The 144,179-nt window shown below is 43.2% G+C and overlaps 10 protein-coding genes, 1 long non-coding RNA gene and 1 pseudogene across 11 annotated transcripts in view; 6 read left to right on the top strand and 6 right to left on the bottom strand.

The window, feature by feature from the left end:
* Positions 1–2,119, top strand: part of LOC127776429 (UDP-glucuronic acid decarboxylase 4-like) — a 4,049-nt gene extending 1,930 nt beyond the window's left edge. Inside the window, exons 3-6 of the mRNA XM_052302792.1 lie at positions 597–676; positions 771–854; positions 956–1,030; positions 1,439–2,119. Of these exons, the coding sequence (XP_052158752.1) occupies positions 597–676; positions 771–854; positions 956–1,030; positions 1,439–1,729 (530 nt within the window). The 3' untranslated portion in view covers positions 1,730–2,119. The remainder of the gene's footprint in view (positions 1–596; positions 677–770; positions 855–955; positions 1,031–1,438) is intronic.
* A 6-nt stretch (positions 2,120–2,125) lies between these two features.
* On the bottom strand, positions 2,126–11,573 carry LOC127776438 (caffeoylshikimate esterase-like). The gene is made up of 8 exons (XM_052302803.1): positions 11,327–11,573; positions 11,128–11,221; positions 10,913–10,945; positions 7,728–7,874; positions 3,445–3,575; positions 3,202–3,339; positions 2,853–2,951; positions 2,126–2,693 (listed from the first exon to the last, which is right to left on the bottom strand). The coding sequence occupies exons 1-8, from the start codon at positions 11,345–11,347 to the stop codon at positions 2,307–2,309; spliced, it is 1,050 nt and encodes a 349-aa protein (XP_052158763.1). The 5' UTR covers positions 11,348–11,573; the 3' UTR covers positions 2,126–2,306.
* Positions 11,574–30,223: 18,650 nt separating this feature from the next.
* Positions 30,224–32,074, bottom strand: LOC127760600 (uncharacterized). The gene is made up of 3 exons (XR_008015112.1): positions 31,966–32,074; positions 31,734–31,838; positions 30,224–31,549 (listed from the first exon to the last, which is right to left on the bottom strand). It is a non-coding gene; the product is annotated as an uncharacterized LOC127760600 (long non-coding RNA).
* Positions 32,075–39,643: 7,569 nt separating this feature from the next.
* On the top strand, positions 39,644–40,442 carry LOC127769743 (protein SENESCENCE-ASSOCIATED GENE 21, mitochondrial-like). The gene is made up of 2 exons (XM_052295375.1): positions 39,644–39,830; positions 39,962–40,442. The coding sequence occupies exons 1-2, from the start codon at positions 39,787–39,789 to the stop codon at positions 40,197–40,199; spliced, it is 282 nt and encodes a 93-aa protein (XP_052151335.1). The 5' UTR covers positions 39,644–39,786; the 3' UTR covers positions 40,200–40,442.
* Positions 40,443–44,666: 4,224 nt separating this feature from the next.
* LOC127760060 (disease resistance protein RGA5-like) lies at positions 44,667–51,127 on the bottom strand (annotated as a pseudogene).
* A 973-nt stretch (positions 51,128–52,100) lies between these two features.
* LOC127769523 (bidirectional sugar transporter SWEET17-like) lies at positions 52,101–72,665 on the bottom strand. Its single transcript, XM_052295146.1, has 8 exons — positions 72,462–72,665; positions 58,785–58,830; positions 58,616–58,652; positions 58,085–58,249; positions 57,121–57,151; positions 55,763–55,927; positions 54,159–54,278; positions 52,101–52,271 (listed from the first exon to the last, which is right to left on the bottom strand). The coding sequence occupies exons 1-8, from the start codon at positions 72,663–72,665 to the stop codon at positions 52,101–52,103; spliced, it is 939 nt and encodes a 312-aa protein (XP_052151106.1).
* Positions 72,666–88,470: 15,805 nt separating this feature from the next.
* Positions 88,471–92,001, top strand: LOC127762607 (uncharacterized). The gene is made up of 8 exons (XM_052287095.1): positions 88,471–88,587; positions 89,992–90,073; positions 90,162–90,229; positions 90,335–90,432; positions 90,663–90,799; positions 91,072–91,139; positions 91,449–91,512; positions 91,734–92,001. Exons 1-8 carry the CDS (start codon positions 88,577–88,579, stop codon positions 91,749–91,751), a joined length of 546 nt encoding a protein of 181 aa, XP_052143055.1. The 5' UTR covers positions 88,471–88,576; the 3' UTR covers positions 91,752–92,001.
* Positions 92,002–93,556: 1,555 nt separating this feature from the next.
* Positions 93,557–100,100, top strand: LOC127762587 (lipoamide acyltransferase component of branched-chain alpha-keto acid dehydrogenase complex, mitochondrial). The gene is made up of 9 exons (XM_052287079.1): positions 93,557–93,654; positions 93,736–95,667; positions 95,771–95,914; positions 96,687–96,812; positions 96,904–97,283; positions 97,378–97,625; positions 98,225–98,313; positions 99,422–99,649; positions 99,743–100,100. Exons 2-9 carry the CDS (start codon positions 95,425–95,427, stop codon positions 99,854–99,856), a joined length of 1,572 nt encoding a protein of 523 aa, XP_052143039.1. The 5' UTR covers positions 93,557–93,654; positions 93,736–95,424; the 3' UTR covers positions 99,857–100,100.
* A 139-nt stretch (positions 100,101–100,239) lies between these two features.
* LOC127762596 (uncharacterized) lies at positions 100,240–102,836 on the top strand. Its single transcript, XM_052287087.1, has 2 exons — positions 100,240–101,814; positions 102,351–102,836. The coding sequence occupies exons 1-2, from the start codon at positions 100,554–100,556 to the stop codon at positions 102,659–102,661; spliced, it is 1,572 nt and encodes a 523-aa protein (XP_052143047.1). The 5' UTR covers positions 100,240–100,553; the 3' UTR covers positions 102,662–102,836.
* Positions 102,837–108,922: 6,086 nt separating this feature from the next.
* Positions 108,923–110,236, top strand: LOC127760382 (uncharacterized). The gene is made up of 2 exons (XM_052284631.1): positions 108,923–109,238; positions 109,335–110,236. The coding sequence occupies exons 1-2, from the start codon at positions 108,929–108,931 to the stop codon at positions 109,955–109,957; spliced, it is 933 nt and encodes a 310-aa protein (XP_052140591.1). The 5' UTR covers positions 108,923–108,928; the 3' UTR covers positions 109,958–110,236.
* A 10,148-nt stretch (positions 110,237–120,384) lies between these two features.
* On the bottom strand, positions 120,385–121,467 carry LOC127754898 (ethylene-responsive transcription factor ERF071-like). The gene is made up of 2 exons (XM_052280505.1): positions 121,195–121,467; positions 120,385–121,108 (listed from the first exon to the last, which is right to left on the bottom strand). The coding sequence occupies exons 1-2, from the start codon at positions 121,307–121,309 to the stop codon at positions 120,600–120,602; spliced, it is 624 nt and encodes a 207-aa protein (XP_052136465.1). The 5' UTR covers positions 121,310–121,467; the 3' UTR covers positions 120,385–120,599.
* Positions 121,468–143,160: 21,693 nt separating this feature from the next.
* Positions 143,161–144,179, bottom strand: part of LOC127772877 (endoglucanase 3) — a 2,619-nt gene continuing 1,600 nt past the window's right edge. Inside the window, exon 5 of the mRNA XM_052298867.1 lies at positions 143,161–144,179. This exon is cut by the window's right edge and continues 73 nt beyond it. Within this exon, the coding sequence (XP_052154827.1) occupies positions 143,482–144,179 (698 nt within the window). The 3' untranslated portion in view covers positions 143,161–143,481.

Below are 144,179 nucleotides of genomic sequence, written 5' to 3'. Positions count from 1 at the left end.
AAACCAACAAAATTATGTTTATTTGTTCTAGAAATTTTTTCTAAGAATCAAAATACTGACAGAAAAATAAGCTATTATTGGATTACCCTGTGATTTGAAAAGGCTATAGTACTATGGAGCCACTGCTAATATGAACCGTTGAGAATATAGATGTTTGTTTTTTTTTTTTTAAAGGAGGGCTACTGGCTGGAATTCCAAATGCTGGGGATTGTGGCTGGGCTGTCCTAATTTTTAGGGCACCCATGCTTTGAATCTTTTGTTTAGAAGATTACACTTTTGCTTGGTAGAAGTAGCTCCGAGAGGGTCAGCCACTTGTTGGATACCTCGCTAACAAGGGAAGAGTAGGATAAAAACTACACCAAGTCAGCATAGTTTTTTCCAAAATAGTGACAGCAATAGAGCATTAGAGAAGAATCAAACAACAGTAGAGAAAGGAGCATTTTCTTCAACTTGACATTTGACAGCAACACTGCAACAGCTAACCCTTTCCAAAAAGCAGTCCTTATATTTTGGCATATACTGTGTGGTTTCATTTAAGCAATGTTTTGCTTGTTCCACAAGAGATTTTCTAATGAAAATTATTTATTCGATAATAGGTGTTAGAAGCTGCTATGATGAGGGCAAGCGCACAGCTGAAACGTTGACCATGGATTACCACCGTGGTGCCAACCTTGAGGTTTATGCTGTTTAGGTTATTTGTGATGGATAGCATTCAGGCTACTTTCTTCTTTTGGAAATTATGTTAATTTATGATATTGTGTTGTATTTAGGTGAGGATTGCTCGGATTTTTAACACATATGGTCCTCGCATGTGCATTGATGATGGCCGTGTTGTCAGCAACTTTGTTGCTCAGGTAGCCGTCACTTTCATCTTCCTCTTTTGGCTCCCGAATTTACAGATGGTTTGATTGTTCCTTTGATACTGACATATTGTTTCTGCAATTATGGTTTTCAGGCACTGAGGAAGGAACCTTTGACTGTCTATGGTGATGGCAAGCAGACTAGGAGCTTTCAATATGTCTCTGATTTGGTGGGTATCTCTATAACATGATGAGACACCTGAACAATATCAATGACCTGATATCTGCCTGTTACCTTATTTGCATACATTCCCTGAGCATATAATTGTGTTTTGTTGTCTCATACATGAAAGTAGCATCACCGAAATGACTAATATACTTGATGTCCTTTGCATAATACTCTGAGTACACATTTATGATCTGCTGAAGAGCAGAATGTTGACTTCTTGCAGTATATATTTAGGTATCCAGTAACTTTGATTGACGGTGAGGGTTTATGGTGATTAGATCATCTCACATCTTTTTTTGTTTATATACAAGGAGCAATCCCCTCTTTAATTATAAACCAATATTTAGATCTGCCGTCTAATTTTGTTGATAATGCGTGTATCAAGCTGCTAATGTGATGATTCTTTCAGGTGGAAGGGTTGATGAGCTTGATGGAAGGGGAGCACATAGGACCATTTAACCTGGGTAATCCGGGTGAGTTCACCATGCTGGAGCTGGCTAAGGTTGTCCAGGACACCATTGATCCGAATGCTCGCATTGAGTTCCGTCCGAACACTGCGGATGATCCACACAAGCGCAAGCCTGACATCACCCGTGCGAAAGAGCTCCTGGGCTGGGAGCCCAAGGTTCCCCTGCGTGAGGGCCTTCCCCTCATGGTTACCGACTTCCGCAAACGCATCTTTGGCGACCAGGAAGCCTAATCTGCAGCAGCTGGTGGCATGTATTAAATTTCAACATGACAACGGCACACAACTCAGCAAAATCCTATAACTTGTACTTTATAGTAACTACATGTGGAGAAGTTAAATCGGGTAGAAATACTTGGAAAGGAAATTGGTGCCTTGGTTCTTTGGTTGCTTCATACCTCACGGACAAAATGGCCATGGCTGAATACATAGCTAGTTCTTTGGACACATGGGGATGCTACTAATACTATCAATCTATCATAGGCACTACTGTAAGCTACTGTCTTTTTTGGTCTTGCTCATAGAAGCCATATGGTGTTATACATGTAATCTTTATTGGAAACTCGATATATGTTTCAGTATGAACAGAACATTCCACTTGCTTACATGAAGCATCTTTTTAAACTTTTTTTTGACCAAATTTGCACTGCATTGGAGGAAAAGGAATGGTTTGTGATACATTACATTACTTGGCAAGTTGGCATATGTCTTGACTCTTAACACCTCTATAATACACGAAGTCATGCACACTGTGCCACTTATTGACCATTCTAGGCAGGCTGGAGCCTCTAATCTTTACATTGTTACAAAGCTACATTTCCGAGTGGTGATGCGTGCGGCCGGCGAGCCCGGAGAAGCAGCCGCCGCGCCGCCGTGGAGGGCCGCGCTTGGCGTCACCGTCGACGTCAGCGGCGCCGCCCCTCTCGCCGCGGATGAACCTGTCCGGCGACGCCATCATCTTCATCAGGCGGTCCTCCACCGTCCAGGTGCGGCTGCGCCCGTTGAGCCAGGCGACGATGTCGGAGAAGATGGCGTCGACGTTGTGGTCGGGCTCGCCGGCGGTGAGGCCGTGCCACATCCCGGCGTAGAGCTTGATGGCCTTGTCGGCGCTGGCGGCGCGCTCGTACAGCGCCCGGCTCACCTCCGGGTCCGTCACCGTGTCGGCGTCGCCGTGCAGCACGAAGAACGGCAGCTTCACCTGCCAAAAAAAACATTACATTGTCAGGATCAAATTCAAATAATCTTACTGTCATCTTACATGGCCAAGATCATACTCAAATGATCTTAGTGCCATCCTCAAGATGTGAGAACTAATTGGTGCATATATTGAGTTGATTTGAAGACGAGGGGTACATACCTTGGACAAGCTGTCCTCTACGTACATGCTGGTCCTGAGCATCTCAAGTGCGGTCTTGAGCCTCGGCTTGTCCTGGTATATCAGCTTGTTCTTCCTGATCTGTTAAATTTGGCATGGCATGGCAAAGAACACACCAAACTGAGTTTATATGCTCAACGACAACAAATCTGTTGGACCACTGTATCAAATGTTCAGAAATCATGTTGAACTAACTCATCATGTGGGTTTCTCTAGCAAACTTAACAGTTAACATAGGGCTACTACCAATGTTAACTGAAGCAAATGTTACTGAAACTGACTTGATAACACAAAACAGAAATCAAAAAACTGCAAATGTTTTTGCACGGACCTTTTCGCGCTTGGCAGGGTCCTTGAAGGCGGCGTCGATGACGTCCTTGGTGGGAACAATCTTCCACCTGGGGATGACGTCCTCCACCTGCGTCAGGAGCGAGATCACCACCGGGTGCGGCTTCACCTTCTCCGATATCTGAACACCAGCAAATCGGAAGGAAACGCACCAAGTTTCAGTCTTAATTTTTCTCAGATCAAATTATTCAGAAGAATATTTCTGCACGCGCATGCAGCGAGCTACCTTGCACATTGGCGCGACGAGGATGGCGCCGTCCCAGAACGTTGGGTCCTTCATGTGCAGCAGCAGCGCCACCGCGCCGCCCATGGACTCGCCGTACAGGAACCGGCTCTTGCTCCTGTACTCCTCCATGTCTGCAAATTTTGCAATGCGAGCAGCATCAGTCACAGTGAGGCAGGCATCCATGCAAGACCTGGGAAAATGGCCTGAAGTGAGAAAAGCGCAGCGCTCTTCCGGCTAGCTCCACGAGGTGGTGGGCTAGACGACCTGGATTCGACGTCTCACCCTTTCTAATTATTTCATATTAGGTCATTCCCTAATATCCACGTCTTTTTAAAATGGCCTGCTGTGGTTTTCTGGTAGAAGTCAGAGAAGTAATTTCTCCGTTTCATATTATAAGACTTTCTAGCATTGTCCACATTCATGTATATATGTTAATGAATTTAGACATATATGTGTGCCTAGATTTATTAGCATCTATATGAACTAGGAAGGTGGCCCGCGCGTATGCGCGGGCACTATATTATTGAAAGGTAAGATTATTGTTTGGCCTGCTGTGGTTTTCTAGTAGAAGTTAGAGAAGTAATTTCTCCGTTTCATATTATAAGACTTTATAGCATTGTCCACATTTATATATATGTTAATGAATTTAGACAAATATGTGTGTCTAGATTTATTAGCATCTATATGAATTAGGAAGGTGGCCCGCGCGTATGCGCGGGCACTATATTATTGAAAGGTAAAATTATTGTTTGTTCAGAAATTTTGTCTCATAGATTTAGGGCAAACTAAAGTTTGGATAATGTTATTTTATAATAATTTAAGGGTTCTATTTTTCTTAAGGTATCTTAGAAAACCATTCACAAACTTTTGAGTAGGAGATGGATTAAGTAATTACGATTTTTGAATCATGTTTTTTTCTCGAGTAAATTAGAAACTATTGATAATTAATTATCATACAGTCCATGTATATACATACCGTGTATTATGGCCGCAAATTAAAAATGTGAGTGCAAGGTACTCAAAATTCTTTTGATTAAATCGTCTCATGAAGGCGCATGATATAGTAATAAAGGGAGGGAAACATATACATAGGAAAAAAAGAAGAAAGAGAAAAATGAAAAAAAGGGAGGGGAGGCGTACATACCCGCGCATGTAGGTGCGTACCTATGACGAGGTGGGACCTCGTAGTATTTAGGTTGTTTTAAGATCAATTTAATCTAATGGTTTATAATATTGGACATACCGATTTAAGTGAAAATCAAATAATAGATACTTTGATTTTTTTCTGAGCATTTATAATATTTGCCCTAATTTATTATAGCACCACGTGACAGCTTGAGAGTATTTTAAGGAATTTTAAATGACTAATTAGAATATTAACTGCGCAATATATATGTATGGGACATATGGTAATATTTGTTCCAGCTTCGTCCATGTTTATATACATGTAGAGAGAAATTAATTTTGTGGCTAGCAAGCCATTAGATGTCTAATTAATAGCAACTAATTTTGACACCTATTTACAATTGTTAAGAGTAACTCTTATATATTCATCTTACGATGATCACCAATTTCCTGATCACCATGGCTCGCATGAAAAAAAATATGTAGTACTTAAGGTTTAGGATAGTTGAAATTGATGAATTATATAATTTATGTGATAGCTATTTGAGGGTATAAATAAATGAACTGACTTCTAAAAAGTTAGAATGTTATTTAAAGAAGACACCATTTAGAAACTTGGAAAGCGTGCAAACAAAAATCCAAAATATGGAATCGGGAAAAAAAGAGAAGGCCTTAAACTCCCTTTTATCACCCTTGTCGTAGTAAGAGTTCTATTGATATTCGTTAATATTGCGCTCACATTTATAACGTAATGAATCCTTTCACATGTACGAACAAATAGTACAAAATCCAAATACGACATAACACAAATATATTATAATTGTTATGTAATCAACTCTCGGTTTCAACTTAAACAGAGCTAATTAGTGTTGAGAAAAACACAACCCATGGTTCTTAATTATTCTCTCGCTGCATCACACCTTTAATTTTCTTTTCATGTTATTAACAAAATTAATCATATCCATATATGATTTGATATGTGGCAAAGCGGTAGCGCTATAGCGGTTGTGATCACTTTAGATGTCTCAAACACTATGCTTTGTCACACGTGCAAAAGGCAAAAGTGCAGACGTTGCATTATGCAGCGAGCAAAAAGAGAATTTTGGACGCTTTATTTATTAACAAATAATAGATCCGATGATTATAATAATAGGTTCACCAGTTCTAGTGTAAGTGTAAATTAGTTAATATAGATTTTACATTGTTAATTTAATGGGTAAACAATATAATGGTGTAGGCATTATTTTGAAACAGTGCATTACTTGATAATAATAGACCAATGTAATAAAAAGTAGATCCAATGATTTATATAATGGAGCCATCAGTTTAAGTACCCGTATAAATTAGTTAATATAGATATTGTTTATTTGATAGGTACACGATATAATTATGTAAAACTTATTTTAAAATAGTGCGTTATTTGAAAATAATAGTACAGAGTACACCGGCTTAAGTTATATGATGGTAGATTCTTTGTTTGTAAAATTATGATTATTTAAAAAATATATCCATTATATATATAAATGAAATAAAGAAGAAAAAAGGGAAAAAAAAAGGGGGGGAGGTAGCGTACGTACCATGTACGTACGTATATACTCCACCTGCCAATGCGCGGGAGGAGAGGATAGGTGGGACCCATGGTATTTAGTTTGTTTTAAGATCAATTTTATCTAACGGTGTATATTGGACCCACTAATTTAAGTGAAAATCAAGAGATAGATGTTTTGCTTTTTTCTTAGAATTTCTAGGATTTTCTCTATTTTATTAGAGCGCCACGTGGCGGCTTGAGAGCGTTTGTAGCATGTTTCATGGACTTTTAGTATATAATAGATAGATAAATGTTGACAATGTTAGAAAGTCTTATAAGCTGAAACGGAAGGAGTATATTTTTTTTCTGCACTTAACGAATTAATGAACAAAAACCATGGATTTGCTTTCCGAACTAGTAAATGCCTAAATGGTGCGATTTTTTTTTCTTTTTCTTGTTTTGCAAAAACTTTGTACATATGAATTTTTCAGAACGCTGTTTTAAGCGTATTTTGAAACTTTATAACAGCTAATTCATTCGTTTATACCATCCAATAAATATCATAAATCATTCAGCTATTCAGCACGAAAGAATGCATTGGCATGTAACTGTAGCACTAATATGTTATACTGTGAAATCACTACCTTAGTTTTATAATTTATATTATAAGTCGTTTTGATATTTTTCTAAATCAAATTTCTTTATTTTTAACTAAATTTATGAAAAAGATATAGCAATATTTTTAACATAAAACAAAGAAACTATCAAAATATATTCAATATTAGATTTAATATAAAACTAATTTGGTGCTATAAACGTTGTTATTAACTTGATCAAATTTTTAAGAAGTTCGATTTTAAAATAATCAAAACAGCCTATAATATAAAACGGAGAATGTAGCTTACTGCGATATATCAGGCTTCAGTATACAACAGCAACCAGAAATGGACGCCTGTCGAGTAACCAGCCACATGGGCCAAATTTTAATACTACCAAATTTAGTAGTATAAAATCTGAACTAGCGTGAAAAAGATTGATACCAAACCAAACATGCAAATGACACTATTGAAATTACCAAGATTTTAGTAGAGTAAAATTGGCTTCAATCCAAACAAACCGATAATAATTAATGTTGCCACAGGACCGACCAAGCACTGGTGATTGCCGGGTAGTGGTGATCGCTGAACAGTGGGTACCCTACTATAGTACCATCACCGATGACGATCATATATATATGATCAATGCTCAATGGCCTACCGATCGAGCCCTCCATTGCCGATGATGAACCAAGATCGATTCAATGCGTGCCAAACTCCGTACGTACGTCCCCCTTCATCATTAGGTGGGGGACAAATGACAAGTAGCTGGCTAGCTACCATATGTTGGATTCAGGTATTTAGCCTAAGCGGGCAACGACAAGGATTAAAAGCTAGTTGGTGCCTGAATTATCATGTCATCACTAATGCTAAAACGGACGTACAGTAAACGGCAGCTAAGTTGAAACATTGCATAGCTACACACAGACAGAGCCTGGCTTGATAGTGTACTGAAATTGTGTAGCTGAATGTAAAGTAAGCAGAGAGGTTGAAGAGGGAAGTAATGAAGAAAGGGTAGAGATTTTGTTGTTTACCGCAGATGGACTTGAAGAAGCGGTGGCAGTCGTCGACGAGACGGCGGAAGCTGCGGATGTAGCAGCGGGCGCCCATCGACTTGCCGTGCCCCTCGTAGTCCATGCCGAACACCCCGTACCCCGCCGCCGCCAGCCGCATCCCACACTCTGCATCCCATATCCATCCAATCCCAAATGTTACTCTTCCACATATCCAGGAACCCATTTCTCATATAAAAAAAAGATTCAGATATTGTCACATACTCACTTCATCTAGCTAATAAATTAAGCCTTTAAAACAAGAAATCGAAAAACACACAGAACTATAAAAAATGTAAGGTTTTTTTTAATGGAATTACGAGTGTAAAGCACATGGTTGAAAAACATATGAAAAATAAGGGGTTGATCTGCTGCCTTGGCTACAGCAACGCAGAGGCATGAAGGAAAAGTTTCCATGTGATTCGACCTTATGCTAAATTTCCAGCAAACTCTCCTTTTCTTGAACCACTTTATATGAATTTTATAGAACTATTATTGGAGTCTCAATCGTTTGATTTAAAGAACCAAATAGACAATTTTCATATAGAATTTAACTCCTACAAGTTTTCTATATCTCTTTTAACAGATCAACGGGGCCAATTCTGCAGGGGTGTAATACAGCACAGTGTAAGTTCAGGGTACAGTATTGTGCACGCATGCAGTTGGGAGTATAATACTGTAAAACTGGCACTACACAAACACAAATACACAATACTTAATTTGCTACCACACAGTACTACTCATACTGTACACAGCCAAGATTGTCAGGAAATGAATTCGTCAAGTCGCAGTATTGAATGAACCCAAGCATTACGGCTACAGTAGTAGTACTTGGTGGCCTAGCTAGATCGATCTGCAACCTCTACTCCATTAAGGAATTTTAATGGCAGCTCAACCACATCCAGCCATTGCATTGCAGGCACGTACGTAGGCCATCCTTCTCGTCGTGTGCCCAATGCTCATCAACACTCCTTCGATCGGTTGCCAAATAGCCCGGATCAGCCAAGCTGACGCAGCGTTGCAACCACCCACACCCACACCCACACCCACCCAACCCAATTTTTTATTTCTTTTCAAACATTTAAAAAACTCAAAATTTTAGTTAATTTATAATTACTAACGTGGCATACAAACAACGAAGGAGATGGTTTAATAGAGATTGAGGCGATTCGACAAGTGGCAATTATGCCTCGCCATCTCTCAGCTAAATTAAACGCAACAATAACAATGATGCTAAAGCAACTCATTAAGTGTCGTCTGCTTAAATCGTGTGTGATTAGTGTTAAATATGGTGGTTAGATTAAGGAAAAGAGTTGGCGGTGTGGTTGGTGCTTAACTTAATGGTCAGGGCCGGCAGGTCAGGCCGCTCACCTACACTGCAACCTCCCTTCTTATTTTTTTCTCTAATTTCCTTCTCGTGATCTCATATAAATGGATGGAAATCAGAAATTAATGGATGCATCATGCATGGATGGAAGGGACTCGTTGCATTGTTGACAACTATGGCCTGCAGAAGATGCTTGAAAGGGACCGTCAGAACAGATTATGCAGGCTTATGCTTAAAACCTGGCTAGCCTCCGGCTCAAGGACGTATCAAGTACTTCAATAATAGCAGCATTAGTTGGTGGCTACCAATGTGTCTAGCTCATCGATCAGCAACTACCAAATGACTTGGAAAAGCCTAACTAAATCTTAGGGTTGCTTTGAAATGTAAGAATTTTACAGAATTTTCGGAGGAAAACTAGTGTAAACCCGATAATTTCTTCTCACGAAATTTTTCTATTTCAAAGTAGTCCTAAAACAGAAAAACATGCTACAAAGATGACAGACACATAGTGACTATATAGAATGTAAGGTGAGAGATGCTTTTCGTAGGAACAATGATGCATCACCCTTGCTCAAGTTCTACATTGTACAACACGTGCAAATCGACTAATGGTCGTGCTAATCGCTAGACCACTCTACAGTCGATTAACTATGGAGGTCAATGAGCTCGCAGATGTGGCAACAGGGTTACCACTGGTGACAGCCAAAAGAGGAGGAGACAGGAGGTAGTTTTCAAGGTCAGAAGCATATGAATGATTGATGGGGAGCAGTTATTTTAATTTTGGGAGGTGCATGCATCACTGCCTGCCTGCCTGCCTGCTGCCTTGAATTGAACCGATCGAAATCGATCGATCGATCGATCGTTCGATCGAGATCGACCTACCCAGGACGGCTTTTAAATGCGTCGATCGGCCAGTAAATCGCAGCAGCTACTCCTACCGCTGCTACTGCAGTGTGTGTCCACATTGATCAATATCCATGTCGATGTGATCGATGCTTGCATGCTGCATCCTCTTGAGACAGAAGAACACTATTACTGCGAATATAACCCTCCCTTTTCTCTGAGTTCATGATCTAGGTTAATGACAGATCGAGCACTATACACTAGTAGTCTAGTACTACATCGCAGTGCAGACAGAATTGGAAAGGTTCTCTGAACTGAAATTTTGTTAAGGTTCTCTGAACTGAATATATTTTAAAGTTATCTTAACTGAATTTGTAGCATGCAGAAGAGTTAGTGTTGTTGAGCAAACTATATGGGCACCCACCAGAATTATGCAAGTGGAGTATTAACTATCTACCATCTTGTATAAATGGTATAGCACTAACCGCTAATACGTTTTTGGGTTCTTCATGTTAATTTGGTAGTATATCAAACATATGGCAATAGTATTAAGACAGTATATATATTTACTGAGATCCTCCACCATTTACTGCCTACAGCAGATTGGTGGCCAGGACTGTATGAGAATTTTTCAGTGCCAAAAGCATCTAGAAGCACTGTATAATGACCAACAATTACACAGCCTGAATAAAGCTGCATGTGAATCCATCAATGCATCTAGAAGCAGAGTTGTGATATCCACGCCTACCAACATCTAACTCGTGAAACCCCACCTAAAAAATTTCTTTTCTTTGTTCTTATTTGCTGGGTTCCTAATCGCTACGTGCCCAGGTGGCAGCAGAACAAATGGAGAGGTCCAACCAAAAAAAAAAGTCACAGAAAAAAAAAAGATTTCTCTGTGCATGCATGCTCTACTCTGTCTGAGGCAAGCAAAAGCTAAACAAGCAAAAGAAAAGGGGAAAAAAACAGACAAGCCAAATGTGTGCCAGGTTCATACCTCTCATGTAGCCGCTGCACTCCATGGCATAGCCTGATGAACAACACACAGAAACAAAACAACAAGAATCAATTAGCCTCGAAACATGAGAACAATCTCGTTTCCGTCTAAAAATTTCAGAGAGAAACAAAGACAAAGTTCATTCTCGGTTGGTTCTTTTGCTCAATGCATATGCAGCTAGCTATCGAGCTTTGAATCTAGTACTACATACGTACCGTGGCAGAGGAAGACGAGGGCCTTGGGCGACGTTTTGGCGGGCAGCCAGCCGCAGGTGAAGAGCTGCACCCCTCTCGAGTTCCGCACGTACTCCTGCTCCCCCCATCCATCCATGGCGCCCGGAAGAATGCATGTCAGGTTCAGTACGCGAGAAAATGGGAAAACGATAGAACAGATGCAATGCGAAGCGCGGTTCACCTCGTGGTATTCGACTTCCATTGATATCTCGGCCGGCCTCGAGAGGAGGAGGAGAATGAGGAAGAAGAAGAGGAGGAACGGAGGAGGCTTGTGTAGTTAGTATTAGTTTGCTGGCTGACGCCGTGGCACGGTCGTGGAAAAGATAGAAAGAAAGAAGGGAAAGAAAGGCGGGACGATGGATATGGGGTGTAAAAGGAAGAGAGCAGAGGTCGGAGTCGCGTACTACGTTTGGATCCGGATCGGATGGATGCTTTTAGTTCGGTTCCAGCTTGTGCGGCAGAGTTGGTATCGGATTTATGCTCTGCTTCACAGCTGCAGTGCTGCTACGTACGCACGGACGGGGTAAGTTGTGAGCTCTACTGTTTGTCTGTTTATAATTACCACTCCCTCCGTTCCAATATGCAATTTCTTAAGAGTTCAAAATTTATTGTAAAATATGATAAACTTATATATCTGTTTTATTTTCTCATCAATCCCAATAATCTCTAGCTAGTTTAACTTCATCTCTATTTAATCTCTGTTAAAAACGGCTTATATTTTAGGACGAAAAGACTATGTACTTGGCATCTTGGTAGGATAGAATAATGCCAGCAGCATTTACTCGTTTACATGGAAATATTCTTTACATCGACAAATATAAGTATTTTTTAGGGGTTTTAGCAAAAATTAGGTAGAGATAAAAGTACTTTTAATACCCACATGAGAGATTACTTGATTGAGAAAGATAAATGTAGTTGTATGATGGATAGGGAAAGAGTAGTACTCTGTCCGTTTTAGTTTATCTATCGTTCTAGCTAATCTCACGTAAAACTAGAATGTGTATCAAATTATATTACTACTCTCATTAATTAAATCCTAATCATCTTTCCTAAATCAAGCCTTAAAATTCTTTGTGAGGAGTACTAGTATAGCTGTATTGATGAAAGGTACGAAGGAAATGCATCTCTAAAATTGCTTGGATGTGAGGAGAGGACAACAAGTATTTTGAAAAAAAATTGAGTACAAGAATGACAAGTAAATTGATACGAAGTGAGTGGTTTAAAATATTTATATTTGTAGATAAATTTTCAAATACCACAAATGCTCGTATTACATGGCGGAAACCTTGTAAGGCGGAAGCAAAACTAGTTTGGGAGCGTTTGAAATGAAATGATTGGCCAGATTATTGACAAATTGCTTGTCCCTATAATGCTAATAAATAGTTTAGAACAAGTTAGGTTTCAGTACTGCTGATATATAAAGTTTTCAATAATCATATTTCTATAAACATGGTACAATAATCAGTACACAAAATTCATCAACCGTTAGCTGAAACGAACATAACGTAACCTTGGCCGGACTTTGACCTACTAGGTGAAAAATGGCACAAAAATGAGAATATTTTTTTACTATGTTTTCTTTCATATTTTTCTTGGATTTAGAAACGAAAACAAGTATCCCATATAATAGTTGAATAATATCAAATACGGATATATGTTTAATTATATGTATATAATATTCTAATCGCTCTAAGTTTAAGAGTTAATTTGTGTTTATATCTCTACTGCTTCAAAAACATAGTTGCCGTCCTTACGTCTCCTTCTCACTGAATGCAAGAGGTCGTGTGCTCTTTCGTATGTGCGAATTAACCACACTGTCGTTAACTACTTTCTCCTCAATCCACAAACATAGCCAATTCTTAATTATATGGGTCTAGCTCATGATTTATACTCAATCCACCCACCTAGTTAATCACTAATTATATAGGTATGATCAGTTACAAAAGCACGCTAGTGTTAAGAAAAAAAGGTTTTAAGTGACGGGAATATTAAGCTGTGCATTAAAACCCAATTCAAACAAGTGGTAACTTATTTTTAAGGCTGTTACCGGAAAGTCCTCCTACGGTGCAAACCAGATTGGTAATATCACAGCCGAAAGAATTAAGAAATGGTGATTCTTTTTTTTTCGTTAAAAAGAAATGGTGATCTAAACTAAGATTAACGACGGTCATAGCAACCAAAGCAACGGAAACCATAGGGTGTGGCTAATGGGCGTCCGATCGATTGATCCCCATGCTCCCCTGTACACACGCTCTCCTCTCCTCCCCTTCTTCTCTTCCTACTACACTATAAATTTTAAAAAAATAAAAAAACAAAGTTGAAAAAATTTATGTATAGAAATACTATATATAAAAAATATTTGAATTCAAATTTAAATTTGAAAGGGGGTATGTTAACTTTTGACTTATAAACTTTGGGTCTATAAACTTTAGGTTTATAAACTTTAGATGTATAGAAATACTATATATAAAAAATATTTGAATTCAAATTCAAATTTAAACCGGATATAATTTAAATTCAAATTTGAATCGGGTATGTAAACTTTTGACTTATAAACTTTGGGTCTATAAACTTTAGGTGTATAAAATTTAAACTTTAGATGTATAGAAATACTATATATAAAAAATATTTGAATTCAAATTCAAATTTGAATCGGATATAATTCAAATTCAAATTTGAATCGGGTATATAAACTTTTGACTTATAAACTTTGGCTCTATAAACTTTAGGTGCATAAACTTTAAATATATAGAAATACTATATATAAAAAATATTTGAATTCAAATTCAAATTTGAATCGAATATATAAACTTTTGATTTATAAACTTTGGGTCACTTTAGATGTGTAAAATTGAGATGTATAAACTTTAGGTGCATAAATTTACTAAAATAGGAAAGTAATGTGGTGACAAAAAAAGAAAACCACGTGGAGAAAGGGGGGAAACCGATCGCTCTGGCGATCAATCGCCAACTAGGAGTTTCGGAAACGATATGCTTTGCGTTTGCGTCATCCTTCTCTCATGGCCGTGGGCCGTAGGACAAATAACTTAATGTTACATGGGAGAAAGAGGGAATAAGTTCACTTAAGGTACCTCTATTAGTCGGCTAGTCCGATTTTCGTTCCTTAACCGCAAAACCGAGTACGACCTATCCCCAACTTACGAAAACCAGGCAAACGAGGTCCCTCAGCAGTATGAAGGGCGGTTTTAGCCGACGTGGCGCCTACGTGACTCCTTTGACTAGATCTTTGTTCCACGTGGCACTTACGTGGCAATTTTATCCCCAAAAAATAATAAAAATCGTGGGACCCATATGTCAGCTACACACAAAATAATTCCTCTCTCTCCCGGCCGGAGTAGGCGAGGGGTGGGGCGGGCTGTGGCCGGAGCAGGCCGGCGGAGCGGTGGCGGCCGGAGCAAGCGAGGGGCAAGGCTGAGCTCCACACGCATCTCTAGCAAGCGGCGGCCACAGCACAAACGAGGGGTAAGGCTGCAGAGGACGACGACAACAACGCCGGTGCCGCAGGTGAGAGGCTGGCCTCAGTGGTGCCCGTCCTCGCCACCGACGTGGCCCTCCAAGCCACCGATGTCCTTGTCGTTGTCGTCTTTCACGACGGACCCACCGCGGATTTCCTCTGCTCGATCTCCAACACACTTGCCTTCTTCCTGTCGGCCGTCACTATCGACTTCTCCACGCTCCCCTCCGCCTCCTCCCCACCTCACAAAGGTTGCCGTCCGCCATCAGTTCGCTCCGCCCACTGTCCGTCTTACCAAGGTCGCCGCCCGCCGTCGGTTCGCTCTGCCCACTGCCCGCCTCGCTCGCTTGCTCCGTCGTTCTCCTCGCCGCCCGCCCTTCCTTTCCACGCAGATCCAAGCCGACGCCCAATGACGGCGGCAACGGCTGTGAGGCGGCACCGTGGCGCGATGAGAAAGAGGAGGGAGAGCCGACAGGGGAGAGGGAATGACATATGGGGACTAGGTGGGCGCCACCATATTTATTTTGTTTTGTAGTTGACATGTGGGCCCACGTGGGCCCCACCATTTTTAAATTATTTTTTTTGTAGTTGACATGTGGGCCCATGGTTTTTATTATTTTTCCGAGATATGATTGCCATGTAAGCGCCACGTCACTACCAGGTGGGACGGAGACCTAGTCAAACCAGTCACGTAGGCGCCACGTCAGCCAAAACCGCTATCCAAACCGCCTTAGGACCTTATGTGCATTGGTTTTGTAAGTTGGGGGGTTGCGTTGTATCCGGTTTTATGGTTCAAGGACAACAATCAGACTGGGCAACAAATTGAGGAACCTAAATTGAACTTATTCCGAGAAAGAGCGCCATCGCCATCATATCGTTGTTAATGCGTTTACTTTGTACTAATCGGCCCATTATTAATTTAGATTTGCCTAGTATTGGCCCATTTCTCAGCTAAAATATTGCTCAACATAGGCTGGACCAAATTTGGGGGGTGAGAAAATAAAATGGCATGGTTCCATCAGTTATTCATATTGAACGCCCATTTCCTGCTGAAGTTTGCCGTCTGGGATATTGGGATTTTCGTAAGGAAAGATTAACATTATTTGTGGCTCACCTTAGAATGCATGGAATTTATATGAGTCGGTTTTTAAATTCGTTTGCTTTTAGAGAAATACATATCAGTATTTGAGTCGGGTTTTAAGTTTCTTCGCTTTTGGAAATACATAAAGAGCGTATAAGAAATCTCTTTTTAAAAAAGCTCGCATGCTAACTTGACATGATTTTCTAGAAAAATATATATCCAAGCGAATTCTCACAGTGAACAATAACAAGATTAAAATAGCCTTTACCCGTTGTAACGCACGGGCAATTTTTCTAGTATATGAAAAAATATGATTCATTAGTTCTGAACCGGTGTATGTTTAATTGATATAAATTAGAATTTTCATGTTCAATTCATTCTCCTATGGTCTTATTATTATGTGAGTGGTCTAGTAGCATGGTTAGGCTAGACCAAGAAGGAATAATGCCCAACAGACATTGTTCATAGTCTTCCCTAACTCAAGGCGAGAAACAAAAGAGAGGAGAGAAGATGGATGCAAGTGCTCCAGCGACCAAACGACGGTGAGGAACGTGGTAGGACATGTAGGTGGTCCCGCTAGAGAGAGAAACGACAAAAAAGAATTCTAGTGGTGAACACGACTGGATACAGGTGTGTCAAAACACATTCCCGGGAGAGAGGATTCTGTTTTCCTTAAACACACAAGAAAAACCGACTAATACTATTCGTCGCCTTCCCTAGCCAACACAAGAAACAGAAGATGAGAGAAGATGGGCGACAGTGCTCCAGCGACCAAACGGTGGTAAGTAAGGTGGCCGGACGTGTTCTGCAATGTGACTCATCCATTGATGGTGGTGGTTGGCAACGAAGAAAACAAGAACAATGGAAACGCGGCTACAACAACATGGTCCCGATAGAGAGAAACTGCAACGGTGAGCTCTTGTGCTAAACACGGCCGAGTGAGTACGTCAAAACGTGTTCCCGAATAAGAAGGTTCCGTTTTTCTTGAATGCACAAGAGGGAGGGAACGCAGGAGAGAGGAGGGACGCCAGGGAGAAGATGAGGGGGAGTGTGCAGCGAGGGAGAGATGGGGCCGGGGGAGGGGCGTGCCGGGAAGGAAGGAGTCAACGAGGGAGGCGGGAGAGAAGATGCGCTAGAGAGAAGAGGGGCTGGGGGGAGAGATGGGGGCGCCGGGGGGAGGGAGAGAGGCGGAAGCGGAGGTGCGGGGGAGGGGAGGCGGCGTGGGAGGGAGGGGGTAGGGGCGGATGGACGGACAAAAGGGAGGGCGGAAGCCTTATGTATTTTTTAATTGGAAAAAGTATGAATTACCCCCTGAACTATCGCGGTTGACCGAATTACCCCCTAAACCCGAAAACCAGACATTTCTCACCCTGAACTTCCAATACCGGATGATTTACCCCCCTCGACCCAAACCAGAGCGGTTTTGTCCTACGTGGCTCATGTGTGGCAATCCCGTCAGTATTTTCTCTTTTTTTTTAAATGGTGGGGTCCACCTGTCATATATACCCTCTCATCTCCTTCTCCACAACCCCTCTTTTACTCTCTCTCTCTCTTTCTGCAAGCAGGGGCAGCTCGCGACGGCGGGTGGTCAGCGCGCGCGGAGGCAGGCAGTCGGCGGCGCGCGGCAGCGGAGCCCGACCTGGATAGCTACAGCCCACCACCTGGGATGCGGAGGCGGCGGCATCGTGGGACACAGAGCCAACGGCAAGGTGGCGGAGCTGGTGATCTGCCCCATCTACGCCAACCTCCCCGCCGAGCTGTAGGCCAAGATCTTCGAGCCAGCGCCGGCGGGCGCGCGCAAGGTGGTGCTCGCCACCAACATCGCCGACGCCGAGACGCCGTACAACCCGCGCACAGCGATGGAGTCGTTTCTCGTCGCGCCGGTGTCCAGGGCGTTGGCGGAGCAGCGCGCCTGCCGGTCGGGTATCCAGGTCCGAGCAGCAGCTGCCGTGGCTAGGTGGCTGGGAGGGTGAACTGGTCCACGCCGCCGCCGCCGCCTCCGCATCCAGTGCCGCCGCCGCCGCCTTCGCATCCCGCACCGCCGCCGCCTCCACAACTGCTGTGATTGACGAAACGTTGGGTGTGCTTTATCGATCAAATCGTGTGTTAATCACCATTTGCTTCGGCTGGAATTGCAACTTGACCACCAAGGAAAATGAGCATGAACGTTTACTTGTTCTGGTCCATATGAACACATTCTCCAAGCCATGCGGTGTTCGTCTCGATCTGTAACTTCAACCAGAATTCCCATTGCCTTCCAAGGACAAGTGTGTGCGTGCGCGCATGTTCAACACCATCATATCACTATCTAAAATGTGATTCCTCCGCATCACATCGCCGTCGCCGATGCAGACGGCGCAGGCGGTGCCGGCCTTGAGGCCTCCTGCTCTACTTCCAGGTCGACCGGGACAGCGACACCATCGGGGCATACGTGTGCAACCCAGCGACAAGGCGGTGGGCCTCCCTGATGCAGCCGGCGACCCCGTGGCCCCGCAGACACGACGGCGCGTTCATCGCCTTCGACCCGGCCGTCTCGCAGACACGACGGCTGGCTTGTGGCGTGGTTGGACGTACGCCGACGCTGGATTTGCTCATACTGGAGTCGTCGTCCGGAGAAGACGAGCTAGCGCCTTCTCGCCGTCGCCGAAGAAGAGGACGTTGCTTCTGCACGTGTTCTCCGTGGGACCCACGCTGCCGCCGCCTCCGCATCCCAGATCGTGGGCTGTAGCTGCCAGGTCCGGCTCCGCCGCCGCGCACCGACCACCCGCCGCCGCCTTGAGCTGCCCTGCTCGCCGAGAGAGGGAGAGAGAGAGAGTGAAAGAGGGGAAGAGGAGAAGGAGATGAGAGGGTATATATGATATGTGGGCCCCACCATTAAAAAACGAGAAAATGCTGACTGGATTGCCACGCATACGCCATGTAGGATAAAACCGCTCTTGTTTTGATTGAGGGGGGTAATTCATCCGGTATTGAAAGTTCAGGGTGAGAAATGTCTGGTTTTCGGGTTTAGGGGGGTAATTCGGTCGACCGCGATAGTTCGAAGGGGTAATTCGTACTTTTTCCTTTTTAATTAGGTATATATATATTAAACATGCGCTGTACAGGGAAAATACTAGTATTTTAGTTTTGGACTAGGCTTGAAATGGATATAGTATATTTAATCCCCTTAACTATTGCGCTTAAAAGATACTCCTACCTCTCAACTCAAAATAATTTGGTAAAGCCACCTCAACTATTAAAAGTGCTTATTTAACCCTTATGTTTTAAGTTAAAGTATTTTTTTGCAACATGAGTACGAAATGCATGTATGATAGTTGAGTCAGAAAATAAAAATAAAATAAAATAAAATAAACTATGGGCCAAGAGTCATGCTCTCCTCCTCACTCCTCTATCTAGTTCTCCATCTCATATCTTCTCGAGTTGGCTGTCATCCCGCCAAGCTCGAACTGGGTTCATATGCTCTAACATCAAACAGTAATGGCATGAAGTGAACAGTGCTGTGACATTAGATGAATATCAGCCGTCCGTTTAGAAATGGTCGGCTTTAGATCTATGTAATACTGTGATTTTAAAAATGATTTTAATAACCACTTTCGCTACAGTTATTTGCTACTCCCTCCGTTTTAAAATGTTTGACACCGTTGATTTTTTAGTACATGTTTGACCATTCGTCTTATTAAAAAAATTAAGTAATTATTTATTCTTTTTATATCATTTGATTCATTGTTAAATATACTTTCATGTACACATGTAGTTTTAAATATTTCACAATTTCTTTTGAATAAAACGAACGGTTAAACATGTGCTAAAAAGTCAACGGTGTCAAACATTTTGAAACGGAGGGAGTAGCAAATAACACTTCACAATCACTACTGCGTGATAGATTTTCCTGGACACCGCCCCCTTTTGTTTCCATGCGATCCGTAAGTGGAACCACACGGGAAAATAGGGGGACCGGCGCTGGGCCGTCGCCCGCATAGTAAAATCAATTTTCGTGCGCGGATCACTTAACAGGCCCGCACGTGAAAATAGGCCTGCGAAAATAAGTCTATTTTCGCGTGTGGGCCTATTAAATGATCCTCACACGAAAAAAAGCCCACTACTTTTAATCCCATCATGCGCTGCCCGTACTGTCCTCCTCGATCCCACGCTTGCTTCCTTGCCATCCTCCATTCTCCCTCCTCCCCCATCCTCCCACACTTATCTCCCTGTCCCTCTCCTCCTCCCCTCCTCCCATCTCCGTCTCAATTATTGCGTACCTTGGATTAGAATCAATACAAATCTTCTCTCTTTGGATGACAATATATATAGAGTCCTCATGGACTATATGGGCTAGGCCTTGATATAGATATACATAACACCCCTCTTCAAACTCAAGGTGGAAGTGGAGGATCTGAAGCACTGAGTTTGAGCAAGTGAAACGATGCTGCTCACGAGTTTGTGCTTTAGTGAAAAAGTCTGCGACTTTCAGTTCTGAGGGCACATACTGGAGAGCAATTGTTTTCTGATGACAATGAGATCGGGTGAAGGATGCATCAACACCAATATGCTTTGTAAGTTCATGCTTCACAGGATCATTAGCAATCTGTATGGATCCAGTGTTATCACAAAGAAGAGGTGTGGGGGCATCAGAGACAATACCAAAGTCAGCTAACAACCATCGAAGCCATACAATTTCAGACGTGGTAGTGGCAAGGGCTCGAAGTTCCGCCGCTGTACTAGAGCGAGATACAGCCTACTAGAGTGAGATACAGCCGCCTGCTTCTTGGATTTCCATGCAAGAGGGGAAGAGCCTGCACCGCGACCACGAGAAGCACGATGGGCACGATACTCAGCCAACTTCTCTGGATGTTGAGCAAAACAATTCTCTGCACTATGTCCTGTCTTTCCACAATGCTTACAAGGCACTGAAGAGGTACCTCTGGATGTGCCAAACCTCTGAGAAGCTGCTAACACACCATGAGATACTCACACAGCTGGTGCAGGTAGAGATTTGAGGCGTGTCTCCTCAGCAAGTAAATCAGACAATGCTAGTGCCATGGTTAGAGTAGAGGAACTGTGAAGCAGCCGAGTACGGATAGAGTCAAAATCTTCTCTTACTCCCATAACAAAGCGATATGTAAGAAACTTTTCAAGAAATTGGTGTGCTGGACATGCAGCAGTTGTACAGGCAGGCACCATTGAAGTCAATGATCCCATAAGACGATCAAATGAAGAGTAGTACTCATCAATGGACATATCATTTTGCTCAATGGCATGAGTCTGCTGCATGAGAGTACGCAAAAGAGCACCACTATCTTGAACATAACGTTGCTTCAGAGAACCCCATATAGCCTTGGCTGTTTGAAACTTGGACAGACTCACAATCAAGGAGTGCTTAACACTATTAACAATGGCAGCCATCACTTTACCATCATTAATTTTCGAACTTTTAATTTCAGCTGCATTAGTATCATTAGTTTTATCACCAGTTTTAGGCATAGGTGGATCGTCGGTGAAATGAAAAGCTAAACCATGACCCCTCAAAGCAGTCTCTACACAAAAAGCCCACTCCCTATAGTTCTGACCATCAAGGATGATATTGATGGAAATTGCATTTTTTCTGTGACATGCTGTAAACTAGTACTAATATTTTCCACAGCAGCCAAACAAGAAAGAGACCAGTTACCAATCAAATCCAAACTAGAGCAGTCCTCAGTCCAGAGCAGATTGCAGAGCGTGTTCCTAGATGAAGACCAGAGGTTGGGCTCCCAAACGTGAGGATGATGCAGAGGATGCTAGCCTTGATGATGACCGGAAGGAGGCTTGACCGTGGTGAGATGGCGCCGTGATTTGCGGCGGGATGGTCGCCGCGATCGGCGGCGTGAATAGACATCGCGACTTGGCAGCGTGAGGCGCAGCGACGGCTGCGGGATAGGCACCGCAACTGGCGGCATGGAAGGGCACCGCGACGGGCGACGTGAAGAGCAGCGACGACTACGAGACTGTCGTCACGTGGATGAGCAGGATGGATCTGTTGAGATTACAGGCATATAATAATTTAATCTATTCCATAAATAAATCATGACATTACAGATGAAAACTAGCATGAACGCATCATTAGATCTACACATGTAAACTACACAGTATAACATGAACAGATCAAATATGCGCAACATATTGAACACGTACCGAGGTGACGGAAAGACCGGCTGCTTGGTCGAAACTTTTCGCAGGCATCTACGAAGGCACGAAACACGCGAGCGAAGAGGAAGGCGAGCCGTCGCGAACGAATAGGGAGCAGTCGCGCGAAGCGCTTCCAAAAACCTTATTGCCGCCTTCTCCCGATGCAGGACGTCAAAGGCAGAGGTTCCGGAGACCTGCTCTCCCGATCGCCGGTGCACGCCGGCGAGCGAGATGGAGTAGTGGAGTTGACGGCGCAGTACAGAGTAAGAGGCAAACCCTAGATTGTTTTCGCGTGTGTTGCGTGAAGACGGCGGGTCGATTTATATAGAGAAGGGTCGCTTGATCAGGGCGCCCGCACGATCTCTACTGCGCGTAACCGAACCGGATAAGTCGCGCGTAACTTATCCGGACTCCATGCCGTTTGCACGCACCGGATTTTTCGGAACGTTTCCAAAACAAAAACGAATCCGAATTTGCAGCAAAACAAAACTGCAAAAGGAGGCTGCATCTGCGCAAGGATGAGGAGCCAATTTTTCGGACCATTCGACGCGTACGTCGTGCACGCGCGCCGCCTGCCCGGCCCGGCCCGGCCCGGCGAGCGAGCGCGCGTGTTTCCCCTCTTCTCTCCACCACACATGCTTCAAGTGGCTAGGAGGGCATCCTCCCTTTTAAGGAGGTCCCCCTCTCCTAGAATAAGCAAGGTGGTACTAAACTCCACATGCATGCCATCCCATGAGGTGGGCTTTTGTGATTTTCCAAAGAATTAATCTTCGAGTGGGCTAAGGCCCATTCATTAATTCCAACAATCCCCCACCAAATCTCAAAATCCCACTGAGATTTGCCTTTTCCAATGTACTGTTTATATACTAGCGATTCGATGGAGACCGATTAAGGTTGAACATCCACCTAGAACTCCAAGCTACACTTACTCACAACTTGAACAATGGACTACGCCTTGAATTGCAAGTCTTGTGCAAGCAAGTTTCACTCAAAGTCTTATCTGGTACTAGACCGTCTGTAGACTACCCCTCGAGTGGAGCGTATAAGTCATACTCCTAGGTCTTAGTAAGCTTCCTAGAAGATTCACCCAAAATCTTCATAGACTGTGACCAACAGTCAAGCTCACAAAGGTGAGTTCTTTCAAGAATGTTCTACCGGACAACATCTTCGCTAATTAAAGCCAACAGAACTCATTAAGGCATAGCCAACCTGCCTTGCAGCTCACGAGAGTACATGCATCTTCACTTGGAGAGGGTATATATTGGTACTCTCCTCTAGTTTACTAATGATTTGTTCTTCCCAGGATCTAATTCACGGGATCTCCGATCACATAGACTGGGTTACCACCATAGTATAACTCACGTAGGTCTCAAACCCATCTCCTTCGATGCATTGTCTATCACATTTCGTGATAGTCCCTTCGTGAAGGGATTTGCCAGGTTTCTCACTGTTTGGATGTAATCCAACGTTATAACTCCGGAGTTTCTTAATTTCCTGACAGATTTCAATCGTCTTTTCACATGTCTAGACGATTTCATATTATCCTTAGAACTATTCACTTTGACAATTACCGTTTGATTGTCACAGTTTATAAGGATAGCCGGCACCGGTTTTTCAACAATAGGCAGATCCATTAATAGATCACGCAGCCATTCTGCCTCAACAGTAGCAGTATCCAGTGCCGTCAGCTCTGCTTCCATGGTTGACCTCGTCAAAATGGTCTGTTTGCAAGACCTCCATGAAACAACACCACCACCCAGTGTGAAGATATATCCACTAGTGGCTTTGATCTCATCCACATCAGAGATCCAGTTAGAATCACTATAACCCTCCAGTACCGCAGGATACCCAGTATAGTGAAGCCCCAATTCCACAGTACCTTTCAGATAGCGCATTACTCGCTCAAGCGCACGCCAGTGATCATCTCCCGGATTAGAGGTAAATCGGCTCAATTTGCTCACAGCAAAGGAGATATCAGGCCTAGTTGCACTAGCCAGGTACATCAACGAGCCAATAATTTGGGAGTATTCCAGTTGATTCCTAGCAATTCTCTTGTTCTTGCGAAGCAACAAGCTAGGATCATAAGGTGTTGGAGAAGGCTTACTATCAATGTAGCCAAAGCGATTCAAAATCTTCTCCACATAATGGGACTGCAAGAGTGTAATCCCATTCTCACCTCTAATTAGCTTAATGTTTAAGATAACATCAGCTACTCCCAAATCCTTCATATCAAAATTTTGAGACAAGAATGATTTAACCTCATTTATCACATCAAGGTTTGTCCCAAATATCAGTATGTCGTCAACATACAAGCACAAAATAACTCCCTCACCCCCACCATGGCGATAGTACACACATTTATCTGCCTCATTGACTGCAAAGCCTGCAGATGTCAATGTTTTGTCAAATTTCTTGTGCCATTGTTTAGGAGCTTGTTTTAGACCATACAAAGACTTCAACAATTTGCACACTTTGCCTTCTTGACCTTCAACTACAAACCCATCAGGTTGATCCATATAGATCTCCTCATCCAGCTCTCCATTAAGAAAAGCTGTCTTAACGTCCATTTGATGAACGAGAAGACCATGAGAGGCTGCTAGGGAAAGTAGCACACGAATTGTGGTCAATCTAGCAACAGGTGAGTAAGTGTCAAAGAAATCTTCGCCTTCTTTCTGAGTATAGCCCTTAGCAACAAGCCGAGCCTTGTACTTTTCAATAGTACCGTCAGGCCTAAGCTTCTTCTTGAACACCCACTTGCACCCCACAGGTTTACACCCATAGGGTCGCTCTGTCACCTCCCAAGTCCCGTTAGCGATAATGGAATCCATTTCACTACGGACAGCCTCCTTCCAGTAGTCTGCATCAGGAGATGCATATGCTTCTGAAATTGACTTAGGAGTGTCATTCACGAGGTACACAGTGAAATCATCACCAAAAGACTTAGCCGTCCTTTGTCTCTTACTCCTTCGAGGAGCTTCACTGACATCCTCCTCAGAGACATGTTCATGTGTATGTTCAGTTTGTTCTGGTGGTGTGATTGAACTGGGAATTATTTCAGAGGGTTGGTTCGAACCACTATGTGTATCCTTCATTGGGAAAAAGCTCTCAAAGAAGGTAGCATCACGAGATTCCATAATTGTACCAACATGCATGTCCGGTACCTCGGATTTAACTATTAAAAATCTATAGGCAATGCTATGATGAGCATATCCCAGAAAGACACAGTCCACAGTCTTGGGTCCAAGTTTGCGCTTTTTCGTTATTGGTACATTGACTTTCGCCAAGCACCCCCATGTGTGCAAATAAGAAAGTGATGGTTTTCTCCCAATCCATATCTCATATGGTGTTTTGTCCTTATTTCTGTTAGGAACTCTGTTTAACACATGATTTGAGGTCAACAATGCCTCCCCCCACCATGCCTTAGGCAGTCCCGCGGTGTCCAACATGGCATTCACCAAGTCAGTCAGTGTGCGGTTCTTCCTTTCAGCAATCCCATTAGACTCGGGAGAATAGGGAGGTGTCCTCTCATGTATGATGCCATGTTCCTCACAGAATAAGTCAAACTCGTTCGAGAAAAACTCTCCACCACGATCAGACCTAAGCCTTTTTATCTTTCTGTCAAGTTGATTTTCAACTTCTGCCTTATAAATTTTAAAATAGTCTAGAGCCTCGTCTTTCGTTTTCAACAAGTACACATAGCAAAATCTAGTAGCATCATCAATCAACGTCATGAAATATCGTTTTACACCCTTCGTCAACACCCCATTCATGTCACAAAGATCTGAATGTATGAGTTCTAGTGATGCCAAGTTTCTCTCCTCGGCAGCCTTGTGAGGCTTGCGAGGTTGCTTTGATTGCACACAACTATGGCACTTAGAACCTTTGACAACGGAAAACTTAGGAATTAAACACATGCTGGAAAGCCGAGACATCAAGCCATAATTAATATGACATAAATGTGAGTGCGAAACATTAGCCTCATCATCCACACTGCCACAAATATGGTTCACAGACTTATTGCAGAAATCAGAAAGGGAAAAGCGGAACAGGCCTCCGCACTCATAACCTTTACCAATAAAATATCCATGTTTAGACACGACTACTTTATTAGACTCAAAAACCAACTTAAATCCGTCTCTAGTCAGACGGGAGCCACTAACAAGATTCCTGTCGATAGAAGGGACATGCTGCACGTTCTTCAGCTGCACGATCTTTCCCGAAGTAAACTTCAGATCTACCGTGCCAACACCATGAACAAAAGCATGTAACCCATTCCCCATTAGGACGGTGGAACCCCGTGCGACCTGATAAGAAGAAAACAATGAGATGTCAGCACAAACATGTACATTGGCCCCAGTGTCAACCCACCAATTAGTAGACTGATTAACTGAAAAAACAGTAGGTAAATTACCATACCCGCTTCCATCTCCAGTGTTGCCAATAGTCACATTAGCAGACTTAGAAGTCTGCCCTGCAGGTGCCTTCATCCCCTTGCGTTGTGGACACTTCCTGGCCAGATGACCAACTTGACCACACACAAAGTAAGTCCGCTCATCCTGATTAGGATTGTTGTTGTTCTTCTTCTGCTTCTTGAAGTTGGTGGTCTGCTGAGCTTTGTATTTCCCCTTGCTCTTGTTCTGGGCCTTGTGCACAACATTGGCACTAGACTACCCACCATCGCCCTTAGACGCGGCATCCTTTTCCCGAGCTTTCTCCTCAACATCAAGAGATGCTATTAACCCCTCAACGGAGTATTCCTGTCTCTTGTGTTTGAGTGCAGTACCGAAACTTCTCCAAGATGGAGGTAATTTCGCAATAATGCACCCGGCCACAAATTTGTCGGGTAAGACACACTTAAGGAGTTCGAGTTCCTTAGCCATGGTTTGTATCTCATGAGCCTGTTCGACTACAGAACGGTTGTCAGCCATCTTGTAGTCATGAAACTGCTCCATGATATACAGATCATTGCTAGCATCAGTAGCACCGAATTTAGTATTCAGTGCATCCCACAACTCCTTAGCGTCGGTCATATGCATATACACCTCGACCAGACAATCGCCAAGAACGCTAAGAATGCATCCCACAAAGAGAGTAGTGGCTTCCTCGAATTGCTTCTGCTGTTCAGCAGTAAGAATTCCTTCAGGTTTGCCAGTACTCACCCAGAAGCATTTCATAGCTGTCAGCCACAGAGTGACCCTGATCTGCCATCTCTTAAAATGCACACCGGTAAATTTATCCGGCCTCAGTGCATCGGCAAAACCAGCCATAGTAAAATCACAGTGCCTATAATAAGGTTTTTGGATTGTTGAGATTATAGGCATATAATGATTTAATCTATTCCATAAATAAATCATGACATTACAGATGAAAACTAGCATGAACGCATCATTAGATCTACACATGTAAACTACACAGTATAACATGAATAGATCAAATATGCGCAACATATTGAATACGTACCGAGGTGACGGAAAGACCGGCTGCTTGGTCGAAACTTTTCGCAGGCGTCTACGAAGGCACGAAACACGCGAGCGAAGAGGAAGGCGAGCCGTCGCGAACGAATAGGGAGCAGTCGCGCGAAGCGCTTCCCAAAAACCTTATTGCCGCCTTCTCCCGATGCAGGACGTCGAAGGCAGAGGTTCCGGAGACCTGCTCTCCCGATCGCCGGTGCACGCCGGCGAGCGAGATGGAGTAGTGGAGTTGACGGCGCAGTACAGAGTAAGTGGCAAACCCTAGATTGTTTTCGCGTGTGTTGCGTGAAGACGGCGGGTCGATTTATATAGAGAAGGGTCGCTTGATCAGGGCGCCCGCACGATCTCTACTGCGCGTAACCGAACCGGATAAGTCGCGCGTAACTTATCCGGACTCCATGCCGTTTGCACGCACCGGATTTTTCGGAACGTTTCCAAAACAAAAACGAATCCGAATTTGCAGCAAAACAAAACTGCAAAAGGAGGCTGCATCTGCGCAAGGATGAGGAGCCAATTTTTCGGACCATTCGACGCGTACGTCGTGCACGCGCGCCGCCTGCCCGGCTCGGCCCGGCCCGGCCCGGCGAGCGAGCGCACGCGTTTCCCCTCTTCTCTCCACCACACATGCTTCAAGTGGCTAGGAGGGCATCCTCCCTTTTAAGGAGGTCCCCCTCTCCTAGAATAAGCAAGGTGGTACTAAACTCCACATGCATGCCATCCCATGAGGTGGGCTTTTGTGATTTTCCAAAGAATTAATCTTCGAGTGGGCTAAGGCCCATTCATTAATTCCAACAGGATCGTGGGTGGAGATGATTAGGATCAATACAGATCTTCTCTCTCTAGATGACAATATATATAGAGTCCTCATGGACTATATGGGCCTAATATATGGGCTGGGCCTTGATATAAATATACATAACATCCCTCTCCTCCTCGGTGACGGCGGCGCCCTCGGCTAGGGCAGCAGCATCGGTGGGTGCGGCGGCGACATCGGCGAGTGTGGCGGCGGGCTGGATCCGTCGTCAGCCGCCGCGGGGAGGCCGGATCCATCACCTGTGACGACGACGGCGACGACCTAATGGCGTTCGAGCGGCTCCACGCCGGCGATGACGACGGTGGTGGCGGCGACGACCTGATGGCGTTCAAGTGGCTCCACGCTGGCGACAACGACTGTGGTGGCAGCGACAACCTGATGGCGTTCGAGCGGCTCCACGCCGGCGACGAGACAGTGTTGACGGCAGCTAGATTAGGGTTTGCGGGTGGATTTTGATTTTTTTTTCGGTTTTTTATTTTCCCGTGCGGGCGGCTTAAGCGCCCGCACATGAAAATCTCGATTTTTGCGTGCGGGTTCGTCACCCGTACGAAAAAAATCGGATTTTCACAGACAGCTTGTTCCAGACAGGTGGAAGCTCCACACGTGAAAACCGATTCCACCCGCACAAGAAAATCATTATTGTAGTAGTGAATGTTAGAGGATGTGAATCTACTCGAACCACAACCATCATGAGCTTCGCACACGTGTCTAAGCCCACTGTAGCTGAGCATCTCCTCCTGACTTATGGCACAACCCAGTTGGCAATATCTTAGATCCAACCACCTTAACCTACTGCCGCACGGTTGAACCATTCCAAGATCAGCCTCCACTATAGCCTATATTGTACCCTATGCTTGAGGAGGTGGTGGTTGGGGTTTTGGAAAGGAAGAACACAACGAGGAGGAAGGGGGAAAATGAAGAGGTGGCAGGGTCAATAGTCCGTAGCGGTGGCCACATTGCTCCACAAAACCTACAAGGAGGTAGTTGTGTATCGGTAAAGGTAAATATTGGGTCACCAACGGGCATGCTATTGCTAAAAAAGTAATATGTCGCTAAGTATTTTTTTTTCTCGACAACTGAACCTTTAGCAAACATTCATTAGAAACTGTGTGCCAGCAAAAGTTTGCAAGGCGTAGCTAGGGGATAGTCCATGTGGGCTTGAGACTACCCTGATTTTGGCCCACCGAAACCACCCCTCAAGGCCCAAACAGCCTGTTAGGAGTATTAGGGGAAGTAGTGCTAGGGAAGTGGTAGTGGCGCATGGCACGAGACTCACGACCACCGCCTCTCCTTTGCGGATGCTCTCTCCTCTTTGTCCCACTTTATGTGCCTCCATTGCTGGGCACCTAGCCCATCTCTTGCACCCTGTCGGACGCCTCATCGATGGCTCTAATCGACAGGCATATTGCACAAAGACGCTGAGCCAGCCATTCGCTGGCCGCCGTCGCCTGGCCTCCTACCCCTCTTGGCCTCTACATTTTCGTGCTTTGGCCTCTAGCTCCCCACTCTGGTGCTGGCGCTCTACCTCCGAGGACTGGGGCTTCAACTCCGGTTGGTCATTGAACATTGAAGGTCACTGGGTCAGTGACTCAATAGCTTCATTAGGTTGCCTTGTTGCTCGTAGTGTTACGATATGGTGTCAACTACATTTTTCTAACTTCTACTCTCTTATTTTCTACGCGGACGCTTCCCAAATTGGTAAATGGTGTGTTTTTAAAATAATCTAAAGAAAAGGTTAATTACTTAAAAAAAATCATATTAATCTATTTTTCTAAATTTTTATAACTACTACTTAAATAATCATATGCTAATAAGCCATTCTGTTTTATGTGCGTGGGAGAGAAGCTAATTAATTTGCTCATAGCTCAGGCTACCAATTTATGATTTCTATGACTGAATGTGAATAAATTGCTGTTGTTATTGTAGGATATTATTAGGCTATTGAGTAAATGAAGACGAATGAGGATATTGTATCTATATTCCAAAACTATTTTGAACATATTATAATATTGGTACATTTGAACATATTATAATATTTGTACATTTTAAACTTGCTTGTTAAAATAGTCTATTATTGATGTTACGAGACATTCTATATTTATCTTACCTTTTAACTATGTGGTTTTTAAAAAAATGATATATGATATGAACTTGTGAAGTAGAACTATCCATTGGAAAATTTCTGGCTATGCTAATAGCAACTAATAGCTGTTTATCTAGATAGATCAAGTGCTTATATCTATACTGTGGTGTAGTGCCAGCTGCATAGAGGCATGATTGGCATAGACGCCGAAGATGGCTATAAGTTGCAAATGGTTGGTGTGATTATAATAACTAGGTGATACCCTGCGCTTTGCTGCGGTAACTACTAACAATTTTTTTAGTGTGAAACTCTATGTGAACAATCAAGCAAGAAAAAATATTGATTACTGAAAACAATATAAGATCATATAACATATTTGCCAAATCAGGTTTTTAGTGGACATAAATAAATTTGATAGACAATGTAAGATATTACAGATAAAAAGATTAGGTTAAGTAGCAAAGATTTGAGGTGCACCAAGTAGAAGGCAGCAAAAAAACTGATAAAAAGCCATGTGTATTATTACTAATGAATAAAGGAACAAAAATATTTGGGTTGCATTCCCTTTGATAGGTATCCAAGGAATAAAAAAGAAATTACACAAAATTAGTTTATTTGTCTTAACAATAAGAACACTGTAGATATGATGCCCTTTTATTCATGTGTTAAAAAGGGAAGATGAGATAATCTACATAGCTCTTATCCAGTTAACTGCGAGAACATGGTTTAAAGCATCTATCTCTGTACCTCATGAGAAGGTGGGAAACTGGGAATCAACAAACATTCTTAGACAGTGGTGAAAATGTTGATGAGAAAATGGAGCAAATGAAAACGTACTGACTCGGTCATTTTGAGAATATATATCAAATTATATTAGGTTCTAGTAAAATAAATTTTAACTAAAATGGTTCAATTTGGAGTTTTGGACAGGAAATCTGTAGACAAACTTATATGTTTCTTCTTCATGCTGATAAACTTTACTTGTCAAGCTTAGGGATTAGGCGAACACATAGATGCTTAGTACATTATTCAATAATCGACCAACAGCATGCCACTCAAGAACATATATATGTAAATACTTCGGCTTACGCCAATCCAGTAAAAAAATAGTAAATAACGATACACCAATAAACAGACATGAGAGAACAACATAATGTTGGAAGCATATGCATGATACATACCGTAAATATTGGAAACATCCTTAGGATGCTCCAGTGGAAAACATTGGATAAGTTCATACGCCTGTGGAGAAATGAGCACAAAATCCAACATATTTGATGATCCAATATGCGAGCAACCACAACTGGCACAGTACCTAAAAAGATGGAACCATGCATTTAAGCATTTTACTGAACAAGCTCGAAAGTAACAACAATGACTATCTAAACATATATAGGTGCATTTATCCATGTAGGCATTTTATCGAACAAATGGTATGCGTGATTGGCCAGTGTGCATAGATGTGCAGCACGGAAGGGCAGGGTGAGGGCTTGACTAACAACAAATGCCGATGGGGATTGCCACTCAGTTTGGCAGCGTTGGAGCCAAAGACGCAGGAACTCGGGAAGAGGAAGGAGCTCCTGGTCGATGGTTTCCAAGTGAGACTGAAAAAAACAAAACCCATGAGTAATCCATCAAGCATCAGAGTTGATATATATAGGGGAGCCATTTGGTTCTAAGCTCTCGAACTGGCACTGCCACTTCACATTGGAGAATTTGAAAGAAGCTTACAAAGGGAATTAATGGGGTTGATTACGACGCCTGATCTTCTAATTGCCGGCGTAACAGTTTCTTTTTGTTGATTTGCGTTGAAGAGGAAAACGAACAGGCAAGGAAGGCGGAAGGACCAATCGAAGGGGAGGGATGCGGCAATTCGACTTGCGCTTGTTGGGAGCGTGAGGGGTTGATAGGGCCGTGATGCGGAGGAATGATTAACTGGGCTATAATATGGCCCATTTGCATGAGCCACGGTTATATCAATCTAACGGGCTAGCTGAAGTGATGACGTGATGAACTGTGGTTTAAGCTTTATAACAATTATGGCTTTAGTGGGTATCAACTATACAGGAAGAAAAGGATTATATAGCTTACAAACCATTAAATAATCATTAAGGCATATTGTGAAGATTACGAGTACCATATATCACATAGACAGCTTATCCGATTGGAGATAGGAGGTAGGCCAGATCCGTATGTTATGTAAATAGATTAGGTTTTGGACATTGTATTGCCTTGTGTTCTAAGGCATAGTCCGTAGTTTTAATCTTATACGATTATATATCAGTGTAAGGAAATCCATGTCGTATCTGACTAGGTTTTTCTCCTCTGTAACCTTGTCGCCCAACCTATATAAGGTGGGCAGGGAGCACTCCAAGGACATAATCACACCCAAGATTGTTAGATCAATACAATATCCGACGGATACAATTGCCGAACTAGGAGTAGGGTATTACCTCTCATCGAAAGGGCTTGAACCTGTTTAGACCTTTGTCTCTTTACACATCCACTTTTGATCTCGTACACAACCCCTTTTCTTATTGCTGATTTCTAGGATCAACACATATCATCATAGTATTTGAATTTTCTATCGAATCCTTTTGGATTGGTTTGTATAATATTGCTAATTTTGGTCTATGGATAGAGAGAGAACTTTTGTTGTCTATTGTTGCGGGTAAGGATCAAATCGATTTTCAACAAAAATGGTTAATTAATTAATTAATTAGGTTTATCTTAAGTACTCTTTTCATTTCAAAATAAATAAATCTAGTATAAATTGTGACATATTTTAATACTATGAATCTAGAACCGAAATTTATAAAACTAGGATATTTCAAAAGCTCTAGTAGATTATGGAAACTACTACTGAATATAATGTTGAGAACTCCCCGTTTGATTCATCGTACGAGTTCCTTTGCTGCTTTTTGTAAAGCTTCAAAATTATCTAAACCCCTATCCGACCCATTAGCACCTCAGATTCTGTATGGCATAGCATTTTCTCCAAATCAATAATATTGTTACCACAACTATCCATCATCTATGTCATCAAAATCATTTTGATGTTCTTAAGTGCTCATGATTCTCGTTGTATCTGCCCATACTTTGTTATGCCTATAATCAGTGCATGGACAATGAATTTCTGTTGTATTCTTATTAGAAACATGCGTCTTGGCAATATCAATAATTTAGATACTTCATCCTTATGACAGTATATATCTTGACGACGTATGATACATCCATTGTGTGTTCATGTCTCTGAAAAATATTTCATATACAATTAAATAAAGAAAATAATCTGTACATACTGAAATTGCACAAAATACCTATTTATAGAAAAATAACTTTGCTCGCTATGGGAAAGATGAATAAAAATAACTAGGGGATGAGGATTAAAAATAAATCGGCACTGTATTATCTTTTTCTCTTTGTAACTAGCTAGATCTATAAATTTCACATAAACAAAATACATATTTTTTTCTTTGTCATATCTAGATCTAGAAATTAGAAGTGGGCAAAACATATATTTTTAACAATGAAAACATCACGTTTAACCACTAGGGGATGAGAGGACAACATGAGCATAAAGAGTAAAAAAAAAATAAAGAAGAAGTATACACGTAGTGCTTTAACAATCTTTGCATACATAGATCCATCACAATTAAGACCTAAAATTAAAAAAAAAGGACTTCCTAATTACAAGAGAGGGAATGTAGGGATCTAACAACTATAGAAAAATCCATCGAATATTTTGTGTTCAAAACATCCCCCTATATTTTGCTTGTTTTAGGAGATTGAAACTCTAGGTGAACTAGACAGGGCTAGGGAAGGAAAAAAAAAGACTATATACAATAATTATCCTAATTATCCTAGATAGATTTCTTAAGACGTCCACCTACAAAGATATATTATATTCCCAGGCGGCCATTTATGATCAAAAATTGATCCTATCTGTATAGTGGAATATGTCCATCCGCGAAAATCGTTTTCACAATAGTGAGATAAGTAGCCTTTAGTTCTAACTGCATTCGTGCAATTAACTAGCTAGCAGAACTATAGAAAGCAGTCGACGAAGGCCCTGTTTAAATCCAACCTTAAAATTTTTCACCCTATCACATCAAACGTTTGAAGACATGCATGAAGTATTAAATATAGACTAAAAATAAAACTAATTACATAGATTGCGACTAATTTGTGAGATGAATCTTGTAAGCCTAATTACTCTATGATTTGACAATGTGGTGTTACAGTAAATATTTGCTAATGACGGATTAATTAGACTTAATAAATTCATCTTGCAGTTTATAGGCGGATTCTGTAGTTTATTTTGTTATTAAACTATGTTTAATACAAATGCGTGTCTCTATATTCGATGTGACACGCCAAAACTTCATACCCGAGGGTAGAGTAGGTGACGTAGAACTAAGTCGTATAGTAAACGGCTGAAAGTTTGAAGTCGTTAAAATCGTTTCAGCGCATTTAATTTCGTCCCTGTTTCTTTTGTCACCTTTCGTGCATGTTTGAATTCTTCTAGTGTGTAAACCCGTTTATTTTTCTCTAGACTTCAGAGCATGCTTTAATTCAGAGTGACTTGGATGGTTCAAAAAGAGAAGAAATGAGCGATAGTGTCATCAACAATATTTAATTTTTGTTTTCTCTTTTCCCTCTTCAATTTTCTCTGGAGTTAAATTGCACACTTTAATTCAAGTTGACTACTTCCTCCGTTTCCAACAAAATTTAGTTTTAACTTAAATTTGTACCACAAAGAATATATTTTTTAAAGTGGGGTTCAATAGACTTATTAAAACTACTCCATCTTTATTTTTTTTCTTGTTTTAAAACTAGTAGTACTCGGCTCTTCTCGTTTTCTCTCCGTCTTAATAATTAAATGACACAATTATCTTTTAATATCTTGCTTTATCTCGCTTTGACTAGTTAAAACTGGAGTACGTTTTTAGGGATGGAGAAATAGCTTGGATAGATAAAAAAAAAAAGACGTGCCAAATGTGAAATAATTTTGACCCCAGTGTGCATGCAGCGACATTGCACTTATGTTAGTCTGTCACTTTCATTGAATATTTGCCTGAAAAAACTTCACAGAGCAGCGCGCTAGCGTGGTACATAATTTGTTTGTGGATGCGACAGCATCTCCGTTAATATCCAGACATATTTGTCAACTTTATATGAAAAATCTAAGGATATATAGGGATCTCGATCTTGTACGTGGCATAATGTCGCAGAATATATAATTGATATATATCGATAATGCGTAAATCAATCAAATCCATACATATCTCCATCCACGTATCTTTTTTTTAGGCCGTAAATTCACATATATATACAATCCATGCAAACTTACAAATATATTTTTTTAATTATACGGCAGACACATGCGCATAGGGATGGCAACGGGGCGGGTCGGAGACGGGTTGGGCTGGAACGGCCCCATCCCCTACCCCCAACTTCTCCACCCGGCCCTGGCCCCGAGTGGAGTTGCGGGGCCAAATCAACCCCCAGCCCCGGCCCCTCCGGGGCCCCACAATCGGACGCAGTGGAGGCAGAGTCTCGCGTGCGCCACTAGCTCGCCGCACCCGTGCACCGCTGCCCTGCTCGCTGTCGCATGGAGAAAGGAGGGAGGAGCGCGTGGCAGGAGGGCGTGCGCCGCTAGCTCGCTGCGCCCGCACACCGCTGCCCTGCTCGTCGTCGCGTGGAGAAAGGAGGGAGAGGGGCGCGTAGCAGGAGGGCGTGCGCCGCCCGGTCGTCGGCTCACCACGCCCGCGCATCGCTGCCCTGCTCGCCGCCGCGTGGAGAAAGGAGGAAGAGGGGCGCGTGGCAGGAGGCTTGCGTGTGCCGCCCAGTCGCTGGCTCGCCGTGCCCGTGTGCCGCCCTCGTGCCACCCGTCGCGCTGACAGTCCGCCGCTCACGCGCTGCTCGCCATGCCGCCCGGCCACCGCCCGGTTGCCACCGCGTGAAGACAGGAGGGGTTGGGACTTGGGAGACAGGCGAGAGGGAGATGGGAGGACCGGAGGGACAGAGGAGAACGCGAGATGGAGGGGCGCGCCGCCGGCGCTGAGGAGGGGCGCACTGGCGTGCCAACAGCGGCGTCTGAAGAGTGAGGAGGGTTAGTTTGTGCATGGGGGAGTGGGGGTGGGGTGTAGTAGGGTTAGTGTTTTTATCAAGTTGGGTTGGACCTAATGGGCTATATTTAGAATTGGCACTATATTTATAAGTCTAATATACGTCCTCCGGGGCCCCTCGGGTAACCCGCGGGTGGAATACCTCCCCCGTACCCCCACCCACCTAATTGCGGGGCCCCGGCCCCGACTCCCCATGGGGTAGAAAGTACACCCGACCCCGGCCCCGTAGGGACGGGTTCCCGCAGGGGACCTGGCCCTGCGGGGGAAATTGCCATCCCTACATGCGCACACATCACTATATACGCAACATCACACTTACCCCGTGAATATACCCCTAACATATGCTTTAAGGGGCGAAAATCAGCGACACATCCATGATCTCACTAAATTTACGTTGAAAGCTCATGTCTATATGTAGTATTTGTGGATAGTAGGATTTAAATCATAGTAGGTGGAGTAATGCACTCATAACTCCACCAGCATATACCACTTGTGCTTCCCGCAAACTCACAGTGTGTCATCGTTGCTCCTATTGTTGATATATATGGGAGTCAGATGTATGTGGAGTAGACATTTTTTTTTTTTTACACCAAGAGGCTGGCATATATCTCTTCCAAAACTCAAATGATCGATCGAACATCCGAACCCCTATGATTCGATCAGGGTAGCTAAGTAGTACTCTACTCCCTTGATCAGAATATAAAAATAAGTGATGCTTGTAATACATGCAATTAATACGTTTAAATTATGACTGTCAATATATCTTTATTTTGAATATATTTTTGGATTCAAGTTTTTATTATGTCGTTGTCGAAAATAACATTTATTTGTGACTAGGGTAGTAATTATAAGCAGTAGCACTCACCTTTCTGCAGGGGAAGGAGCTAGCCACGCAAGCCTTCCATTTGCAGTAACAAATTCGATATATCATGGTCATCATGATGTTTACGAAACAAAACTGAGGAAAATACGACGTAGAAACATGAAAACTACCATTGTATCGAAAAATGGACATACGTAATTCGTCAACGTCACTATGAGTAAAAAATTTTACTCATATATTTACTCATGGGTAAAAATTGACATGTACGAATATCAAATGTTTATTTATCGATTCAATGGTAATTATCAAATTTTAATGACATACTCCCTCCGTACTCGTAAAGAAAGTCGTTTAGGACAATGTTTAAGTCAAACCTTGGGTATATAAATCATGAATAACTCTCAAGTTGTTGAATTTAAAAATGTAAAAATTATATGAATAGATTTGTCTTGAAAAATACTTTCATAAAAGTATACATATATATAGAGAACTTTTACGGTACAATATACTACCAGTATATACTGACAGTATATAGAAGGATATATTAGGAATTCGATAAAAAATAAAATAACACTTTAGTAATTTTTAGTTCAGATTGAATCTAATTGGGAGTACGTACCCGGTCCTGGATCTTATCGTGCACTAGGGGAGGAGCATCCTGAGCGCCATCCGATGACAAAGCACATGACGATAGCACGATTTGATAATAGAATAACGAAGAAAAGACAAAATTACCCTTTCAAATTTTATACTGCAAGCTAATTAACTAAAAAATAAAATCAATCTATACCGTTAGATCATATATACTTGCAGTATATTGTACCGTAAAATTTCCCTATATATATATATATCACTTTTCAATAAATATTTTTATAGAAATAAGAAGTCAAAGTTGTGTTTTGGAGACCGTGTCGCTGTCCTAAACAACTTTCTTTATGAATACGGAGGGAGTATGTGATTTGCACTACATATTTCCCAAATAAAACAGTCCGTTCATCCTACTCGACCTCATCATTATGTCCATGAACAAAATATACAAACATCTTTGCCTTATCTTTTTTTCGCCAAACCTTTCGAGCCGTATATGCGATCGAATGGACCCTGCAGGCTCATGCTCCCCCCTTTCGCGAGCGGCGTTGTGTTCATGCGATCCGTGCTGGCGTACGCAGAGAGAAACGTTGGCCACATGTGAAAAAAAAAATTAGGTCGTTCGATTGAGAGTACAAAGCGAGGAAGAAGTTAAATTAGTGGAGAAAAAGAAGAGTTAATTCATGGAGAAGCTTTACTCATCCACGTGTTGTGTGCCAAGAAGGGAACTAGTCAACACAACGCATATGCAAAAATGCATGGACTCCAGCTTGCAGGGGCGAGCTTAGCTAGCCGACTTGACGGCCACGGATTCTCCTCTTTCTTTTGTGGAAAAAAGGGGCCACGGATTCCATGTCATCTCCATTTGCTTTAATTACAAGGGATCATATTGTGTGGTTTGCTAATTTGGTTTTGTATGCGCTAGCTAGTTTGTGTTGTGTGTATAACTGAAGCTAGCCTGAAGTTCACACGTAAAAGGAAAACAAAAAGTTACATGTAACGTTTCTTTAATTTGTTGCCTTCTTCCAAGTATGTATGACTTGGCATGGTTGGTAATTTTGTCGTCCGATCCATATATTTTGCTCATCTTTTCCTGTAATAATGGAATAAACAAATGCTCACCAAATTAAGTCTCAAGCTATATATCGTCGCCGCGCGTCGATCTCGAATAAATTAATATAGGTGATCATTATAAAATGTTTGGCTGCGAAACACACATCATGATCATGTATCAACGACATGTCCTAATCATTTGGGCTTAGCTCCACACAACACCTCTCATTTGGCATTTATTTTGTTGTCTTTTTATCTTTGGTTTCCCCAAGCAAGAAAAAACCAGGCCACACAGCGTGGTCCAGCTGGGAGGATCCATATCATATCTTACGGCCGCGGGGAAAAGAAGCCTCCTTTGTATTGCAGTCCACTCAAACCGCATGCGGCCGAAGCGAATCGAGAAGACGGCTAAACGCATCCACGAATTCAGGGGAGGGGAATCAATATCAAATCGAACTAACATCGTGTTTAGATCCTAATTTTTTATTCAAACTTTTAACTTTTTCCATCACATCAAACTTTTCTACTCACGTAAACTTTTAATTTTTTCTTATATCATTCTAATTTCAACCAAACTTTTAATTTTAACGTAGACTGAGCACAGCCTAAAATTCAGCGTCTTTCAGCGAGAGCTGGTCGGCCCCGCGTGCCAGCCACGTCGAGCCGTGCGGCTCCGGCTCACTGGCTCCACACGTGGCGAAACAGCCTTTCGGCTTTTGTGCCATGCATATGCCCCTTGCCTCTTGGACGTCTTCCAAGAGCCTTCCTTTTGGTCGTCGTCGTCTTCGTACGTTGGCCTCCTCCTCTTCTCTTCTTCTTCCTCCAGCTCCTCTCGATGTCTATATAACAAGCCACCGGCTGCTCTCTCCTTCCTCACAACTCAAACAAGATTCCTGATTTACCAGCTCATTTTTACATATAGTTCAAACTTAGAGAGAGAGAGAAAGTTGATCATCCATGGAGAGGGTTGCATCGAGCTGTCTCAGCCTTCTGGCACAAAGGTTAGCTCTCCATGCATTCAAGTTGTCCATGAAATCGTTTGTTTTCTTTACAAGTGCTGTGTTAGTGTGTTGTTTTGTGTATTGATGGCCAATTAATTAATCCGTGGGTGATGTGTGATGATGATTTGCAGGAGGGGTTACTCGGTGGCGGCGGCCGTGGCGAAGGGAGCCGGCCGGAGGGCGGACGAGAAGAAGGTGGCGGCGGCGGTGGCCAAGCGCACGATGGCGAAGGCCGCCGAGGAGAAGACGGCGTGGGTGCCGGACCCGGTGACCGGGTACTACCGGCCGGCCGGCGGCGCAAAGGAGGTGGACGCGGCGGAGCTGCGCGCCAAGCTGCTCTCCAACTCCAAGAGGATGGCTGCCAACTGAGACAGATCGTCGACGTATCGGTCGGTCGAGGCTAGCTATGTACTCTGCTTTGAGATGCGCGCTACCTAGTTGATCGCTGTCGCTGGCCTCCTTTTGAGAGCTTGTGAGGCCTAATTTGAGTTGCTTCGTTGAGGACGACTGCTTCTTTGGGTTCGTCTTCTCGGTGTTCTCTAATATGAAATGAGCTACCTTTGTTCAGATGGTATGAAGATTGATAATAATACTAATAGAGGATTATAAGAACATGAGCCTATATATAATGCGTGCGTATTTCATTCATACTGCAGAACTCATAAAGTTTCAGAGGACATATATATATATTGGCATGAAATGGTGTTCAACTTCAATAAGAAGGCAAATTCCTCATCTATGTTATTATATATGGGGGAACGTATTCTATGCATGCAAGATTCAGGTGCATAGTCCAACTAATATATATATATATATATATGGCACTTAAAAATTCTACCGCTTCTTTTAGAATCTACCAAGTTAAGACGGGAACGCCTCCCGCTCGGGCGCCCGATGCAAACAGGTTAAAATCGGGCCCTGACGTCAGCACGACGTCAGCGCCCGATTTACGTACAAAACTATTTTAAACTGATTTTTCTCTTAAATTACTTATCCAAATCATGATCCGATTGCACTATTAAATTCGTTACAATTAAATCTTCAAAACAAGACCACACATGGATATATTCCGACAAAAAAATTAGCTTATTATTGAATTATTTTTAAATGTTGCACGATGTTCCACCAGGTATATCGGAATTGTTTCACTAAGCAGATCGAAAATGTTTCACTCGTTTAAATCGGGTGTTGTTTCACCTTATATAAAAACAATGTTTCAGCAAATAGTGAAAGAATGTTTCAGTTCACTGCAACATTAGATCTATACATAGTGAAACATTGTGAGTACACTAGGTGAAACATTTTTCGGTGGAACAAAAAATAAACCAAATTCCCTTAATAGGGGGTTTGCAAAATATATGGATTTTTTTGTTGCAATGGAATGTTTCGTTCATTGCAACATTAGATTTATATATAGTGAAACATTGTGAGTACACTAGGTGAAACATTTTTTGTAGAACAAAAAATAAACTAAATTCCCTTAATAGAGAGTTTCTAAAATATGTGGGTTTTTTTTGTTGCAAAAGAGTATTTTAATTCACTGCAATATTGGATCTATAAATAGTGAAACATTGTAAATGCACTAGGTCAAACATCTTTTGTTGAAAAAATGAGAGAGAGAAGTGGGTGGGCCGTACGCACGTAGGGGAGGGCGCACGGGGGAGCGTCCGATCCGGCTCCCCCCGCGCCGGACGCCCGACAATGAGCATTCCCGAGTTAAGACTTGTTTAAAAAATCCACTTTGGCAAGCGGACCTCATAAGTGGTCCGTCTTTACTTTTTAGACGGGCAAGAGGTCCGCACGTAAAAATAACTTTTGCAGGCCACCACCTTTTCCTATAGATGGCCAAAAGGCCCGAAGCCTGACAGCCCGGCCCATGGCACGACATTTTAGCCCGGCCCAAGCACGGCACAGCCCGACCACCGGGCCATGCCTGGGCCCCTCCACCGGCACGATGGGCCGGCCCGGCACGACCGGGCCGGCACGGCACGATGGGCCAGCAGCCAGGCCCGATACAAAAAAAATTGGGGAGTAAAAATAGACATATTAGATACCATGGACCGAAAGAATAGGGATATAAAATAGACTTATTTTATCTATACATATGTCAGCCCAAAGAGGAGGGATGGAAAATAGACTTATTTTAGCTATACATATGTCAGCCCAAAGAAGAGAGATGGAAAATAGACTTATTTTAGCTATACATATGTAACCGCGCAAAGAGGAGGGACAAAAAAATAGACTTATTCTAAAAAAGGCCCGATGGGCCGCCCGTGCCTTCGGGCCGGCACGGCACGACCCGATAGCTGGTGGGCCGTGCCTGGGCGAAAGGTGCAACCCATGGGCCGGCACGGCCCAGCACGAAGTGCTGATCGGGCCGTGCCGGCCCGATAGCTGGTGGGCCGTGCCTCACCGTGCCTAGGCCGGGCCATGCCGGGCGGGCCTTTTGGCCATCTATACCTTTTCCTTTTTCTTCTTAACTCCTCCTGTTCCCTTCTATCCCTTAGCTTCTCTACTTTTCCCCCTCCGTCTCCTCTACTCCTCCTCTGGAGAGATCCTCCAGCAAAGGGACTAGTCAGGCAAGCAGTGTCGTGACAGGAGCCACCACCGGGTGGCGCCGTGACGAACGGATCTGCCGCCGCTGCCCCTACAAAGGGTGGATCTGCCATCACTGGCATTGGGATGGGGGAGGATCAGCAGCGAAGGCCCTGATGGCAAGGGTGTGCAGGCGGTGGAGGAGTTGGGAGGGGGTGACGGTGACTAGGGCTACAACAATGATGGTAGCCTAAGGACGGCGGATCCAACAATGGTTACAATGATAAACAACGATGCATGGCGGACTATGATGGCGCCGACCTTAGGAGGAGTGGATGCGTCGCTGGCGGCGGCATCAGGAGCTGTTGGGCCTCAGCGACGACAACAACGACGCCCACCAATAGGAGCTAGGGTTAGGGCTTCAATTTTTGGGATTTTTAGGTTTTTCATGATTTTTCTTTTCATGGGCGACATAACCGATTGCCTACGAAAAATGATTTTTTGTGCGTGGGTGTGCCACCTGTATGTCAATTTTTACAGATATCTCGGTGGAGCCGGGCCACTCAGCCATTTGTGAAAATTGGTGTTGATTGTTTGAGGAAAGTCATTTTTTTAGTAGTGACTTTCAGTAGTGTTATACACACATATGGGTAAAGTCCCAACTTTAAATCCATTATATTTTTAGCCGTAACAAAAAAAAAAGGAAAAACTACAGTTTTAAGAGTAAATATATTAGAATTTCATTATTTTTTCTCTGTATAATACATTTTAAAATGAGACTTTACATATATAAAGGTGGAATACAATTATAATTACATATATACATATACATTTTTCTAGTTTTTTTCATAGCATATGGTGTGTATACCGAACAGTGCATAGAAAGAATTCCATATATGGAGCTAGTTAAAATCCAATTCCCGAACAAATAAACGAAGACTTGACATAAACAAGAGTTTCTAATCTGCAAGGCTACCGAGGAATCCCCTAATTTGGAATAATTGTAAATATTATTTATTTTATTGTAACTTATTATTTTGTGATTAAAGGTGTTTTACCTATACTTTTTATATTTACTTCAAATTTTTAGAAAAGTGGTCATATTTCAGCAGCGTCATATATTTAAAAACTAATTATTCCAAGAACACAATTTTGAGTCGTGAGCTACTGAGCTTTTCAGTGAACTTTTTCATGCCTTTATACGCTAGAGACCTAGAGTCGTTATTAGGTTGCCAAATAACCTCGTATAACCTGTAAGAGCAAAATCAAGATTGCTTACAACTGTGCTGGCCTGTTTCTATTTAGTACTTTTGGAAAATTGGCTCCACACATCACGTGGAGAAACTCATGTCCGTCTTCCTAGTCAACCCGTAGTCGACGACGACGAGTCTTCGTCCACTACCACTAGCAGTGCACAGCCGAGAGAACACGCGCCCGACGCCGGAATGGGTCTGCAGAGAAAATTAAACACGCGTGTGCTCGTTTCGTTTTCTTTCTCTTAATTTCCTTTCCTTTCTTTCTTTCTTTTTTTTTCTTGCGAGGAACATTTGCTCATTTCTCTTTCCCCTTTGTTTGGAGTGATCTGAAATTTGTAGTCCAGCTCAGGGTTCTAAATTTCAGAACGAAATTTCGGTTCTATCGGACCCCCTCGATATGATATTATTTCGATCGAAATTTTTAATTTTTTTTGTAAATTTAGTAATGTTTTGTTCAAATTTGATCAAATTTTGTTCAAAAATTCATATAATTTCGTTTCGGAAATTTCGTTATATCGGTACCTCGATACAAATACCGAAGACGAAATATTGAACCCTGCTCTAGCTCAATACTTGTTTGTTACATAGTTTGATTTTCAACCATATTGAATTTTAATACAGTAATGTTTTTATAAGAGTAAAACTTCTCTTATATCTTTTAGTAGGATACCAGGTAAGAGTGTATTTACTTTGTTGCCTAACAAAATTTTGATAATACTCAATTTTAGTTGGTTTAGAGATGCAAGCAACTTCCATCTCTTTGTTTGATCTCTTACCTTACTGTGCTTGTCACTTTGATTCCACATAGTAGTAGTACATCAAGGCTATCTTTGTTTTCACATAAATTTCTTGAAGCTTTTGGAAAATAAATTCACTAATTTTAGGCATTTGGGTTATGAGGTGGTTTTTAAGCGCTTAGGCATTTTATTCCTGAACGATGTGTCTCCGGATTTTTTTTTTCCTGGAAAAAGAAAACAGACGAGCAGCTGCTAATTAAGTACTTTGACAATTAGCATTTTAATCGGGCCAGTGCATACGGCTATTGATCGCCGAAAGGATGAAGCAACGGTAAAGTTTGCGTTTGAGACCGAAGGCAGAAGATACGAACCCTTCGGGTCTAATCAACCCAATTTCTCCAAGCCTCCATTTTCATCCATGTCATACAAAAGCAAACACTTCTATTGCTAATTAGGATGTGTCTGCACATGCGCAGTCATCTTATTGGGTGTACTATTGAATTTCACTACACTAGAGATGTTTTTATAGATGCTCTACACTAAAGATGTTAGTAATACTTATACATGAAATGGGTGACTTTTCTTGAATGTTCTTTGATCCTATTCTGAACTCAGTGTTATACCTTGTGCAAGTACCCCCTAAGTAAAGCTTGGACTCTGAAGTTATTTCATCATGGAAAACTAAAAACAATAATACTTGTCAGCTACAGGTTATCAACTAGTTGGTGCAATATGGTAGTGGGAAGTACAATTCTGAAATATGTGCAATCACTAGCATCATATACACATTAGCAGCAAATCTTCTGTAAAAAGGATGATCATTTACATCTGTATAAACTGAATATTAACATAGTGAATCCCAGGATGCTTGCTGGTTGCTCTTGTCAACATGGCCTCCGCTGCCTTTTTGTACACTGGAGCTTCTTCTTCAACCTGGCCATGGCCATCCTCATCATGTCTTTCACTAAAATGCTTAACCTTTCTTCGCGGCAAGGCCGGAGTTTGCCACATCCAATGGTGAGCTAGATGAATATGTGCAGAGATTTGCATAAGGTTAGTCAGGTGCTCGATGCCAGCCGGTTCACATGGTACACCATCATCCCTTCCATACAGGCATTCTTCGTCGAATTGTATATTCAGGATCTGCAGTCTGGGCATCGCCAATGGCTCAAACACCAGGCATGGCACCTTATATCTGAACCAAAATTCCTTCAGATGTTGGAATGTCCTACTGCAGACAACAATGGTGGCGTCTTCTTCCTTGACGCGATGAACACTCAATCTAAGGAAAAGGAGGCAAGGCAACCTTGCAAGAACACCAAACCCATCCTTCGAGATCTCGCGAATACGAATAACCAGGCTTGTGAGCTTATCAAGTTTTGCGATCCAATCTGGAACATATGAGAAGACGACCTCGAAAACATGAAGCCTGCGAAGATGGAGCGGAGGAGGGGACCAAAAATTCAGGCGGTCACCGGCCTCAAGTGATAAGTCACCGTTGCGAAGAATCAGGGACCGAAGACTGCAGCTTCCAAGTTTCATGAGAGATGCAGCCAGTGAAACAACCTTGTCTCTTGACATGTAATTAGTCGCACCAAGCTCAAGCTCTCTTAGCTTTCTCAGAGAGCCAAGGCCCTCATAGAATTCTATTGATGTATCATAGCTAGTTGAGACCTTCAGAGTTCTGAGGGCTACCAATTTATCAATGCCGCTGGGAATCTTTGCATGCTTTGGTAAAGTCAGATGTGCCATTGATGACAACTTACAAACATCTGATGGAATATTTTTCACGTTATCATCTATATCGAATGTCTCCAGATATTTGAGTCCTCCAATCTTTTCTGGAAGTTTGCAGAGGATACCTCTGATTCTGAAGTATCTTAATTGGAAAAATTCACACATATGAGTTAAATCATAGCTGTCAATGTTTGAGTAATAAACTTCAATCTGTAGGAGTCGCAAGTACTTGAACTCTGATATAACAAGCATGCATTGAATAGGACCCAAAAAGCTAATTGATCGAGTTTGGTGGTGAACTGATCTTGTCAGCACCAAGTTCTGCTCTGTATTTTCCAGGTCTCGGTTGAAGTGAAGGGTAAATCGACGTGCTTCATGAGATCCTCTCATAGTATGCTGATCATCTAATATAGCAATAAAGTTTTCTTCAATGGCCTTTGATATGATAAGATCAATCATCAGATCATGCACTCGACAAGACATCACCATTCCACAATCATCGATATCAACAGGGTTGATTATACTTCTTTTAATCAGATTATTGAAGTAAATTTCTGCAATTTCATACTGATCGCATCCAAATTTCTCCGTAACTAGACCCTCAGCTATCCATTGTCTGATCAGATCATCCTTGCGAATCGAACTATATTCTGGAAATGTAGAAAGATATAATAGACAAGTCCTAAGTTCAGGACAAAGATTGCTGTAGCTAAAGCTCAGAACATGTCTCATCCATCCTATAGTTGGATCTGTTTCCAACTTATAACCATGAGAGCTTAGTATCCTCCCCCATTTCTCGATCATCATGTCACCTTGACCAGCCAATATGCTAGCAACACTAGTTATTGCTAATGGTACACCTCCACACATCCTTAAAATTTCCTCTGATACTTTTCTTAAATGATCAGGACAAGCATCCTCATTACTAAAAACTCTTCTGAAGAATAACATTCTCGAGTCAAAATCATTAAGTGGTTCAACCTTGTAGATGTGCCCATAAAAGTTTGGGCGGCATACACTCCCTAGATCCTCAATACATGTAGTTATTATAACCCTACTACCACATTTACGAAGTGCAAAAGCCAAGCAGATCGTATCCCATACCGATTCACTCCAAATATTATTGATCACAATGAGGTACCTATCAAGAGAATTTATAAAGATGGTTATTTCTTAAGAAATTCTATGTTTTGTCGCTGACAAGTGATTGATTCTACAAATTACCATCGACAAATATGAGTTCTAAATGGTATAGAATGTATACTTTGGTTGGAAAAAAACAGAGCATAAGTTGAACATATTTTGAAAAAAAAAATATAATCCTGAAGGAGAACTATTTAATTCTGAACATTCCTCTTTAGAAATAAAATAGTGATTTTTTTCATTTTTTTGTTATTTATAAAATTCTATATATCTGAATAATCTAAAACAAAAAAAAAACCCTTAGCTGAAATTTACAGTGCTACGCAGCATAGTAGCATACAGTATTACAAAAGCTCTAGCTACTGCAATTTTTTGTTTCATGTATTTGTTTCTGTCGGTCTTGACCTATAGTTATTGTAAACAAGGCGCAAAAGAGGCATTTTCTATGGGATCACAAGACCACCATCCATTCATCCTGACCTCAGTAATTTGATGCTGATGTAGTCATTAAAAAGGTGACTTTGCCATTTTATCATATATCTTTTTTTATAATTTACCAGAAATGTTACTCTGTAATCTGTATCACTTAGTTTGATCCCTTCATTTAGCCCAACAACTATAGTCCAGGAAGAAATCCTTTCATAGAAAAAGAAAAATAAAACATTTGCACGCACAAATGAGCGTACCTCATTCCCCTGAGATATTGTTTAAGTTCATCGATGAGATCATACTCACGGTGCAAAGGTCTTCGGGTTTTGAACCCCACCTGTGAAAGTATGTGTGAAGATCTTATTCATGCTTGGATTTTGAGACAAGGACACAAAAGCCAAACAATCAAATCTGCCTTTGATTTCCAGGTACACTTGCTTGGCAAGGGTAGTCTTGCCAATACCAGCAGAGCCCACGATGGAAATCACCTTGAGTTTCCACGATCCCTCCTCTTCATCCATTAACATTCTTATGATTTTCTGCTTCGGACCTTCAATGCCTACAAGTCCATCTTCCTCTTCATTCAGTGCTAGATGCTGAGGATCAATGGCAACAACATGAGTCGGTGTAGCCGTGGGGACAGACTCACTGAGCTTATACCTGTCACGATGCTCAATTGCATCCTGGACACGAGCCATAAAGTCAGATATTGATGTCACCAGCCAATCCATTGTGCTCACTGATTTTGTGCATGAAACGGTCCACACAATCCTCAATGTCGCAAGAGAGCTTGCGAACCTTGTTCCTCCACTCCTTTTGTTGATCGCTGAGCCCATCCATGTTTGTCAGCGTCACAAGCAAAGCATTCATGCTGCTCATCTTGTCTCAGAGATATTTGATTTCATCCTTCTCACCTTTGAGCAGTTTGTACTCCTCTCCCAGCAGGGAGGTGAGCTTCACAAGCAGTGAGTTCATCACTCCCACCGAAGTACTCACCACGATGGCCTTAGTTGGTAATTGACACCTAATCACCTAGAGCGAGGATGGGATTAGTGAAATCAATATGCAATTTGTCTATGAGGACAGAGAACAATTGAGCAAGAAATTACTGAGTATAAATAGATGAAGATCATTACAAGAGCCATGCTCATTTACCTTTTATACACAACTCTTGCCTGTCTCTGTTTTATCGATGCATGGCACCTTAAAAATCGTGTACATTGTAGACGAATAATATTGGATGTACATCATGTACTCGGTTCCTGGTCAAAAATATCATGTACTATGTACTATTTCTTGAGTTCTACTTATGTTCCAGTGGGTACAATGACTTTTAACTTATCTTCCCGTGGACAGAATGAGAAGTTATGCCAACCAGCTGTCCAGCTGATTAATCCATGGCCCCATTGGATCCCCATAAATGGAATTGGTACAAAGGATAATATACTAATTCCAAGTTAACATGAATTTGAATTAGTCAAAGTTTTATGTTTAGAAGTCACTGAATTATAGTGTGAAAATTAAAAATTGAAGTCAAAGTACAAGCCTGAATCCTTAAAATACAAGCTTTTAAGCACAATATACGACAAGTATTTCTCCCGTTGATTTTTATAAGGAAAACATGTATTTGAAAATTGAAACCTTGTGATTTTTGACACACAATACAAAAATTGTTAATCCCTGTTTTCTTTGCAAATATAGTTGCAAAGAACCTAGAAATTTGTGAATAATGCTTTCTATAGTCGAAAACTTCCTGGAGCTGGTTATTAACCAAAATCCGCTCATTCCTAAATTCATCTAAAATAGTATATATATTCACAGTATTTTGACAAGTTCCAGGAGAATTACACATCCTTCACCAAGTTGATCTCATTTTATGAAAATTATTTTGTTCAGTTGAACTATAGCAAGTTGTGCTTTGTTAATTCCCAATTGTTATAGCAGACCATGTTATTCACAAACTAGCATCATGTTTCCATAGTTTAAAGACATTAGCTGATCCATATGGTTTGTTTTGGCTACTTGAAATAGCATTTAGTGTCTCTTAACCAAAATGTAGCACTTTGGGGGAACTTCACAAAGCCAAAAAAATGCTTCCTAAATTAAGGTGGGTAATCATGGGAGAACTCTAATTAGTGTAAAAATTAATTAAATAAAGAAAATATGGTAGATTCCAAAATTGATTATTGCTGCACGCTAGTGTGCACTTTGGTTGGTGTGCTACTTGAATAGGTCAGTTGAATTTGGTAAAGCAAGCGTGTTGTTGGTTTTGGCTAAAACAATGGTGCAACAATTGGTTCCAAATCTATCCTTTTCATGTAAAAAATAATTTATTGGGTGTCTTTGCACCTGCACCCATGGGCCACGGCTGCTCCAGGGGGTTTTAACTTCAAAATCTAGCTAGTGCGCGTATAACTGATGCAGAGGAGCTCCGGCTTAATTCCTGAAATTGATAGTGTTGCTATACTCAACGCGATGTTTAGGTACTATTTGATGGTGCAAATATAGACAATGCATATGGATCACTGAGTAATAAGAGCTTTTCGAAGTTCCTCCATCTTACCACCCTAGAGATAACAGCAAGTTTGAAACTGAACCGTGGTCCGTGGATGAACTGAGGTAAGTTGGCCTAAATTCAAGTATAGCCAATAAGGAAACCTACCAAGAAGCTAACAGATTTTCTCACTTGTAAAGGAAATACAGCCATACCTATTTTATCTTTTTTTTGATATAATGATACAGCCATACATACCTATTGGCCAACCTAAAACACCAGTGAATCATAAACAGCCTAAAAGAACTGTTTGGGATTTGATAAAAAGTTCACTGAATTTTAGCATGGGTATCGCATTTCTTGCTTCTGAATTTCAGATCGGACCATCAATCAGAAACTGAAGCTAGAGAAATTAACAAATGAAATTCAGATAGAGCACTATCGTCTTATCGATAAGAAATTCATATTAGAAAATATAACGGAATAATCAGGCTGAGCAAATAAGAGAACAAGACTAAAGAAATGGAGCAATAGTGAGCACACGGATTGTTCTGGCGATTGGACTGGAGTGATATTGAAGGCCAAGCTTGCCATTGATGAACTCCCATGCTTCATGTGTAACCAGACCTTCCTGTGGCAGAGGCTCGGCCTACGACCAAGGACCTCCGCCGAGCTTTCCACTTCCCCCAACGGCCAAGGAGTCCACCGCCTCCGTAGCTGATCTGCTGATGGTTGCGCCGCCGCCGCCGCCTTAGTCGATGGGCTCGTCGCCGCAGATGGAGTCGCCACCGCTTTAGCCGATGGGGCCACTGCTGCCGGTCGCTCTGCACATGAACCGGCCAGCTCCGACGGAAGCGGTGGGCGCCGTCGGAGCAAAGCGCGGCTGCGCCGACGGTGGGGCGGCCGGCCGGAGGGGGAGGGCGGCGCGCTGGGCCGGCGGCGGCGGTTAGACGGCACAGGGGCTCGTCGATGGCACGTGTGAGGCTCGAGGGCTGAGGCCCACACAGGATGAGCCCAATATATGCCGGACGAATAAGTTCACGTGCCGTCCCGTATCTTTTCATCAAGTTTAATTGACATCCCTAAACCGCAATATCAGAAATCTTCACCACCCCATCTTACAAAACCGGGCTAAATTACATCCCAGCAGTATAGATAGCTAGTTTTGATGACATAAAAAAAATAATAGTGGTGGTCCCAAGGGGATGCTGAGGGGTGGGTGGCGGCCTCGCGCTCCTCCTCCCGCTTGCTCTGCTCCCCTAGGCCCTCCTGCTCCCGGCCGTCGCCCTACCTACACCACTCGTGCCGCTTCCTCCCATGGTGTTTCTCTCGTCGCACAGCTTCTCGGGAAAGAAAGTTTTATAACCTCTTTTTTTGCAGCGGACGATATAAGGTGACATATTTTCGTAGGTGAACCACATAAGGCGTCCACTTGCGATAATCATAGAAAGCGCCTTATGCCGTTCACCTGCAAAAATCTATCTTCACATACGGACGACGGTCTCGCCAACCCCCCCCCCCCCACCCCACTGCCATTTTTGTAGGTGCCCGCTTGGCTCCGAGAGGCCTACCGCCTGGAAAGAATATTTGCTACGGTAAAAATGGTTTTGCTAGTAGTGATATAGAAAAAAAATCAAAACAACCAAAAGTTCATTACCATTACCATTCCAGCACAGTGCCTTCAGTTTACATCATTTATATCCTACATTTTGGGGTTCTTGCAATATTACACATTCGGTGCCAGCCCACCGGAAAACGGGACAAGACAAGCACGGATCAGAAAGCATGTATTTGCTGGAATGAACCCGAGAACTCAATTGTGCGTATTAGCAAACTCATTTCATGAACACTCTTATGAAACAAACAGCTGATCAAATATAAAAAGCACACACAAGATCACACACAGTAATTAAGCAACATGGCAGCACGACGTTGGATCTTAAGCTTCCTGCCCTTCAACGGCGTTGGGGAGAAGAGGCGCCACCAGAGCCTGCCTGCCCACTAAACCCCGGAGGAAGAGCCGAAGCCTGCGGCAATGGATGAAATTCGCGTAGATCGCGTATACGATCAGTTGGATTGTCCCCAGTAAGAAGCCTATACCATTTGGGATCTGCAAAGGGCAAGCACAGGGGGTCAGGGAAATGTCACCAATAAAGAAATTAATTGAACTGTTTGTAATAATATAACTATAGGGGACTCTTGCTAGGAGTACGTGTGATGTCATATATATCTCTGTTACTCTGAACGTAATGGTCATGCATGTGTAAATTAATAAGTCTTGGCATGTTAATTGACATAAATTTATCGGCCTGCTTCAATCAGTAGATATATATACGTCCTCATTTTTATATTATAAGTTGTTTTAATTTTTTATAAATCAATACTTTTTAAATTTGATCAAATTTATAGAAAAACCTAACAATATTTCTAACACAAAACAACCATACTACTCCCTCATTTCTAAATTGATCATCATATATGTCTATGCACAAAGACCAAGAATAATTTAAATCACAAATTAAGAAAAAAAGAGTGGAGGCTCGCAATCAAACCCATGGTCACGGGTGCAACACCTAACCACTCCACCGCTAGGCTATGACTTCTGTTGTGATTATAGTGCGTCATTTATCTATTTAACCCTGATCAAACCGGTTAGACCAATAAACTAATGAACCGAGCACTCCAGCGGTTCAATCACCGGCCCGGTCTTAATAACTATGATTAAAACACCATGCCAATTACATCTTAGCATGCACACATTCTCTCATGCTGCATTAATTGTATTATGATGAAATCTGTGTCCATGCGGTTATATGACGATCAATTTGAGAACTTTTGAATTCCATTATATGATGATCAATTTAGGAAGGAGAGAGTATTAGATTTAATAAAACTAACATGATGTTATATATGTTACTATATTTTTCTGTAAAGTTAATTAAATTTAAAGAAATTTGCTTAGAAAAAAGTTAAAGTGACTTAGGCCGTGTTTAGTTCCCACACAAAAACTTTTCACCTTGTCACATCGAATGTTTGACACATGCATGGAGTATTAAATATAGACAAAAAAAAGAAAATTAATTACACAGATTGCGTGTAAATTGCGAGATGAATCTTTTAAGCCTAATTGCGCCATGATTTGATAATGTGGTGCTACAGTACACATTTACTAATGATGGATTAATTAGGCTTAATAAATTTGTCTTGCAGTTTACAGGCAGAATCTATAATTTGTTTTGTTATTAGACCACGTTTAATACTCCAAATGTGTGTCCATATATCCGATGTGACACGCCAAAATTTTTCACCCCTGAATCCCCCAGGATCTAAACATGGCCTTATAATATGAAATGGAGGGGTTGATGATACTATGCACACTGTAGTATAGGATATATAGTTGCATGCCTAGGTAAAGGCCAACTCTGTAGGGTTTTTATAATTGAGGCAGAGAAAATGAGAAGGATGAATATGGATGATGTGGATAATTAGGGATATATTGACATAAATTTTTAGTATTGGCCGTCCTAGGAAAATATAGATTTTCTTCAATTCCTTTTTGCTCTAATCAAGTTGCCATTTGTTCTCTAACGGTTAGAGATCATTGCTGGTATTATTTCAGTGATATAGTGTCCTTTCTACTATTACAATCGAAATGTATGGAGAAAAATGTGTTAACACATTGACTAGTTCGAGTGATTTTACAGTAATTTGACAATATACCGAAAGGCGCCACATTTATTTTCTATTAATTAATTTATGGTACTTCTTGTTACCTTAACAATAAGAAGAAATTGAAACGCAAAACATTAAATTAAAAAGTGTGGTACCCTTGCATACTCTATTAGGGATAAATAAATGCTCCAGTTTTATAAGAGGATAGGATGAGCATGTAGTAACCTCGGGCCGTGAAATGTTTTTTTTTAGATAAACAAGCCGTGGAATGTTGAACGTGGGTACAATATTGAACTTATTTGAAGTGAGGCTCAATTATACTTACTCCAATCAGCATATCTCTGTTAATTATCCCATAGACAAGCCAGACGCCTCCGTTGAGGAACAGGAAAAATGATAGCCAGAACGGCATGGCATCCACGTTCTCGTGTTGAATCACATTTATCTGTTTTTCAAACCCACAATCATAGTTACATATATATGTACCCTGTCATGTATTTTCATGATGCTAATGTACATGCATATAACATGTAAATGCCAAAGAATCAGCTACTCAATGCATGAAGGGGGCCGCATATTCTAGACCAATACGTGTTGTATCGATGCGAATATTTCTCTTTCTAACCACAAAATTACAAGTACTTGTATTGAAACCCAGTAAGAGAGTTAAAATGGATAGAATATCAATCCATAACTTCTTTTAATAATTCCAATTTTAAAAAAGAAGAGAGAGAGATGTGATGTCCCGCGCTTTGCTGCGGGATATATGTTAGATATTTGAGAAATAATGAAATGATTTGGACTGAAATATTATGAAAATGATTTGATAATGATGATATCATGTTTATGTTTAGTTTTAAAATAAAATATATTTTTAAGTAAGACAAATGGCTAAATATATCTTAAAAAGTCAAAAGCATCATATATTAAAAAACGGAGGTAGTATTATTTTACCAAATAAACACTTTATTGTGGCATAACACATATTCAGCACCCATACCACAATTATTTATGTTCTTGTAAAGATAGTTGATTATATAAAAAGTCAGTAATTTAATTTAGCAAGATTTTCTTATACCTGCTTAAAAATTATGCTTTGGTCTGAAAATACATACCGTAATATCAAGCACAACATAAGGATCCATTTGTTATTGCGGTGAACTATAATAATCTTGTTTTTGTTACAACAGGTTATAGGTACTCAGCGTTTGGAAAACTATTTTTAATCTAATATAGGAGTAGTATATTGCAAACTTTAATATTACCAACTTCGGAAAAAATGGGATAGTTGGAGAGAAATGCGTGGGATAGTTGGATAGTCAAAATACTATGTAGTTGAATAACATATTTGTCTAACCATAAGTTTATAATTATATTTAGAATGAACTAAAAAAATAAAATTTCATTACAAATACATAGTTGCGGTTTTTGCTAGATATCTGTCGCGTGATTTTTTTCCCAGGTATTTCACATTTTTTTGGCGCACGACAATTGGTGGTGGAGCCTACATGCGTGGATAAGACGCTTAGGCTCGGTTCTTTTCTAAATAAAAATTGATTTCTATAACATTAGAAAATTAAGACATTTGAAACTAAAATAAAATATAAACGTACAATCCTATATAACTTTGTAAATGTTGTGTAAGTATATGTGTATTAGTTGTTTTATTTAAAATAAAAAATTATAATCCTATATAACTAAAATTTCATTTGTAAATTCAGTTGATATGACATGTAAGTCACTGTAATTTTTGATAAAAATATTATGTAAGTATATATGTATTTGTTATTTTCTTTTTAGTTCGTTGGATATAAATCTAGGGGTAGAAAAAATTTAGGTGATTTTTTAAAGATCACACGTCAAATGAATAGGCAGTTCCGCGGATGGCACAACAAACGAAAGTTGAGCCTAAAGACGGTGAGGCCTTACCACGGCTGTGAGGGGAGAGGCACACATCAACACGTTGAAGCACGCACATATTATTCCGATCACCCTGATTCTCAATTCTAGCTGGCTAATGGCAAATGTTGCCACTGCTAATACAGCTCCAGAAAGGCCAATGTCTAATCCCACTGCCCATTTTATTGTCCTATCCTGCAAAAAGAGCAATTAATCAAAGACTTCTGGTGATCATTCTTCCGTAATATATAGTTTGAAACAAAATTTGCAGGGACATTCATACAATCGACATGCCACTACTGTCAGCAGCAAGTAGTTACGAGGGTGCTTGAAATTAATAATTTCTACTTTTTTTTTCTACGAGATCATCATTTATAATTTCCCCGATTCAAACAAAGGCCTAAGAATCGTGTTAGAACACAACAGAGGTTTCTATAAACGGTTCATTAGCTAGTGAAATATGTATGGCCAAATTTCTGAATGGAAAAGCATGGTTCAATAACGGATCATTTAATTTATCTGAATGAATTAAATGGGCTACAAATACAATCTACTGTTAAATAAAGTGTATTGAATAATCGAGTTAGTTAACAGATTTGATTAATGAATTAACAAAAAGTACTGTCATCAGCTCATGTTTGTTCAACTCCTAACTTGGGGGCCGGGTTTAATTGATTTGATTCCAAGGATAGCGAGACACGCGTTGACTTGACACCTTTGTTTGAAAAAAAATTACTACCTCCGTCCCATAAAAATTGTATTTCTAGCTAATTTAGGACAAAATAGTATGATTGAAAAATGACCACAATAACCTTATTTAATGAACCCACTGCATGCAAACATTCCATATATACAAATGATTAAAAGGAAGTTTGAGAGAATTAACACATATAATTAGCATACTTAATAAAATTACAAGCATTAGCAGCCCAAATTACGTGGGATGGAAGGGAACTTATATAGATGAATCAATTGGTTGGGTCCCACATGGCTAGAAATACAATTTTTATGGGACAAAGCCTTGGAGCTAGAAATACAATTTTTATGGGACGGAGGGAGTTCGTTGAAATAGTGTATATATGGGTTTGGGTTTGGATCCTCTGAATTTGCATGGCAATCACTAGTGTGCAATTCGCGGTAAATTGGATGAGAATAATAGATGGAGGATAGGACGGAACTGGACACCCATGACTTAAGCGAAGTTAGAGGATCTGCTTCCATATGGCTCCATCCCCTTCCGTGTGAGTAATTGGCTGAGTTCAGTCCAAATTAAAGTTCTTACTCATGATTTTATATATAGAATCTTCCTTTATGGAGATATAACAAATTAACATACTTGAAAGAAAAAATTGCTCCCGACAAATTAAAGTGATCAACTCTCCTCTCACCCTCATGTTTTGATTGGCTGCGTAGAGGACACTACAAGATAATTGAGCTATTGCCATCAATTTATTTCAACGAAAAATAATTCGGGACAATATATTGTATTATCGCAATGATAATTTTTCTGTTGCAAATAACTATACTTTGTTGCAATGATTTACAGTCGTTGTTTTATTCAGTATTTTTGTTGTAATAGGAAATGAGCTATCGCCACAAAAATTTATTATTGCAAAAAAAACATGTTCTATCACCACAAATTTAATTTTTATGGCAATTTGCACAGTATATGGTACTTTCACTATTTTCTATTGTCATGATCAACAAAATTCGTTGCAATACAAAATATATCATCTCATAATTTAGCTTATTCTTTTCATATGGACACGGATTAGGACAAATTTTATATGAAATTTATACTCTCGATGAGATCTATAACTTAAATTTTTCATTTGAAATCTTTTAAATACTCAAATTCATGATTCAAATCTCAGTTAAGCAGTCTCAAATGGAATTATATGCATTTTTAAACAAAATTGATGCGTAGGTGAGTTGGTCATGGAGAGCGCGCGTGAGGGAGAGATCTTGGTTCGAATCCTAGCCATGACAAGATATCAAAAGAAAATAGTTAGGATGATAAATTAATATTGAAATATTTAGGATGATAAATTAATATTGAAATATTTAATTTGGTACGTAGAACTAATGCCACACATGGAGTGGTGGCAATAGTTATTTATTGCAACGATGTGAAGTGTTGCAATATATATTTTTTGCCACATACATTTTATGGCAATAACAAAATTTATTACAACTAAATAAAAATCGTTGCAATAACCTATTACCACGCTATTTATTATCACGGCTAGCAACGATTTTAAGATTGTGGTAACATGTATCTATTGCAACAATTTTAACATTGATGCTACGATTTTTTTCGTGGCAATAAATTATTTTTCTAGTAGTGGGACGAAGAGCACGACGTAGATGGCCTCCATGATGGTGGCGATGAGAAGGCCGTTGTGCTTACTGACGCCATAGTAGAGCCAGAGGAGCGCGTTGAGTAGCGTGAACACGTATGGCTCCGGCTGCTGCACACCCGTGTTCCGCCTCCTCACGATCGTGTAAAACGTCGGGCTGCGTATATGATTGCACCAAGCCACGAAAACGCACGCGTATAATAACCAGGCACAAACTTAAAAGCTCCTGTATAAATAAATGCAACAAAAAGCAGAGATATGCTCATATGCATGCATAGCCGACCGATGTCACGGCTGCATATATGCGTGCAATGGTGGTATATGCAGCGCTACGGCAATAGCTAGATTGATATTTTCTTCTGTTTCACATTATAAAACATTTTGTGTTTTAAATAAATTCGTGTAGAGACTCATATATGTGTTCAAATTATATAAATGTAATAAATCTAAATGAGGATTAGAATAGAGAAAAAAGACGTCTTATAACGTGCAACGGAGGGAGTATATAGGACCATCCTCTCACATGGGAGATAGAAAGATGAAAAGCGCAGTGACGTTGCCTGCATGCGACATGGTAAAAAAAATCTGTAATGTGACAATAAAAGACCAAAGAGGAAGAGATGTACAGAGATTGACATAGATATATATGTGCATTCTGCCTGCGCCATCCGGCCGGCGAGATCAGTACGTACCCAGGACGCCGGTGATGATATATAGGACGCCGGTAATCCATAGCAGCTAATTCACAGGGATAAGCTAGCAGATCGAGCTGTGATGTGACCATGGCTACTATGGATACAACCATTGCTCATATCATGGATGAACAAGATGATATCAAGATCAATTCCTCCAAGTGCTGGAATCAGATTCGGCCACCTGCTACACTGCTGACTTCAAATGGCCGCCGAATCTGCATACGACCTCCGTTTTCGACCCGTGAGTACTTGATGGAAAGCTCTCGGAGCCCTCTTTCCAACGGATCCAGCTTCATAGCCAAATTCCGTGTCATTTGACCGCAATCACATAAATAAGGTGTTGCGTCACCTGTCTTGGGCCTCTGGGCTTGTAATTATGTTTGGGACCCTGGCCCAAGTGGGGCCCATGTGGGGTGCACCCCAAGCTGGTGGAGCACGACCCTAGGCACCCCTAGGTCATCCTCCCACCCCTATAATAGCTAGGTACCACTTCAAGGTTTCTCGGGTTTTGATAGATTAAAGTTTAGCCATTGCTACTTGCTTGCAGTGCGCGTATCGGCTAGACCGTCCGTCTGCTTGTTCTTCGGAACCCCAACTTATCATTCGTATTCAACTCCTATTTGCAATTCAGATTGCTTTTATCTTGTTCTTGCTTGTTTCTTCGATTTGCTTGCAGGAATAAGGTTGATTTGCACCGGCAAGATCAACAACCCACGGAGAGGTGTATCGATCGCTAAGGCGCAACGCAACATCTTGTACGGTTGTAGTCGGGTCGTCAACGTTTCTTCCAAATCGTAGTTATCACAACTCACCGAAAGATCGGGCCAACAACAGCCTTGAGTTTCGAGAGGAACTCAGGATTCATCAGGTGGTATTAGAGCTTTCCTTGCTCGGTGAGTTTTTATCTTCCTATAACCAAAAAATAGCCATACAAAAAAAATTCGTATCATTTACCTAGCCATATTGCGCCATTGCATTGTTCTTTTCAGTTTTTGCTTTGTTGAATTTTGTGTTGCATCGTCACGTCGTGTTGTTGGTCTTAGCATCTAGTTCGTTTAGAGTTTCGAGTTCTGGTCATGTTTTGTACCACAGTCGTCGCTGCCACCGTGTCTCTGTTATTATCGGGACCTACGAAAACGGAATTGGCTCGCTGGCACGGTTCTATTTTTGTAGTTTTGAGAAGTTTCTGCCGGTCAGTTTTGATGTTGCATCTAGGTTTTGCTTGACTGTAGTTTGGCCGTGAGTATGTAGTTCGGTCGTGCTTGTGGGGAGGAATCGGTTTTGGAAATATGCAAGATTGATCAGGAAGGAAATAGTAGATTGGATCGCTTAAAAATAAGTTTATGTTTTTATCCTACACAAGTCCGGCCTTCCATATCACAAAGGACCGAACCACTCTATCTTCGCCATCCTGTAAGTCTGACTCCCTCCCTCTCTCACGTTGGTTCCTCGGTTCCGAGTTGTGTTAAACACCTTGGTGAATTTTTGTTTGGTGTCGGTTTCGAGATCTGTTTGGAAAAACAGAACCGGCGTAAATTCCACATTCCATTTTTTATAATTTTAATTTTGAATTTGCACTTTTACAGTTGAGTCCCTGTAGTTTTTATATTTACATGTGAGTCCATGTGATCTTACATTGAGGTTCTTGAGTTGGTTTTGTTAAAAAAACAGAAAAAAAAAAGGCAGAAAGGTGCATAAAAAAGGTAAAAAAAAAGCCGCACCGAAAAAAAAAAGAAAGGAAAGAAAAAAAGAAAGGAAAGAAAGAAAAAAAAAATAAGAAAGAAGGAAAATAAAAGGTGAGAAAATCATTTGCTATCATTGAGGTCGTTTTGATATATCAGAGTTGTGCTATCTTGTGGTATCGTTTGTGTCTAGGCTCGCGTCTCTAGTACGTTCTAGCCTAGGACCAGCACGGTGCTTGACTTTGAACAATTATTTAACTTTGCATTCTCTGATGTGAGCATTTGCTATTCCTTTGCTACATATTTAAGCCTACCCAGAGCTCTACATATTTGATTGCAGCCGTACAGCAATTGCTTGCCAAGGCATTGATACATCCAACCTCCATTGGGGTGCTTGGTTGAGTCGGTGTATGTCACCTTTCCGCTTGCTTTGGTAAGAACTTGTAAGAGCTTGGTTAAAAGCTTGAGTGTGTGTGATATTTGAGCTGCCACTGCCTAGTAGTTGATAGGAGCGTGCATATATTTGTGTATGTTTCTTGTTTGCTACTAACCATGGCAGGATTGCGAAAGGGGAAACGAGATGGTCATGCTCAACATCGACTTCTTCACCATCAACGAGATATATCATCTTCTTCACGCTTTGCATATAAGGTACATGATAATGATCTTGCAAGGGTAGAATCTAATTTGCCTGTTTTTGATGGTAATTATGATTCCGCCGCTTATGTTAAATTGGGAGCTAGCAGTAGACAAACAATTTGATGAGTATGATTTCTCTAATGCTCAAATAATTAAGGCTACTAGTAATAAGTGTACTAGTTCTGCATCTTTTTGGTGGTATACTGTTGGCAATAAGCTTGAAACTTGGGATGAATGCAAAACAATGATGAGAAAAAATTTTGTGTTTTCATATTATAAACGTACTCTCCTTGAGAAATTAGAACATCTAAAACAAGGTGACAAAACCGTGCGGGAGTACTTTCATGACTTTAAAATTTGTATCACTTATAGTGGTTTAAAAGAAAGCAATGAGAACACAATGACTAGATTTTTTAGAGAGCTTAATTCTGATATTCAGGCTGGGCTTATTAATGTGACATATAATCATATAGGCCACTTGTTCATGCTTGCTTGTAGTGTTGAGAGCAATATTTTAAAGAACCCAAGGGAGAAACAAGCTATGCTTGTGCCTCCTATTACTGACACTTTGCAGGGAGCTCAGAACATTCACCATGAGGAGAAGAGCAATATGCTCGAGATGTCATCTCCATCACTCACGAAGGAAGAAGAGAAGACTGATGCACCTACATTATCTGAAGAGAGCATAAAAGGTAAATTAAATGGTGCTGGTATTACCCAAGGTGAGTGTGCTTCTGATGAGTCACATTTGTCCACTATCCATGCTAATCTAGAGCAAATTTTGGTGGAAACTACTTCTGATTTGCCTTTGTCACAAGTTGATTTACTTACTGTTCCTTGTGATAAAGAAGAGTTGTGTGATAATGCTTCACTTATATCTCTACCACAACTAGTGAATGAACATGCTATTTCTAGTGTTTCTTTGTGAGTCGATTTTAAGCATGTTGTTCACATTGCTAATGATGTACAGGAACGTGAGTTGCTATCTTCTTTAAATATTTTGGGCTATGTTCAGTTTGATGATTTTTGTGAGCTCGATAATTTGAAGAAGAAATTATTTGCTAAGTCTGATTTGCCTTGTCCAACTAGTGTTATTTTTCATATATTTGGTGAATCTGATGATGATAGAGGAATATATTTGGCGCATAGAGTTTACATATGTTCAGATTTAGAACCTCCTATATATGTGGATAAAACATGCAAGCTAGAGAGAAATGTTATTGCTAACAAAATTATCTCGAGTTTGTCTTGTTTTGATTTGATGAAACATGTTGTTTTAAATCGACCACGCGTTGAGCACCATATGGAAAAACCGAGGACGGTTTTCCATGAAGAAGGGGAGGATGATGTAACCATGGCTACTATGGATACAACCATTACTCACATCATGGATGAATAAGATGATATCAAGATCAATTCCTCCAAGTGCTGGAATCAGATTCGGCCACCTACTACACTGCTGACTTCAAATGGCCGCCGAATCTGCATACGACCTCCGTTTTCGGCCCGTGAGTACTTAATGGAAAGCTCTCGAAGCCTTCTTTCCAACGGATCTAGCTTCATAGCCAAATTCCGTGTCATTTGGCCACAATCACATAAACAAGGTGCTGTGTCACCTGTCTTGGGTCTCTGGGCTTACAACTATGTTTGGGACCCCGGCCCAAGTGGGGCCCATGTGGGGTGCGCCCCAAGCTGGTGGAGCACGACCCTAGGCACCCCTAGGTCGTCCTCCCACCCCTATATATAGCTAGGTACCCCTTCAGGGTTTCTCGGGTTTTGATAGATTAAAGTTTAGCCATTGCTACTTGCTTGCAGCGCGCGTATCGGCTAGACCGTCCGTCTGCTTTTTCTTCGGAACCCCAATTTATCATTTGTATTCAACTCCTATTTGCAATTCAGATTGCTTTTATCTTGTTCTTGCTTGTTTCTTCGATTTGCTTGCAGAAATAAGGTTGATTTGCACCGGCAAGATCAATAACCCACGGAGAGATGTATCGATCGCTAAGGCGCAACGCAACGTCTTGTACGGTTGTAGTCAGGTTGTCAACGTTTCTTCCAAATCATAGTTATCACAACTCACCGAAAGATCGGGCCAACAACAGCCTTGAGTTTCAAGGGGAACTCAGGGTTTATCAAGCTGGCTGCCGATGCAGAGACGATCAGCTCGCACTGGGATGAGCAGGACAGAGGGTTCAACCGGGTGCTCATATATAGTAGTAGTACGTTGCAGTTTTTTTTTTTTTTTTGAGAACTTAGTACGTTGCAGTTTGTTCACCCCGACAAGCAATAGTGCCCATTCACTGATCAAATGGTTCAGCAAACCAGGGCAAATCGATCGGGCGGCGCCGCTCTCGCAAGCGTCACAGAAAAACTGTTTTGCACTACTGATCGATTCAACTAATTAAAAATCAAGTTAAAAGGCTGAGGTGTAAACAGAACAAATGGAAATTCCTTCCCTTTGTACTATTTCTGAAGACATGGTCATAATAAAAATAATAGCAAACGAAAAAAAGAAAAGAAATCCCAATCCAAAGGAGAACGGTCATCACATGAACAGTTGATTGATCGGTCTTGTTAATTTTGTGTTAGACAGGTATTTAGTTACACCTCTTACATGCTTGCTAGCTCGGTAACCGCATCAACATGTTACTGTGTCTTAAGCAACATTGTACTGTACTAGCCTGCATGTTATGAGAGGTTTTACCGCATTTAACCTAGAAATGGTTCGGGGGTCGACCCATTTACCCCGATTATTTGGAGGCACTGTGAGAGGGTGATCGAGTTACAACACAATTTTCTTAGGTATGTCAATAGCCTTGATTAAAACTCTTGTTTACAAGTTACAACAGATATCTGTAACATAACATCATTGACTAAGACGCCACTTGTTTAAACTCTTGAAGGTTTCATGTTTTCATAATTAGATAGTAGTTTCAGTTCCTGATATGGCTCGCCTAAATAATATATTTTGATAGCAAACAAACTTTGTTTAGAAACATGCACGTTACTTGCAAGAAAGTTCAAATTAAACATCTGAAGCTTAATTTCTTACTATCTGCCATGTCACTACATCCTAATTTTCGTCCCCTTCATTGTCCACCTCTGCCATTTCTGAGGTGTAACGGTTATATTGAAGAAGGATACATGAGTTGTTTCATCTAATATGGAGGCATGTGACAAAATGAAAGCCCAATGTAGAAAAGATCAAAAGCATGTACATTGTATTGGCTTATTCGTCATCTTATTTAATTTGCACAAGAAGCTGACCTGAGCTGCAATCTCCGGCCCCTTTAATAATATTTTGCAGACCTTTATGTTTTTCTTACAAGCCACCCCAACCAAATCTTTTTGGAATCCTACATATTGTTGGCAACTTTTTGTGACAAATTGACAACAACGATTGCAGCACCTTATGCCTTATGGTGATCCTAGAGTCGCCAACCACCTCGATCTAGCAAAGGGCTAAACCTAGATGGGTTTTGACGAATAAACCGGCTAGCGGAGCCGATTTAAGATAACTATCCGTCTCGTGGGCAAAACGGAAGATTTTCAGGACAAACCTACAAAGAGATGTCGCACTCTCGCAGCGGCGGCGGACGGTTTATGGCGCAAACTGATAAAGATGGACAAACTAAGAGAAAACTAAAAGCAATATGAAAAATGATTCGATTGATTGATTGTAGATTAATTTTTTACAATAGAACCGGCCATGTCCCTTATATAGGGGTTGGTCTTGCTCTCTACAGGCCCTCCTCTACGTCCAACTCGGGGTAGAAACTAAAGGAAACCTGAAACATGCCTTCCCGAGCAAGGAAACCTCGAGACCCGACGAAACACAGTTGGACTCGGACCTGCCGGTCAGACCGGCCACACACCGCCAGTCTGACCGGCCCTCAACCGGCGGTCTGACCGCCCAACACACGGCGGTCAGACCGGCTCACTCGAAGGAAATCGGTAGACTTCCAAATTTTGGCAATATTTCCTATTTTAATCCTAGGTGCCAAATTTGGGTGTAAACACATGCCCCCTGCCTTTGTGATGAACAACGTGAATCTAAAAGCATAGAACATGTTTTGGTCTTAGGACGATAATCCAATTACCGGCCATAGTACCTCCTTAAGCGTCTTGCCAAACGCTCGGGAAGTATTTCTTCAAGTATTTCCCGTTGATTGCTCGCTGAAAACGCTCCCCTTAAAGTGTCTCCAAAAAATATGCGTTTCCTCGAACAATGCCGCATACTCGATAAGTACCCTCCCAACTAGGAGACCACTTACCGAACTCCTTGGATCGAGTACCCAAAGGCAAAATTGTCTTCCAAACCAAGTCTCCAACTTGAAACAACTTTGCTTTCACCCTCTTGTTGTACGCCTTGGCCACCCTCTTCTTATCTTTCTCTATCTCTTCCAAAGCCTTCAAGCGCTTGTCGATGACTTCATCAACGTTGTCTCCCATCAACATCTTGTAATCTTCACTTGACAAATCATCTTGCTTGATATAACGAAGAGAACCAAGATTTACCTCAACCGGTAAAATGGCTTCTTGACCATAAACCAACTCAAAAGGAGTGACTTTAGTGGTACCATATTTAGATATCCTATGCGCCCATAATGCTTCGGAAAGCACTTCATGCCACCTCTTTGGATGTTCCTCAATTTTCTTTTTCACTAGTTTCAACAATGTTTTATTACTTGACTCGGCTTGTCCATTAGCCTGAGCGTAGTAAGGAGAAGAACTCAACAATTTAATACCATAAGATTCGGCAAAATTCTTCACTTCCTTAGATATAAAAGAAGCACCTTGATCGGTAGTTAATGTTTGTGGAATACCGAATCTATGGATAATATGCTTCAAAGTAAAGTCAATTACCTCCGTATGAGTCATATTCTTCAACGGCACAGCTTCGGCCCACTTGGTGAAGTAATCCGTAGCAACTAGCACGAACCTATGCCCCCTTGATGACGAAGGATAAATTTGACCAATGAAGTCCAAAGCCCAACCTCGGAACGGCCATGGTTTGATTATAGGATTCAACATGGCAGCGGGCGCCAATTGAACATTGCCGAACCGTTGACAAACTTCACATCCTCTATAATATTTGAAGCAATCATCAATCATCCTCGGCCAATAAAATCCCGCTCTCCTAAGCAACCAATTCATCTTGTGGGCCGATTGATGAGTTCCACAAATTCCTTCATGTACCTCCCCCATAGCCACTTTAGATTGATCTTCATCTAAGCACTTCAACAAGACACCATCTATATTTCGGCGATATAAATCTTCATCAAGCAATGTGTATTTGAATGCTTGCCGCCGAATTTTCCGATCAACCTTAAGTGTGGGATCTTTCAAATATCAAATCAAAGGAATCCTCCATTCTTCTTCTGTCTCCTAGGCACAAACGTCCGAATTTACAATTAATTCGGCTTCTAAATTGATTGAAACGTGCCCTCCAGCGCTCTGCCCAAAACCGGTCAGACCGGCCATACAGGGCCGGTCAGACCGCTCGGGGTCGCCGATCAGACCGACGGCATGTGGCCGGTCAGACCGCCCCTGGTCACCGGTTAGACCGGCCATGCAATGCCGGTTAGACCGCCCTTGGTTTCCAGTTTTGCCAATTTCGCACAAAGATTTAAAATCAAGCACCGGCTCTTCTAATATCAGAAATAATCCTTTCTTCACATTATAGCCAGATGCTTGTTGTGCCAAGTTATTTGCTCTAGAATTATCATGCCTAGCAATATGTCTAATAGCAAAATTATCAAAATTAACAATAATATCCAAACATGAATCGAGGTACCTATTTAGTGATCCGTCCAAGCATTTATAAACTCCGGCGACTTGTTGCACCACCAATTCTGAATCACCAAAAGCTTCCACGTACTTAGCTCCAACTATCTCCATGACTTGTAAGCCGAATAACAAAGCATTGTATTCGACCTGATTATTTGTACAATAATATTCCAAACGAACCGATGCTTCATAACACATGCCATTAGGTGAAAACAAAATTACCTCTATGCCTTGACCTTCCTTGCAAGAAGAACCATCAAAATAAATCCTCCAAGGTATAACTTCAACTAGGCAAATCTCTTCCTCATAAGCAATATCTACATGATGGTCTACTATAAAATCACATACAATTTGACCTTTCATATATTTCAATGGTTCGTAAGCCAAATCATATTCTATCAAAGCATATGCCCACTTGCTAATCCTCCCACTTAGAATTGGCCTTTGCAACATGTGTTTAATAACATCGGTTTGACAAGCAACTATGCATGTACTAGATAACAAATAATGCCTCAATTTGGTACAAGCATAGTATAAGCATAAACAAAGTCTCTCTATAAAGACATACCTCGTTTCGGCATCCAAAAGACGGCGGCTCAAATATGTAATGATATATTCCTTGCCATCTTCCTCTTGCGTCAAAACGGCACCAATGGCTTTGTCTTCGGAAGCAATATATAACCGAAAAGGTTTTCCGGCTTTAGGCGCTCGCACAACGGGTGGAGTAGACAAATACCTCTTCAACTCCTCAAACGCCTCTTGTTGTTTTGCCCCCCAAGTAAAATCGGCTTCTTTTTTCAAGTGAAGTATGGGAACAAAAGCATCAATTTTACCCGCTAGGTTAGAAATAAATCTTCTCAAATAATTCACCTTACCTAGCAACTTTTGAACTTCCTTCTTGCATGTCGGCGCTTTGAAATCACGAATTTTTTCTATCTTCTTAGGATCAATCTCAAGTCCTCTCTCATGCACCATGAATCCTAAGAACTTCCCCGCCGACACACCAAAAGCACATTTAAGTGGGTTCATCTTCAAACCATACCGGCGCATCCTCTCAAAAGCTAACCTCAAATCGGCTATGTGTCTTTCCATACCATCCGATTTGACAACAATATCATCAATATAAATCTCTAAGATAATACCTAGCAAATCATGAAAGATCAATTCATTGCCCTTTGATATGTTGCACCGGCGTTCTTCAACCCAAAAGTCATGACAACCCACTCAAACAAACCCACAAATCCCGGGCATCTAAAAGCAGTCTTGTACATATCATCTTCCGCCATAAAAATTTGATTGTAGCAGGCATTACCATCTAAAAAGCTAATCACCTTATGACCCGAAGCATCATTGATCATCATGTCGGCTATAGGCATAGGATATTCATCTTTGGGAGTGGCTTTATTTAAATCTCTAAAATCTATGCAAACTCTAATCTTACCACTCCCCTTCTTCTCCACCGGGACTATGTTAGAAACCCACTCCGCATAACGGCATGGCCTAATAAACCCTGCCTTCAACAACCGATCAATCTCCTCTTTGACTCGGTCATATAGCAAAGGATTAAAACGACGAGGTGGTTGCTTATAAGGCCTAAAAGCTGGTTTAATTGGAAGCCGATGCTCAACAAGCTCACGGCTAAGACCCGGCATCTCATGGTACTCCCATGCAAAGCAATCGACATACTCTTTAAGTAGCTCAATTATCTTAACCTTATAATCGGCTCTCATATTTTTGTTTACAAAAGTCGGCATTGGTTTGGTTCCATCACCTATGTCTACTTCCTCCAATGGATCGACCAATGTAAACCCTTGTCCAAGCTTCTCCACTTCATCAAAATCTTCAACAGTTTCACCAATATCGTTCTTTGTAGACCGATATTCTTGCACCCTCTTTTGTAACCACTCTAAATTAGCCTATTTACTCATTATACAAATTTATATGGCTTAGCCGTGCTACACTAGCCGGCTTTACAGAGATATGTACAAATTTGCCATCGGAGATGCTAATAAAATCATAGCTAGAAAGATCCCTCCCCGATAAGCGTTGAATATTCCCATGACGCCACTCAAAAGTAGCATTGGCCATTGCAACCTCGGCCGATGTATCCGCTTGAACAATTTCAACATCATCACCGTCCCATTGAATTAAACATTGATGCAAGGTAGAAGGCACACAACAATTGGCATGAATCCAACAACGACCCAAAATAACATTGTAGTTACCTTGCACATCGACGATGAAGAAAGCGGTTGGTAACATCTTGTTCCCCACGGTAAGCTCCGCCGAAAAGATACCCTTCGCCTCTGTTGGTTCACCATTGAAGCCATTAAGAATCATGTTAGTCTTCTTCAACTCATCATCTCCACGCCCCAACTTCTTGAACAACAAGTATGGCATCAAATTCACAGCGGCACCTCCATCCACAAGCATCCTAGAGACCGGCTTTCCATCAATATGACCTTTGAGATAGAGAGGCTTCATATGACGGTTTGATTCATCAGGCTTCTCAGAAACCGCATCTTTAGGACCTAGTGAAAATTGAGCAACCTCTGCTTCATCCATAGCACAAAACTCTATAGGCAACATACATACCATGTTGATATCCATGTCTACTTTTGGAGATGACTCATCTTTAGCAACCGATTGTTCTTCCTTCTTCTCTACAACAACCGGTTCTCCCTTCTCTATGGTTTTACGCCTCCATACCGGTGGTGGTCGCAACTCATTGAACCTTTTATCCCTTTGCTCTTCGGCCTTTTTCTCTCTTATTTCTTGGGCCCGAAGACGTTGCAACCTTCTCCTTTGAGTAGCTGTCAAATCTTTAGGCATCCACCTAGGTTTCGGCTCTGTTCCAGGAGGTAAATAATGCGCCCTATTAGGTTTAGTTGACGACGATGAAGCCCTCACATCTCCCTTTGCAAACCTCCTATCAAACCGGCGCTGGAGCCCGGTCAGACCGGACGTGGACCACCGGTCAGACCGGCCAGATGCGCCGGTCAGACCGACATTTAGCGGGCGGTCAGACCGGCCTGAGGCGTCGGTCGGACCATCGTCGTGTCGGCGGTTAGACCGGCCTGATGGCCCGGTCAAACCGGCCGTATGGCTGCGGTTAGACCGGCCAGAAGGCCTGGTCAGACCGGCCGACTGCGATGAGCTGGTACCGGCTTCGGATTTTTTGCTTGAGGACTCTCCAACTTCATCTCCAGAAGGTATCGGCACATCATGAGATCCTACTTTGATGGTAATCACTTCCGAAGTCCTTGCCTCCACCTTAATACGCTTTCCTTCTCTCCTTTCTTCATTGGCCCAGTTCTTACCATAAAACCGGCCATTGTTTGGTGAAGACAAACGCTCATGAATTGGCCTCCTTGGTCCTCCTCACCCTTGGTTGAATTGCATTGGAGGCATATGATTGAACATTGGCGGCGTTGCCCCCCATGGCATGTAATAGGGATAAGGATAACCCGGCAGCGGCATTGGATAGGGACCCCATGGCATGTCTTGTGAATGATGATATGGAGGCGAATGCGACCGTCTTGGCAAGTGACCAAATCGCTCCCTAGGAGGCGATCTTGGTCTTTTCCCCTTGTTGTGAGCTCTCTCACCACCTTGCTTTTCATATTTCTCCAAAAGCATATCAAGGGTCACTTTGGTCTTCCTAGGGGTTTTAGAAGTTAAAGCTTCACTTTTATTTTCCTTCCAAACACCAACCTCCGATTTCTTTGGCACTATCATCTTTGACCTTGGTTCACCAATGATTACTCCTTTTCCCTTAGTAGATTCGGCTTGCTCCGGCCGAATCAACACCTTCTTGTCATTGAAATTAATTGTATTCACCGGAAAAGGATCATGATCAAGTTTCATCTTGGAGCCATCGGTGAACTTCAATCATCCTTCATCTATGGCCGATTGAACCTATCGTCGAAACACATTGCAATCATTAGTAGAATGAGAATGAGAATCATGCCATTTACAATATGCTTGACGTTTCAACTCTTCTTGAGATGGTATGACATGGCCTTTAGGTAACCTAATTTGTTTCTCTTGTAAAAGATAATCAAAAATCTTATCACACTTGGCCACATCAAAACTATATTTAACCTCTTTTTGCCGATTTTTGCGAGGAGTCGGCATTAGGTTAGAGCAAACAAAAGGCTTGTTTTTGTTAGTCCATGACCACTCAGCAACATATATATCATGATCACCCTCATCTTCACTATCACTAGCCTCAGGGTAATCAACCACATTAACATTAGGCTTTTTCTTATATGGTCTACTAATTTTTTTATTATCCTTAACCCGGCTTTCTTGAGCCAGAGCCCTTTGCATAAGTTGACTAACATCAAGAAATTGTTGGCCATCTAGTCTTCCTCTAAGAGGAGCAATTAAACCATTAAAAGCAAGACCATCCAAATCTCTATCAGTTATATTCAAGCTATAACATTGGTTTCTAACATCCCTAAATCTCTTAATATAATCAATGACAGGCTCATTATATTTTTGCTTAACCGATGTTAAATCACATAACCTAAGCTCAGCTTCTCCAGTATAGAAATAATCATGAAATCTTTCTTCTAATTGAGCCCAAGTATGAATAGAATTTGCCGGTAAAGAAGTAAACCATGTAAAAGCGATACCAGACAAAGATAAAGAAAACAAGCGCAATTTAAAAGTATCACTATTAGCCTCACCACATTGCGCTAAAAATTGACCTACATGCTCCCATGTGGTCCTACCATCTTCACCACTAAACTTGGTAAATTCGGGAACTCTATAATTACGGGGAAACGGCACATTATCATAATAGTCAGGATACGGCTTTTTGTAAACCCTATCACTATTCCTAGTTTAAATCCCGAATTTATCCCTAATAATCTCACTAATTATTTCCTCCATATTATCATGCCTATGTTGATTTGGCGGTATATTTGGTGGCCTAATAGGTTGTGTTTGTGGCGCAATATGATTATATTGGCCTTGCCTAGTATTGGGAGGATACCCCATAGCAACATCATTATAAGCATTAGGAACATGTGGGGGGAACTTGGGAACTATTTGCAGCAGTGGATACAGGAGGATCAAATGTTCTAAGATGATACAAATAACTAGCATTAGTCATTGGATCTACTCCCTGAATAGGTATTATTGCGCCGGTCTGACCGGTCCAGGGCCCGGTCTGACCAACATCCAGAGGCGTGGTCAGACCGGCCTGAGTCCCGGTCTGACCGCCGGGGTAATACCCGGTCAGACCGGCCGTTTGGTCGGTCGGACCGACGGTGAAGTCGCGGTCTGACCAGCCGTTAGGCCCGGTCGGACCGGCTGTATGCGCCACTCCATCGGTTCCACTACTCGTTTGATCTATAGGAGCTTGGTTAGCAGTGGTAGAGGCTTTATCTTTTGACATGTAATTGGCCATAAGAGGGCCGAATTTAAATCTTAAAAACTCATCAAATTTACCCTCAAAAGTTGCATCTAACTTATCTTTAAAAACAGTCATAGATGAATCTATTGTAGATGCTACTTGTTGTCGGATAGATTGTGTTACCTCTTCATTGCTTACCAAATCAGGAGCGAGTTTAGGACGTGACCCGGGCTTGATGATCACGCCTTGACGAGTCCTAGTGCTTGCCCTCATCAATGCCTCCCGTGTGAGCTCATTGATGTATTCCTCCATGGTCTTGCGGTCTTCTCCTTCGAAATCATCCAATGTGACTAGTATCATATTGGATGGCTCCACCTCCGTCTTGGATGGCGGCTTCGTCATGGCGAAGTCGAATTTGAGTTGACGTTGAACGGATTTCCCCAGCGGAGTCGCCAAAATCGTGTTGGCAACTTTTTGTGACAAATTGACAACAACGATTGCAGCACCTTATGCCTTGCGGTGATCCTAGAGTCGCCAACCACCTCGATCTAGCAAAGGGCTAAACCTAGATGGGTTATGACGAATAAACCGGCTAGCAGAGCCGATTTAAGATAACTACCCGTCTCGTGGGCAAAACAGAAGGTTTTCAAGACAAACCTACAACGAGATGTCGCACTCTCGCAGTGGCGGCGGACGGTTTACGGAGCAAACCGACAAAGATGGACAAACTAAGAGAAAACTAAAAGAAATATGAAAAACGATTCGATTGATTGATTGTAGATTGATTTTTTACAATAGAACTGGCCATGTCCCTTATATAGGGGTTGGTCTTGCCCTCTACAGGCCCTCCTCCACGTCCAACTCGGGGTAGAAACTAAAGGAAACCCGAAACATGCCTTCCCGAGCAAGGAAACCTCGAGACCCGATGAAACACAGTCGGACTCGGACCTGCCGGTCTGACCGGCCTTCAACCGGCGGTCTAACCGCCCAACACACGGCGGTCAGATCGGCTCACTCGAAGGAAACCGGTAGACTTCCAAATTTTGACAATCTTTCCTATTTTAATCCTAGGTGCCAAATTTGGGTGTAAACACATATCTTGTTCAAGCCTTCAAGGATTCAAGCATATTCTTCTCTTTTTTTTTAAAAAAAAAAGGATTCAAGCATATATAGGAAAAGGTTGAAATTCTTCTTTTGCCCATGGCGTCAAACACATTCTTTGTTTTACTGCTGTTTTCTTATTTTTGTATATTGCTACTAATCTATACTAATATAAAATAATAAAAAGTATCAGTCCAGTATTAATATGTGATATTCTCCACTCTAGACATGGATTATCCGTTATTTCCAATACACTGAACCAACAATTTCAATATATATACAATAAATCCAATTTATGGTTAGGAGTTGTATTTGATAAATATAATTTTACGAGAAAATAAAAGTTTCAGTGTCAAGGATAAGAAATACTTTTTATACATGGGTTCACGGTATATGAAAATAACATATACCTAATAGTATATACGAGGAGATTTCCTTTGATTAAGAAGCCAAGCTTGTGTAAACTTCAAGCTTCCAAGCAGGCAGACGAGATTGGCTCATAAGTAGTATAGTATAGTATAGTATATATTTAAGGATAATCTCTTGATAAACATAATTTGTTATAGTTAATAATGTTATTGAAAGAGGAGAAAAATCAATAAGATAAATACATTGTCATGGTTAAAGATAAAGCATACCTTCTATCCTACGACTTATGGAATATACGGATACAGTATACCTTCGTGTGTACAATATATTTCCGTATATGATAAGGAAATTAATAAGAGATTATGGAAATTATCCTCACGGGCAAGTGAACAGCGGAGTCTTACTCGGAGGGGATCGGGTTTATACTATATTGTCGGGTTTATACTATATTGTGCAGGGTCCATAGTCTCCGAGTTCTACTTGAAGAGGTGATTGACGGTATAAAAGGCACACCCCCTGAGGGGTCCATATCATCGAATCATAGCGCCAACACCACCACCATAGTTTACAATCCGGAGGACGTGAAGCCTACACACCGAGAGATCTCATCGAAACCATCTCGACAAGGATCTCGCCGGTAATCTCGGGACCATCAGTTCTCTATTGTAATCTGTGGTCTTTCCATATCAATCTCATATAAACTGGATTAGGGCTATTACCTTACGAGGGGCCTGAACCAGTATAATCCTTGTCTTTTTGTTTGCTTGATGTTGTATTGTATAGATCCTCGTACCAATGTACCCCAATACCCTATTCATCCGGTCTACGGGTATCCCCTGTCGACATACATGATATCAACACATGTTATTTTACGGTATAGATACACATATAAATGGCATATTTGATCTATTAGTTTGTTAAATACACAATAACCATATATAACTGTTAGGTTCATTTGGAGCATGAGCTTGGCTATAAAAAAACTCCCGAGAATTTGGTTAGGCTCGAATAGGGGTGGCAATTTCCCCGTTGAGGCGTGGGTTGGGCTGGGGCTCAATGTTCACCCGTGGGTGATGCGGACGGGGCCCCGACTCTATGCGGGGCCGGGGCGAGGGCCATATCTTCACCCGTGGATGACTCTACAGGCCCCAAAATTGCAAATCATGGTGAATGGTATGCCAAAAACAATCCCACCAAGCTTTTTTTGATGATGACCTCATAGGCCTACAAAGCCGAAAAGCAAGTGTACATGTCCGGCAGCCCAAAAAGCCCATCACCATTATTCTTATCACACGGAGTCACGGACGCGTATAAAGAAAAAAGAAAAGGATGTGACTAGGTAATGCATGGTAGTGCGTTAGTCTTAACTGGAGACCACTCTATCCCATATATAAATCCCCCTTAAGCCCATAGTGCATGTCCTTTTTAAACCTTTTTAATGACTTATATCTTTTAAATCACATATTATTTTAAAGATCTATTTGCATTATTGTACTCTACTCAAAATATGTGACAAAATGAGATCCATGTTAAATATATTCAAATATTTTATTAATTTAAAACTAATTTATTTAAATTGTAGAAGTAACTTAGATATACAATAGATGTAACTCTCTATAACATTAGAAGTGACTCAGTTGAAGTAACAAACTAGCGTAGAGAATATTTTCAAGTAAATAAATTTATGAAAGTAAATTCAATAAAGTCTTAAAGTAATTTACATAAATCATAAAAGTAACTCAGCAAAAAAATGAATTAAGTTGTTACAACATTAGAAGTAAATCCATTGTAGGGATAAAAACATGAGTCTATATAGAAATTAAATTTAATTAGCACAAATTATGGAATTGACTAAAAACAACAAGAAAAGTAATTAACTCAGAGCATTATGAATGTATAAGAAGTAATTTAATCAAATCTAAAAGTATTTTTTATATATGATAAAAGTAACTTACATATATATATTAAAAGTAATTTGCAAATATAAATATTTTTGTCATCATAATATAATCATCTAAGATCTTGTTATAAAGATTTAATTGCAACGAACATAATAGTATAATCGAATTGTAGATCAGATAAATAATTAAGACAAAATTTTATAAGAAGGAAAAACAGACATATATGACATAATAGCAAAGAAGACATGCATGTATCTCTAATGTATATGGTGTCTCCCATCCTATCTTCCTATATAGTTGGTACCCACTATGAAGAATTTACTCCTATAAAGCAAGGCATGCAAGAAGTCACATCATCAATAATTTTAAACCATCGGATCGCATTAGTACATAGTTATTAGCCGTTGGATCAAGAAGCTACTCATCCTACCCATTAAGAAGCATTTACTCCTATAAAACAAGACATGCAAGAAGCTGCATCATCAATAATTCTAAGCCATCGCATCGCATTAGTACATAGTTATCAGCCGTTGGATCAAGAAGCTACTCATCCATCTAATTTAATAATTGATTACCCATTCAGCCACCTCCCTTTAGATCATAATCACGCGTAACATTGTTATCCATTCTTCACATAATACTATGTTTTCTCCTCCCAAGTCCTCCAAGATAATGCAAACTTATCTTCTTTATTTAATACAACTCAAAATATTGTATAACATGTGAGTTTGATTTTGTTATAAACAATTGGATAACACAGAGTAATTAGGCATCATTAACCCAAACATATTTTTGAAACAAGCTTGAGATAAAAGCAAAGCGGTGCAAACTGCCCTAATTATGACGATATCTAGATTGTGCATGAAAATAACTTTTGTATATCATAACAATACACAATGATATTTAAAAAAAATAAAACATGAATTGTATTGTTATAGCAAAGGCTATATATGAAGCCACATTATCATTTTATATATATATACACATTTACATTTAATTATTTAAAACATTAATTTTATTGACGATAAAACTAGCAAATCCCACGTCAAGGCGCGGGGTGCCAACCAGTTAAGACTAAATAGAGAGGCCTCTCAATTTAGATTTTACCTAAAGGAAACCTAGACCTTATCCTCTTTCTCTCGTAACCACTCCCTGCAGATGCCACCACTCCTGATTCCTGTCGCTGCGACCATCGCGCGTCCGAGCCATCGTGGAAGTATGGAGCCCTCCATCACCACTCCTCAGCCGTCACCCTCCTGCGCATGCACCACGCTCCTGACGTCGGCTTTTATTGTGCCCAGCGTAGTCGACTTTCGATCTGCCCTTGTTGCCAGCCTTCATTCCCTCCGAGACAACATCGTTGGGTATCGGCCTCTAGCCTCTCTTCCCCACCTTGACGTCGGCTTCTTACCTTTTTGCACCATGCCATCGAGAGCTAGCCTCCCACACCCTACAGGGCCCTGACTGGGTTCCAGGGACCGTCGGGGTCAGGGGCGGGGACTATTTTGGCCCCATTCTCTGCTTCGGGGTAGGGGATGAGGGAGGGAGTCGGGGGTCGCCCCGACCCACACTATTGTCATCTCTTGGCTCGGGTGCTTGGCTCGATCATTTAGAGCTCGAATAAGCCAACGACAAACTAAGCTCAAGCTCCTCGTGAGCCTGAAGCTTTTTTAATAGCCCTAGGTAACTGGTACATAGGAGGCTTATCTCCAATGACCCTTTTGCAAGCGGAATGGAGGGGCTTGTTAAAATTTGCAAAGGAAAAACTACACCGCAGTGCTTACTTAAAAATACATAGAGAACTTATCTAAAAGATACACAGAAAACTAGGGCAAAGAATATACTCTCAGGAACCTTTGGCTTGAGAGTTGAGAAAGACTTTGAAAAAGCATATACAGTTTATTTTGTCAACGAAAAAAACTAAGGGCAGATAATGTCTGGATGTATCTATTTTAATGAGTCGTAAACTGAGTTGCCAATTAGTAAATTAGAACACGTGACCCATTTAAAATTACCGAAGTATCTTAACTAAATCCTTGAGTTGTTTGTGCTGATTTATCTTTGTACAAAGTCCATCTTAGTCATCTCAACTAATGCCCAAGTTTATAAATTAAATAAACTCTCAACTGTGAAACCCATCTAAGCATAATACAACACCCGGTTTTTATGCTGATCATTGGCATCCAAGTAATATGCTTTTCTTGGCTTATAACACAATTACTTTATACATTTCTTGCCAATTGAATGCCAACTCGTAGGAAATTAAACAATTTAGATGCCAAAATTAAACCATCAAGGAACCGACATTAAAGCTAGGTTATATTGTTCTTATGGTGTATTTTACCTTTTATAATATATAACTGAGGGTTTTTTTTAGATAATATATAACTCAGATTATACTGTACAATTTAAGGAATATTTCTAGACTGAGACCAGGTAAACTGAATGTCACTATTTTAAATGTGAAAAATACAACCTTTAGTAAACAATGAGAATTTATATATTTATATATGTGTTAGCCACTTATGCAAAGGCGATTGAAATTATTTTAAAAAATGACACGTAAGGTGTGACGCTCTATCATTATTTATCGTCTTAAAAGATTATCTTATATGAAATAAAACAATAAATAGAAAATGTCGGTAGGGAGTTAAATGAACCATTTGTAGAAAATCTTACAAATTCTTAGAAAAAAATGGTATTTTCTTTTCACTTAAATTGGAACACACTACCATGACCATTGCATCATTTTTTAAGTGCCATGCTAATGGCCTTCCCTCAATTATATGCGGTGGCATAATGAGTTTCTTCATATAAGCCACTAACATAGCAATACATAACTGATTTATATTTCTTACTATTAAATTTAAATTTTAAGACTCATATTAACTAGGTTTCCCTTAAAAAATACTTTAGATCCCGCATATAATTGGGAAACAGGGTCTACGGGATGCATGTCCTCTGTTTTTATCTATTCATATGTACTCCATCAGTCCCAAAATAAAATCAACTCCTAAAGTTAAAACATTTGTTCTAAAATAATTCAATTCCTATTTTCTTACATAACTTTGGTCCATGAACCGAGAAATTTATCCCTCCAATACATTTTACCTGCCAACCCTTCAATGCTACTTTCCTATTAATGAGACATTTTGATATTTTTGTTCCCTTTTCTTGGATGCTAGGATTGGTTTTTCTACTCCCTTCCTCTTCTTACCAGATTTAGCGGTCGAGAAGGGGCACTCAGAGGTAGTCGAGAAAGAGGACTTGAGGTTGGAACTCGATGTTGGTGACGGAGGACACAACAAGCTACAACAACATCGTCGCCCGCCACTATTCCATGATGCCACTCTCGTGGACCATGGTGAGGCTAGCCCGAGAGGCGGTCTAGGAGGCAGCTGTAGAGAAGAGAATCATGTCCCGATCCCCCACGGGCTCCACCTCTTAGATCACCAAGTCGTGTACCATCTCTGGCTCCACCACATCGGTGTCTGATAGGGTGGGAGCATCATCCCCCCACCTCGTTGCCACTGGGCTGTTGATGAGGCAAGCTATTGCACCCCTCACAACTTACTCGATGAGGACGAGCTCAATTTGTGCGGATGCTCGCTCTCGATGCGAGCAACAGCAAGAGTTGCCAGTCTTGGGTGTCGTGGCCTGCAGGAGGGGAAATGAGAGAGTAGAGTGAGGGAGAAGAGATGGATCCCATTTACATGTGGGCTTCACATATTATTTTATTTTTCTTAATAGGTCGTCTGCTGATATGTTGCTCCTACTCCCTCCGTTTCAGGTTACAGGACGTTTTGACTTTAGTCAAAGTCAAACTGTTTCAAGTTTGACTAAGTTTATAGATAAATATAGTAATATTTATAATACTAAATTGGTTTCATCAAATCAATAATTGAATATATTTTCATAATAAATTTGTCTTGAGTTGAAAATATTACTACTTTTTTCTACAAACTTGGCCAAACTTAAAGTAGTTTGATTTTAACTAAAGTCAAAACGTCTTATAACCTGAAACGGAGGGAGTACTATTTTTCTTTTTTGGTTTTTGTTTATTTTTTGTTGCTCTATGAGTGTCACATGGGACGAAGAACGAAGTGCCCCTATAACCGGTTCGTGGTTAAGGCGCACATAAAACGAATTTTTTTTCATTTTTAGATTTTCTTTAAATATTTACAGAAATAATCTATCGGCCAAAAAAATTACAAAAATAGACCCTGCCACCCACCTCCGGGGCGGCAAGCTGACGTGGCAAACGGGGGAGGGACGGGCGGTGACGGATGGAGGTTTTTTTGTAGGAAAATCCTTGCCGCCCTCTGTTGGGGCGGCAAGGGGCCCCAATGCAAAAAAGCCAGCCGGGGCCAGCCATTTTGCAGGCGGCCCCTTGCCACCCTCTGGCCAGGCGGCAGGCCTCTGCCTATAAAAGGCCTGCCGCCCAGCCCCCAGCCCTCATTCCTCCCCCCACAAATCCAGTAAAAAAAAGAAGAAAGGGGAGGAGAAGAGAAGAAGGGGCGAAGCCCTGCCGGATTCAGACGCCGATTTCAGGTAATATTCATAGATCCTATATGTGACTACTGAGTTAAATACTGTGCATTTTTTAAAAACTTTGTTTGAATAAACCCATTATATTTTTAGGGTTTTAGTTGTACTAATCTAGAAGTGCGTATTGTAGATATCGGTAACTACATAGATCTGCTAGTTTGGAATCAGTACTTTACCGTTGCATTGACATACACAAGAAGATATTACGTTGTAGATGTTTATTGCATGAAAGAGTAATATGATCTAGTTATTTTGTTGACAGATATGTCGAACAAACAAATATTCCAAGTTTACCATGGCCCAGGAAACGTCCGTTACGGGCCAACTGGGGTAGATCTATCAGAATTTATTGTATCAGAAAGGGGAATTGATAGACCGGCTGAGAGGAGTGTACCTTCTATAAAAGGATGGTTAATGAGGGGCTTGAGAGTTGATCCACAGACAAGTGACATAACAATCAATGTTATAGTAAGTCGGGCAACTGAGGGTTTTTATTGGGAACTAATGCCAGTTCAAAACTCTCGAGTGTGGAGATGGTATGTGGAAAATGCATTGCAACGCGGGTGGCCTCTAGCTATGGTTCCGTTTGTTCACCCGAAGGATCCAGGTGTGCAGATGAACATGGATGATGGCGAGGGACCAAGTGCTGAAGTAAATAAGACTTCTGTGGAAGAGGTCAATGCACGAGAGGACGGGGGCGTAGTAGCTCCAGTGGGCATTCAACCAGGTGGAGTGGCCGATGAGGGGGAGACTGTCGGTGCCATTGTGGATGAAATGGAGAGTGAGGATTCTGACAACGAGCGTGTAGAGGAAGGTGATTCGTTAGATGATGAGACGGATATTAATCCAGCGGAATGGGCTAGTGAGGATTTTTCTGGTCTGGTCGTCTCTGAAGAGGATAGTGTGAGATGGGAGTACAAAGAAAATGAGGTTATTCAGGGAGCGATTTATACTAGAGCAGAAGATATGAAGGAGGAGGTAAAACGTTTTGCAGTCACTTCATAGCGAGTTTTGGGTTGCCAAGTCCAACCAGTCGCAATATGAAGTTCGGTGTGTTAAGGAAAAAGATGGTTGTCCCTGGAGAGTGCACGCTTATAAGGGAAAACGGAAGGATTATTTGACATTGTCAGTCGTTACCAAGCATACATGTTTTCTACCTGGTGTGTGTTTAGAAATACCACAGGAACATTACATGTGCATTTGTTGCATCTGAGATGTATGCGCATGTCATCGATAATCTCACATATGAACCAAGGTCAATAATCCGACACATCGAAGAGACATACAAGTATACTATTAGCTATGCCAAGGCATGGAGGACCAAACAGAAAATAATAGAGATGAGATTTGGAACTTACGAAGCCTCGTATGACAATTTGCCACGCCTGCTTGGTGTTATCGAAGAAAGAAACCCTGGGAGCTCTTACGCAGTGAAGAAATTCCCCTCAATTGAACATCCTGGCAAGAGTGTGCTACAAAGGGCGTTCTTAGCTCTACATGCATGCAAGATGGCATTCGTAAACTGTCGTCCTGTTCTCTGTATTGATGGGACATTCTTGACTGGAAAGTATCGGGCCAGATACTAATAGCAATAGGGGTAGATGGGAACAATCAGGTATTGCCCTTGGCATTTGCTTTTGTTGAGAGTGAGAATACCGACAACTGGTACTGGTTCTTGAAATTGGTTAAAACAAAAGTTGTTGGTATGAGGCCAAATGTGTGCCTGATACATGACAGGCACGCTGGCATTCTGCGAGCGATAGAAGAGTTGCAATTTGGGAGTATGGAACAAGGATACCCTGGTGAGTGGGAAGATGTACAGAGTAGGTGGTGCATGCGTCATATGGGAGCTAACTTCTTCAAGCAATTCAAGAACAAGGAGCTCATGAACATGTTCAAGAGGCTATGCAATCAGAACCAGGAGAAAAAATTCAATGAGCTTTGGAAGAGATTAGATGAGTTGACAGCCAAATGCAGTGATCAGCGTGCAGCGGCTCCATCGACCGCCGTTGCTGACCCTCCTCAAGCTCTTGGACCTCTCCCAACGGATAATCCAACATTGGTTAGAAGAACTGGAGTGGAGATTCGGAAATTTTCTCAGTGGATTCTACATGAACCAAAAGAGAAATGGGCCAAGACGTATGACACAGGTGGTGCTAGATATGGAATAATGACAACAAATTTGGCAGAAGTTTACAACTGGGTGATGCGCGGTGTCCGCGGACTCCCACTAGTTGGCATAGTGAATTTCATTTTACATGGGACATGCAGGTATTTTAGGGATCGGTTCCAGGTAGTTCTTCCCTCTATGCCGAACAACAGCATTTTATTCGGAACTTTCATGCAGAAAAAGCTAGAGGAGTTGCGTAAAAAGGCCATGAAACATCGAGCTCTAGTGCAAGGTACCCAACAGCACAGGTTTGAGATACTATGTCAAGATAAGGCAGGCAGGGGTATCTACCACAAGAGAGTGAAGCAGGAGTGTGTTCTCAAAGCCAACGGCACATGTCATTGCTCTTGTGCAAAGCCGAAGCTGCTCCACAGACCATGCACCCATGTCATTGGTGCCGCAGCGGAGTGTGGCATACCAGATGCAGTATATGTGTCACAGTACTTCAGTAAGCAAGCAATATATCATACATGGAGCGGCGAGATTTATGGGTTCAGCATAGCTGGGGAGTTCACAGAGACTAACGATGAAGTACTCAATATTCCTGACCCATCGAAGCTCCGAGGCAAGGCTGGAAGGAGGAAGACTCGTCGCATCCGCAACGATATGGACGAGTCGAAGGCTGGCAGGGTGAAGCGTTGCAGCAAATGCGATGAACGTGGGCACACCTACAAGCATTGTCCTAAAGACAAGGAGAAACCAAGTGCGGCCGGAGGCAGGACTATCAGGATCAGCAGCAGATGGAGCTCGCCCTACGGGTGAAGGCACTACCTCCACTCGACCACGTCCTAGGCGTCGTCGTGCCACGTCTGGCTACGTAGTGTAGTTCTTGTGTTCTATGTTGGCATGTGGCTTTGCTTGTAATTTGTTTCGAACTTATCGATGTGTTTATGTTTCGTCGTGTAATGTCAGACTTTGGCATGTCATGTCTTTAGGTCTCGTGATGTAACGTCAGACTTAGGCACCCGTGTCTTTAGGTATGATGATGTAATGTCGGACTTCGGCATGTAATGTTATGTTATGTTATGTTATGTTATATTATCGAACTCTACATATATGTTAAATTGCACGTCATCGTTATGTACCCTTAGTAACGTTTGCTATATTTAAATAGCCTGTACTCTTGTTGTACATAATAATTCTTATGATTTTATTACTTTTTCATAATTTACAAGTTATCTTTTGTTCTACATTACTACTTTTTGAATTGTTCTAACATGAAACACTATATTTTTCAGAGATGGCACGTCAGGATACACCTGACTTGTTGGACCCGGCGATAGATCACCGACACCGGTCTCACCTTACTGCGGTGCAGGGGGCTCAGCTTGGGACGTTCCGGGCACGGACGTGCGGTGAGCTATTTACGGTTCACGACTCCTTTGTCGAGAGGTACGAACAGTGTATTACTATAAATTAGTTGTGCTGTAATAATTTTTATAATGACATATTAATTTGTTCTTGCAGGTTGCGTGAGGCTGGCCTCCTACCGATGTGTCGGCTGGTGGAGGCTGCAGCCGGCGACGCGGACCCGGCCAGACGCTGGAATGTGGACCGGTCCCTCCTAGCAGCTTTGGTCGACCGATGGAGGCCAGAGACGCACACTTTTCACTTGCCGTGCGGTGAGGTAGCCCCTACCCTACAGGACGTATCGTACTTGTTGGGGCTACCGCTCGCGGGTGACGCTGTTGGGCCAGTGACCACGGGTGTGGACTGGAAGGACGATCTGACGGCACGTTTCGCACCAGTACAGCGCGCACCACATCTCCCGCTCCAGCCGTTGGCACACCACCACAACACCGGACCTACGAAGAGGTGGCTGCTTCAATTCACCGTGAGTGTTTTTGTACCGAAATGACAAGCGTACTACATATTTAGTCGTAAGGTAAGGTGCCTAACATTTTATCAAACGCTTGTAGGTCAAGCAGCTACAGGCAGAGGCCGACGAGTACTCCTACAACCGCTGTTTGGAGGCGTACTTGCTCTGGCTTTTTGGCTGGGTGATGTTCTGTGGCGGTCACGGGCACGCGGTCGACAAGGGACTCGTGCACTACGCCAGGAGCATCGCCGACGCCGCGGTAGGCGAGGTGCCTCAGTGGAGCTGGGGTTCCGCGTTGTTGGCGGCTCTGTACCGTGGCCTTTGTGAGGCTTGCACGAAGACGGATCCCAGCGCGACCATTGGTGAGTGCCCTCTCTTTCTTTCTATCTAGGCAGCTGAGAGGATTGCGATCGGCCGCCCTGAGGTGGACCAGCACGCGTACGAGGAGTCACTGTATGCGGAGCGACCGGAGGTCGACTACCCTACGATGGGTACTCTGTGGTGCCGTCGTCAGGTACGTTGCATCGATCTTCTCTTATTGGTAAGTTCATTGCTAAGTTCATTGTACATCACGTCGATCGTCTCGTATTGCAGCGCCGATGGGCTCACGTCTAGGTTAGGCGGTCGTATCCTGAGTTTGTTATGGAGTTCGACCGCCTTCTGCCGACTAACGTCGTGTGGGAGCCCTACAGTGCCGCGGCAACCCAGGCTCGTGCGCCGTTGGGTCTGTCCACACTCTGCAAAAGGGACCAGGTGTACTGGATGACTACGGTTCCGATGGTCTTCGACATCTGCGTTGAGCCTCACGCCCCTTTCCGCGTGATGCGTCAGTTCAGCTTCCGTCAGCCCTTTCTAGTACCGTTTCCGAAGACCGTCCAGCTGCTGTTCACCGGTAAGATCTTTCACTACGCTTCGATTTGTTGCATTAAAATCTACCTGTCCACAATAATTTGCAACATCTGTCGATTCACACTAATATGACACACTAATTCGCAGGTACTCGCGCAAGGGTCAGCAGTCAGCTGGCGACTGGCCCGCCAAGTTGGTGACTTTTGTTGAGGACTGGTTGCTCGCAACCGAGGAGGTCGTGGACCACGAGGGAGAGCTACACACTGAGGAGGCGTACCAGGCCTATCGATGCTGGTACCAGCCACGCACCCGTACTAGGGTCACCTTCGCTCCCTTGGAGCAGCAGGCCCACGTTGCGAGCACTAGAGACCTCTACGCCAGGCACCGCGACCAGGACTTCGCTCGTGCTGTGAGTACCCTGCATCGCACCATTCCTTTATGTTTTTAGGTCTTTCTCTTCGTCAAAATTTACGAATATGTACGAACAAATTAACCATACAGGTCGACGACATCAACAGGGTCGTCGTTGACGGTTCAACGACGATCCAACGTTTAGGCGCGGGGATTCCGGTACCCGTAGAGGAGCACCTGACGACGTACACGCGGATGGTGGAGTCGATGCGCTCGATTCTCCGAGTGCTCACCTGTCGTGCAGACGATGTTGCTCAGGCAGACGCAGATATACAGCGGCCGCCCGTACCGACTTGTCCCCGTCCAGCTGCGCACGTTCCTAGGCCGACTCCCCCTCCGCACGGAGGTAAGTATTTTTAAGGATTTTTTTGTACATGCCTCGCACATCTATGTGAGCCGATTCATTCGATTGCTTTAGGGTTTCGTGCACCGTTCAGCACCCCGCCTTCCTCGGCTAGGCCTTCTGTTGTGCCCCCACAGGTACTTAAAAGAACAACAGTACTTCGACAATCAATTTACATGCATTTTATGTCTTAGCTTACAAGGGTCCCGTTGTCGATGTGTAGGTTTTGCCCAGTTCGCTACGACGCAGGCCGCCCACTTCTCCCAGGCTGCAGGGTCAGCGTCTCAGGCAGCTGTGTCGACCTCGCACTCAGCGCAGTTCTGGCAGTACACCGGGACTTTGTCACAGGCAGCCGGCACGTCGAGTCAGGGTCCACCACTGGACCATGCTGGGACCTCGTCGGACCACTTGGTGGCTTCCGCCTTGCTCTTCGACATCACTGACTTCGACTTCACTTCAGGCTCGACAGAGGACGTCATCGGCCCCTCACAGCTGGGAGGCGCACCGCCGGTGCAGACGCAGGACCAGGCACAGGCCACTCCGCTGCCAGACACTCGTGCTACCCGTGCTGTGCCACTGGATCGTTTCACCTACTCCCAGGACCACGTGCGAGCACAGGCCCGGAGGACCAAGCGTGGTCGCGGCACGGGGCAGGGCCAGTAGAGCAGACTTCTCTTTGTTTATCTGCTTCACATGCTAGTATTGTATGCTTGTGTAATGAATACGTTGTTGTTATATGTGCACGATACCTTTCGGTGCATGCACGCCTACTTTCTGCCGCACTGATGCAGCCTCCTTTATTCGCATGCGATACGAGTATTTGCCCGCCATTTGCCGCATACGACCAATGTAACTTTCGGCGCCAATCAGGCATGTAACTTTTGGCGCCAATCAGGCGTACCCACCATGCCCCGCCACGTTCACATGTCAATGATATCACTCGATTTTTGGTGCCTATATAAGTCGCCTTAACGAGCGAGGCCTCACAATCTTTCAGAACTCAGTCACATTCAGTACTCTCTTTCCCACTTGCTTCATTACAAATCCTACCGGCTTTCGTCAATGGCTAGACGCCTGGGCGTTGAGGATCCGAACTGGCGTAGCGATCCTTGTGTATACCTACTACCACCTTGGTGCCAGCGTCCTCTCTGCCTATGCGGTGATCGATGCCAACTAATGGCTTCGAGGAATCCTGATATTCGAGGAAGGCGCTTTTTTAGGTGCCCTAACTATGACCGTGAGGTATTTTACTATCTGCATATGCTTATTCATTCCGTATGGGCAATCGTTTTATTCTTCGTAACACTACTCTATTCGGCAGACCCGCACTACGGCTTGCGCATACATCTAGTGGGTCGATACAGAAAATCCCGTTCTCGACCTAACCACTTGTTTACAAGAAGGTCGCTGGTATTTCGCATCCGAAAGTACTGAACAATACTTACAGAGAAAAGCGGCTTACGAACGACAATGTTGTGAACAACAGTGCGACTAGCGGGTGCTAACTACGGCACTCCCTCTATAGGAAGCCCGTCCAAGATGCAGGTGTGGTGATCGTTGTCAGGTTCTTCGTTCCATAAAGCCTACAACATTGAGTCGAAGGTTCTTTGTTTGTCCAAATATTTTTGACGACGATTTCATGGTAAGATATTTTGATTACATGAATCCTTATTTTCTCACAACATTTACTAACTTTGCTCGCTTCACATCTATTCTTTCCTCCCAGGAACCACCAAGGAGATGTCAATACAGAGAATGGATAGACACCAGAAGTGTTCTAACTCCACCTTGCCGTGTTGTGCAGCTTGAACTACCAGAGCAATAAAGGGTTACTAAAGCGCGGTTTGAGAGAGGAGAGGGATCCTCACGTAGGGGTTAACTATTATCGGACAACTTGGCATATTGAAATTTCTACTGTCATGCTTCCTTATTCCATTACTATATAGTCATTGTGTTCAACTATTGCACTACCTCCCTCCTAGTTCGAATCTAATATCATCTATGTAACCGCAATGGAAATAGTTGTATCATGTTCAAATTGTACTACTATTTCTTTATGTTACATAATTCTCCTTGTTTAAGTCCATATAATGTTTCTACGACCGAGACTGCGATAGGCCTATATCAGTTATCCGAGTACTAATACGTCGAATAAGTTACAAAATAATACCTTACTTAATATATGAAATTGCGAAACAACCAACTTCAATACATTTTTATAACAATATTAACAAGTTTTACCAATAAATACTTCTTTAATTATTATTAACATAACATAGAAAAATCATTTGGGGTACTTTTTGCATCTGGGTCCCTTGCCGCCCTCTGCAAAAAGTACGAGCCCCAAGCTCTTTATGGGTTGCCAAAATTGCATTTAGCCCCTTGCCGCCCTCAATTTTGGCCAACGGCGGCAGACGGCGCGGTCGACCCACCATCTGCCACGTCAGCTTGCCGCCCACCTCTGGGGCGGCAGGGTCTATTTTTGTAATTTTTTTTGGCCGATAGATTATTTCTGTAAATATTTTAAAAAAATCTAAAAATGAAAAAAAATTCGCATAAAACTCGTCCGATAGTTGAGGGACACCGGACAAACTTTTTCCGCTTATTTTCTTTTGGGCCCACCACTAGACGGTTTAGGCCCATCTGGTGGGAATGGTATCCCCTGGTTTGTGCTGAAACCGCACGTGACTCTTGGTTCGCTTTGGGTCATTCCGTTCCGCCGCATCCTCCTCTGCCGTAGCTTTAGGTTTTACCTCCTCTCCCGACTCTCCGCTTTAATCGCACCGCCGGCCGCCGGCGACCATGTTCAAAAAGTGAGTCGGCCCCCACCCTTCCGCCATCTCCCCTCTGCTTTCCCACCCAGCAATTTGATCTGTTTCCATGGTCTGCCATCCACCGATCTGATTCGTGGAATTTATTCATCTATTTTCTGAATCGATGATGCAAGAGATTGTCTTCTAGATCGGGAAGTGGGGGATCTGCCTACTGCCCTGTTAGTTTTTTTTTTCTTTTTTTGCTTAAATGCCGCTGTTGAACTATCCGGTCCGGAAGGGGGCTTTGAGCTTAGAAGAGGGATGAAGCTTTTGGATGGACGATGCTTTCCCATGTGTCCTTGGTATTCGTATGGCCATGATGCGTTCTCGGGGATAGAGCTAGTTTTATGCGTCCGCAAGGATGATGTGATGTTTGTGTTTCTAGTGGTACATAGCACATGTTACTCAAAAGTTTAGATCACTTGATGAACATAATTGCATCTCTAGCGATTAATGTAGCCATCTTGGTGTGGTAGAGTATATACATTGGATGTTAGATTTAGGGGGCATCATTGCTCCCTCAGAGCATCAAGTAGTGGAACTACAAATTTAGAACAAAGATATAGATTCGGGGAACTACAAATTAATTATCATCTACTCAAGTTCCTCTTGACTGTAACACTTCACTTGGTTGTGCCATGTGCTTCACTGGCATGCTCTGGTCCATCATTCCTTTGTTTCCACACTTGTGCCTTCTAAAGTTTTCATGCCTGTATTGCTGGTTTTCTCATGCAATTTACAGCGCCTTCTCGCGGTGTTTGTCTGCTGGAGAATCTAATTCAAAAGGGTGTTATAGTAATCTCTCTTAGTCAAATCCTGTAACAACAATTATCAAATTATCTCTTTTTATATGGCATAGCTTGATTATGTTATTTTAGATTGCCTGCAGTTTCTAGCTATTAGGTGGAGTGGTCTCAATGCAAAAGCTTGTTTTAGTGGCTTACTTTTCATGCACTACATTGCATAAAACAGTTGTGATATTTGTTTTCACTTCACCAATGTTAACTTTTATATGCACATTTCTGATTATTTGTATATTTGATGAATCAGTTCCAACTTGCATTATACACTAGCCAAAATAGATGTGCAGATGTCTGACTTGAACCTATAACAAGGACCAGATTAATTCTTGTCACCTCTTATTTTCAGAATGTTTAATTGCTCTTGAATTACATAGTTCTATGAAAAATACTAAGCAACTGAAATGAAAACTTGAAGCTTCAGCTCCCAGATGATTGAATTATACAGAATTGTTTACTGATTGTTGCAACTTGCAAGCACATGATTTTGATGGTTTCATCTGGGACGCTCTAATTAGCTATGATTTCTGTATTATCGGTTGTATTTGATTCTGCACTTGGATATGTTATTCACACAAACAAACTTGTTCTATTTTATCTTCAGGTTCTCTTTTGAAGATATATCTGCGCAGAATCAAGTTAAGGCCTCTGTGCAGCGGAAGATTCGGCAAAGTATTGCTGATGAGGTTCTGTGACAACAACAAATTTGCATACGACTCTATTCTTACATTTCAGTTCTGCTGTTTAGCTATATTGATATTAACTCTATTGCAGTACCCTGGCCTCGAACCTCTACTAGATGACTTACTTCCAAAGAAGTCGCCTATGATTGTTGTTAAATGGTGAGTAGTTTTATCCTTCATATCATATGCATGCTTAGATAGCCAATAATTTGCAAGATTGAACTATTTAAATGTGCACTGATCACAGTTGGTTTCTTTCTTTAGCCAAAATCATCTGAATCTTGTGGTGGTGAATAATGTCCCACTGTTTTTCAATATCCGTGATGGTCCTTACATGCCAACCTTGCGCCTTCTTCATCAGTGTAATTTTCTTCTCTCCTTTTTCCTGGCATGAAATCTGCACTAAGTTCTTTTTTTATGATGTTAATCATTATGTGTGGGCTCCACCATTTCGCATTATCTTTGGGCATGCATATGTGTATAGACTCCAGCAATTGTTAAAGTTTTCCTGGTGGAGAATATCAACTGGAATGGAAGTTACGCTAGTTATTTGTTAATGGAAACCATGAATCTTGCCTTTTCATTGGATCAGATCCTGACATCATGAAGAAGTTCCAAGTGGATAGAGGTGCTATCAAGTTTGTTCTCTCTGGTGCAAACATAATGTGTCCTGGATTGACATCTCCAGGTGGTTCCTTGGATGTTGAAGTTGAGGAGGAAACACCAGTGGTAAAAGACTTGCCTCTAAACCTCTATTCATCAACTGTAGATGCATTAAGAATGAATCTCATCTGTAGGTGGTCATAGTTAACAATATAACATGTTTATATCTTAGTGTTTTTTACCATGTTAAATTCGACAACTTAACTGTACCCTATTTTAGCACAAGATTATATTATTTGATTTGTTCATCTTAATTAGCTTAAATTTATTTACTATTTATCCTTCCTGAACATTGCAACCATGAGTCTCTTTTTTTTGGCTTGAAATTTGTGTATCAGGCTATAATGGCTGAAGGCAAACAGCATGCATTGGCAATTGGATATACAAAGATGTCAGCAAAGGACATGTAAGATCTTATTGAAGGATTAATCACTAATCATTACTTCCTACTCTGTAAATTAGAGCGGTCTAGTGTGAACTTTTGTTTGTTTCTTCACTCAGTCTTTTGAGGGATATTCAGTCAAATTCAATACTGAATTACTGATATTTAGAAATGTTTAATATGTATTTGTGACGAGTTCTTAGATTGCCTGCCTCAACATACAATCTTCTGCACTAACAAAATTTAAGCTTTCCTTAATATTATCGTTCACATTCTTTGTTTGTAAAACCTCTTGTGCTGCCTTGTTGACAATGGTGTTCCTGAATTTTGTAGTAAGACTATCAACAAAGGAATTGGAGTTGACAATATGCACTATCTAAATGATGGCCTGTGGAAGGTACTCTGTTCTCCCCATGCATCCCTCTTACTAACCTCCTTTTCAGTGATAGGTGAAATTATTGCATTAGTTGTAATTTTGCTACCTAGATGAAGTGGAAACCAAGCAACTTGTAATATATTCTGAACGTCATTGTGCTAGTACTCGAAAATCTATTAGTAAGTTTTGTTTTTCTAATTTAAGCTTTGATGATGATGACGCACAAATGTTTCCTTTGACAGATGGAACGGCTCGAATAAGTAAAATCCACTAGGGAAGCATAATTTGCTGCGCCATATTGAAATGTAATGAGGGCTGGAATTATGTATCAATGCATCTTGTGTCATGTAAACACATAAAATAGCCAGCAGCTACATGGTGCTCCAAGCCTGTTCGAGTTTACTGTGACCATCAAGTTTTGGAGATGTTTGGCAAAACTTTGACTGATAGTGCTGTGTTCAACGCTTCACTTGGTATTATCAAATCCAGAACACTGTACAATGTTGGTAATCCTATCACTAATGATTTGCACTTATTACCAATAAAATTTCAGATGAGCTATTTTTTGTTTCGTTTGAGGCTTGATATTCAAAATTGCAAAAATAACAAGATTTCATGATGTTGTGATTCATGCAACACGGTTTCCGAAGACTGTCATCGCTGTAGATGATTAGACTGTTGTCACTGCGTAGATGATTAATCCTATATACCTATATAAATCATCCCTACTACTAGGAATTCTCTACTCTCTGATACCACGTGACCTCATTTTCTCATGGCCGTTGGATTTCAATCGAACGATCAACCATCTGCACTGCATCGCATCCCCGTCCGCACCGCATCCTCTCCCCCTCTCCTGCTGCCCGCACCGTCAAGAATCTCAATATCGCGCATCCGCTCCTTCGACCCCCATCGCATCGCATCCCAGCTAGCGTGCTCACGCCTGCACCCCATGGCCTCCCGCGCCGGGCGATCCCGCTTGCAGTCCCCTGGTTGCATCGCGCGCCCCGCTCCCGCGTCGCTTCTTCTCCCGTGCCTGCTCGCCTCTTCGCATCGCGGTGCCGTGAGGAACTGAAACTGCCGACGACTGTCATCAAGTACATCCATCAATTAATGGCTTGCTTTTTCTTCTCCTCCTATCCCTCTTTTATTTCTTTCACTATATCAAATTTATCCCTCTTGCGTATCCATCGATCTACCAAGCAACTGGAGCTGGCAGTCTGCTCCTGTTCCTGGATTTATACTAGCTTGATTCATATGCATCTCACACTATTATCTCTCCAATCACTCCAATGATCTAACACAGGTGATCACACACCAATTTCCCTTTTCCTTTTGTTTGCTCGATCGGATTTTGTTCATCAAAATAGAACCTCACTCATACATGCACACCATTTCGATTTCTCCTATCAATATTTAATTCAATTTTGTACTATGGTTCATATTTAGGATATAGTAGCATTATTTACCCAGTTTGACTCTCTAACACATTTTTTTGTTGCTGTAGTTTCCCATCCTCTTTTGTTTCCCAGGTTTTAGGCCCATGGTTACTGACTTCGTTGATTTTTACTCTTGATTTGTCTCTTAAGCGGTTGAAGGGTATGGAAAACAATATCATATACATCCATTGGTTGATTTGTCACCCAATCAGATCTAAGAATGTATGGGCATGTTAAGCCGATGAAGTTTTTTTAATTGGTATTCAATTATGATCTTTAGCTGGTGAAGTTATATCACGGTATATGTAAGGTGCTGGTGCAACTGATCTGGACATATTTGTGACTCTGAATCTGCTTAGTAATATTGGTATTTCGGAAGTTTTCTGAAAGCTATGAACACTGCAAGGAGTTAACGAAGGATGAGAACTTAATTATATATTATAGAGGTAATCCTTTTCCCAACTCCGATAGCTAAGCAGGAATTTGTTCTACCATTCTCTATGATCGTTTAACAGTTTAGTTATGATTCCCATCTAACAGTGATAATTGGACTATGTATGTAGATGTTTGAATACAAAATGAGAGTCTTTTTAGTGATGGTTATCAATTTTGTAATTGTATGGTAGTCATGGACCAGATTTGCTACAAGCCTTGACTGCACATTCCTGGCGTATCATATGACAACATATAAATAATACGGAGTAATTGTTACTTCCGGCTAAATGTACGTTTCTTACCGCAATAAAAATATGATATTTCAGCAACTTATTCATGAACTGATTACTGATTAGCATTCTATTGCAAGATTAACTACTGAGGTACTCCTAAAAAAACTACTGAGGTACTAAAACCGAGCTAAAAAGGATCAGTGAGGGAGAGCTGTACTACAAAATACATTATGCAGAATACAAGGCTACCAAGTCAATGAGGATATCAGTTCCAGTACACCACCTATATATTTTCCTTCCAGTCTCAGTTCATATAGATATTTTTTAGAAAGGTTCATATGGACATTAAACATATAATTCTGCATAATTTTATTGATGGTGTATATATTTTCATTCTTCAGCAACGAGGTAACAGACTTTAATTTTATTGTTCCAATACTAGGTCTATCCGGTCAGCACCTATGTATCTCACCTGCAATTCTGTTGCATTTTTAACCACGGCTACCTAAGTTTAGATAGCTCATCACATAATTTTTACTCCATCCATTCCATAACATAAGGAATCTATTGCCATTATAAAGGTTTTACAAAGTCAATCACTTAGGATTATTTTTTTTCTTTCCTCATATGCTACTATGCTCATGGTGCATCTTTGAAATTTATTTATTATTCCCAGCAACAACGCGCAGGGTATTATCTAGTTTTTGTATGTTTCCATCCCAAACGTTCTTTGCTGAGACAGTCTGTAACCCAATTCGCACTGATATTTTGGTATAACCGATCAGAAGTTGAAAGTTGAAGCATAGTCCATTCACTGCAAGATGTTAAATAACCAACAGATAGAAATTTAATTATCATGTCTATAATAGATGATATACACAGTCAAGTTAAATAACCTTTTTTATCTGATTATTATATTATATACTCTCTTTGTCCCAAATTATAAGGCGTATATTTTTACACGGTTTTTAATGACATATTTTGATAATCAATTTATTCTATATTATGTTCTCAACAAATATAAAATTAGCATCACATAAAAATATATGTAGCATATATATAATTAGTATGATTATTAATTAAAAGTTAGCGAGTTTGATTTTTTCTTAAAAAAGGACACCTTATAATTTAGGACGAAGGGAGTATAAGACTCAAATTAAGCTATTAAGGCACTTTTTGTTTAGATTTGTAAGTTAGCTTATAAGGAAAAAAAAAAGCCTAAACGAACGAACAAGTTTTTCTGTTTAGTTTTTTAAAGCCAAAAACTACTCTTACACTCTTAAACCAAAAGTTAAGTTGAACAACCTATTTTTGACTTATTTGAAGTAGGAGTGTGACTTCTTCACCATTAAATTTAATGCTCTAAAGCCACTAACTTATCAAGCATATAAACTGAAAACTGGTTTAAAAGTCTAAACCAATAAAATTAAATAAAATTAAGCCTAAACAAATAGTACGGAGTACGGTGGTATATGAAAACAAACATTTTGCTAGCAAAAGAAGCGTGAATGATTTTGCTCAGCTATCCCCTATTCACCTCCATCCTCCAGCTCAGCTCAGTGTCACCTATCCTCTTCCGTTTGATCCATGTTTTCCACGAGCTAACATAACAAACACTCCCAAGAGAGACGGAGGGAGGAGTCCCACTCCCTCGCTGCTCCGAAGTGTCCCGCACTTCTCGTCTTCCTCCTCGCCGTCGTCTTCCACAACCACCACCGCGCCGCCGCCTACCAATCCATCCAGACCTTCTCCTCCCCCGCCGATGCACACAAATCGCCGGTGACGTCACGCCGGTGAAGCAGCAGCACTAGGAGAAGGAGGAGCATATGGCCTGTGTACTCCGCCTCGCCTCCCGCTCCCGCTCCCGCTCCGGCCTCCGGCCCACCCTCGCCGCCCCGCGGCCGTCTCCGGTTCCGCCTCCGCCGCCGCGGGTGGGACCCACACCCGCCGCCCCCTCGCCGGCGCCTCTCCGCGGTCTCCTCCTCCCCCTATCCCCGCTCCGCCTCGCTTCCCCTGATGCCTTCTCATCGTCGTCGCCGTCGCCCGCGTGGCTCCTCGACGGCCTAAATGTGCGGTAGACTTCCTTCTCGCTAGACGCTAGATATCCCGGTTCATGTCACCCTGTGCGTCCCCCCTCTGATGGCGGATTTGGATTTTTTTCACACGGTGCAGTGGCGGCGGGCGGGGGTCGGGAGGAGGTGGTTCGCGACCGAGGCGTCCGCGGCGTCGACGGCGGCTGAGCTGGTGGACGTGCCCCTGGCGCAGACCGGGGAAGGCATCGCCGAGTGCGAGCTGCTGCGCTGGTTCGTCACTGAGGTGAGCGCAGCGCGTCTTCATTTGTTACGGCTCGCTTTCTATTACCTTACACTACGGAGTTAGCTACTCGCGCTAATGGAGAGACCGACCGGTTCTTAGTTTGATCATGCGATTACTTGTCGTATATTGGATTTGATGCTGCACGATTTATTTCAGTAAGCGCGTTTGGTCTGTTAGTAGTTACCATGAAAACAATTGGTACATTCAGTGAGGTGAATTTCAGTTGTCATATGTGTTGCGAGAATGTTGTTTCAGTGCAATCTATGTGGTGCATTGTACCATACAGATAACAAGGCATGCTATAAATTGGCTATGAACAGACGGTCAGACGCTGTTACCATGAGCAATTTTGGTCTCCTTTCCTAGCTGGTTGTTGATTTGATAAATAGGATGATGCTTTGGCACACCATTCAGTACTTCAGTTGCAGTATTGCACAAAGCCATGCTTGTTCTTCAGTGGATGAGTTCTTGCTGAGTGAATACCACAAAGTAAACGGATTAGACAGTTGAGCAGTGTGAGTGGAATCTTCACAACTTTCATATCCATGTTTCTGGCCTTGATAATTAAAATAACAAACTTGAAAACAACTGCAAAAATGCATTGATGCCTATAACTCGATTTGTAAGCTGCTAAGTGAGGTTCAATGTCCAAACTAGATTTGCTTCTTTCAGGGCCTTTAACCTCATCTCAAATTTTAGGCCCCCTATCTGAGTTCTGAGATATCAATGCTATTCTGGAAATGACTTTTTTTTTAACTCGTTCATTTTGCAGGGTGATCAAGTAGATGAATTCCAGAGGCTCTGTGAAGTACAGAGTGACAAGGCAACTATCGAAATAACAAGTCGTTTCAAAGGAAAAGTACATCAGATTCACTTTGGTCCTGGTGACATTGTGAAGGTAGCTTTGGGATTCTTTTTCAATCTCAACAGAGGTATACTTGAGTTATTCGCCTGAATTTATTTTGCTTAAGTTAATCTGCTTATCTTAGGTTGGTGAAACTTTACTGAAGATGATGGTGGGCGACAGCCAAACTGTATCTCATGATAGTATAGCTTCATCCACTGATCATTCACATGCAGTGGATGCTGCAAATCCTTCTGGTGAAGGCAGTGTTCCTAGTGGCACACTCTCCACACCAGCAGTTAGGCATCTAGCAAAGCAGTATGGGCTCAACATAAGTGATATTCAGGGAACAGGAAAAGATGGTAGAGTTTTGAAAGAAGATGTTCTGAGTTATGCTGCCAGCAAGGGTCTTTGCAAAGAACCGACATCAGCTTTGGAAGAGAACATTGATCAAGTGGAGTTACTGGAGGGAAGGGGATCATTACCCGATGCTAACTCTTATGAAGATAGAAGAATTTCTCTCAGGTATCATGCAAGTTTTCGTGATGGGCCTACTTTGATATGTTATTACAGCTCCAGTTATAACTCTGACAACTGACATAAACATTTCTTTCTCCAGGGGCTACCAGAGGTCAATGGTCAAATCAATGACCCTGGCTGCAAAAGTACCACATTTTCATTATCTGGAGGAAATAAACTGTGATGCTCTTGTGGAACTTAAGGCATCCTTTCAAAATGCGAATAAAGATCATACTATCAAGCACACCTTCCTACCATTCCTCATAAAGTCTCTTTCTGAGGCACTGAGTAAATACCCTTTGTTGAACAGTTGTTTTGTTGAGGAAACCAATGAAGTTATTTTCAAAGGTATGCATTTTTTAGTTTCTTGTTACACTCTGTTACCTTTAATGAAAAGAGGATCCTAAAAGTATAGTTCAAGAGATCCGAGGTGCAGAAGTTTATCTCTCATCAGATGATGTCCCATTTAATAATCTAGCTTCTCATTAAAACTGAATTATAAGTAAGAAATTTATTTGTTGTGTGTATGCCTTCTCCTAAACCCCTATATTATATTTGCCAAATATGGTGGTACTCATCATCAACCCAACTCCCAATAAAGAACTAAAGCAGTGCCTCTTTTGGGCTGGATTGATTTTGTGCAGCATACCTTATGACACCAACGGCATATGTTTCTTATTTCTTAGGTACCAGATAGGAGTACCTGACTAGCTTCAATGCTCCCATAAAAACTAAAAAATGATAGTATTATAACCCACACCACTTCCCCGTCTCAGATTATATTATAGTTTTGAATGCATATGTATACCATTTATCTAGATAACTGTGAATAAAAATATACATTTTTCTTTGCGTAGTGGACTAAAGTATTGTTATGTTAATTATCTCTGCATGGCACCTTATTGTGCTGAAGGTATCATGACCAATGGATGGTTTTGTTGTTTTAGGATCCCATAACATTGGGGTAGCTATGGCTACAGAACATGGATTAGTGGTGCCAAACATCAAGAATGTTCAATCGCTTTCAATATTGGAGGTAGCCACTAGTCAACAACTGTTTTTTATATGTAAATTCATGAGTATTTCCTCACTTTTCTGAAATTTCAATTCTCTTACATGTTTGCATTCAAAGTCAACTGTAGTTTCACGGCTGCTAGGAAAAATGAGAAACATAAAAATCCTCTGGAAAAAATTCAATCCTCAATGTAATGGACCATACTTAACAATTGGATACTCTTAGGAGGACTGATTTAAATCTAAACGGTAGAAAAGAATTTTTGGAACATGGAAACAAATATTATATTTAGGGAAAGAAAGAGAGAAAAAACACTACCATGTCAATCATGTTTCGTCGTTTTATATGCTAACATTTGGAGCAAAGAAATACAAGGTTCAAAGGAGCTCCCTTCGAAGACAAATCATAGCCAAAGAACTATCTCTGATTGTCTTCTTTGCAACCAATTTCTTACACCACGCCATGCAACTAACTAGTCATACTGAATTTCTTTAATTTTTTAGTAGATATTTTATAAAAAAAATTGGCGGTTCATATTTCTGATTGTTCTCATTGATTTTTAGTACAATTATTTGGTAAAAAAAAATATAAGAAACATTTATTGCTTGAGTTAAATGCGCACAATACATTGTCGGGTTAAATATTAAACAATTCCTGTAATTGAGTTGAATAGTAACTATAATTGTATTTTACACTTACCACATAATTGTGCAGTCAGTTGCCTCGTTAATTAAATGTTTGGTTCTTTCTATTTTCTTCAGATAACATGCATGATCTAGATGCAATGAAGTAAGTGACATCTAGGATATTAAGTAATTGCTTGTCTTCAGAAATGAGCATTGTTACCCTAGAAAATGTCGACATTTATTGTGTTCTTGGTCTTGAGATAAGATAATACTCTAGCCAGAAGTGATTAAAAGTGTTTCCCATATTTTGAAGTCGCTTGACCTAAGAAACATGATACTCCCTCCATCCCTTCTTATATGAGGTTCAACAGAGTACCACCTTTTGTTTTTAGATGATATATATATTGTGAACTTATGAGTGGTCCAGTTACATCTAGACATAATTGATTGTCTTATTGGCTGCCTGGATTTTTATTCATCTTGAAAATGTTTACACGTACCAGATCACAAAAGAATTGTCACGTCTACATGAGATGGCATCGCACAACAGGCTGAGCACAGAAGATATTGCTGGTGGAACCATAACACTAAGCAACATAGGCGCCATTGGTGGCAAGTTTGGCTCTCCGCTTCTCAACTTGCCTGAAGTTGCCATTATTGCACTCGGACGCATTCAAAAACTTCCTCGCTTTGATGATGATAAAAATGTTTATCCTTCCTCAATAATCAATGTATGTTATCATCTTAACCCCTTCTGCCTACTATGAGCCTGCATTCCAATGCTTGAGCTTACTGTGTGATATCCTGTTGTACATACCATGCAGGTGACTGTTGGAGCTGATCACCGAGTTGTTGACGGCGCCACCGTTGCAAGGTTCTGTAATGAGTGGAAAAGCCTTGTGGAGAAGCCAGAACTGCTATTGCTGCATATGCGATGATCCAATTGGATATCTGATGCAGGCGAGGGCAGACCATTTGCACAGGTGCTCTGAAAGCCTGAAAACACAGGCAATCTGGCATGATCGCATGGAGATTTCGTACTGTAAGCCTATGAAATCTTTTTGCTGGACAAAGAATCTGTCAAGTAAATATTTATATGAATGTAGTGAGCTGACAGTGCAATGGCACACTGTGTAAAATAATTCTACCACACTGGAATAAAGCAGGGAATTGTTCCCAAAAGTGCCAAGTATTGCAACTACTTGCGTGATAAATCTGTCTTTTCCTCAAGTGCCGTAGTAGTACTTGCTAAAAGAATAAATGCATCATATGACACAGAACTTTACCATATAACTTCATGTTTAAGGTTGTCAAAATCATGAAAAAATAGATTGTTAAGTTATAGCCAGTTCTAAGTTTTGCCAATCAGTCATTTTGCCGCCGAAGTTTCCATGTATTTTGCTTAAACTTTTCAAGTTTGGCTCATTGGCTGGTTGCCATGGTTGCCTTGTTGAGTTGAGCCCCACCTCTCGTCTCGCTGAGTTGCAGGACAACTCAGCACGGGAGTTTTGCCCTGTGCCAGCTTCCGCTTCCGGGCCGCCTCGGCCTCTCCCGGAGCCCGGGAAGAACGGGGGTTTCTTTTCTTTTCGCATTCACCGCCGTAGCAACGGCCGTCGCCGCCGTGGGCGTGATAAGATGAATGAGGAGGTGGTGTCCGCCGGCTCACCGCTGAAGGCCTCCTCCTCGCCCCCACCGTTGAGCTCCTTCGGAATATGGTCGGATCAGCGCAAGTCCCCTAGATTGCCTTGGTGGAAGCAGCAGTTCATCTCTGAGTCGGAGGAGGACGACGACGAGGTGATGCCGCCGGCGTCACACGTGGTGGAGGACAGCGACGAGGGGGAGGAGGAGGAGGACGACGATGATGATGATGATGAGAAGGTGGTGCCGCCGCCGCCGCCGCAGGCTCCAGAAGAAGAAGAAGAAGAAGCTCGAGCACTGCGGCGGAGCCTGCTGAGCCTGATCCACATCGACTACATCGAGGCCATCCGGCGGCTCCCCGCCGCCGACCTCCGGACCGCGCTCGCGCGGGGCGTCCTCGTCGGCGGCCACTGCTACGGGCCCCTCCACCACCCCGCCGACAACATCCTCCTCAACTCCATCTGGTACGCCGCCGCGTTCCCCCTCCACGCCGACGACCGGATCGACGTCGCCGTCATCACCGCCAACTCCCTAAGCCGCGCCGTGCAGCGCTCCCTCGACGGGCTCGTCGCCTCCCTGCGCCACCGCCGCCCCGACCTCTCCCGCGACGACGCGCTCCGGCACCTCCGCGCCGACCTCCGCGCCGCCGTCGCATCCGCACGCGGCTCTCCACCACCACCACTACCCGCGGAATCGGACTCGGAGGCTGAAGCCGCCGCGTATCGGGCGGCTCAGCACCCAAAACCTGCTGCTCTGGCTCACTTCTTGGCCACCGTGCTGCCCGCCGTGGTGACCGACGCGGCGTCGGTGCTCGCCGGCAAGCCCAGCCTCTCCTCATCCGACATCGCGCGCCTCTCCGCCATGCTGGCGCCTTCACCGCTACCAGATGAGCCGCCACAGCCTCCTCTCCGAGAGCGGAGTCCAAAGATCATCCGGATCATCAATGACAGGAGGAACAACCTCAGAGGCTGGTACAAGATCCTGCTCCAATTGGCGAATGCAGCGCTGCGCAAGTATGCCCAGCAAACTGGGGAAGAATATGATCTTCATACCATCTATGGTGAAACCTTCCTCAAGGATCGCAACGAGCGTGCTGAGTATATCCACATCAATTTCATGGCTTCTCCCTCCAGCTGCCAGTGCCTGCAAGCTTCTCCAGTCTGCTTCTTTGCTGAAGTTCTTCGTCCACCACGCTTTAAGTATCATGAAGCCGAAATCACTTTGTGCTGCATAGTGCGACCGTGGCCAAATGATGCCGGTACGTATGTGTACTTTCAAATTCCCTTTAAATTTCAGCACTGAAATTAAGCGCTACTTATGTTATTTGGCTTGCATGTGCAGTATATATGGTTGCATATATTGCTAATTGGCGTGTAAATTCTAGTTAAACTGCAATATTCTTTTCACCAGGAGGCCTGTAAAATATTGTTGTTGTTGCATTTAATTAGAAGATCTTATGTCACCTGTGAGATTTTTTTCTCCTAATGAAACAAACCAGAGGCATTTGTTCGACAAGTCTTTCCTGCATTGCTGATATTGGAATTGAGATAAATCAAAAGTAGGATGCCATCCTTTGAGTAATATATCTACTGTAGCTGGGAAAGTCTTTTTGCGCCTGAAAGTAACTCTTGCAACCAAGAGGTGTTTGGCTGATAAGTTGCCTCTGATAGTGAATATAGTAATTAGACAGCATCTTGACCTGTTGGCAAATTTTTTACCTTTCCACTGTTACGATCGTATTTCAGGTTCTCAAGAACTAATGCTGTCTGTTTATCTTGCTTTTACAAAATGCAGATAGTTGCCATGGTTGTCTTATCGAGAACCACAGAATTGATCACCCGGAAGCTGGCATGCGTTTTTGTGGGAAGAAGCATAGCAAGATGGATCCAAATGGCTATGGCCATGGCTGGGATTGGCCAAGCATAGCTGACGTCGAATACAGGTTTTTTGATCCTGACAAGGACGTCGGACTTGTTGAGTACTTGGATGGAGTTATAACCGATATCAAAGCACGTATCAGAGACCTATCTACCAGGGATGAAGACGACAGTGACGAGGACAGTAGCGATGATGATATCTCCGGCTATTCCATGAGATTTGTCTGATATTGTGATGCTCTAACTTGCAGTACTATTCTTCACCTACAACTCTCTCGAACAGTTATTTACTTACGTATAAATGTTTGAAACTACAGAGCTAGCTTATCGTTGGTGTTATTATTCTGAAATATTCTGTGGCAAGTATGACATAATGCACGATTGGTAGTTTTGGTTGTTTAGTGTAACTTTTGCAAATCGTATGTTGCCAAACGAGACCCAAGATTCGGAGGCTGAAGCCCCGCGTTTCGGGCGGCTGCCGAGGCGGCTCAACACCCGAAACCTGCTGCCATGGCGCCCTTCTTGGCCACCGTGGAGCGCGACGCGGTGTCGGTGGTCGCCGGCAACAGCGTGCTCTCCTCGGCCAACATTGCGCGCCTCTCCGCCATGCTGGCACCTTCGCCGCTACCGGATGATCCGCCGCAGCCTCCTCTCCGGGAGCGGAGACCAAAGATCATCAGAATCATCAATGACAGGAGGAACAACATCAGGAGATGCTACAAGGGCTTGCTTGAGATGGCAGATGCCGCGCTGCGCAAGTACGCACACCAAACCGGGGAACAATATGAACTTCACACCATCTATGGCGAGACCTTCCGTAAGGATTATGAGGAGTTCCATGTGTATGTCCATATGAACTTCATGGCTTCTTCGTCTAGCTACAAGGCCCTGCAGGCTCCTCAACCTGTCTGCTTCTTTGCTGAAGCGCTTCGCCCGCCTCGCCCTGGCTATCATGAAGACGACATCACCTTGTGTTCCATTGTGCAACCATCACCAACTGACATCGGTACGTATGTACTTATGGAATCTGAACTTCCTTTTAGTTATGTTTCGTTGTTGAAATTATGATAACTCAAAGTAGGGTGCGATCCTTTGAAAGTCTGTTATATGTTCACTGTTTTGCAACTATAGTTGTATTTAAACTGTTGCTTGATCAGTTGCTTCTGATAGTAATATAGTAACTAGACAACATCTTGACCTGTTTGCAACATTTTCGGCTTTCTTCTTTGAAGATGATTTTCAATATTTGCATGAATTGATTCCGTCTTTTATCCTGCTTTCATGATATGCAGATAGTTGCCATGGTTCTCTTGCAAATAACCACAGAATTGATCATCCGGAGGCTGGCATGCACTTCGTTGGGAAGCACAACAAGATGGATGGAAGTGACTATGACTGGGATTGGCCACACACAGCTGATGTCTATTACAGGTTTTTTGATCCTGACAGGGATGTTGGCCTTGTGGAGCACTTGTATAAAGTTATAACCCGTTTTAGTGCCCTGTGTGGCGGATCCACGGATGAAGATGACTGAAGATATCACTCGTTAATCCATGCGACTTGCCTGATGTGCAATGCTCTAATATCCAATAGTGTTCTTCACCTGAAACTCTCTCAAGTCCCACGTATTTTATTTAGGAAAAAGTACGAATTACCCCCTCTCTCCCGAACTCTCGCGGTTGTCCGAATTACCCCCTAAACCACAATACCAGACATTCTTCACCCCCAACTATGCGAACCGGACAAATTACCTCCCTCGAACCAATTCAGTGCGGTTTTGTCCAACGTGGCGCACACGTGGCAATCCAGTCAGCGTTTTTTTAATAAAAAATTGTGGGACCCACCTGCCATACTCTTCTCCCCCCTCTCTCTCTATTCTCTCTCTCTCTCGCTCTTTTCTCTCTCGCCAGTCGCCACTCGCGCAGCGCACACGCGTGGATGGTCGGCGAGGGCGGTCGGCAACGGAGGAGGCAGTGGCGGCGAGGCGAGGCGGCGGCGGAGGCACCGAGCGTGGGGAGGCGAGCGGCGGCGGGGTGTGGCGGAGGAGGCAGCGGCGGAGGAGAAGGCGAGCGACGGCGGGTGCGGCAGAGGAGAGTGGCGACGGAGGTGGAGGCCGACCGGGCGCGCGGGGACGCGCAGCGGGCGGCGGGCTCCTCCTCCGCGTGGTGGGACACCGCCGCCACCGCGGGCTCCTCCTCCTCGTCGTGGGCGCGCGGTGTCCGGCGGCACGCGGGGACTAGGTGGCAGGGCGCAGGGACTAGGAGGCGAGCGTGGCGGCGGAGGAGGCGAGGCGGCGCGGGGTGACGGCGCGCGGACGGGGCTCAAGGCGACGGCGGCGACGGGCGACGGACGACGGCGCGCGGCGCGGGCGGGGCTCGAGGGGAGATGGCGACGGCGCGCGGCGCAGGCGGGGCTCGAGGGGAGATGGCGACGGCGCGCGGCGCGAGCGTGACAGGCGACGCAATTGGTCCCATCTCCGCGCTCGCTGCCTCCGCCGCCGCCTCGCCTCGCCGCCGCCGCTGCCTCCTCCGCCGCACCTCGCCGGCGCTCGCCTCCTCCTCCACCGCTGCCTCCTCTGCCGCACCCCACCGCCGCTCGCCTCCTCCTCCGCCGCCGCCTCGCCTCGCCTCGAGCAGCGCGTGCTCCCGCCGCCGCTCGCCTCCCCGCGCTCGCTGCCTCCGTCGCCGCCTCGCCTCCCCGCGCTCGCTGCCTCCGTCGCCGCCTCGCCTCACCGCCGCCGCTGCCTCCTCCGCCGCACCCCGCCGCCACTCGCCTACTCCGCCGCCGCTCGCCTCCCCGCACTCGCTGCCTCCGCCGCCGACTCCTCCGTCGCCGACCGCCCTCGCTGACCATCCTCGCGTGTGTGCTATGCGAGCGGCGAGAGAGAGAATAGAGAGAGAGGGGAGAAGAGTATGGCAAGTGGGTCCCATAATTTTTTATTAAAAAAACGCTGACTGGATTGCCACGTGTGCGCCACGTTGGACAAAACCGCTCTGAATTGGTTCGAGGGAAAAAGTACGAATTACTCCCCTGAACTATTGTGGTCGACCGAATTACACCCCTGAACTCTAAAACCAGACATTGCTCACCCCGAACTTTCAATATCGGACGAATTACCCCCCTCGATCCAATCGAAAATGGTTTTGTCCTACGTGGCAATCCAGTCAGTATTTTCTATTTTAAAAAAAATGTGGGACCCACATGTCATACCTCCCTTTCCTCTCTTCTTCTCTCTCTTCACTCTCTCTCTCTCACACACTGACACACATCCAGTGCAGGGGGCAGGAGGTGGGTGCCTGGGCGGCGGCGCGAGCGGCGGCGGCGGGCGCAGCTGGCGGCGAGCGGCGGTGGACGGGTGGACGGCGGCGCGAGCCGCAGCGGCAGGCGCGGCTGGTGGCGAGAGGCGGTGGACGGGCGGACGGTAGGCGGCGGTGCGCGGCGGCGAATGGGCGGTGCGTAGCGGCGGATGAGTGGTGGGCGGCGGCACTCGGGGGTGGACGGGCGGCGGATGGGCGGGCACGCGCGGGGGCAGTGGTGCGTGCGGACGGGCGTTTGGCGGCGGCGCGCGGTGGCGGATGGGCGGGCGGTGCGCGGGGGGCGCGAGGCGAGGCGGCGTCGCCGGAGGCGGCGGCCCGTGGCTCGCGGTCTGCTCCCCCCTCGCCGGGACTCCCTCTCTCTCGGGCGTGGGCACAGGTCGCTCGGCGGCGAGCGCCGGCGCGGGAAACGAAGGCGGACGGCAACGATGACAAGGTCGTCGGCCATGGCCGCATCAAGCCCGACACCCTGGACGACGAGTCAAGCAGCCTTGTGATGCTAGACTGCGTGTGGCGGATGGCGAAGAACGGGGACGTCAACGGCCTCCTCGCCAAATGGCCCTCTTCGTCGCCGCCCACTCCGCCCTCACCGTCGTCCCGAACGCCGGGAGCTGCAGGCGCCCTCTTCACCGCCGCCCACTCCGTCCTCACCGCCGTCCCGAGCGCCGAAGGCTGCCGGAGCCTTCTTCGCCCCCACCCACTCCGCCCTCACAGCGTCCCGAGCGCCTGTGGCTGCGGGCCCCCTCTTCACCGCCGCCCACTCCGCCCGCCATCGTCCCGAGCTCCTCCCGCCATCCCCAACTCGGCCGCCCCCTTCGTAGCCCGAGCTCTGCTCGTCGTCGTCCTCAAGGTGACTGCACTCACTGAGAGGATTTTGGAGAGAGAGAGAGAGAGAGAGGGGGTGAGGAGTAAAAGAGAGGGTGAGAGACTGACATGTGGGCCCACTGATTTAAAAAAAAAGAATTGCTGACTGGGCTACGACGTAGACCAAAACCACTTGTAAAGCTGCTCGGGGGGGGGGGGGGGGGGTTCGTCCGGTATCGATAGTTGAGGGTGAAAAATGACTGGTTTTCAGGTTTAGGGGGGTAATTCGTACTCACTCAATACTTCAGGGGGGTAATTCGTACTTTTTCCTTGGTTCGAGGGGGGTAATTTGTCCGGTTTGCATAGTTGGGGGTGAAGAATGTCCGGTTTTGTGGTTCAGGGGGGTAATTCGGACGACTGCGATAGTTAGGGAGGTAATTCGTACTTTTTCCTTTTATTTATGTATAAATGTTTCAAACTACTTCCTCCGTTTCATAATGGAAGACTTTCTAGCATTGCCCACATTCATATAGATGTTATCTAGATTCACTAACATCTATATGAATGTGAGCAATGCTAGAAAGTCTTACGTTATGAAACGGGTGTGTGTCTAGATTCATTAACATCTATATGAATGTGGGCAATGTTAGAAAGTCTTACATTATGAAACGGAGGGACTACTACTGAGCTTAGCATTGGTAGATAGATCGTACCGATAGTTGGGCATTATGCATTATTAAAGCCTCTCATGTCTCTCTCGGTTCGTAGAACTGAAGTCTGTTAACTGTAAGGAGCTATGATTGGTAGTGTTTTGGTAGCGCTGACAGAAAACACTATGTTTTGGTCTCTAGCTGGTGATCCCAGCATGAAGTCGTGTTACGAAAGTCAATACATGTATAGTTTTATTGTTGGCTTGTTTATTGTCTTTTGGAAAATGCATGTTGCCAAACAAAACCCATAGATACCCATGTGAGATATAATAAAATTCAAAAATTCATATAACAATGATGTTAGATTACAATTTTTCGTGTATTGCTTGGCAAGGGTACTATCTCTGTAGTCATTACCATCTCCGCATTCAGAATGAGGGGATCAGAAGAATTGGTCATGTAATGCAAATCCAGTGTTATAATAGTAGTAATGATTAATGAATGTATCAGGTTTTTCTTATGCATCGCAGCATTAGATGGTAGTTGAATCATTGTATTGCTAGTTCCAAATTAGTTGGGATTTAGCAAATTTTTGCCTGATGCCTGGAATACTGGTAACATCCATATGGTCTGCTTATTCTAAGGGCTTGTTCGGATTATATGATCGGAAAAACATAGGATAGGAAAAGTATAGGAATAGGAAAGGAATCTAAGTGTAAGAAATACAAAAGTTGAGAGTATTCGGATCACAGGAAATTGATTGCCTAGGATTTGCATGCAGGAAGAAAAAAAAAGAGCTCGAGGTGGATGGATTTGTCCTGTACTTTCATGTGAAATCAGCATCAAAGGACACTTTCCTTTGAATTTCCTACAACTAATTTTCATGATCCGAATGACAGAAAAGGAAAAAAATTCCTATGTACAGTATTCCTCCAAAAATCATGTGAAGATCCTCTAATCCAAATAAGCCCTAACTTTTCGTGTTGCAGGAAAGGTGGCACATTTTCTGTGTGTTCGACGGTATTTTGTACATACTTATAAAGTATAACTACATATATATTGCATGTTTTAATGGCCATTTTCAGGAACCAGTTTAGATAGCAATGCCAGTGTGCTAAGCCAGTTAATTAAACATTGATTCATGCATGAGCCATGCACGTACTGGCATATATATGTCCATCTATATGGCTATACATGTGTGTGTTGAGCCATATATACATGCTTAGCTAATCTATATGTATGCATGCACGCACAAGGAGACGTGAGTGAGCAGCTCATACACGAGCGCTCGTGACTATATGTATTCACCGTACATGCATGTATACGTATAGAAATACCGGGTGGTTTCTATGAGTTAAGAAGCAACAGCTAGCTACACGGTTGAAATGTGAAGCTGCACGTGGGGCGGCAGCCCATAGACACATTTCGTTCTCATCGTATATATGCGATTGTATCATAATACACGCGTACGTGGGATTTCTCAACTGCAAGCTACTGATGTGCGCGGCTAGCGCCGGATAAACCCAACCAACAAACTCCATCTTATCCAGTTGATTCGGATGAGCGTGATCTGCAGCAACGCCGCCCGTAGGTATCGGAACAAACACGCGCGGCCGCGGCGGTGCCTGAGTATGCGCGCTCTCTCGTTAGGTTTCCCTCTGTGCCTATATAAAGCCACCGAGAGCCATCCAGTAAGGGGCATCAACAAGATCGATCTACACAGCCCCATGATCAACTCCCATTCATCCATCGACACACAGCCATTCATCCATCAACACACAGCCATCTCAGGAGGATCAACACACATCCATCCATCCGGCGTCGCAGCATTCACCCACATCCCATCTAACCAGCCACCTTCAACTCATCCATCGACAGCACACATCTTCCGTCGGCAAAAGCAGCAGCGCGTACGCGGCGGGAGCACATCGGCGGCGGCGAGCGGCGGCGTCCGGCAGGACGGGACGCGGCGCTCTGACTATCGACGAGCACAAAAAGTAGTCCGACGAGGAGAAAAGAAATTGATGGCTGTCCAAGGTAAGTGTTAATTAGATTGATTCTTTCTTCTCGTCGTCTCTACCCGATGATGAGATCTCGCTGAAACGCCGGGTGCTGCCACCTTGCCGGTCGTAGCCTGCACTTTGCGGCACCGTCGACGCCTGTTCACCCTCGACGGAGCGGCTACTATTCTCACGACGGCGATACTACCTTCCCCACGATGGCGGCGGCGCTGCGTGCAGACGACGGTGGCTATCGATCTACATCAACAAATATCGTCGGGCTATAGATCAGATCGGCGACCGGCGACCCATCCATCAGCAACATTGATTGGCGACGGGTATCAGAGGCGATCTCGGCGTGCGGCCACCTCGTCCACAGCACCCGAGTCCGGCGAGAGGACGAACGAGAAGAGACAATGGCTCTCCAATCTTCCATGGATTTGCTCGGAGCTGCGTGGATTTGAAGCATCGTCAACCAAGGCCTACGTCGGGCTTTCATGGCGGCGGAGCCATCCTTGGCGCCAGTACGGCGTACATCATCAACCCAACCTCAAACGCCGGTCGCCGATGATGCATCTGCCAGGAAGTTGCTGGAGTGCTGGGCGTTCTCATCTGGCCGGGCGCGGCTTCCGCCTCACGACGCCGTCAATATCAACTCACTCTCGCTGTCGTCGAGCCGGCATGGTCGTCTTCCTCACGCACGCCGTCGTCGAGCCTAGCTACGCTATCAACCACCTCGTCGGGCATCCTAATTAGGAGGAGGCCGTCATCATGCCGCCCTGCCGGAGCGCGCCGAGGATCGCCGGAGCTACCGCCGACTGCCATGACTTCCATCTGTTCCCATGCCGGAGGTCTGAAAGACCAAGAAAGGCTATAGAGGGGGGGTGAATATAGCAATTCAAATCTTGCCCCCGAAAATATTCATCAAGCCGGATCTAGAAAAGAAGAGAGAAGGAATTCCCAAAACTAGAAGAGAGGTGAGTAGGAGAGAGCAAAACTCATCATCAAGTTCAAATTGCGAGCGGAATTTAAATGGACAAGGCAAAAAAAACGAAATCCTTCAAACCATTTCATTCATAGGTGATGCAAAATAACCGCTCAACTAAGAGCAAACATACACCTTCAGAGGAACATTAACACAAACTTAAAATCTCTCGGACAAACACATTCCAAACTAATCCTAATACAAAAGCCTCTCGGGTAAACACACTCCAAACTCACACAGAAACTCTCTCACCGAGCATCTCAAAAGGATTACAAAAGGAGCCACCACCACCCTTGCATCCATCTCTCTATTTATAACATAAGACCCCTAAGACATTGTCTCAAATACCCCTAGGGCGAAACCCTACCCTGGACTTGATCTTAACCATCCGCTCCTTCCTTAGACTTGAAGGAAGTAGTGCAGATTGCTGCCACGTAGTCGATCCGAGCTCCCCACGCTGTGCGGATCTGCGTGTTCATCACTTGCACCAACAGGAAACCGCCACGCAGCCACGGCGGCCACGCAACACCGTGCGTTGCCCCGCGCGCGCTCGCGAAACCGCGTGAGTCCCACGCGGGACTCCTCCGCATCGAACTAGTGAGTGCCACGTCGTCTTGGACAGCGCCCTCGCCAATTCACACGCGCGCCTTCTCCTCCCGTGCGCGCCGTCCGAGGGTCCCGCGAGTAGTCGATCTCCCGCGCGAGAGCGCGCGGTCGAGTCCGCGCCTACCGCGTGTCCCTCACGCGCGCGCCGTCACCGAAACCTCCTGCCTTGATGCCCTTGCTTGCCGAGCTGGGCCGTCGTTGCTTGGATCATGTTGTCCTGCTCCATCTTAGACTGGTCCTGCCGTGTGGCATCCTGGCCGAGCCCATGATCAGGATGGATTGGTGGCCTCCCTGCCAACCAATCACAGCACACATGCACATCACCTCGTGCATGCATGCAAGACTACAGTGATCCCATTTACTGTAGCAACAGTGCATTTATACCGTCACTTCTCCTTCCAATTTCTTCGTGAATCCCGACTTGACCTTGCGAAGCCCGTTGCGAAGACCTCCTCACACGGTGTTCGTCCACCGTGTGCAATCTTGTGTCCAATCTTATCACCCGGCATCCTTAATCGTTTTGGATCTCAACTTCTCCCTGAGTCTAGTCCCGATCCGCCGTTTGACCAAGATCGACCCCAATCACTTGCACACACATGAACCAAACAACCGTTGTCTTGGCACAGATGTCGCAACCTGACCAATGTTAGTCCACGCACACACTTCTTGCATTTTTGGTACTTGTCAATTTCCCATCACAAAAGAACTATAACCACACATGGTTTCACAAGGTCAAGCATCACGCATGGCGTCGAAACCAGCAGATGACGATGGAGGCAAGTATAGCTGCAGCACAGGAGGAAGGACGACGAGCCAGTGCTGTTGAACACCACGGTAACAAGCTAGCAGATGCATACTAATTAAGCTAATTATTGTGGCAACGTGGCCGACCAACCGGAGGGTGACACATCATCACCATGCTACAGTGCTATGCAACAAGAAGTTGTCCCTGCGATGGCTAAACAAATCCTGTTATTTCAAGTTTTTTTAATTAGATGCAGAGCTGTGATTAAATGGCCGGCTGCCATCTACATCAACCACCTCGTCGGGCATGCCAATTTGAAGGAGGTCGACATCATGCCGCCCCGCCGGAGCGCGCAGAATGTCATCGGAGCAAGCATGGTTACTACTGAGCCGTGCCCGACAGAAGTCTCATTCGAACTGCCGGAATGTCGCCGAGCTACCCGCATCCGCGGACGTCGTCAAGTCGCTGAGCCGCCCATGCCATCCTGATGGATCAGAGCCATCGTCAACCAGGAGGCCATCGTCCACCGTATCGGCGACGCCCAGACGCTCGCTGTTCCCATCAAGCCGCCGGTAGCACTGTCCACCGAGTGCCACCCCGTCAAAGCCTGCCATTGTGCCGGCATCATCGCACCGACGCCGAGCCCTAAAGATGCCGCCGTTGTGATCGCTATTGTGTGAGGACGTCTCACAGAGACTCCACCGGCCGGCGACACCTTCACACTCGTCGCGGTCTCTTCGGTCACCGTCGACGTCTTCTCAATCATCTTCGATGGTCCTGCCACTTTCCTCACACTCATCGCCAAGCTGTTTGAGGAGAACACCGGAGCGCCATTGCTTGGTGCCCGCACACCATCATCAAGTCCGTTCGGGAAGACTTCACCTCGTCTAGGCGGAATCGTCATCAAGTTCTTCCATGATGCCTGCACTTCGCCAAGCTGGAGTTGTCTCCGTGACATCTCTTCTCTCTACACCACATGATGAGATGCTATCTGTCTACAATGCTTTCACTTCATCACACTAAGATGAGATGCCATCCGTCTGTGGTGCTCTCCTCTCTTAATCAAGATCGATGTTGTCCATCCGTGATTCTCTCCCTCTTCGTTGGGATCGAGATGTAGCCGCTGGTCCGTGTATTGCAGCGTCGCTCATCTACATCAATATAAAGCAAGAATGGTGCCGTCTGTGATGCAGGGGAGCCGTTCGTGCTGAATCTACACCAACAAATGCTCTCGGCCGTTCTGCCTACGAGGCATTTACTTTTTCCAAGGTCGCCGTTGCTACCGGCGCCCTCATAGAGCCCCCTTATGGGCTCGTCGTCATATCAACTGGATCAGTAGTAGATCCATCATCTGAAGGAGGTGCTAAGCCATGTTCATCCGACTGTTGTATGCACCGACTTCTTCATCAACATCTCCGTTACAAGTCCCTGTTGTATAAGGGACATGACGGGTCAAGAGTTGCCCAACCATGTTTAATCCGGCTATCGTCTACACCAACTGTCTACTTTGATCTCATCTATCCAGGAGGTGCCCAGCCACGTATATTCGGCTGTTGTGTACACCAACTGACTTCACCAACTCCTCTTCCGTTTAACACCATCCCGACGCTGCTGCTGTGACATCTCTACCGTCCAAGCTACGCGAGATCCATGCATGTTGAAGATCAATCTATCTACACCACCACGTCGCTCAAGACTGATGAGGCGAAGCGACGAGGGCGGACCGAGCCTATATGAAGGCTACGTCACCAACACTGGCGCACGGACCGACGAGGCCGTGGACTGCTGCCGATACCCACACATATATCTACACATATATATCCACCATCTTCACCAACACTCATCATGCATGGAGAACGTGAAGTGAAGACGACGAGATGACCACAAGTAGCTTAATCGGAGGTGCTCTGCAGGATTAGATCTGTGGAGGTAATTAACTGGGAGTCTTTCGAGGCCCTAGGAACCAGAAGACCACATCGCTGATGTCAGATCTGTCCAACGACAGGCAATGGCGCGCGTATTTTATATTATACATAGAAACTGTATCTTGTTAATTCAATTAATAAAGATCATGTGTTTCTGTGTCTCTTTTGTGTTTGTTTTACATTGTGTATTTAGGTACACTGGCACGCCCGCACTTATTTTCTCTCTAAACATAGAGGGACATATTTGTATTTTTCTACCCTAAACACTGTGGACTGACTAAGTTGTTGTATCTGTATGATTATTGATTAAGTTTTTGTTTCGGAAGGTCGGTGAGTGGGTCTATGACTGGCAATGTGGTTTGTGAATTGCATTCTGATTGATAAGTAGAGTACATGCATTCTGAGAGCATGGTACATTTGTCTGGCACTCTGAGATGGAGTAGTATATGCATGAACCAGCATTTGTATCTGTGTGATTAAAGTTTGTGCTTTGAAATGTGCCTTAATTTGTGACTGGCAATGTGGTTAGTGAATTGTATTTTGATTGATAAGTAGAGTACATGCGTGCTGGGAATACGGCACATTGGCATTCTGAGATGGAGCAGGACATGCATGCGCCAGCATTCATTAGGCATCGTGGATCATCACAAGAAAAGGTTCAGCAAGTAAATATATATCTAAGTGGCAAGATATCCCATGTCATGCCAAACCCTGTAAAGATCATGTATTACAGTAATTTGCATCCATCAGAACACACATCCTTGTAGTGTTAAGCTGAACTGGAGAGTTCCACTACACAAACAGAAACTGAAACCAGACATTGACATATACAGTCACAGATGCACATTTCAACAGAAATGGACATATAATTGATCACATATCCAGATTCAATGTTTGTGGTAGGTAGCATAACAGCTAACAACTACATACATCTAGTATATAACATGACCAGCAATCAGGTAATAAATTCACTGCATATCATGACGGTAAGTGACATGATTCCAGAGGTGAAGTGGAAGACAAATGCGTCACATTCCACGAAGGCATGAAGGCGTTCCATGGTTTCCATCCCAAGGTAATTGTTGCCCTTTGATCTGCTGGCACCATAATCCTCATGGGAACCCATTCTTCTGTTCCACCCAGCTTCACATTCAGTTGGTCAAGTGGAGCAGCCAGCCAAGTACTGGTTAGGGTTGTGCTTCCTAAATGTCGCTGAGAATGCTTGTCATGAAAATGTCTATAGCTAGAATAGTTTGCGAAACTATGGCAAAATATTCAGGTTAGATCGGCTACCATCTTTGAAATATTTTCTGAAAGAGTTCAAGTATCAAGCAGGAGATCAAAAATCAAAGATCTGTTATTGAAGGACCAGATAACCATCAAATGCATTCTTGAGTGACCCTGAAACAAAATCGCAATTCGTTCCCCGACATACTGCAAGGACCTCCTCGCCATTCAGTAAGTGGCGTAACCTTTCGGCCTCAGATGTCCGGCGGTTTCACGGGAGCCTGAGGGCGCCGACCTCTCCTGCGTGGGTACGCGGACTCCGTGTGGTAGAGCTAACGGCCGAGGCGTCGATTCACTCAGGTGTGCCTGTGATGTCACGGGACGCACAGCTGATATGAAAGGATGGATTATAGATGGCCATATGGCCCAAGGCCCACGGCCCGGCCCAAAGCACACCATTTTGGCCTGGCCCAAACACAGCACGGCCCGACTGAGGGTCGTGCCCGTGCCGGCCCGGCCCAACAACCGGGCCGTGCCTGGGATGCACCCTCGGCATGGTAGGCCAGCCCGACACGACCCAATCAAATAAAAAAATATAGGGATGCAAAATAGACTTAAGTAAAGGCAAGGCCCAAAGAGAAGAGGAATACAAAATAGACTTATTTTCCAAGCCATTTGAACACAGCCTACAGAGTTGAGGGATGAAAAATAAACTTTTTTTGTGAAGAAGCACGATGGGCCATCATGCCTTCGGACCGGCCCGGCACGACCCGAGTAGTATTGGGCCGTGTATGACGCCCGTGGACTGGGACGGCACGGCCCAGCGCGTCGGTTGGGCCGTGTCGGCCCGACTAGCCTCGGCCCAGGCACGATCGGGCTTGGGCCGTGCCATGCCGGCAGCTTAGTTGGCCATCTATAGGATGGATGTAGAGGAGGTGCCCCCATAGTGCACCATCGACCCCGGAGAGAAAATTGACATTCTACTATCAACAAAATAAAGTTTCGCTAAAATACCACTTCATAGTTGGGATTCACCAAAATGCCACTCTCAACTGGGGGCTTTGCTAAATGTCCTTTTTTTCCAATTTTCTTTTTTCTCCCATTTTTGCTAACCAAAACACCCCAGTTAAATCAAAGAAAATCAAAACCATCGAAATTTCCCCAACTTCTTACTCGAGCAGGGCAGCAGCGCTATGGTCCGAGTCGCCTCCGTCCCTTCACACTACCTCTCACGCTGCCCTGTCATCGCCGCGCCCCATCCCTTCGCGTTGTCTCCACGCGCCGCCCCACCGCACCTCCTCTTCTCGTGTCACCCTCATCGTCGCGTACTGCCCTGCCGCCGCCTATCCCCTCATGCGGCCTTGTCGCTTCTCCCCATGCTCCATCCAGCAGCCACCCCTCACTTACGCTGCCCTGTTGCTGACCCTCCCCTCGTCCTGCCGCCGCTGCTTGTTTGGTCAAGAAACTTGAATATATTCACTCGGGGGCATTTTGTCAGCAAAGATGGGAGGAAAGAGAGAATTGGAAGAAAATGCCATTTGGGCGAAGCCCCCTAGTTGAGACTAGGGGTGAAAACGATCGGAAACGGTCGGAATCGGTAGCATCTTTTTGGAAACGATGCTCGATCGGCCGGTAATTGCCCATATTTATCATCTAAACTACTCAATATCGACATTAATACAATGCAGAAAGAAATTAGAAAAAAATAAAAATAGCCAAAAAGGGTACGGTCGGAAACGGTACCCCTTATATTGAAACGGCGCCCGGTCGATCAGGAATTTCCGTGACCATTTTCACCCCTAGTTGAGAGTGATATTCTGGCAAATCTCAACTGCATAGTGCTATTTTGGCGAAGCCCCGATTTGATGATGATAGAATGCCAATTCTCTTGCCGTGTTTTGAGGTCGTCTTCGGTGTCCACTAGCCCATCTTATCCACCTCAACCCACCTCCCCCTTCATCCTTCGTCTACATCACCAAATACCAAGTGTATAAGTATACATAGATCCATATCGATGAAATCATATAAAACTATATGTTGCATACTCTTCATCAAGATAGATTGAAGTAGGCTTACTTTGTTTTCAACAGAAAGCCAGAAGACATGTTCTGATGTTCATGATCGATTGTGTTGCGTGGATTGAGCTACTTTCACTTTGAAATGTTCTGATGATCCACAATATAAATTTACATGTGCTATGAATTACTATTCACATTATCATTAGCTTCGTTCACAAGGTAAATTATCAGTCAAATGAATGAAATATATGATTTCTTTAATATGTCCCTCTCTTATGTTTGTTTATTTTCTAATGCTAAATGGATTGTGATCTATGTGATATTCTCTAAAGGAAATTGTCGATTATTGAATTATCTAATGTTTTGACCACTAGAGACAGCTAAATGTGTCTCTACTGACCAGAAATTGGATTATTGGATTATTTTTCTATTGTCTACAAAATATGAAAAATAGATATAAGGACGGTTTTAACCATGTCTATCAACCATCCTACCTTACAGAAACGGTTAGCAAAACCACATCTTACGAAACAAGGGCAACAGCAATGCCTTCTTGAACCATCTCTAGGAGGCATAGAGACGGTTATAACTGTACCTACAAGCTAAAAAGCCTGTTTCTATAAACTGTTTCAGCTGTAGTGCTTTATTTCTCTAGCAACTTCTATGTGTCTCTTAAAACAACGAAGTAAGGGGAAAAAAAGCTAGAAAATTAAACAAAGTAACTGAGGGTGTGTTCACTTTGTTGCCATTTGGCAAGGTAACAAATCAAACACTATCCCAAAGCTTTACCAAAATTTGGTGAGCCTCAAACCAAACACTAACTAATCTTACTTTACCAACGAAAATTTAATTTAATAATGCTAATATTTGGTACTAACAAGCTAGCTTGGTAATGTATTTTTCAACAAAATAAAAAAAGCCCAAAATTGAAAAGGAATGGCAAAGAAGAAAATCTTTTTTTTATATAAATAAGTAAAACATATAGTTTGTTTGGCAAATAAGGTGTTTCATATATCTGATTTTTTTTCTCTAGAACTCTTTCGTAAAAGAAATCTACTAGGCGCTTCTTTCAAGTACTAGATCAACCTTTCTAAAAAAACTAAATGATCAACCTTAAATATTCACATAGTTTTAAGGTGAAACAAAGAAATTTCAAGATTAAAATTTAAAATTTATGTTATGCTGTAGAACTTTGCCAATACTAAAAGAAGAAAAAAAAATACATGAGCACTTCTTCCATTTTCCAATAACTGATAATATTGCCTATCATTGTTTCACTTTTGTTCACCAATTACTCTTAACATAGTTAAAATATAATTAATGAAAGTTCCATGCTTATATTTATGACGTTTTACACTTTAACAAATATGGTTTTTTTAGTATGTGCAAATATTTTATAGGAAAGACGAGAAGTCCAAAGTGTAAAAATGAATTGTCTTGTGTCAGTTATTTAGAAAAGGTTACATATAAAAGCACATCTGCCAGGGATTAAAAAACCTTATACATTGTAAATTGGCAGTTGTTTTCAAGTTGTGTTCACTCACCATTAAAAGAGAATCACACAACGGACGAATTGTTTGAATTACAGCTTATTGGCTACAACTGACTTTGAATTTTGTATGTGTGTTTTAGAATTGATTTGGAGCCTTTCAACGTCGTCACTCGTCCTTTTGATCGATGAAAGTTTGTGTATCCATATTATACTAGTCAAAGTACTCCCTCTGTAAATATATAAGAGATTTTGGTTGGATGTGACCTCTGTCTCTAAATATAAGAGGTTTTGGTTGGATGTGACGTATATTAGTACTACAAATCTAGATAGAGATCATATACAGATTCATAATATAGGATACGTCTTCATCTATCCAAAATCCCTTATATTCGAAGGGAGTATCTTCTTAATTATAAACACCACCTAAAAATATACTCCCTCCGTCCTTAAATATAAGGGATTTTCGTGGAATGTGACACATCCTAGTACAATGAATATGAGCATAAGCATATTCAGATTCGTTGTATTAGGATGTATCATATCCCACCAAAATCCCTTATATTTAGGGACGGAGGGAGTACCTTCCAAGCAAACCCTTAATGAAAACATAATAAAAAATGGTAGAACTGCAAAGCAGTAATTTTACAGAATTAGACTGTGTTTTTAAAATTTAACCAAAGGATACCAAATTACCATCATCTGGAATCAGAAAGACAGCCAAAGCTGATACGTACAGTAAACCCCCAAGATTTCAGAGAATAGTCGTAGTACTACTACTAGTACTGTACGACTTTTGTCCTGTAGGTATCTTGGGAAACAAGGCGATTAACGATAAGCCTCATCCCTTCAGCTCTAAGGTTCTAGAACCTACTACTACCATCACCAATGCCATGCCATAAAACTAAAAGGGAGAATAGCTACTTTAGTCCCTAAAGTTACTCTGTAGAATCAGTTTAGTCCCTAACCTTTTAAATGGTCCAAAGAAATCCTTAAACTTTGTCATAAGGTCTAGAATAGTTCTTGGGTCCACCAAAATCATTATATAGATATGCCATGTCATCATTCATGCAAAATCTATGATGAATTGTCTAATTTACCTTTAAGTATATCATAGAAAAATAAATATAAGGGTGAATTAGACATAACTATAGGAAAAGATACTTATCCTTTTTTCATCCTTTTGAGGTATATTTTTGCTCTTACATTTTACCTTTTGTTTTTTATTTTCCTATGATATATATAAGGGTAAATTGGACAAATCATATAGATTTTGCATAGGAATGTGACATGGCATGTCCATGTGACAATTTTGGTGAGACTAAGGACTATATCAACCCACGTGACAAAATTAAAGGACTTGTTTGGACAATATGAAAGATTAAGGACTAAAATGATCCAGGAGCGAAACTTTAGAGACCATATCAGCTATTCTCCCAAACTAAAATATCTACGGAAAAGATGCCAACTCGGCCTCGCTTTCTTCTCCCCGGACCGTGCGGTGCGTGTTGGTGCAGGTAGGTGCAGGCCCCCAATTACTCCCCTTCCGGTGTGCGCCGCCGGCCCAGAAACAGGCGGCTGCCCCCCGGAAAATCCCCCAACCCCAGCCCACGGTAACCGCGGCGCTCTCTGCTGCAAGCAACGTACGTACATCCACGGGTCAAACGTGCCGAACAGTGCTCCTACTACTACTAACCGTGTGCCGCCGCTGTAATGCACACACGGTTAGTACGTACGGCTCCTCTCCTCGGGGCTCGGGGACGGAAGCCGCCGCCGCCGCCGCCGCCGCCGCCGAGAAATCGGCACGGTCCGTTTGCTGTTACTAGTATCTTCCGTCCCTCTCCGGCGGGGCCTGAGGATCGTAACAGATCGTGCATGTACTTGCCATGTTGGAGGATGTTACTGTTGCTGATTCTGTTCGTTTTTTCCCCCTTAAGATAGGGGTGCATTTTCTGGTTACCCAAGAACAGTGGCCGTGATCGCATTGGTTAGTTCTAAATTCTAATGGTTAGTTTCTCATCACCGAAACAGGGTTCCCTAACCAGATGTTACCGTCGAAACCGATAATCTCGGATGCGTGATGCATGAATTCGATCAAGAATCATCCATAGTAATTGGGCTGCTAGCCAGGTAGCTGCTGGGAGCATTTGCAGGGCGATAGAAACAGTGGTAAGAATTGCAAGCTGGGTTAACTGGAAATTTCATATTTACATTAGAGAAAAACTTGGATTCAGCAAAAGCTTCACTGAGACTGGAGCCGACCATGCACAGTTACAACTTCAACAATGGATTAATTTCAACAAAAATAACGCATAGAGTACGGTAAAAAAAAGACACTGGTTACTTACTACGGGTAGGGAAAATTTTTTTCACATACATGTCATTTTTATTGTGACATTTTTACTAGAGCGCTAGCGACGGCAGCTCGTAGTCTTCGAAGGTCCAGAGCCCGGCGGGCGCCGCGGCTTCCTCGGCGCCGGCGGCGGAGGCGGCGCCGCCCTCCATGTAGGGGATGCCGAGGAAGCTCATGTAGTTCTCGTACGCGAGCAGCTCCTCGGACAGCTCCTTGACCTCGTCGGAGGAGCAGGCGCCGGCGCCCTCGGACACCGCCTCCATCTTGGGCGGCGGGAGCACGGCCGGCGTGGGCGCGATGCGAGGGACGGCCTTCGCCGCCGCCGCGGCCGGCGCGGGGGCGGCGCCGAAGTCGTTGGGGAAGTTGACCTTCGCCTTGGCGCCCCTGATGCGGCGCGCGGCGCGGTCGTAGGCCCGCGCGGCGGCCTCGGCGGTCGGGTAGGTGCCGAGCCAGACGCGCACCCCCTTCACCGGGTCGCGGATCTCCGCCGCCCACTTCCCCCACGGCCGCTGCCTGATCCCGCGGTACTGGTTCTTCCGCTCCCTCTTCGCGCGCGGCGCTGCACAATTCAACCAGAGACATCAGCCAAGAAAGGAAAAAAAAAACAGAGCAAGAAGCAGAGGCCATGAGAGGAGAAGAAGTTACGTTTCTCGGGAGCGGGGGTGTGGGGGTCGGAGTCGTCGGCGTCGGGCCAGAAGTCGGAGGCGCACACCCGGCGGCGCGCCGGGATGTAGTCGTAGATGATTGCACCGCCGCACATCGGATCGGTCGGTCCTAGCTAAGCTGAAGCCTCGGTTTTCTTGCTTGGAAGGGAAGTGGAGCGGAAACAAGGGGAGGAGGGAAGCAGAAGAAGTGTGTGCGTGTTTTTCTTTAGGCGGACGTTGGATTTGGATGGGCGGTATGAGGCGGACCTGGGGGTGTGTATATATACCGTGCGTGTTGTGGGCGCGGTGGGTGGCGTGGGGGCCAGCCGCCAGCGACCGGGGGAGGGAGTGGAACGCAGGCGCGTCCCAGCTGGAGGAGCTGGACCGCGTCCGTCGGTCGGGCCCTCGCCTCGAATCGTGTTGGGTTTGTGCGGCCGCAATATGCATCATCCGCATCTGCATCGGCACGGACTGGTGACTGTGAGTAAATTACGCGCGTCGCGGTCCAGGGCGGGGCGGGCACTGAGCTGTTCGGTGCGGCGCGGAGATATTTTAAACAACTGGAGCCATCAATGATCGTCGTGCCGAAAAGGCACGGGGGCAATTTTGCAAGTGTTTTAGAGCTAGCTCACCGTTTTTTCGTAGCCGCTGTTTTCGTGCAGGCGGCAGAGCGAAGCCTCACGGAACTCGTCATCTCTTTTGGTTTTTACTCCGTATGTTCTAGTACTACTAATAACGTGCATGCATGCATGCACGCACGCTGGCACGCACGGCACGAGTCGATCGAGCGGAGACCGAACACCAACCGTGACGATGAATATTCGTACCGCGAAGTCGTCGTGAGCCAGCGCGCGGCGTAGTACGTGCTGTACGAACGAACGACCCGGCGCGCCGCGGCGCTCGGTCGATCGGTCGCACGCGCCCGGCGCCACGGCGTACTCGTCAGCAAGCCTTCCTCGACGTCACGAAATTGAAAAGGAAAAAATGTTTTGCAGCTTCTGGCACTCAAGAGATCGTCTCCCTCGAAGCAAAGCATTTTAATTTGTCCTGGTAGTAGACGTACACACGTTAGTTTCAAACTTCAAACGTGAAAAGTCCATTGCACAAACGAAGAAATTAAACGCCAAATATACTCCCAATCGGTTACGGAGCACTTTAGGCAGGTTTAGAGTGGAGCACTTAGCTTCAATTCAAAGACAGGCTGACCGGGGACAGAGGGCACCTACTACAAGGCTACAAACAAGAATACATACGAACCACGATCGATTGTTTCTCACGTTCTCATTAGTACTTTTTGCAAACCAGTTTGACCTATTTTAATTTTCAAAAATAAGTTTGACCTGTTTTGTTTTTGTTGGAAGAAAACGCCGTCTGACCTTTTGGACGGCTGGATGCCACCGTTTTCCAGTCCTCTTTCAGAGATTCAACTTCAACTGTCCTTTTTTCTTCTGGATAGTTTCAACTTCCTACAATATTAGTTTTAGTCGAATTGGCTTGAAAACAAACTAAAGAACATGACATCTATATAATCATTTTTTATGGGATTTGTAGTTAACAGCACCGATCGAATTCGTCACTTTAGTAGAGTCACATCACTGGAGAGGTAATTTATTAATTTAATTTAACACATTCAAACCACCTTTTTTTTATGTAGCAGCAACCATGCATATCATAACATGGGAGTACATCACACTCCTTGGCTCAATGCTATTCATTTTACGGAACATAATCATCAGCCATTGCGTCAACAAAAAATTCTTTGATGGCTACTTGCAAACCTCAAAACCAATTCAGCTCAAGAGTGGAGACAAAACCACCGTGATGTGAGCACAACCACACCTGGTCGCCGTCACGTCATTTTTGTTGGATGACTGCTGTGTCCGAGTCGCCGAGTTGCGTACGTTACCGAGTGTAATAGCACGAGCAATTCTCAATGAAATGGATAGATAGGAAATTTGAGTAGAAGTAGTTGGGGGACCTACAAAATCCAGTGAGCCGCCAACAGGTTCGAGCATGGGGAACATGCCAGTTGTTGTAGGACCCAACGATGGAAAGATCAAGGGATCAAAAGGAAGATATTTGTTGGGAGTGCTTTTGACATAAATGATTTGGAAAGTTTCAAAAAGGTAAATATGATCAACTGATGAAGAAATTTTGGCGCCTCAAGGGATGGTTTCGAAGATCATGGAGGGAACGTTCCATGTGAGAAGAAAAAAAAGAGAGACGCAAAGAGGTTTCTCTGCTAAATTGTCACGCAAAGTCACTGCGCCAGATCTTTTCATCTGTGACGGGGTAGAGTGTCTCGTCACGGATGGCCTTACATGTGACGGCTTTAACTGGAGGCCGTAATAGATGAGGCCATGGGCCGAGACCCATCACAGATAAGTTGTCACCTGTGCCAGACCACCATTTGCACCCGATAGAGGCGACCTCTATCGGGAGCAAATGGTCACCTCTATCGGGTGCAAATGGTGGCCCATCACAGGTGACAACTTACTATTAACGGGTGCAAAAATATAGACCATCACTGGTAAGTGAAAATCATCTTATACGTTTTTTTTTTCACCCCGTTAGAGGAGTAGAGGACACCAGCCAGATTTTTTTTCCCCATCTCTCTCAATCTCTCTCTCTCCCACTCTCGAACCCTCCCCTCTTAAACTCCCCTCTCTCAGCCACTCTCATTCTCCTCTCACCGGCGGGTGTGCGCAGGTGGAGGACGAGGCGGCGCCGGCGGGTGAGCGGGAGTTGGGGCGGAGATGGCGGCACTAGGGAGGCAGAGGGGGAGGTGAAGGCTATGGAGTTGGGGTGGAGGCGGCGGCTTGGCTCGGGGCGCAGGGGGTTGGAGATGGGGACGAGAGTAATTTTGATGAGTTCTATTTGTGACTGCCATATGTGATATATGATTGTCCAAATGAATGTGATTGTAACCTAGGATGACAGTGTTTTTGTTTTTTTCCCTCGTTTTTACACCAGTGGCGGGTCGCAATTATGATTAGTGACATGTTAAAATATATACCCATTAGATATGACTCTCACCTGTGATGGGTGTAAAATCAAAGGTGTTTTTGATTATTATTCTGTGATGAACAATTGGGCATTGGAGATTATTGGTTTTGTTATTTGGAATTTATTCACTAAGTGGTTTTGGAGATGATTGGATTTCACAGGTGAATATACAGGAACTGCTGTGATTATATGTGGACCGGTCAGACCGGGCTTGTGCTGCCGGTCAGACCGGCGTGTAATGCGCGGTCAGACCGGCGCAGCCCGCGGTCTGACCGGCCGACACTGTGTCGGTTTCGGTTTCGGGTTGTTTATTTGGATATCCGAGTTTATTCCATGATTATGACTTCTAGATGGATACTATACGTATGTAATACTATTGTTTGCTGCTAATGAGTCAAGTTGGAGATAGCTTGGTCTCGGAATATAGTTTCTTTGTTTGTTCCATGCGGGATACTAAGGCTAGAGTTGATGCACGTGGTTGATGGAGATTCCATATGGCATACGATGGAGTTATTGTGTGCGTATGGAATGCGGAGTCGAATTTGGAAGGAGTCCAAATTTGGTACGTTTGGTTATGTAAAGTTTCTTTCTTGTACTAGTGGGTTTCCTAAGGTGTTTAGTACTCCTAGTATGAGTTTGGTTCGTGGCTTTAGGCTGCCTACCTCATGTATAAATAGAGGGGGAGCGTGAGGCTTCCCGGTATCGCTTTTGAGAGCAATAGAGTTGAGTTTTGAGTTAGGGTTTCGAGTTTAGTCGAAATTTTTGTAAGGAGTGCTGTTGGTGCACTTTGTAACCACAGAGAGAAGTAATAAAGTCGTCATCCACTTTAAGAGTTCTTCAATTTGTGTTTACCGGGTTTCGGCGGTCAGACCGGCGGCTTACGGGCGGTCAGACCGGCGGCGGCGACAGCGGGCGACAGGCGATCTCGGCGGTTAGACCGGTAGATCAACACCGGTCAGACCGGCGGCTACACTTCGGTAAGACCGGCTAATCTATTTCGGTCAGACCGCAATCCATCGATTTCGAGGGTAACTTTTATTTCCGCTAAAAGTTTTCGGTTTTTGGGTATACCAACCATTCACCCCCCCCTCTGATTGGCTTAGTTCTTGTGATTCGATCCTACAATGGGTTTTGGTTGGGACCGGTCAGAGGTGACCCTCATCTATGACGGGTTTTAGTTGGAGGCCGTTAGAGAGGTGACTCTTACCTCTAATGGGCCTTCACCCGTCACAGGTGACTCAAAGTCATCGATGACCAATCTCTGACTAAGGCTGAACCCGTCAGAGGTGAAGATTTGGACCCGTCAGAGATGACATGATCCGGCGTAGTGAATCATTGTTTTGTGTATCCCATTGAGCCTGTACTTACTACTTTTTCATTTCAGTATGTAAACTATTCCACTTTATATTTTTTTTTATCTTTTGCATGGTTGCCTTCGACGCTAGAAATGCTTACATCTAGACCATCGGATCGATTTTCTCTCCTACTATATATACCCCATCAAATTCTTCCACCATTACGCCCTTGCGACGAGAGGTGTGATGCATTTGGTGTTTTGGCAATGGAAGTCGTAATCACTGTATATTTATTCCTCTTATGTATTTTGCTCATAGAGGTTGGTATACAGAGTAAATTCCATCACCGGTTTCTAAACTTGTACCGCTGTATCATCCCGATCCCTAAACTCGCAAATCGATCGTTCAGGTCCTCAAACTTGTTCGACTGTATCATCCAGGTCCCTAAACATGCAGATCACTCGTTTAGGTCCTCCAACTTAGGTCCTCCAACTTATTCAGTTGTGTCACCACGGTCCATAAACAGGACGGTCTAAAAACTTTATATCAAAAAATAATTCATAACTTTTTCATGTTAACTCTAATGAAGACAAACTTTATATCAAAATTGTAGCCCTCGATGCGACCTACAACTTTGTAGTTGAAAAGTTTTTGAATTAAAACTGTTTAGGGTCCCAAAATATTTTTGCATGTTTATAGATTTTGTAATTTTAATTTTAAAATTACATTTTGGGACAAAAAAATGACTTAAAATAAAAAAAAATCAACTACAAAGTTGTAGATCGCGTCGCGGGCTACAAGTTTGATATAAAGTTTATCTTCATTAGAGTTCACATGAAAAAGTTATGAATTATTTTTAAATATAAAGTATTTAGACCGTTCTATTTGACCCAGATGATATTCAAATCCAAGTTTAAGGACCGGGATGACACAGCTGAACAAGTTGGAGGACCTAAACGAGTGATCTGCAAGTTTAGGGACCGGGATGACACAGTCGAACAAGTTTGAGGGCCTGAACGGTCGATTTGCGAGTTTAGGGACCGGAATGATATAACGATATAAGTTTAGAGATCGGTGATAGACTTTACTCTACAGGATATTATGAGCACTTACGTTTCAATTTATTTCTCAAAAATATTTTTTCTTCAGCAATGAACATCGTCTCCATCCAACCAAGATGCCACGAGAATGGCTCAATTTGGTTGGCGAGCTACACGGGGACTTGGAAAAGGATAGGTGCAGTTGACTCCCTTATCTCAAGGATACACTTCCGGACCACCCTTCAATTAGGGTTGGACATTGATTTTCTTGTTCGATTTACGGCATTTGTAATTCTTTTTCAAATATGAACTCAAAAACATCCTACGAAAATAATACAAGAGCACTTATACTCACACCGTAATAATGAGGAGAACACCCAACCAAAACAAAACCTACAACCTCGGCACACACAGCCAGATTCGGGGAATGTGAGTCATCTAGTCGTCGCCGCCCCTAGTGCGCTATCGCTGCGAACCTCTATTGGTACCATCTTCATCCAGTTCAGGTGAGCTGACGTCACGTGCCGCCGGTTAGCCCACCTTCATTCGTATTCGCCCAGTCAAAACTAGCAGACCAGACGCGAGCCGACATGATCCACTTCTGCTTCACCGGATTCCTAGGCCTCCACTGCCCATAGGGCCGCCACAGTCGTCGAAATCCTCTCCTGTCTCCAAACTCCTAGCCCGTCGCCGCTCCCCGGAAAACCACCATTGTCAGGGGCCACATATCTTGCCAAAAACTCAGTCCTCCACCACCGCCGCCGAGGATATCCTCTTTCGCCCGTACTCCCAGGCAGCTGCTACCCCTAGGGCCGCCGCCGGGGTCCACCTCTGCCTGATTTGCCTCCTCCTTGCCGAGAACCTTGCACTGACGCTCAGGTCGCAGTCGTCTAGGGCCACCGCCGCCGCCACTGCTGAGAACGTCATTTCTGCTTGGACTCCCAAGTCGCCGCGGCCCTAGGGCCGCCGCTGCCTACAAGACCACCTCGGCCTAATCCACCTTCTCCCTGTCGACGACTGACCGTCTCGGTTTCACTGCGGGGCTTGAGTATGTCCCCATGGGAGTGTAGAATAGAAAAGAAAGAGCATGTGCCACTGACGTGCGGGCCCTACAAAATGACTTAGCAGATTGGACCAAGTCAAAGCGTCACATCAGCGAAACCTTCCTCCAAAACCGCTGAGAAAGTCAAATTGCACCGGTCTTACTAGTTAGGGGTCGAGATATCCGGTATCGCGGTTCAAGGATATGAATCATGTTGGAGCTGTACGTGGGGGAGTTAAAATGGACTTATACTTTCTGCCTTCCGTGATGATGGCAAGGTCCCAGTTGAATGGGGCGTATGGCAGCGGAGCAGCCGGTGGACGAATCCGTAAGCACTCTGGGCATGGGCCACAAATTGGTCGTCGAGGAGAGCAATGGGCCGCGGCCTACGGTTGTGTGCCTGTAGCCCTGTACTTGGACAGGCCTTTTTTTTGGTCCCGTCCTAGTATTAGTTAATGCAATGTAATCGTGTATTTTTCTGTTCTTTTTCCTGTTCAAAAATGTACAGGGCCATGCGGATACTGATACAAATGCGAAAATATATGGTCGTTTTTTTTTTCAGGAATGCTAACTATTGGAATTCCGTCCCAACCATGCGAACGGAATCCATTCGGCCTATATGACTAGAGAAGTAAAGGGGATTAAAAGTTTGGAGAAGAGAAGTAAAAGGGATTGAAAGTTTAGAGGGAGTTAGTCGAGGGATTGATCATGAGAGTTTTATTTTTACTCTCTTCCCCTTGTTTGGAGGTAGATATGCGAATTATGAGGAGCTCGGATGAGTATTAAATTATTCGTGAATTATGATGATATATGGTTTAGATTTATCTAATCATAATTATAAGGGAAATTTCCTCTTAATTACTTTCCCCTACCTATAACCTAGGTATTGAAAACGTGGGGGTTTGCTCTTAAACTCCCCTTCCCATTCACTACTAAAACACCCACATCCACCAACCAAACATTATACTTCATAACACTCAACCCCTCAAACTTCCATTCCCTACTAACAATTCTCCTAACCAAACAAGGTATTAGTTCAATCCGCTTTATGTGACGTCTAGCGCAACCCGTGACGCTCCTTTACATCTATCCTCGGCTTTGCTCGTCTAGATTGAGTCCTAGCCACGCTAGTGGCTCAACACTACAAGGAAGTAGCCATGCAGAGCTCAGGGAAGCGGTTCGAGCGGCCGATGACAGGAGCTTGGTGTAGAGGAGATTCAAAAGTGGGCGACCTACCTAAGAAGGAGCTCAAAGGAGCTCAAAGACGCTAATTGTTGTTTGGCCACCATTTCTTTGTTGCTTGTCCGCGGTGGGCTTGAAACCCCGTGATCCCTGATCACCGGATGTGGCGCCGTCCAAATTATTCGTTATCATCTCTACGGAGAGACGACGCCGATAACTATCACCATTCTTTCTTCTCTCCCCCATCTCTCAACTCAGATATGATATCTGATGGGTATCTGCTAATACAGGTGGGTACTACGTCTGGTACCAACGGGTATCGTCCTGGTTACCGACATGTATCAGTCGGTATCTGATGGGTATCGATCGGTACATATGGGTCCAAATCTGATATTTGCTTAGTATCAATCTATCCGAACGGGATCTCACGGTATATTAACTTTTTTTTAAAAAAAAGAAAAGGATAATCTGACGCTAATTTTAAAGTAATCAAGACTGTTGAAAAGACGACTGCATTTGGTAGTGCACTATGCTGTCGAGAATACTTAATCTAATCTCTTTTATGCTAGGCTGCTACTAATCACTTTGTGCTTACTACTCCGGGAGGTGGAGAAAACCGGTGCCTAGTCCAACCAATGCCCTCGGGGTGAGCTGCAGTGCAGGCCACTTGCCACCTTGGCATGGGGAGATGAGGTGACAGACTCAGTTAAAGATATTCACTCTATCTCAAAATATAAATATTTTCTATGAATCTGGATAACTGACTGTCTAGATTCATAGTTAAAAATTACTATATTTTAAGATATAGTAGTAGTTAAAGAAAACAAATCAATTATATATATGTACTGTGGGTTGTTGGGATAGATCGAATGTCTTGTGCTGATGTCTCCAGCTCTCATCGCTCCCTAATTCTGGCCACTGTCCTGCTGCTGCTGGGCCCGGCCGACCCCTTCGTTGTTGAATATCGCTCGTCGATGGGTGTGATATGCTCAGAGAACACGCTGCACGGCCACGTTCTCGCTTACCTCGCACACATGCACCCGGTCCCTGCACCGCACCCAATGCAATGGCAATGCATGCAACAACTAGCTGCTCATCGTGTAATCAACTCCTATATATCGGCTGCGACGACTGTGACTGCCAAAGCCACAACCCAGCTCACAGTCTCACACACAGTTCCCCTCGTCTCGCTGATCACATGACCGCCTTCAGAAATGGATGAGAGCAAGGATAATAGTATAACTTTCTACTATTAGCTTATCTTAAAACCAATATATATAATAAATTAGCTATAAGTTTGACTATATTTTTCTTCTCTTCTCTCTATCTCTTACTTATGCATTTAATGTATTTTTCTTAGAGCTTGTGATAAGCTAGATTTTGCATAAGAGCCCACACTTTTGATTTTTCACTATCTCTCTCCTCCATAAACTTATAATAGGCTTATAGCCTACTATTATACTTGCTCTCAGGGAGATAGGAGGAGGCAGGAGCGAAGCCAATGGACGAGACCTATCCTATTGGCCGCAGTCACTGCTGGCTTTGCTGCTAGCTGGTGCTGGACATAGAGCACCACGCTGTTCCTCAAAAGCAGAGACCAGTGCTGTGCCTCTGCCTCTGCCTGAACCCATGCTTGCTTGCAGTTGCAGACCAGGAAAATAACAGCAAATAACAGAGCGCACGATCGACGTTCTGACCAAAGTGTGCATATGGGCTTTTGATTATCGCTTAATTAATCAAGCAGTACAGTACTATACATCTTTTTCTTAACCAAAAACAGACTAGCAACAGTGACCCCAGTGGCATATCCTGCCGATCGAATTACTCCTTGAGGACCGATGTAGCAAAGCTCAAGTTGGTGAAATATATAAAAGCCCCAATTATCTTCACTGACCCTTCCCGGATTGCAAGATTCAGTGCGTCTGTGCGTGGGGCTACCGGAATATGCACTGCATAATGCATCGGTTGCGTGCCCAGCGACATTGTTAAACGATGGATAGACCAGCGCCGCAGCCCCATCCTGCTGCTGCTGTCCTGCTCACGCCCTGTGGTCTGGAGTACAGAGTACTCCTACATGCATGTGATACGCAACTGATGTCGCAGACTTGTCACGTTAGGTGCTCGCATCACACACATGCTACCCGGATTTTGGTTATAATTACTCGATAATTTAAGACGCCGCTTCAAAGCATCAGCTCGCACAGCTGGTTGACAGGTGGTATCTATTTGTAGCATTATAGTAGTACCCATCATTTTCGAAAATATAGTACTATCATGTTTCATTATGAAATATTTGGACGAACAATTATCTTATTAAGATATATTCCTTCCGCTCAAGAAAATAATCTTTTTTATGACGTAGAAATGTTTATAATGAACGGGGTTACTCAATAATAATTAGAAAAAGGTATGAATTACCCCCTCAAACTATTGTGGTTGACCGAATTACCCCCTCCCCTGAACTCAAATGACAAACGTTTTACACCCTCAATTATTCATACCAAACGAATTACCCCCCATGTGGCATCAACGTGGCAATCCAGTCAGCAAAGAAGATTAAAATAAAGTGTATGAGCCCACATGTCATCTATCTCCCTCAAGCCAATACCCCTCCCCACAACTCTCTCTCTCTCTCTCTCTCTCTCTCCACGCAGGATAAGGTGGTCACCGATGGCGATTTCTAGAGGCGCCGGTGGCGGTGAAGTGCAAGTATGAACAATGGAGGAAGAGCCGCCTCCGCAACCGGCCGCAGCCTCTGTTCCTAGCCTCACCCCATCTCTGCCCTCATCCCGAGCCCCTTCTCTGTCACCGGCCGTCGCCCCCATTCCCAACCGATGAAGAGAGCAGGCCGAGCCGAGCCTCCCGCCGCCTCCGCCACTGGTCGTCGCCCCCATTCCCAACCGACGAACAGAGGAGACCGAGCTGAGCCTCCAGCTACCTCCACCGCCGCCCGACGAGCCCCTTCATAGCCTCACCTCCAGTCGCCACTCTCATCCCGAGCCTCGCCTCTTCGAGCTGTTCGCATTCCTAACTGCCCAAGAGAGGAAAAGAAAGGGAGTCGAGCCCCACCTCCAACCGCCTCCGCCACTGATCGTCGCCCCTTCCCGAGCTCCGCCTCCAACCGCATCCGCTGCCGACCACCGCTCCATGCCTCGCCTCGCCTCCAGCTGCCTCCATCACCGGCCACCATCCCCATCCCTAGCGCCACCTTTCCTGCCTCCGCCACCCCCACCGACCGCCGTCCCATCCCGACCCCCGCCTCCAACCGCCGCCCCCCATTCGGAGCCCTGCCTCCAACCGCCTCCGCCACAGGCTGCCGCCCCTTCCCTAGCTCCTCCTCCAGCCGCATCCGCCACCACCCGCCGTCCCCATCTCGAGCTCCGCCACCAGGCGCTGCCCCCATCCTGAGCGCCGCCTCTAACGCGAAGAGAGGGGGGACGAGATGGGGGAGAGGAGTGATAGAGGGGGAAATAGATGGCAGGTGGGCCCTACAAATTGTTTGTTTTTTTCCTGACTGTATTGACACGTTGATGCCACGTGTGCAAGCTCTCAGCCAAAACAGCTCAAAATAGTGTAGGGGGTTAATTTATCCGGTCTGAATAATTGAGGGTGTAAAATATCTGGTATTTGAGTTTAGGGGGTAATTCGTTCGACCGCGATATTTAGGGGGGTAATTCGTACTTTTTCCTAATAGTTATGATACAAAATTAAATTTATTAGACTCGTATTCAAAGGTACTTATAATTATACTTTTATATCACATAAATGTTATTATGATATCCTAATAGATCAATTGTTGGTCAAAACTTTATTGTAACAAAACCAATTTAAATTATTGATTTATGAGTTATATAATTTGCAACATTGGGAGTGCTAGTATTATCACAAGTAAAACCAATTTAAACCATTGATTTATGAGTTCTATCAAGAGTAGAAAAAAATATTTTATTACTAGTAGTTGAGTTGAGGTGGTAGTATAAATATATATAATCCATTCGATATGAAAAGACGAATGATCTAGATTAATTCTAGTACCAAATAGACATACACTACTACATAAATTATTTTTCCATAAGAGAACCCTATAGACTGCATGTGAACCGGCCATAGTCCGCATGCAAAAATTGTTTCCAGGGAAGGTTCACGGGCTGCATGAGAAAAGGATGAATAAAGAGAGAAGATTGGAAGGAAAGGGAGATGACGGGATGATCGAGAGTAAAGAAAAATAGAAAACAAAAAGGAGAGAGAAAAAAGACGTTGATCGAGGGAGGGACACGCAGCGCCGAGTGGAGGCGCATGGGATGGGGGTGACGGGATGGTGTGGGCCGGTTGGTCTATGTTGGGTTGGGCTGGGAGGGGGAGGGGGAAGGGTTGGGCTAGGAAGGTAGCGTATAATACTCACTTAGAGATGGCAATGGGGACCCATGACTCGATACCCGACGGGTTTTACTCTATTAGGAGCTAAAAATGTTCTAACTCTTATACCCATGAGTCTAATAACGGGCGAGAACTCTTACCCATTGGGTACGTGGGTATGGGTCTATTCTTTACCCACCCGTACCCACCAACCCGTGGGTGAAAGAAAGCCGTAGATTGAGCCTAAAATTATGAATAACATGAGTCCCACCAACTACTAAATCATAGCATATAAAACTCCTTTCATATCTTAAGCATGGTTCTAATCTAGTTATATGAAATTATTATTTGATTTCTTGATTATGTAATGTTGTTGTAGAATTTTTTTAATCATCTTTGAATGATAATCTTAATAGCATTGTTGCTAGAGAAAATATTGATGGTTTGCAGTTCTAATATAGCTAATTACATTACAAAACTATAAATGCTACGAGTCAATTATATAGGTATGGATACCCATTGGCTACCCGCACGGGTATGGGTATGGGGATGATTTTGTACCCGCAACCGGTGTAGATATTTAAGTGGGAATATTTATCCATCGCGGGTGTGGGTACGAGGCAAGGGAACCCGATGGGTATACACCCGTTGCCATCTCTATACTCACTCTGTTTGAGGTTATAAGATGTTTTAACTTTGGTCAAAGTCATACTACTTCAAGTTTGACCAAGTTTATAGAAAAAAAGTAATATTTTCAACCCATGTTAAATTTATTATAAAAAATATATTTTATTATTAATTTAATAAAACTAATTTGGTAATGTAAATATAACTATATTTGACTATAAACTTAGTCAAACTTAAAACAGTTTGACTTTGACCAAAGTCAAAACATCTTATAACCTGAATCTCGGAGGGAGTAATTATTATAGTCATATCGAATTAGTTACCGGTGACATAGAATCAACTCAAACATGGATGGCATACTGAAATTTTAATAGAAATATCTTTAGTTTTTATAATAGTAGAGAACAGATAAGTACCACGTACTAGTACCCTTGCTACTTACGAGTAGTACACTATTTTACTTCACAATACTCAACCGTGAGTACAAGATGAGCATGCGCGTGTGCAAGCTGATCATATACACAATCACACATGCCAGTGTATCTGTTCATATGTACTCCACTACTCCTGAAAGAAAGCATACATGGTCCTAGGGCATACGTACTAGTAGTTGATCAATGGTGAACTGATCATATACACACGCTAGTACTGTAATTATTTGTTTTCTAAACCTTGTCCATTCGACCGGTGTCCGACTGAAACGGTAGAGCACCACACTGCGTGACGGCATGAGGCTTCGTATGATGTTCTGCATGTTACTGACGCCGTGTACTTCACGGTCGTCGGAAAGTCGGACGCTCAGATCGTGTGTGTAGCATTTTCGTTGCTTTGTCCTTCAAGCTAGGGACCGGCCATACATTGCTGCTTCATTGTTTGGTCGTCGTAGTCATAGCTCGTTGCACATTACATTCAACTGACGCAGTAGTTCTATCAGCCGTTTCTGTAAAAGGGACCGGTGCAGCTTTAAAAGTGGCCTGGCTGGCTGGCTGGCTGCCTGGATGCAGCAGGCCTATAACTGCCAAGCCTGAAACGGACACACTTGGTGCATGTGCCGCACCAGCCCAATACATGTGTACCAGCTTGTACGTGCAGCGATCGATCTGCTGACTTTAGAGAGCTACTCCAGTTATTTTAGAGAGCTACTCCAGTTACTTTGGAGTCCCTGTCGCTTGGCTAGTAGTACTACATGTGTATAACTATAATAAAACTGGAGAAAAATTGTAGCCGATTACTTAGTTCGTGCTTCCGTTGGCTATGTTGGACAATAGATCTGGAGGACTTGGCGAATAACAATCTGGCTCAGATCTTATGGCCCATCTAACACCACACTAACACCTTGTTTAGATCCAAATTTTTTCTTCAAACTTCCAACTTTTCCATCACATTAAAACTTTTCTACACACATAAACTTCCAACTTTTCCATCACATCGTTTCAATTTCAACCAAACTTCCAATTTTGACGTAAACTAAACACACCCTAACCATTAGCACTTGTATGAAGGGTGTGTTTAGTTCACACCAAAATTGAAAATTTGGTTGAAATTGAAACGATGTGACAGAAAAGTTGAAAGTTTGTGTGTAGGAAAGTTTTGATGTGATGGAAAAGTTGAAAGTTTGAAGAAAAATTTTGAAATTAAACTCGGCTGAAGTGTACGAAGTTTCAGTCCGATGGCACAAGATTGAGAGAGCAGCAGGTACGTAACGAAATTGCCCCAAAACTAAGGGTGTATTTAGTTTACGCTAAAATTGGAGGTTTGGTTGAAATTGGAACGATGTGACGGAAAAGTTGAAAATTTATGTGTGTAGGAAAGTTTTGATATGATGGAAAAGTTGGAAGTTTGAAGAAAAAGTTTGGAACTATGATGTGTTTAGTTCACGCCAAAATTAAAAGTTTGGTTAAAATTGGAACGATGTGACGGAAAAGTTGAAAGTTTATGTGTGTAGGGAAGTTTTGATGTGATGGAAAAGTTGAAAGTTTGAAGAAATATTTTGGAACTAAACACGGCGTAAACTCGGCCTAAATACTCCTATTTAGTACTGTGTCAAGGTGACATCTGAAATACATATGCACTAAGAGCTGGTTTAATAGTATAGCCTACTATTAGGTCCAAATCATCTATAGCCAATGTAATAGCCAATCTATTATATACTAAAAATCCATTAAACTTCCTAAAACACTCTCAAACCGCCATGTGGCTTCCTCAAAACGCTCCTAAATCGCCACGTGGCATTATAATAAATAGAGAAAATTCCAACCATTGATTTTTACTTAAAATAGGAGGACCCATTATTTTGAGCCATTAGAGCAAGGCTAATAATACAGCCGACCTGTTGGCTATAAGGTTCTTTATAGCCTTCTCTTAGCCAACCCATATAATAGTTAGCTCTTTACAATTAATACAGGGTCCACCTGACTCTCTCACAGAGTTTCTTGGTTCTTGTGTCGAAGCCGGCTGTAAGTTTACAGCCCGCTTCTCCTCTCTCTCCTCTCTTCTCTCCTCCACCTCAGTATTTAACCAGCTTATAGCCTACCATTATACTTGCTCTTAGATTTAAGCTAATCCGTACCCTCTCATCTCCGAACGTTGCGTACCTCCTCCCCGCACACAAGTCGAAAATAGCTAGGCACGCATCTACTCCTCTCCATCTCCCCTTTTTTCTCCAAGGTTGTTAAGATACAAAGCATAATTTGTTACAATAAGTTAGATAGAGATATGAAGCCGGCTGTGCCGGAGCTCGCTGTGCACCATGCATGCCACCTAATTATAGGAGTGATCACAGTGATACACTTGAACTACTGTTTTTTAATCAAATCAATGGTTTAAGAGTCATATTAATTAGCTATGTTTTGGTGGTAAAGAATTATTACATGTTGGGCTTTTTCAATTTATCACATGCACGCATCATTATCATGAGTCATCTCCAAAATTGAAGGAAACCTAAAAATTTCCTTGACAAAGCAAAATATCAAGTCTAATTTTTTATTCAAATCGGTGGATCAATTATGATACAATAAGGCAATAGTAACTAATTAACTACATACATACTCTCTCTCCTCCTCCTGCTCCTCCTCCTCCTCTCCTCTCTCTTTCAATTCTTCCTTCTTCTAATTTTTAACTAATTAGCAACTTAATATAAAAACAAACAATAATTAGAAAGCTAAATGATTATAATTTTCTTAAGTTATATCTGGTTTTTAAGTTCAACAATATAAAAGTAAAATATATAACTTCACAAATATAAATATATTTAGTTAAATTAAGATTTATATATGATAAATATCCAATCAATGTTCTTTAAAACATCTTCTAAATAATTCATAATCCATATTACCCATATTTCACTATAAATAATATGTCATTTGTAGACACCTATGCGTGTCAACCAAATAAAAAAAATCAAACAAACTATATCACCTTAAATCATCGTACATTCTCTATAGAGCACTTACATGTCACGTGTTACGTCTTAAATTTAAAAATAAAATCTTAGATATTATAGAAAAAACTTTTGACTACCGGTTTCAAATTAAATATGTAGATCCATTATTCTAAACCATTAGATCTACTTTTTTAAAAAAACCTTAAGCCGCTAGGTGTTACATTTTAATAATTAAAACAAATATTATTCGAAATTTTAGTAACAAAACAATAAATCATCGGTTTTCATTTAAATCATTTATAAAAAATTAGGAAAGAAATCCCGCCCCCACCACCAAAATTCACCCTCCTCCTCACATATGCACAAACACAACACTACCCATCCTCTCACCCCTCAGCTCACACTTTCCCCTCTACCCTCCTTGATATTTTTATAGACAATAAAAGGAGAAATAATCAATAATATTAAAGCATACATATCTTTTAAGCCACACATCTGATTTTTAATCTAATTTGCTCTATTTATAATTAAACCAACAATTTAAAGATCCATAACGCCTATATTTTGAACTTAAAATAAGAGTGGTATAAAATAAAACGAGAAATAGAAAATATCAATAGGAACATTGGTTCCTACTTTTCACTAAAATTAGAACAACTATGCATGTTCCATTGCCATAACATTTTTAAGTGCTTAGATATTATTGGATTTCATGACATTATGAGTGCCTCTGCACATTATTGTATATATAAGCCACACAATGTTTGCGGTTTATAGTTGATTGAGAAGTTACTTTTGTAATTATTAAAATGTTCAGACTCATATTGACTAGGTATTTTCTTTTTTTTAAAAAAAAGAAAGATACTATAGATCACGCATATATTAGGGAAGGGAGGTCTACGATATATCTTTAGAAAATTTATATGTAAATATGTAACAAATTACGTCAATAAAATATATTCATTAACAAATAAAATATATTCATTAATAATAATAGTTATTTAGGATTTGCTAACAAAAGAAAGCCCCTAAAAATTTTATCAAACAAGACAAAACATCACATGTTTGTTCCTAAAAGCAAAATTTTGGACCTGCAATGAAGTTAAGCGGATCTTTCAGGCCAGTGTGTGTTTTTCGCATCAACAATGTTTCCAAACAAATTAAATCTAACTCCTTTATAGATAATGAAGAGATCATAGATAATTATTTATAGGAATATATTAAATATTATATATTTTAAAAGCTAACAAGTAGATTGGAAAAATTATCTAAACAACACTGATGAGGATAAGTTATGAATAAATAGTACTTACGAAATGACAAGTGTCATCTAGCTGATATTTTGTCATTTTATATATTTTTTCAAACATAATTTATAGTACATGTCGCGCGGGCTACCTTCCTAGTTCATATAATAGTTGCTTACAGTACTATCAATATTTGGTCCCACATGTCATACACACATTACGTCTTAGAGTTTATGCTGTAGCTGGCTACAGATTTATAGCCCGTTGCTCTTCTCTTTTTTATTTATCTTTTTAAAATATGTTTATAACTGGTTTATAGCATGTCATTGTACCTGCTCAAATTCACGTGAAGAGCCGAGCTGAGAATTTGGTCGGACTACTGTGTGGAAAGTACTCCCAGTCCCAGATTGTTGATCCGTCGATGGCGACCGGGTTAGTTGAGAGCTCAGATCGGCATGCGGCTGCGGCTGCTGCTGCGCGTTGGGATACGTCGTCTTGGCTCGTGATTTGGCATGCATGCGTCGAGTTACGAGGTGGCGAACATGGCCGGGACAAGCACATCGCTGACCACTTTGCCACTCCGTTTGTTGGGATTTTGGCGGGAAGAGGTTCATCAGGGTGGAATTTGGCGGGAACGCCTGAGCACAGAGCAAAAAAAAAAGAAGGATTAATTAATTTCGTGACAGTAAAATATACTGCCAACTGACACCGGGCATCTCATTCTCCTAGGCCAATGGATACGCCGCACTTGAGGACTGCGAGTATTTAAACTGCCCTATTATTATACCCGGGAGATATTTCAAGAGTGCAGTCGTTTATGTTTGCAACTTTGTATTGAAATCGTTCGTTGGTTCATGGTGTGATCAGGTGTTTCCACTTTTTCTCATCTATCTATTATATTATTAAAACAGCTTTGAAAGGAGACACCACGTTTACCGTGGGGGCTAGAAATTTCCATATTAATCGGAGAAAAAAAAGAAAAGAAAAAGGAGAGTCCAAGTAGAAGTGCAATTTAAAAATAGCTGAAATTCGGAATTAAAAATAAGCAATAATGAAAAAAGTTTCCATATAAGAACCCAATACGAGATTAATCAAAATTTGAAATAAAAATAAAATAAAATCCAAAATTAGAAAAGGAAAGGAGAGTCTAAGTAGAAATACAATTTAAAAATAGCTGAAATTCGGAATTAAAAGTAAGGAATATGGAAATAAGTTTCCATATAAGAACCCAATACGAGATTAATCAAAATTCAAAATAAAAATAAAAATAAATCTGAAATTAGCAAAAGAAAATAAAAGAAGAGTTCAAGTAGGAATACAATTTAAAATTAACTGAAATTTGGAATTAAAAATAAGCAATATTGAAATAAAAATCCATATAAGAACCTAATATGAGATTAATTAAAAATTAGAATAAAAAATAAAATAACATCTAAAATTAGAAAAACTAAAAGAGAGTTCAAGTAGGAATATAATTTTGAAACAACTGAAATTAAAAATAAAAACATTAAAAGAACACAATACGGTATTAACTAAATTTTTTTAAATTTTTTTTGAAATTTGAAAAAGAAAAATAAGATTTCAATTAGGAATACAATTTATAAATAACTAAAATTTGTGATAAAAATAAAGACTATTGAAAGAAAAGACCATCTAAAACACATGACGAGATAAATTGAGTAACAGGCCTATAAAGGAGTAGAGTGGTGGCGGTTGATACGACATATAAAAATTGTTAATAAAATACCAAATAGAATCCTCATGACGATTAAAAGGAGAGACGTCAGATAGGCCGTGAAGAAACAAGTAATGCGGTTGCCGGGACTTCTAAAAGTAAAAAAAAAAAATAAACCCCATTGATAATCATTTCGATTTTTAAAATCTCAATGACAAAAAAAAGGAGAAGCAGCGTGCGGGGTTTATAAAAGTATAGTTGCAGAGCCGCCGACGGGTGTATAAGAGAAAATAAAAAATGAATTCCAACGATAGTTATGTTCAATTTTTAGAATCACAATGACAATAAAAAATAGGCGGTGGATGGACTGTAGAGGGGCATAGTGGCATCGTTTGATGCCACTTCTAAAAATTATAAAAAATGAAACTACAAGTCCAATTTTTAAAGGTTCGTAACTTCTAGAAAGTAAAAAAAAATGATAATCATGTTCGATTTTAAAATCTCAATGACAATAAAGAAGGAAGGCAACAGGCGAGCCATAGAGGATTACAATGGCAAAGCCACTGAGGGTTTGGCGGAACTTCTAGAACGTAAAAATGAACCCAAATGATAATTATGTTTGATTTTTAAAATCTCAATAACAATAAAGAGAAGAGACAGTGGACGGGCTGTAGAGGAGTATAATGGCAACATTCAACGGGACATCTAGAAATTATAAAAACGAAGCCAACGTGACAATAAACTCTAAAAACTATAAAATCCAATTTTTAAATGTTCCAAGAAGAATAGATAGAAATAGTGGTAGATCGAGCAAGCAAATAAAGAATGAGATGACATAAGAGGTACCAACTGGTGTGACTTTTAAAAACTATATAATTAGAAATACGAGGATGATAAGGTTTGGTCTTTCAAAATCTTAAGATAATGAGATAGCTATTTAACAAATTTTAAGTGAAATCATATAAAAAAATATATGATTTTGTTTGGGTGCTAGCCGCGCAATTTGCGCGGGCCACCCACCTAGTTCTAACAAAAACAATGCTCACACGCAGAGTCACACTCACTTTTATCAATGCATATATACACGGTTGCATACCCTTACCTATATAAACATGTATAAAAGACTGAACTTTCATATTTTGGTATGTATGAAGTCGCTACGAACATCTTGCTATCGACGGGTACTTCTTTTTTAAACTAAACCTATATTTTCTTCCATTATTTTCTCTAGTGGTTGACGAAATCTCCTTCGAGCTCCTCCGAAGCAGCGCCGACATCAGCGGTGCGGGAGCTGCGGTCGGGCAGTGAGGGCCGGGAGCGGGGAACGCCGCTGACAAGCTTTGGAGTGCCGGAGATGGAACTCAGCGGCGCAAATTGGAGGGACGATCGACAAGACCCCGGTGGCGGCACGGACCGGGGGACTGTCACCGCGTTGAGCTCCTCCAGTTGGATCTGGCCGCTCCCTTCCCTCCTCCTCGCCGCCTCTCTTCCGGTCCTCTCTCTTTCCCTTCCCTGGTAGCGCGTGCAGGACACAAAAGTGGGGCCAAACCTGCAATTTCTGACGAGGAATCTGTGGCAACATTTGGCTCCGTGTTCTTCATGGAGCACCGAAATACTCCGACGTGGAGGAGAATCTCCGACCTGGGCTCCCCAAGCTGAATGCTACATCACTGCACTGTGAAAGCCCTTAGAACAGGTATAATAATGGGCGGTAGTAGTTCCACATAGGATTTTGTGATGATCTGGCCAGGGGAAGAGAGAGAGTGAGCCGGCGACTAATTTGTCGCTAGGCTGCACGCGCCGCTCAAGGTGATTGTGGGGCCCGCCTTGCGCTGCCTCTTCTCGCTGCAAGGAATAGAGAAGCATCGGCCATGCCTTGTGCTGCATGCCTCTGTCGCCAACTCCCGCGGCCACCGGACCACCGCCCTCAACCTCGTCGGCGCCGACGCACGGCCACCGCTGTCTCCCACATCCACCGCACGGCCCCTGTCGCCCCCACCTGCACGGTCGCCGCCGTCTTTCGCCTCCGCCGCACGGCCCAACCACCGCTGTCTCTGACGTCTGCCGCATGGCCGCCGCCGTCTTCCGCCTCCACCGCCATCTCTTGCGTCCGCCGCCGCCGTCTTTTGTCGTCGGTGACAGGGAATCGAAGCTAGCTAAGAAAGAAAAAGGAAAAGAAGACAGGAACTGAGGGGATAGGAGGAAGAAAGAATGAAAAAGGAGAAGAAGACAGGAACTAAGGGGATAGGAGGAAGAAAGAATGTGAGGTAGGAGAAGATGGTGGGTTCCACGAATCAATAAAATATTCGTGTTATAATATTTCTATTAGACTATAAGCTAGCTATAAACACGTATCGAGGAGATTAAAGAAGAGAGATGAGCAGTGGACTACAAATTTGTAGCCAGATGCAACACGAACTCTAAGACGTAATGTGTATATGATAGGAGGGATCAGATATTAGTAGTGTAGTATATATTTATATGTAACTGCTGTATCAATTGGCTATTAAATCGACTATAGATGATTTGGAGCTAATAGTTAGCTATACTATTAAACTTGCTCTTATAGATAGTATAGATGATATGGCTATTTTTTAGAGCTAACAATAGGCTATGTTATTGACCTTGCTCTTAGGGCTGGTTTAGTTGGGGAAAAAAATTAGATTTTGTTGTCACATCAGATATATAGACACACATTTAAAGTATTAAATGTAGTGTAATAACAAAATAAATTACAGATTCTGCATAAAACTGCGAGACGAATTTATTAAACCTAATTAATCCGTCATTAACAAATGTTTACTTAGCACCACATTGTCAAACCATGATTATTCGTCTCGCAATTTACACGTAATCTATATAATTGATTTTTTTCCCTACATTTAATACTTGATGTATGTCTCCAAACATTCAATAATTTTTTTTTTTTGTTCTGGTACCAAACAGGGCCTTATTGTTACGGGGAGAGACGCTGGACACCTGGACGTCAGCACCACCACTGTTCATGCCTGGACGTCAGCACTAGTACACTTGTTGAACTCATTTTTATATCATCTGCAAAATCTATAGTCCAACGGATGAGGCCAGTACTAACAATCTCGCACACCATAACAGATAGACATAAGAACACTTGTTGATTTCGCAATCAGTTGCGAGTTGCAACTGGGTACATTTTCCGGACGGAACATCCGTCGACCGCTTTACGAACACAGGGTTTAACACCAGCGAGCACGTTAATTACGTACCCTAATGAATACTTAGACCCACTAGTGCTCTTGTTTTGCTTGCACTGGGGTCCCCAAATCACAATTACTACCCACTAAATTTAACCTGCCCCCAAATCCACCGACTAATTAGATTAAGACGACGTCGAAATAGTGATGCTATTATCTGGGACGATTTGTTTGATCAAATCTCCCAAAGAAGGTAGTAGAGCCTAGAGCTGGCCGTAGGAGTGGGCGAGGTAGGCGAGCGCTCCGACGAGCGGCGCGTTGATGTAGGTGGCCGGCTCGGAGTGCTCGTGGTCGCTGCGCTGGTCGGGGAACTGGTCCTGCAGGTTGGGCCCTCCGACGACGGCGCCGACGAGGACGTTGGGGTTGGCAACGCCGGAGTAGAGCGCGGTGAACCCCTGCGAGCAGCCGATCCTGGCGGGGTGCGCCGCCACCGACGGCAGCGACGACGCGCGGTGGTGGATCCTCCGCGGGTACTTGGCGCCGTACCCGACCATGTACGACATCCCCATCGGGTTGCTCCCCAGCAGGTAGTCCACCTGCCGGCGCGCGATGGCGCGGAGGCGGGCCGGCGTGACGGCGGCGCCGCCGCAGGAGACGGTGGTCTTGGAGAAGGCGAGGTACTTGGCGTAGGTGAGCAGCAGGAAGGAGCTGGAGGTGACGTACTGCATGTTGCTGTCGCTGAGCTTGAAGAGGAGGCCGCCGCGGGTGTACTGCGTCTGGTCCGTGGGGGTGCCGGGCACCATGGAGCAGATGAAGCTGTCGGCGTGGCCCTTGTACTCGTGCAGCGCCGCCACCTTCTGCACCAGGAACGCCTTGGCGATCAGGATCCTCGCCCCGGCGTGCTTGTTGTCCCACCCGAACGTGTTGTCCTGCTCGTCCGCGCCCAGCACCTGCCCGTTCA

Source organism: Oryza glaberrima, chromosome 1, assembly GCF_000147395.1.
Source record: "Oryza glaberrima chromosome 1, OglaRS2, whole genome shotgun sequence".
Lineage (NCBI taxonomy): Eukaryota > Viridiplantae > Streptophyta > Magnoliopsida > Poales > Poaceae > Oryza > Oryza glaberrima.
The sequence above is the reverse complement of the archived record's forward strand: the minus strand, read 5'-3'. Positions and strand labels throughout refer to the sequence as shown.

Coding starts and splice junctions, on each gene's coding strand:
- LOC127769523 (XM_052295146.1), bottom strand. CDS start 72,665: ATGACGAAGCCGCCATCCAAGACGGAGGTGGAGCCATCCAATATGATA. Junction 58,653..58,784: donor TATCATCACCGGCGTCCTGG/GTACGTACTGAT, acceptor TGTCGCATGCAG/GCAACGTCACTGCGCTTTTC. Junction 58,250..58,615: donor TTCATCTTTCTATCTCCCAT/GTGAGAGGATGG, acceptor TCATATACGCAG/CCCGACGTTTTACACGATCG.
- LOC127760382 (XM_052284631.1), top strand. CDS start 108,929: ATGATCAACTCCCATTCATCCATCGACACACAGCCATTCATCCATCAA. Junction 109,239..109,334: donor GAAATTGATGGCTGTCCAAG/GTAAGTGTTAAT, acceptor TGCCGGTCGTAG/CCTGCACTTTGCGGCACCGT.
- LOC127754898 (XM_052280505.1), bottom strand. CDS start 121,309: ATGTGCGGCGGTGCAATCATCTACGACTACATCCCGGCGCGCCGCCGG. Junction 121,109..121,194: donor CACCCCCGCTCCCGAGAAAC/GTAACTTCTTCT, acceptor TGAATTGTGCAG/CGCCGCGCGCGAAGAGGGAG.
- LOC127762596 (XM_052287087.1), top strand. CDS start 100,554: ATGAATGAGGAGGTGGTGTCCGCCGGCTCACCGCTGAAGGCCTCCTCC. Junction 101,815..102,350: donor ACCGTGGCCAAATGATGCCG/GTACGTATGTGT, acceptor TACAAAATGCAG/ATAGTTGCCATGGTTGTCTT.
- LOC127776438 (XM_052302803.1), bottom strand. CDS start 11,347: ATGGAAGTCGAATACCACGAG. Junction 11,222..11,326: donor TGGAAGTCGAATACCACGAG/GTGAACCGCGCT, acceptor TGGGGGGAGCAG/GAGTACGTGCGGAACTCGAG. Junction 3,340..3,444: donor TCGTCGCGCCAATGTGCAAG/GTAGCTCGCTGC, acceptor GCTGGTGTTCAG/ATATCGGAGAAGGTGAAGCC.
- LOC127762607 (XM_052287095.1), top strand. Junction 90,230..90,334: donor CCTATGATTGTTGTTAAATG/GTGAGTAGTTTT, acceptor TTCTTTCTTTAG/CCAAAATCATCTGAATCTTG. Junction 90,800..91,071: donor TTGAGGAGGAAACACCAGTG/GTAAAAGACTTG, acceptor TTTGTGTATCAG/GCTATAATGGCTGAAGGCAA.
- LOC127769743 (XM_052295375.1), top strand. CDS start 39,787: ATGGAGAGGGTTGCATCGAGCTGTCTCAGCCTTCTGGCACAAAG. Junction 39,831..39,961: donor CTCAGCCTTCTGGCACAAAG/GTTAGCTCTCCA, acceptor GATGATTTGCAG/GAGGGGTTACTCGGTGGCGG.
- LOC127762587 (XM_052287079.1), top strand. CDS start 95,425: ATGGCCTGTGTACTCCGCCTCGCCTCCCGCTCCCGCTCCCGCTCCGGC. Junction 95,668..95,770: donor GGCTCCTCGACGGCCTAAAT/GTGCGGTAGACT, acceptor CACACGGTGCAG/TGGCGGCGGGCGGGGGTCGG. Junction 98,314..99,421: donor AATCGCTTTCAATATTGGAG/GTAGCCACTAGT, acceptor TACACGTACCAG/ATCACAAAAGAATTGTCACG.